General features: G+C 42.7%; 6 protein-coding genes and 1 long non-coding RNA gene across 11 annotated transcripts; 5 read left to right on the forward strand and 2 right to left on the reverse strand.

The window, feature by feature from the left end:
* Positions 1–749: 749 nt before the first annotated feature.
* LOC139830126 (uncharacterized) lies at positions 750–1,833 on the forward strand. Its single transcript, XM_071818264.1, has 3 exons — positions 750–1,284; positions 1,386–1,523; positions 1,603–1,833. Exons 1-2 carry the CDS (start codon positions 754–756, stop codon positions 1,422–1,424), a joined length of 570 nt encoding a protein of 189 aa, XP_071674365.1. The 5' UTR covers positions 750–753; the 3' UTR covers positions 1,425–1,523; positions 1,603–1,833.
* Positions 1,834–12,681: 10,848 nt separating this feature from the next.
* Positions 12,682–15,732, reverse strand: LOC127297148 (transcription factor BHLH3). 2 transcript variants are annotated; one of them, XM_051327440.2, is made up of 4 exons: positions 14,889–15,717; positions 14,554–14,733; positions 14,288–14,458; positions 12,682–12,988 (listed from the first exon to the last, which is right to left on the reverse strand). In XM_051327440.2, exons 1-4 carry the CDS (start codon positions 15,459–15,461, stop codon positions 12,902–12,904), a joined length of 1,011 nt encoding a protein of 336 aa, XP_051183400.1. In that variant the 5' UTR covers positions 15,462–15,717; the 3' UTR covers positions 12,682–12,901. The 2 variants fall into 2 exon arrangements, with proteins under 2 accessions (XP_051183400.1, XP_051183401.1); XM_051327441.2 differs by having other exon boundaries at positions 12,892–13,015; positions 14,889–15,732.
* Positions 15,733–30,147: 14,415 nt separating this feature from the next.
* On the forward strand, positions 30,148–32,169 carry LOC127297150 (transcription factor BHLH3). Of its 2 annotated transcripts, none has more exons than XM_051327442.2 (4): positions 30,148–30,971; positions 31,112–31,288; positions 31,393–31,566; positions 31,712–32,169. In XM_051327442.2, the coding sequence occupies exons 1-4, from the start codon at positions 30,336–30,338 to the stop codon at positions 31,796–31,798; spliced, it is 1,074 nt and encodes a 357-aa protein (XP_051183402.1). In that variant the 5' UTR covers positions 30,148–30,335; the 3' UTR covers positions 31,799–32,169. The 2 variants fall into 2 exon arrangements, with proteins under 2 accessions (XP_051183402.1, XP_051183403.1); XM_051327443.2 differs by having other exon boundaries at positions 30,158–30,971; positions 31,396–31,566.
* Positions 32,170–53,707: 21,538 nt separating this feature from the next.
* LOC127297151 (transcription factor BHLH3-like) lies at positions 53,708–55,783 on the forward strand. Of its 2 annotated transcripts, none has more exons than XM_051327444.2 (4): positions 53,708–54,585; positions 54,726–54,902; positions 55,007–55,180; positions 55,326–55,783. In XM_051327444.2, the coding sequence occupies exons 1-4, from the start codon at positions 53,950–53,952 to the stop codon at positions 55,410–55,412; spliced, it is 1,074 nt and encodes a 357-aa protein (XP_051183404.1). In that variant the 5' UTR covers positions 53,708–53,949; the 3' UTR covers positions 55,413–55,783. The 2 variants fall into 2 exon arrangements, with proteins under 2 accessions (XP_051183404.1, XP_051183405.1); XM_051327445.2 differs by having other exon boundaries at positions 53,712–54,585; positions 55,010–55,180.
* A 17,871-nt stretch (positions 55,784–73,654) lies between these two features.
* On the forward strand, positions 73,655–77,952 carry LOC127297152 (ankyrin repeat domain-containing protein, chloroplastic). 2 transcript variants are annotated; one of them, XR_011744091.1, is made up of 8 exons: positions 73,656–74,494; positions 75,966–76,042; positions 76,235–76,333; positions 76,449–76,547; positions 76,799–76,897; positions 76,979–77,077; positions 77,345–77,571; positions 77,644–77,952. XR_011744091.1 is itself a non-coding variant. In XM_071819502.1 (7 exons), the coding sequence occupies exons 1-7, from the start codon at positions 73,729–73,731 to the stop codon at positions 77,456–77,458; spliced, it is 1,353 nt and encodes a 450-aa protein (XP_071675603.1). In that variant the 5' UTR covers positions 73,655–73,728; the 3' UTR covers positions 77,459–77,572. The 2 variants fall into 2 exon arrangements, 1 of the variants encoding a protein (XP_071675603.1); XM_071819502.1 differs by lacking the exon at positions 77,644–77,952 and having other exon boundaries at positions 73,655–74,494; positions 77,345–77,572.
* Positions 77,953–83,306: 5,354 nt separating this feature from the next.
* Positions 83,307–86,167, forward strand: LOC127348065 (uncharacterized). The gene is made up of 2 exons (XM_051374171.1): positions 83,307–84,023; positions 84,089–86,167. The coding sequence occupies exons 1-2, from the start codon at positions 83,307–83,309 to the stop codon at positions 86,165–86,167; spliced, it is 2,796 nt and encodes a 931-aa protein (XP_051230131.1).
* A 9,473-nt stretch (positions 86,168–95,640) lies between these two features.
* LOC127297154 (uncharacterized) lies at positions 95,641–97,920 on the reverse strand. Its single transcript, XR_007848918.1, has 2 exons — positions 97,240–97,920; positions 95,641–96,580 (listed from the first exon to the last, which is right to left on the reverse strand). It is a non-coding gene; the product is annotated as an uncharacterized lncRNA (long non-coding RNA).
* Between the last annotated feature and the right edge of the window lie 46,259 nt (positions 97,921–144,179).

A 144,179-nucleotide genomic window follows, 5' to 3' on the forward strand; every position in this document is an offset into this window, starting at 1 on the left:
TGTGGATAAATCATCCTTTTCCTCGTCCACGATTTCCCGGGTGTCAGATCCGCGAGCTCCCATATATTTTCCTGGTATTTTTCTTTCTTTCTCCCATCTCCTCAAGATTTGCCTGCTGTTGCTCAGATTTCCCAAACGTGAAGGGGTTTTCCTCAAGATTTTCTCAAGGAGTTTTCCTCAAGATTTGCCTACTGTTGTTTCAGATTTTCTCACGGTTTGCCTCAAGATTTGTCTACTGTTTCTGTTTCAGATTTCCTCACGATTTGCCTCAAGATTTGCCTACTGTTGCTATTTCAGATTTGGCAGAGCATTGGTTGAGGAAACACCTCGAAAGAAAAGGTACTATGTAGTTACATTTATCTTGAGTAAACACACGTTTGGTTCCAACCGTTTTAGTTTCCTATCACAGGTTTGTTCAAATTAAATCACCGGAATTTCGTGGACTTGCTTAGACTCTGGCGAAGGCCATTCTTTTACTAGCGTAGGGCAGGTAAGAGAGCAGCCTCAGCTTGAGAAATATTAAATAGGTGCAATATACTTTGTTTAGCCCATATTCTTTTCTTGGCCATTTGCAAATTTTATAGTCTCAGCTCAAAGATTGATTAGGCTGGGGCAGGTAAAATAGCATTCTTTTAGTGCCAAGATATTGTTGGTTTTTTAGTTTTCAGAGTCTACCTTGTTTATTTCTTCCAGATTGCGTGTTCTGGTTTCTCTAATCCTTGTTTATTTCTTCCAGATTGTGTGGGAGAAAGGATGCTTGTTGCAAGAATGGGCATCTTGTTCTCGTGCCCGGCCGACTGCTATGACCCAATGGAAGAAGGCATCCTTGAACCGTCGGCGAGCTCTGGCGGCCTCAGGGCCTTGGATTCCAGCAAGCTGCTCATACAGGGGTCGCTCAGTTTCAAAAGGGCACAACTCGACGACAACTACCCCAGCTCTCTCCAGGTGGAGACCGAGATCTCAATCAAGACCGCCGACATTGCCGCCATTGCACCAGACTCTTCCCCTGCCACGGTGGTGCCGCTCGTGCAGAGAGCGCTTGCCAGGGTGATGTACACCGACGGCGGCCTCGGGCGCGGAGAGCCCAAAGCACGAGGCGGCGGCGATGAGGCTGCAGAAGGTGTACAAGAGCTTTCGGCCGCGGCGGCCGCTGTCCTGGCGGAGCAGAACTGGTGGAAGCTGCTGGATTTCGCGCTCCTCAAGCGCAGCTCTGTCTCCTTCAACATCGAGAAGCAGGAGACGGCGGTGTTCAAGTGGTTGAGGGTGCGAGCCCCTGCTGCCAAGGTATAAAGAACAGACTTTTAGATCTGAATTTGTTTTCTCATAAGCAAATCTGGACAGCTGCCTGATCCGAAATTGTCAAATTTGGGTGTGTTTTCATTTAGTTTGAGAAGGAACTGTCCAAGGATTGCTCGAAGCGGTGAGTGCGGAGTGCCTCGTCAGTTAGAACATAAATGATAGATAGTACCTATATCAAACATTGCTGGAGTCATCTCTTGGAGAAAACAGTTTACACTTGATGGGTATGCATAATATGCCTTGTATTAATTGTTCAGTACACTGGGAAAACAATACTAACTTGTACTTAAAATGTCTGTGTAGCCTGCCGGTTTCTAAAATTTAGCTTTACCAACTGAGTTCTGAAACGGGAAGGGCATCTATTGATGGTGTGAGTGGTATGATCTTGTTCTTCGCCAACTCCTATTTATCTCCTCATGTTCTGTGCTCCACCATTCCTCTAGAGCATAGGCAGATTCTTATTATAAGCTTTGGTAGCATGTGAGGCAACAGAGGTGACCTCCCAATTAATACTTCTGGTGGTATTACTTTTTAGTTTTTAAGCGAGATCAGCTATTATGTGAATATACTTTTTCTTAAGTCTCCTGGTTCGTTTAATAATGACTTTTATTTGCTGACATTTATAGAATCATGACAATATTAAATAACAGTATATTAGTAAGGTTTGCATAGAGATGGGCATCCGTATTGATTAGTATAAACTTCTGTAAGTTCATAAGGTGTTGTGAAAGTGTGGTTCTTTTATGAATTAAGGTTTTTCCCGGGCTACAAAAAGGTATATACTTTGATCGAGACAAAGAATTACTTTGGTATGTCCTGCCAAGGCATAATAATAGAGCAGGTGCTAAAACCTCACGCATTCCTCAGTTAATTTATTCCTGCAGCTAAGGAAGATGATAGTGTTCGCTATACATACATAGAGATCTCTAGGCATCCCTTTGGTTTAAAACTTAAATTTACCCAAAAAAATTCTTCGAAAGAATACATGCTTCCCTTTTTTAGGGTCTTGTGTCTACCTAATTTTGTTGCCTGATTTTCTACTTGTTGTTTCTTTGTGTAGCGTCATGAGGCAGGCTCTCAAGATGAAGAACGGGAGGAGGAGCGCTGGCTCAGGAAAGCTGCATATATTTTTCATGGATGCCTTTACATATTCTATGTTAGGTTGGTAATAGCACACCTTTCTTAAGGAAGTGAAGAATTTAAAGTAACTTTTTTTTCTCAAAGAAAAAAATCTCCATATATTAAATTGTGGCTTTATTATTTGGAAGCATGTATGTTATTCGTTATTGTTTAGTTTCAGCCTTATTGTGGAGGAAGAGGTCGCATCAATGTGGAGACTAGGCGAACTCAAGTGGTCATCGACTTGCCTCTACGCTAGCCAACACCCTATCAAATTGAGAAATTTGAGGTATGCAATCTGAATTCTTGATGAGTTTGAGTACTGCTGCTTGGAGTATGGCCAGTGTTTCTATGGTGATGTGTTTCACATAGGATGGTAGCCTAATTGGAAATGAATCATTCGTGTTCTTAATTTTCTTGTATCTGTTGTTGGTGTGTTCTGAGCTAAGAAAATATAAATGCAACTAGGCAAGTTGCTTTCATCAGTTCTTGGAATGTTCTAATTAATCATCTAAAGATAAGATAAGCCAGTTATAGTTAATTATGATTATTTGTTGCCTGCGAAATGTAGACTACGAATGATCATTCATAGGATGGATCATTGTAGCTCTATGTTCGCCACAGTTTTCATGAATAAAAATTCCATGTTTATACAGTACCCCAAGCGATCTATTAAAGCTTGACAATCGTTTATCCAGCCCTCAAACTAAAATAGACAATTAGACATGTTTTTTATCTTTCAATTTAGACCTAGCTCCTATACTTCATATGTTCTATGTTCCCTAGATTATTTTTGTGGTAGCATGTAGCTAGGTTGAACCTGTAGTGCTATATCTGTTGCTTAACTTAGTGAGAGGCCTATTTCTGTATTTCATATCTTGCTCAGGGAGGTTTTTCTTTTTGCACTTTTTTTCTTCTTTTTGGTGGTGCTTTTTCTACATTATTATTACTTTGCTGGAAGTTGTAAGATTATGCAACTACCGTGAGCATTACACATTTGTTAATCTGTTTTGATATGGTGTGCATTATCGGTGGTGCAGCTGTGTTTTGTCTGAATTTTCGACTGAATCTCGGGATCTTTGTGAGAACGAAAGCACCAATCTCAAAAACTGCCAAAGACCACTTGTTGTCGGTGGTCGTGTTCACAGAGCAATTATTATGGTTCTTGGAAGTTGAACAAGACAACGGAAATAGAAATGAGGTTCCAAGTCATTAGCCAGAGTACCTCATATGCTTGCTCTGTATGCGATCAGCTATGTGTCTATGTGCTCTGTTCTCCCATCTGTTTTGTGCCATCTTTTTTCCTTTCTGTTTCCGTATGGGTATGTTGTCCTATCTATTTTGTGCACTATAGTTTAATTAGCAAATTTCTGTCAAATCTGAGAGCTTTAACTGTTTTATAAGAACAACCTGATCCGATCTCATCCTGGACTGTGTTATGGATATTGGCTAAATTCTATAGAGTGTACATAGGAATTCCACAAATTGCCTTTTTCAATATACTCAGTGTTTCCATCCATCCATGTTGGAATATATGCTATACTTAATGTTTCTATCTATTTATACTGGAATCTATGTTGTAGATAGCTAACGAGGGATCTATCAGAATGGTTACAATATTATCTCGCTTTTTCCCCACGTTTTTTGCGTGTGCATACCTACAGAAATATGGAGCTTTTGTGCTATCTGATCACGAACTCACTTGATTTACCCACTAACCGATTTGCTATATCTTACTTACCTTTCAGCTTCAACATCATTGTTGTATTCTTACACTTTCATAGATTAAGATACCATGCAGATATAACTCTACCATTGATTGATAGAGGTCTTAAATTGTTGTACAATTTGTTAGAAGTAGGATAGCTTTGGTACTAAGCTAATTAGGCAGTTATTAAGATTAGCTTAGGTCCTAAGCTAAGTAGTCAGTTAGTTTTGTCCAAACGCTGTAATACCGAAGAGGTGCCTTTGTAACCGCCTTATTGGCGTCTGTTCGGTGGGTATATATACCCCCAACAATCATCAATGAAACATCACTTGATTCTCTCAATCATTAGTTCCTAAACACAATTAACATATATTCGGCCGAGGATGGCTGCACCATCACGGATGCCAAGTGCGTCTAAGGGGCCGGAAAAGGAAAAGGAGGGCGTACAAGGGGCAGAAGGAGCAGTCGCATGGGAGCAAAGTGAGTAGCCAAAGGAAGGTGGAGGGACCATCCAGGACATTTTCTCCAACTCACGCCATCGGATGATGTTATAGCTTGCCTGAACAACCACCCAACCCGAATGCCCTCCCTTTACCACTACGGTGACGACAACGACAAGAAGAGTAGAGCTCCGCTCTGAGCCTTCGATATTAAAATAAGCCAAAACTTATGGCTCAAATTCTGATTGAATTCTGCCTTTGCGCGATAGCGCAACGGGTCATCTAGTGTCTAGTAATTAGTGCTAGAGTTTGTATGTTGTGGTGCATCTTTTAGGTGGTGTATGCGGCGCATGAGCAAATAAATCTACATCAAATCTACTCCCACACTGGCGTCAACCTTCATCGCGGCAACCTCACGGTGGTGTCTCAAAGTTATGGCAACGTGTGCTTGCCGATCCTTTTAGATCGGCAGCTTGGGCTTTTCGATGTTCTTCAGATTTGGGGAGATCAGTTTCTCATCACGTTGCCACTGTTCATCGTTATCCACGGTAGCGCTGGGGCAGGGGCGAGGTGGATGCTCTGGAGCAAGGATCTTGATAGGGGGTGGTGGATATATCGTTATTCCCCGACTTCATCGATGGTTCAATGCAGTGGATCTTGGTCCAAGGCGGGACGAGGACGTCTCACCGGCAACGGCAACATGCCATAACGACGTGTGCCTTGTTGCTTGCAGCAGTCCTCTTGATCGACTTACAAAACTCCGTTGGCGATGGTGCTTCTTTGGATCTGGGAGCGATGGAGGTTCGGCGTTTCTTCCAATCTGCGTCTATGTGGATGTTGGAGTTTGGCGGTGGTTGCGGTTTTCGTATTTTTCTATCCCTTATGGTTCTATATCCAAAAAAATTAAGACAGCTAATTAACCTCTCCTAGCTGTCTTTTAGTTTCCACTTTTATTATATTTACGTAACTTGATATTTTGTGATAAAATATGTGGTTTCCCTTTTAAAAAAGAGTCCTAGGTAGACTATCTTCTCTTGGCAATGAGTCGTCCGAAGAACGGTAGTGACCATCAGCGTTTCTAGCGCTTCAGACCGTAGGCCACCTAAGCTAAAGCTGAAGAGGCAGACCGGCGTGTGAGTGTGACCATCGATCGAGTCGTGGAATCCATCATCCTTATCCATGGTACGTACGTCGCGTTGCTGCCCGTGGGAACTCGGCGCACCGCGCACCACTGGAGATGAACTGTCGAAAACTTTCGTGTGTCGACAGGTCATGTAACAACATCGATGGACCTCCTAGAAAAACAACATTGATGGGTTACTACTTATTGTTGTTTGGTTGGATCTTGGGTTGTGGTCTCGATTCATCCTCGACCAGGGAAAGTTCAGCTAAAGAGTGTGTACCTGTCAAATGCGAATCGTATTCTCTCTGATACTTGTACATAGCAGAAAGAGAGGTTTCCTTGCTAGCATCGATTGTAGCTCGGCGCATGCCCATCCCTTTCCACAGTGCATAACCCAGCTAGACGTAGTATCGTTCCAAGTTTGGGCTATGCCATTCGAGGTAGCTATAGTATACCATGTGTTCAAGGCTTAAAGCAATATATCAGAACCAGTACACCTGGGAATATTGACACGTCACGCAATGTCTAAGCTATAAAAAAAGTTTGAGGTACATACATGGAGTCAGGGTTGGTACTCGTTGCCTTCTCAAAATTAAAAGGCACACAAGAAGTAAACAATGCCGTTTTTATTCATCTCTAGCTAGGTACGAGTAGGACGAAATACGCTTTGGATACAAGTAGTGCTTAATCTATCCTTGTGTTTTTAAAGATTTTTCTATAGTACATGTTTTCAGAATTGATAGCTTAGTCTACGTGCTAGCGGACAATTTCTTTAACCCCTTGCTTAGGTGGTGTGGAAACCAACCTTTTTTATATGGAAGGGAAATGACCAGCTTCAATCAAATAAATAACCGAGAGTTGCATGGTGCTTAAAATATCGGCTTACAACTGACTAGGCAATGAACATACCAAGCAAACAAAAAAAAATGCAAGTACGAAAGAGGTGCGAAGCCTTTGTCCACCAAGTGATTGAACACCAGAAAAGATGGGAATGTTGAAAAAAAAAACATACTTAGGCATTACAACTCTGTTGGTCTAATTAAACACCAACTTAAAACCACCTTTGAGAAAACAAGTCCCACTTATGAGATATTTTTTTTATTAAAGGGACATGATGTGCATAATACAGCTACACAATCTTCCCCAAGTTAAACCTCATATCTACCATATCGAACACCAAGAAAAGAAGCATGCATCTCATTCTCATAAGGACAAAAGAATTCCGCTAGAACGTGGTTGATGTAGTCGTACTTGTCGCCGACCTCGGGATCGTGTTGAAGTTCTCTCGTACGACGTTAAGTGACGCAAGTGCAGCATCTTGTAGTTTCGCACACATACGGTGCTCAACGATACTCCCGGTCTCAGATCCAACTAAGATGCCGAAGAGAGAACTAGAAAGAGAGGGGAGGAGGCGCCCAAAGGGGCTCTCCTTTTCTCAGGGGAGGGAATTGTGTGCTCTCCTCCTCTCAATGCATCTACCTTATATAGGGGGAGGGGGAGGGGGTGGTGGTGCACCCCAAAACCTAATGGGTGGCCGGCTCGACCGCTAAGGGCCCAAGCGCCCCCACCTCAAAGCCCGTGTGGGGGGCGGCCCCTTAATGGGCTCCCCTCTGGGAGGGCCATTTAAAATGGTATGCACCCTTTTAATTAAATAAATATATATTTAATATTAATTAATTTAATTAATTGATAATACATATTGTTTAATTCCTAATGATCTGAGACACCTCTCGAACCATTCCGAACATCCTTCGAATTTTGCCGGAACTTTTTCTAGTTCTCTCTTCTCTATTCTCAGGTGTTTCCAATGAATCCATAACAATATTAAGTTTCGTTAAACCCTTAATTGTGTTTCTCTACGGCTCGAGAATGACACAAACATGATTGAGACATCTCTTCGATCAATGGTCACGAGGGGGTTCTGGAGAACCATAGGAACCCCCATGCATTCTACGAATATAAATTCGTTGAACCGCAAGCGTCGAGTCCTAATTCCTTTGTTACTTCGATGCTAGACTTGTCCGAGATGTGATCATAGGTATCATAATACCTAGTTCGATCCCGTTACCTACAAGGCTTATTCAACTCATTCTTGTGTGATTCCATCCTCATGACCTAGTCATGTGTTTACTTTACTTTTCAGTCATTACTTTTCAACACAACAACTTTCTTTAAAATACCCTTACTTGGAATTAAGGACAGCTTATAAGTATCCTTTGATGGATAGTAACGAGGGGCACAAAGACCTTAACCAGAGATCTCTCCGTGGTACGATACTCTTACTTCTAAAATTAGCTACAATATACATGTGCATTTGCAGTCATCAAGGTCCGCTCATGCTATGGACGGACTTCTATAGCCTATGGATCATTAAACTGACTAAGTCTACCCTTTAATAGCTGAGAGGGTTAGGGGAGCTAGTCTTTGATTCACTAGCCCATGGTGGACTAGGGAGAAAAAAGTAGTGCATAGTCCATGGTGGACCGACCCACCTACGCCTCCACGTAATGAGCTTATTTACTTGGCTCTTAATTTCTTGACTTTTTCTTATATCCCTTAATACATTAACCTTTCGACCATGACTTTCTGCTCTACCTTTCTTTAATTGTAAGAACCATGGTAGGATCTTTTATTGCCTCAACAAATACCAAAATACCTTTCATCTAAATAATATTTGTTTGGTTCTATCGTAAGACACTACTTTACTCAAGCTGCCAGTACCACACCATACTTCCATTGGCATATCAAAGATGGGCACTTGTTCAATCTGTTTTTCAGAACCTGTAACTCATCATATAATACTTTTTCGTTTCCACCCATTTATGAAAATAACCATGGCTTATTTGCATGCATTAGTTTAGCAAAACTTTGCTATAGGTGTTTATGGAATACTCCTTTTGTTCCATATTAGTTGTCGCTAATTTGATGCAACTTTGTACTAAATCAGCGACAACTAATATGAAATGGAGGAAGTATAAGAAAAAAATCAGAGTTGGTGACTCCATACATCATTGAAGTTATTCTTAGTTTTGTTGTTATATTGTTTTTAATTAGAGCGGTTTCACTTATTACCCTCTAGCTATGCATTTGTAACCCTAAATATCCTCTCTAGTAAATATCCGTCTAAATCATTTTAGGAACTTTAGACCCTTATGTGAATCATGTCGGCTGCGCAAGGTGTGCGATGATGACTGGGTCTTGAAATTATCAGGAAAAAAACAAGGAATGTAACAAATGGTGGAGTGAAGGTTGGACACATGCTCAGATATTTACTTATTTTCTAGCACCGCATGGAACTAACATACCGGTCTTATCTAATGAAGCATGCATAATGATAAAACCGGGTGAAGCCATGTTCCATATTTTATTTAAAAAAATGGAGGTTCTCATTATATTTTTCACCAAATTAAATAATATGTGCCACAAATACACAATTCTGAGGTAAAAGGTGAAATTCACTCTTTTGCTTAATCATTAGTCCTATCGCACTTAAGTTATTATTACGCTAGGTGATTGAGCGCCTAAAATTGTGCTAGAGTAGAATATATGCAACTATTAGAATAAAATTACAATATGGTTTGGGTGGTTAGGAGGGTGGTTGTACCCCTAGCTCACAAGAGTTAAAACCCCAGGTTTGACATATGCGTGTCTCATAGAGGCGGAATATTTATTCAGTGGGAGGCGACGTTCCCGTCGACAGCAAGACGTCTGCGGTGACTTCGTCAATTTCAAGTTCCAATCCGCCGGATCGGTCTTCCGGAGATGCTCATAGGGGTAGGGTGTATGTGTGTGCGTTCATATGGGTGATAGTATGCGCGTGTATGTGAGCATCTTTGTTTGTACTGTGTTTCTAAAAAAAATACAATATGTCCAATGAAATATACCTAAATGCAGAAGTTCCAGTAAACTTTATTATTATACTTGGAATGTTTGACATGAATTTTTTTTTTTTTTAAAGACACACATGAAACACAATTTCAGTCATATCTATTGTTTCACCAATTCAATCAACTCTTTGTGGTACCTACCAATATAGGTGCCGATATTCCTCACACTCATGAATGCTTGTCTACATCTGTATTATTTCAGACAAGACCATGCAATACTGATTTCATACCTTATATACCCATGAAATACTCATTTCATACCTTATATACCCATGAAATACTCATTTCATACCTTAATTATATTCTTGTGTTGCCTTAATGTTCTTTCGTGGACCGTACCATTCAACAAGCATGTTTCCCCATCCGAATAGAATGTACAGTATGACAGTTACTCTTCGGGGCTTGCTCATATAATATGACCATGCATATGATAGCCTAGGACAAAATCTTACGAGCCATTCTTGTCAGGAAACAGCTAAACTTGCAGAAGAAACAAGATGCTGTAACAGTGTCCAACCACAACACACATGGTATCTTTTCATGTCGCCCAACGCCCAAATCGAGTACTCATCCCCCCATACATCTTTATCTAAAATTAGCAAGGTGGCCCTCGCAAATGCGAAGGCATCATCTTTATTAATTTTAGAAAGTTTGGCATTGTATTTATTATGTTGTAGGAAATGTATAATTAATTCTGGAGAAATAATCTTTGATATTTTCCCCTCAATTCTTCATTGACACTTTAAGCTATTATAATAATAAATGTGCAGATATATGTTAATATTTTAGTGTTGCAGTCTTCTAGATTTAACCAGTTGATACTCCTATCTTAACTTAACAAAATAATCGTCTGGAAAATAGACTTAAAATATCCATGTGGGGTGCTACTTTCAGCTCATAATTCACGTAAGCTCTACGAAGTCACTCTGATGCACATGATCAACTATGGTGAAATGTAGTTTAAGTAGATGTGATATATTCTTGCTATTGAAGTTTGTGTTCTTTGAATTTTAACGTTGTAATGTATAATCATGTGGTTTGTTATTATTCCTATGGCATATGCCTATATTTCATAGGGGATTTTTATTTCACTTTTTATAAGCATATTTTAGCTACCTAGAAGTTGAAAATAAGCATATTTTAGCGATTTTCTTTCATAGCGTCTTCGTTATCTTTGTTCTAGGATTTGAGAAGTTTTTCCCTACCAATTTATCCTTCTATAGTTTTTAAAATTAAGTTCTCATCACACTCGAATCTATCGAAAATAATATTTTGTTGGTACAAATTAAGTTCAGGAGAAATCGAGTATGCATGACACTAAAATCTCCTATATACATTTTAGTTTTGAGAATCAAAGATGCTGATAAAACGTAATTGTGTTAGACAAAGTAAATTCTATATATACTGAACTCGGACCAGTTGACGTGTCGCTAGAATATTCTTTATAAAATTCTTTAAATGGGTGTGTTGTTCTTTTTGTAGGGCCTAGCCTCACACGGCAGGTCGAAAAAGATTTATGTGTAACATCTGGACTTAACCAATGAATCGATGAGTGACCGGCACTCCATCGACCGATTCTACCGGCGTGATATTGGTCATTGCCGATCTCTTTATACACGTAAAATATTAAATATTAAAACTGAAATCATTGATTTTTTTTGTCATGTTGATTAACATGGCGCCTCAAAAAAGCCTTTTTTATTTTTTTTAGTATATAGAAATGTCTCATCTAAATTTAGATAAATCTGAGACATCTTTTATTGAACGGAGGAAGTAATAGACTTAACCATGCACATGCATATATCTGTACACTTATGTCACTATATTATAAGTTTAAGCAATAGCAAAAATAATTTTACTAAATCATGCTTTCAACTTCTAGCTAGCTAAGCTTTTACGCGTACATTTTTTTATTTGATGGTCGATCTCAGGTAATCTATACGTGAATCCCTTCTTATTCTATTTTTTTTTTTGTTTCCTAAACAGACACTCGCATAGCTAGCGTGAGAGTTTCCCTCAAAAAAAGCTAGCGTGAGCGTACGTTCCTTTTTCTGATTTGAGTCTCCTATACAAATATGTATGCTCCGGTAAAATAACAATTAGTTTTGAGGATGATACGGTCTTCTCTTTATATTGACCGTGTTAAACGAAGCTACATCCGATTAACTAAGTAATAATCATTCATTAAATCATAACCACTTAATTTATATCTAACTGCTAATGCTTTTTGAGCTTAAAGAGCATATATTCATTCAAACAAGAACAAGTACAGAATTAGCACAAGATCGAACACAGGAACAAGCAAGAAGGAAGAAGAGAACACCAGGAAGAACCACACATCTAAACCAACAGAAGGAGCAGCAAGAGCCCCTAGCCAAAGGCGTTTTGAACCGCTGCAACCACCAGCTACAAAGCTGGATCTAAGACGATGAACGATCATCGGTCGGCACGACGCGCCGAGCTCGCGCCACTCCAGGTCCAGGCCTCCAAACAGGCGCCCGAGACCACCACCATCAAGCCACCATCCCGCTCCTGGGTCACCTTCTCCTCCCGGCATCCAGCGTCCAAGCAGCCTCCAGAACACGTACCTCAGCAGCCTCGCGTCGTCGGTGGAGGAAACGGCGGCGCGTCGACCGAAGGCCCGAGGATAGGATCCCCACCAGGCGAAGACGGCGCCGTCGCTACGCCATCCACGCGGAGGAACTCCGACAGATCCATCACCGCTACACACAGCACCGGCGAGGAGGAGCTGGATCCGCGGAGACCAAATGGCTGACCACGCCGACGCCGCTCCTACTCGGACGCCGCCGCCAGCCACCAACGTCCACGCCCTATTTACAAGCCGGACACCAGATCCGCGGTTCCCCCCCTCTCCCACCGCAACAACGGATGGAGGAGAGGAGGAGAACCGACGGCGGCGCCGGAGAAACGGGGGGGAACGGCCGACGACTCTCAAAATCGCCTCTCTCGACTGTAGCACGGGAGAGGGGATAAGAGAGACTCTCAAAAGGGCTGGTTTTATCTAACTGCTAATGCTAATATAATTTAGATGATGTGGCTTAACGTGGTGGCTCTATTAACCATCTGTATTTTGCTTTTAGTATATAATAGAATAGATAATAAGCTCCTATACAATATACATGCACCACACATACAGAGATACACGCCAAACGATTACAATCCGGTTACACAACGGCTTAACTTAGAATACTACTAAGAAATTCATACACACTACATTAGTTCACGCATACTACATGCACACAGAATGTGCAAAGACAGATTATTTTGCATGCTTCATGAACTGACGGGTCGATCTCTATCCAGCTTAGAGGCACCTACCTCCATAGCCCGCACCCCTGTACAATGCCTGCTTGATCTCGTCGGTCCTTATTGCTTGCCCCTTCCCTTTTTCCTACACACCACACCACGCATTGACAATCTAATTTCATTAGCACACAGGACATAGATTCAACCAAGAAATCAACCGAAATTTTAGCTATACATATTGATGCTTGATAGCCATGCCCAAAGTCTTGAGGAGTGCTTCAGATGTAGTAAATTACAAGGTCCTCAAACCCTACCTCCTCTCCCGCCCCCTTCCGGGCGGCTGCGGAGGATTCCTCCCCAAACCCTAGCAGCCGCCACTCAAGCCGCCGCCCCTCAGGCCGTCGTTGCTGCCAGCTCCGGTGGCGGTGGTGGCGCCCCTTTCGTCGAACGACGATGGGGAGGAGAGGGCTTCCGCGGCGGCGCATCATGGGAGGTGATGAGGTGCCGGTGGAGGACGTCGGGCGGCACGGCTGCTTGGCCGGGGCCTAATGCACTTCGCCGGTAGCCATGGAGGAGTGGGTGGAGCGGTGGCGGCCTTCACCCCCGGTGGTGGTTCGTCGGGGGTACGCATGATCCGCGCCGTCGTCTTCTTCCCTGGTGATCCGGCAGGATTGACTGGCAGCGTGGGGGCTACTGGTCTTGCTTTGTTTTGGTGGCGGTCCTCTGGTTTCTCGCAGGCGAAAATGAAGACCTACCGGCGGTCAGTTTGCCTTGATCTAGTTGGAGAGATGAGTTTCGGAAAGCTCCACTGACGAATGGAACAGTGCATCTTTTGCATGGAGTTTGTTGGATCGTGTGGTATTCGGTCGCGCGCATCCATGTTTTTTTTTGACCGTTTGGTTTCGGAGGGAGCGACACGAAGCTCTATTCTGTGTTGACATCAAGTGACTTTTTGGTCCATGGTGAAATCAGAAGAAAGAATATCATGAAGGCCGGATTTGTGAACTTGCTAAAGGAGGTTCAAGTCTCCGCGATGTTGAGGGACTTGTTGTTTCGGGCTCCACAACAATGGTGTCATACCTTTCAGGGTGAAAACCCAAGGTCTGACCTTAACTGGTTGTGTCTTGCAATGACCTTGTTGGAGGCATTATTTTGAGAGCGGGGACTATCTTCGGTGTGAAAACCTAAGACCTTGGTCGGGCGATGACGGCGCAGATGCACCGTTCCTTTCTTGAAGACGTCACTTTTGGAGAATTTCAGGTGTTGTCATGGTGGTGATTGTATTATTGTTGCTAGGTCTGCAATGTTGTAGCGGGACTTTTGTTTTTTAGTTTTCTTTTTTTTAGCTGTGTGTATCCGTTGTTGGAGAGAGTGTAATTGGTATCTTGTGATATTAATATATTCACTTTATCGAAAAAAGTAAATTACAGGGTTAAACGCTTACTTGTGAGCAGGAGGCATGCATGCCGAAGTCACTGAAGCAGCTCACGACGCACTGCTCTATCTCCAGCCCGAGCACCTCCAGTGCGCTCACCGTCGAGAGCAGCACGCCAGGGTTTGCTGCGCAGCAGATCTCGATCCTCATGCCACCGCCCGGTCGCTTCTCGACGTCAAACTGCAAGCATATATACCCGCAATGGATAAGAATCAGTAGGTAGCCATTTGTGTGATCAATTTGTGCCTGCACACGCGCCGCACGCATGGGCGCACCTTGGTGGAATTCCTTATTGGCATCGTCTCCTCGTTGCTCCCGCTGGAGAAATTCTGCGCTGTGTTCAGCAGGTTCAGTTCCCCTGGCATGTCGCCGATCTCCTCCTCGAGGGTTTTGATCCGCTCCGTGAGCTCCCTCACGTAATCTATGGTGTCCCCAAGGATCGATGTCCTGTCCATCTGAAGCTCCATTGATTAAAATCCACACATGTAACATTTTTTGAAAAGGGGAGTAACTTTAGGTTCATGCTGCATAATTCACATGCACATGCGTTATATAGGAATCAATTAGGTATTTAGGTCAGAGGAGCAAGTAGAACAATGTAATGTGTTACCTTGCTAATCTTTGGCACGATTGAGCGGAGCATGGAAAGGCGGTCGTTGAGCCGCTTCCGCCGCCGCCTCTCGGCCATCAGGTTCTTCGACGGAGCGCCACCGTTGAGCTTGCTCCTAGGGTGACCACCGGGAGCGCCTCTGATGTTGCCGTTCATCTCCCCAACGCCTCCTCCTCGAAAGATGAACGTCGTGGGGGACGACGAGGACCCACCAGCATGAAACAGCTGCATCTCGTCGTCCGGCATGGCGTCGTGGAAGGGATGAGCGAGCGCCTGGCCGGGTGCGTCGACGACCCCAGGGACGAAGCTCCTGTACGGGGCGCACACTTCGCTCAAGTAGTCGAAACTGAACTCATCTTGCGGGCGCGGAGGCGCCATGGGCTCTTGAAACAGCCCGATGTCCATGTCTCTCCTCGGCTCGGAGGCGCCCTGCAGGTCGCCGCCGTAGAAGATGAGGTCGCTCATCATCGTGCTACTGCCTGGGTACGTCGCCTGCCACGGCTCCGGAGCCTGCTCCGGCCGCCGCAGAGACATGAGCTCGTCCAAGAACGATTCCTCGTCAAACTGATCCATGCCCAAAGTTCTAGTACAATATTCAGTATATGCTTGCTCTCCCAGATCGCTTACACAAACCCCTCGCGCTTATCTAGCAAGCAACACTGTCAGTAGCTAGCCAGCAGCACGTACTACCACTCTACCGGAGGTCCACACGGCCAACTTGAGGGGTCGCCCGTGGCAAATGTAGGGTTCGCCGGACAGTGTAGAAGGGGGATCACGGAAGAAGCAACCTGGGAAAATAAATTCGGGGTGACAAACCTAAGCGACAATTATTCCTAGGCAAGCACCAGCTCAGCCAGCTTTGGTGTGCCCACACGGTGGACCTCGATCGGTCGGTCAGGCAGAAGACGGCAAATCAAGCCTGAGAACGGAATGGAATCTCGTGGTTCTTTAAGCAAATCCCGTTGGCAGCATGCAGGCCTGCCGTTCAATTGCCGCTCTCTGCATGTATGTCGTTTTCGCCCGAAATCTGCAAATCTCGCGCCCATGGAGATCAGCTAGTATTAAGAATGAATCCTCTTGTCGATCGAGGTCTGTCTCGCAATGTTCCAATCACCGTGCGGAAGGAATTCAGTGTGCTTGTAGAACTTGGTGGTTGAAAGAAAAAACGTAACTAGGGTACAGTGGCACGGGCAGCTACACTGCAACGGGGAGCTAATCGATCTCCGGCGTCGATTGCGCGGCATTCCGGCGTTTTCGAGCCGTCGGAGCAGCTGTGGGAGCCGCCGGGGGTCAGGTCGGCTGCTGGATGCCGACGTAATGATGGGCTGGCGACGCCGCGCGGTGGAGCACGGACTCCATGGATGGGTTAATCATGCGGCTCGATCGGTTGCGTGTGTTGGTGCTCGTGAGCAGATAGATGGATGGATGCGCGTACGAAACTGAATATGCTGGCTTGCAGTTGCAGGCTAGCTAGATAGATCGTGGGCCTAGTTATCCAGGGCGATTTGAAGGGGGGTTAACCTTGATCCGGATGAGCTATCAGATCTGACGTGGATGAAAGCAAATGCGCATGCAACAAAAGCTTATTTGTCCGTGGCAGATTTGCCAGAGTACATTGTTTGTTTATCGATCTTATGGATGGGGTTTTGCTTTTATTTGGCAGTGACATGACTACTTTCTGAATATGTATTTGCACTATCAGAGAAGAGCTAACTGTCAGCTTGATAGAAACGCAAGGAATCTGGTTACCGTACACGCAAATTAATTGCTATCATAGCATCACACCTGTACGTATGTGGATCACAGTACGTACTGCTGCAGCATATACTATCAAACAAAGATGCTTTCGGGAGAAATGTTAGGGTTAGAGGCGATTATGTGGACAACGTGCCGGGAAGTTCCCAGAGGAGCCCCGCCCAAAACACCAATCGACTTCCGATGGCTCCGACTCCCGACGCGAGTCATCTTGATCGGGGGCGTATACGTACTACATTTCTGCTCCGGTGAGTTCTCTCCTCCATCCCGTTTCCTTAGTTGATGGTTCGTTTATTCTGGCGTTTGGTTCGTTTGTGCAAGGTGTTGGGGATCGCGTTTCATTCGAGTCATCGTAGGAGACACCGAGGTCTTCTGAGGGATCGCCGGCTGTGAGAGGTGATCCAGAGGATGAGCGGGATGTGCTTTTTGAAGAAATGAACTAAATCGTGAGAAGCAAGGACCCGAAGGGGTGGACCAAGTGCTGTAGGCACGGGCCAGGTCGTTGGCACCATTGCTAGATATGTCTTCATTCCTCTCCCATTTTGTCCGCTGCCAGTTGGATTTGTCACGCTCGGAGAGACAACGATACAGGGGGTTGGGTGGAACTGCCCAGAAGGATTATCGATCTAGGGCTTTGGCGGCAAGGAAAGGCAAGGTGAGTGGCCAGTGTTGAGCGGCGCAGGCGTTGGTGTGGGAGAGGAGAGGTCTGGCCCTTTGTAGGCAGAGGTAGCCATGGTGGGGTATGGTGACAGGCATGGAGGGACAAACGGACGTTACGAAGGTGGAATAAGAGGTTTGAGTCAGGGGGCCAAAACCTGCCCACACATACCCGTGGCACACCCGATACTTGGTGTGCCACGGGTACTAAATATACCTATGGGGCACTAGTATGAGATTCTCCATGAGGCACTCCCCGTTCTCAGCCGTCTTCGCACGTGCACATCAACTCTGCCGCTCCGCACCCTGCTCCGGGCGCCTCCCCAAGCGCAGCCACCTCCGTGCAATGATCCGGGTGCATCCGCCTCCGTGCGATGCTCCGACCTCCTCGCGGGTAACCGCCTCCACACGTGTTGCTTAGGCTGCATCCGCCGCCATCGGGCGTACCAGTGGAGGTGGGAGGCCTTGTGTTGTCCCTCAACAACGCGCTCTACCACCGCGCCTCTAGGCCGAACGAGCCGGAGCCAAGCATCAGCTTCGGAGGGCTCCTCGAGCTTTGGTTGTCCTCCTCTTTCATTTTCTTTCCATTGGGAGTTGAGTTGGGGCACAACCGGTGTGGGCACCCCCCCCCCCCCAAAAAATAGTCGGCTGATGCACGTACAATGCATACATGAACTTTGTCCTTTATTAGAATGAATTCCCACATATTTGCAACATATATGATGATAATACCATGTTTTACATTGATTTATGGTGATTTACCAATGTGTTGGAGATATGCCCAAGAGGCAATAATAAATTGGTTATTATATATCTTTGTGTTTATGATAAATGTTTATATACCATGCTATAATTGTATTAACCGAAACATTGATACATGTGTGTTATGTAAACAACAAGAAGTCTCTAGTAAGCCTCTTGTATAACTAGCTTGTTGATTAAATAGATGATCATCGTTTCATGATCATGAACATTGGATGTTATTAATAACAAGGTTATGTCATTATGTGAATGATGTAATGGACACACCCAAATAAGCGTAGCATAAGATCACGTCATTAAGTTCATTTGGTATAAGCTTTCGATACATAGTTACCTAGTCCTTTCGACCATGAGATCATGTAAATCACTTATGCCGGAAGGGTACTTTGATTACATCAAACGCCACTGCGTAAATGGGTGGTTATAAAGGTGGGATTAGGTATCCGGAAAGTATGAGTTGAGGCATATGGATCAACAGTGGGATTTGTCCATCCCGATGACGGATAGATATACTCTGGGCCCTCTCGATGGAATGTCGTCTAATTAGTTTGCAAACATATGAATGGTTCATAAGAGACTACATACCACGGTACGAGTAAAGAGTACTTGTCATGAGACGAGGTTGAACGAGGTATAGAGATACCGATGATCAAACCTCGGACAAGTAAAATATCGCGTGACAAAGGGAATCGGTATTGTATGTAAATGGTTCATTCGATCACTAAGTCATCGTTGAATATGTGGGAGCCATTATGGATCTCCAGATCCCGCTATTGGTTATTGGACGGAGAGAAGTCTCAACCATGTATGCATAGTTCGCGAATCGTAGGGTGACACACTTAAGGTTTGATGTCGTTTGAGTAGATATGGAATATGGAATGGAGTTCGAAGTTTTGTTCGGAGTCTCGGATGGGATCCAGGACATCACGAGGAGTTCCGGAATGGTCCGGAGAATAAGATTCCGATATAGGAAGTCATATTCCAAGTTCGGAAATGATCCGGTGCATTTATGGAAGGTTCTAGAAAAGTTCGAAAGAAACGCACTATGGAAGGTGGAGTCCCGGAAGGACTCCACCACCATGGCCGGCCAAACCCTAAAGGGGGGAGTCCCAGGTGGACTCCACCAAGGGTGGCCGGCCACCCCACCTCAAACATAGGTGGGAGCCCCACCTTGAGTAGGACTCCCCCCTTGAGTAGGTTTCCCACTTTTGGGAGGTTTTGTTGTTGGGGTCTTATTCGAAGACTTGGACTACAACTCTTGGGGACTTCCACCTATATAATGAGGAGCCAAGGGGAGGGGCCCGGCCACACCAAGCCTCCAAGGCCGCAGCCCCCAAGTGGCCGGCGCCCCAAACCCTAGCCTCTCCCCAAACCCTAGCCGCCTCCTCCTCCGCATACATCTCCCGCAGCGCATAGGCGAAGCCCTGCCGGAGATCTCCACCACCACCGCCACCACGCCGTCATGCTGCCGGGATTCCGAGGAGGATCTACTACTTCCGTTGCCCGCTGGAACGGGGAGAAGGACATCGTCTTCATCAACACCGAACGTGTGACCGAGTACGGAGGTGCTGCCCGATTGTGGCACCGTCGAGATCAAGATCTTTTACGCGCTTTTGCAAGCGGCAAGTGATTGTCTACATCCACCCCGAGATCTAATCTCGTTAAGCTTTGCGAATCTTCGAGGGTTAGTCTCTTCATCTCCTCGTTGCTACCGTCTACTAGATTAGATCTTGGCTTGTGTTTCGTTCTTGCGGTAGGAAAATTTTTGTTTTCTATGCTACGAATCTCATCAGTGGTATCAGAGCCGTGTCTATGCATAGATTGGTTGCACGAGTAGAACACAATTGTTTGTGGGCGTTGATGCTTTGTTTTCTTTAGTTCGAATACTTTGCATCTTTGTGGCATAGTGGGATGAACCGGCTCGGGCTAACTTTACATGACCGCGTTCATGAGATTTGCTCCACGCTCGACATGCAACTTGTATTACATAAGTGGCTTTGCGGGTGTCTGTCTCTCCTACTATAGTAAAGATCCAACTTACTCTCTCTATTGACAACACTAGTATCACCGTTGTGGTTCATGTTCGTAGGTAGATTGGATCTTATGCGAAAACCCTAAACCACGTAAAATATGCAAACCAAATTAGAACCGTCTAACTTGTTTTTGCAGGGTTTGGTGATGTGATATGGCCATAATGTGATGATGAATATGTATGAGATGATCATTATTGTATTGTGGCAACCGGTAGGAGCCTTGGGGTTGTTTTTAAATTTCATGTTGAGTAGTATTTCAAAGTAGTTGTAATAGTTGCTACATGGAGGACAATCATGAATACGGCGCCATTGACCTTGGTGCTACGCCGACGATGATGGAGATCATGCCCGTTGATGATGGAGATCATGTTCGTGCTTTGGAGATGAAGATCAAAGGCGCAAAGACAAAAGGACCATATCATATCACATATGAATTGCATGTGATGTTAATCCTTTTATGCATCTTATATTGCTTAGATCGCGACGGTAGCATTATAAGATGATCCCTCTCACTAAATATCAAGATAATAAAGTGTTCATCCTTAGTAGCACCGTTGCTAAGACTTGTCGTTTCGAAGCATCACGTGATGATCGGGTGTGATAGATTCTACATGTGCATACAACGGGTGCAAGCCAGATTTGCACACGCAGATACTAAGGTTGCCTTGACGATCCTAGCATGTACAGACATGGTCTCGGAACACGGGATACCGAAAGGTAGAGCATGAATCATATGATTGATATGATGAACACTTGGAGTGTTCGCCATTGAAATCACATCTTGTCTCATGATGATCGGACTTGGTGTGGTGGATTTGGTTCATGTGATCACTAAAGCAATGCGAGGGATATTGTTTTGAGTGGGAGTTCATCTAGTTTTTAATTTTGTTGAATTAAAATTTGAACTCAATTTGTCATAAACTTAGTCTAAACTATTGCAAATATATGTTGTAGATCATGGCGTCCCCATCAATCAATTTTAACCAGTTCCTAGAGAAAGAAAAGCTTAAAAGCAATGGTAGCAACTTCACCGACTGGTTCTGTCATGTGAGGATCTTCCTCAATGGTGGAAATCTGCAATATGTGCTTGATGCACCGCTAGGTCCCCCACCACCTCCTGCAGTATCCGAGGAAGAAAGGAATGCTTTCGAGAATCGGACTAAAGTGTACTCTCAAGTTCAGTGTGCCATCCTGTGCAGCCTAGAGGCAGAGCTCCAAAAACGTTTTGAGCTCCATGACCCTTGTGATATGATCAATGAGCTCAAAGTTATCTTTGAAACTCATGCGGCTGTGGAGAGCTATGAGGCCTCGAAACAGTTCTTTGGCTGTATGATGGAAGAGGGCAGCTCCGTTAGTGAGCACGTGTTCGCTATGTCCGGACACGCGAAGAAGCTCAGTGACTTGGGGATTATCATCCCTAACAAGCTGGGTATTCATCGTGTTCTCCAATCACTGCCACCAAGTTACAAGAACTTCGTGATGAACTACAATATGCAGAACATGAACAAGGAGTTACCTGAACTCTTCTCCATGCTAAAATCTGCTGAGGTTGAGATACAGAAAGAGCACCAAGTGTTGATGGTCAACAAGACCACCATGTTCAAGAAGCAGGGCAAACCTAAGAAGGACCTCAAGAAGGGCGGCAAGAAAGGCATCGCGCCTCCTCTGAGAAGCCTAAGGGTGGCCCTAAACACGATCTTGTTGCTATTACTGCAATGGGAAGGGGCACCTTTGGAAGCGTAATTGCCCCAAGTACTTGGCTGATCTCGAAGAGCGGCCTTGTCAAGAAGAAGAAAGGTATATCTGATATACATGTTATAGATGTTTATCTCATGGTTCTCGTACTAGTGCACAGGTATTTGATACTGGTTCGGTTGCTCACATTTGTAACTCGAAACAGGAACTACGGAATAAACGAAGCCTATCGAGGGATGAAGTGAAGATGCGCGTTGGAAATGGATCCAAGGTCGATGTGATCGCTGTCGGCACGCTCCCTCTACATCTACCTTCGGGATTAGTTTTAAACCTCAATAATTGTTATTTAGTGCATGCGTTGAGCATGAACATTATATCTGGATTTTGTTTAATGCAAGACGGTTATTCATTCAAGTCTGAGAATAATGGTTGTTCTATTTTTATGAATAATATCTTTTATGGTCATGCACCTGAGAAGAATGGTTTATTTCTATTAAGTCTCGATAGTAGTGATACACATGTTCATAACATTGATGCTAAGCGAATTAAATTGAATGATAATTCTACTTATATGTGGCACTGTCGTCTTGGTCATATTGGAGTGAAACGCATGAAAAACTCCATTCTGATGGACTACTTGAGTCACTTGACTTTGAGTCACTTGACAGATGTGAAGCATGTCTAATGGGAAAAATGACTAAGACTCCATTCTCTGGTATTATGGAGCGAGCTACAGACTTATTGGAAATCATACATACCGATGTGTGCGGACCAATGAGTGTAGCCTCGCGCGGTGGTTATCGTTATGTTCTAACCTTCACAGATGATCTGAGTAGATATGGGTATATCTATTTCATGAAACATAAATCCGAAACTTTCCAGAAGTTTAAGGAATTCCAAAGTGAAGTAGAAAATCAACGTAACAAGAAGATCAAGTTTCTGCGTTCTGATCGCGGAGGCGAATATCTGAGTTATGAGTTTGGCATGCATTTAAAGAAATGCGGAATACTTTCACAATTGACACCGCCAGGAACACCACAGCGCAATGGTGTGTCCGAACATCGTAATCGAACTCTCTTAGATATGGTTCGTTCTATGATGTCTCTTACTGATTTGCCGTTATCGTTTTGGGGTTATGCATTAGAGACAGCTGCATTCACTTTAAATAGGGCACCATCTAAATCCGTTGCAACGACACCGTATGAATTATGGTTTAATAAGAAACCTAAGCTACCATTCCTTAAAGTTTGGGGTTGCAAAGCCTATGTAAAAAGTTACAACCGGACAAGGTAGAACCCAAAGCGGAGAAATGCGTCTTCATAGGATACCCGAAGGAAACTATTGGGTATACTTTCTATCACAGATCCGAAGGCAAAATCTTTGTTGCCAAGAACGGAACCTTTCTTGAGAAAGAATTTCTCACTAAAGAAGTGACTGGAAGAAAAGTAGAACTCGACGAGGTTACTGAACCTTCTCTCGTTGATCAGAGTAGCGCAGTACCGGAAGATGTTCCTGTGCCGCCCGCACCGGTAACAGAGAAAGCTAATGATAATGATCATGAAACTTCAAACGAAGTAGCTACTGAACCTCGCAGATCGACAAGGGAACGTACCACTCCAGACTGGTATGATCCTTGTCTAAATGTCATGATTGTGGACAACAATGATGAGGACCCTGCGACGTATGAAGAAGCGATGATGAGCCCAGATTCCAACAAATGGCAAGAAGCCATGAAATCCGAAATGGAATCCATGTATGATAACAAAGTATGGACTTTGGTAGACTTACCTGACAGCCGAAAGGCTGTTGAAAATAAATGGATCTTCAAGAGAAAAACAGATGTTGATGGTAATGTTACTGTCTATAAAGCTCGACTTGTCGCAAAGGGTTTCCGATAAATTCAAGGTGTTGACTACGATGAGACTTTCTCACCTGTAGCGAAGCTAAAGTCTGTGAGGATTTTGTTAGCAATAGCTGCATTTTTCGATTATGAGATTTGGCAGATGGATGTCAAAACGGCGTTCCTTAATGGTGACATTGAGGAAGAGTTGTATATGTACAACCCAAAGGTTTTGTCGATCCTAAAAATGCTGACAAGGTATGCAAACTTCAGCGTTCCATTTATGGACTGAAGCAAGCATCCAGGAGTTGGAACCGACGCTTTGATAAGGTGATCAAAGACTTCGGATTTATACAGTGTGATGGAGAGGCCTGTATTTACAAGAAAGTGAGTGGGAGCTCTGTAGCATTCCTGATATTATATGTAGATGACATATTATTGATTGGGAATGATATAGAACTATTAAGCAGTGTAAAAGGTTATTTGAATAAATGTTTTTCAATGAAGGACCTTGGTGAAGCAGCGTACATTTTAGGTATCAAGATTTATAGAGATAGATCAAGACGCCTAATAGGGCTTTCACAGAGTACATACCTGGACAAGATTCTAAAGAAGTTTAGAATGGATGAAAGTAAGAAAGGATTCTTACCGATGTTGCCAGGTAAGATCTTGAGTAAGACTCAAGGTCCAGCTACGGCAGAAGAAAGAGAGAGGATGAATCAGATCCCCTATGCCTCGGCAGTAGGCTCTATCATGTATGCCATGTTGTGTACTAGACCGGATATAGCACATGCTGTTAGTTTGACTAGCAGATATCAAAGTGATCCAGGAATGGAACACTAGACAGCGGTCAAGAATATCCTGAAGTACTTGAAAAAAAATAAGGATATGTTTCTTTGTTATGGCGGTGACCAAGAGATCGTTGTAACCAGTTACACCGATGCAAGTTGGAACACTGATCCTGATGACTCTAAGTCTCAGTCTGGTTATGTGCTTATATTGAATGGTGTTGCGGTAAGCTGGTGCAGCTCCAAGCAGTGCACGGTGGCGAAGTCTTCAACAGAATCGGAATACATAGCGGCTTCAGAGGCTTCATCGGAAGCGGTATGGATGAAGAGGTTCATTGTTGAGCTTGGTGTGGTTCCTAGTGCATTGGACCCACTAGTCATTTATTGTGACAACATGGGTGCCATCGCCATGCACAAGAACCAAGGTCACACAAGAAGCTGAAGCATATCAAGCTGCGTTTTCATTCGATTCGCGAGTACATCGAAGATGGAGAAGTAAAGATTTGCAAAGTACACACTGATCTGAATGTAGCAGATCCGTTGACTAAAGCTCTCCCTAGGGCAAAGCATGACCAACACCAGAATGCCATGGGTGTTAGGTACCTTACAATGTGATCTAGATTATTGACTCTAGTGCAAGTGGGAGACTGTTGGAGATATGCCCAAGAGGAAATAATAAATTGGTTATTATATATCTTTGTGTTTATGATAAATGTTTATATACCATGCTATAGTTGTATTAACCGAAACATTGATACATGTGTGTTATGTAAACAACAAGAAGTCCCTAGTAAGCCTCTTGTATAACTAGCTTGTTGATTAATAGATGATCATCGTTTCATGATCATGAACATTGGATGTTATTAATAACAAGGTTATGTCATTATGTGAATGATGTAATGGACACACCCAAATAAGCGTAGCATAAGATCACGTCATTAAGTTCATTCGCTATAAGCTTTCGATACATAGTTACCTAGTCCTTTCGACCATGAGATCATGTAAATCACTTATGCCGGAAGGGTACTTTGATTACATCAAACGCCACTACGTAAATGGGTGGTTATAAAGGTGGGATTAGGTATCCGGAAAGTATGAGTTGAGGCATATGGATCAACAGTGGGATTTGTCCATCCCGATGACGGATAGATATACTCTGGGCCCTCTCGGTGGAATGTCGTCTAATTAGTTTGCAAACATATGAATGGTTCATAAGAGACTACATACCACGGTACGAGTAAAGAGTACTTGTCATGAGACGAGGTTGAACGAGGTATAGAGATACCGATGATCAAACCTCGGACAAGTAAAATATCGTGTGTCAAAGGGAATCGATATTGTATGTAAATGGTTCATTCGATCACTAAGTCATCGTTGAATATGTGGGAGCCATTATGGATCTCCAGATCCCGCTATTGGTTATTGGACGGAGAGAAGTCTCAACCATGTCTGCATAGTTCGCGAACCGTAGGGTGACACACTTAAGGTTTGATGTCGTTTGAGTAGATATGGAATATGGAATGGAGTTCGAAGTTTTGTTCGGAGTCTCGGATGGGATCCAGGACATCACGAGGAGTTCCGGAATGGTCCGGAGAATAAGATTCATATATAGGAAGTCATATTCCAAGTTCGGAAATGATCCGGTGCATTTATGGAAGGTTCTAGAAGGTTCTAGAAAAGTCCGGAAGAAACGCACAATGGAAGGTGGAGTCCCGGAAGGACTCCACCACCATGGCCGGCCAAACCCTAAGGGGGGAGTCCCAGGTGGACTCCACCAAGGGTGGTCGGCCACCCCACCTCAAGGAAAGGTGGGAGCCCCACCTTGAGTAGGACTCCCCCCTTGAGTAGGTTTCCCACTTTTGGGAGGTTTTGTTGTTGGGGTCTTATTCGAAGACTTGGACTACAACTCTTGGGGACTTCCACCTATATAATGAGGAGCCAAGGGGAGGGGGCCGGCCACACCAAGCCTTCAAGGCCGCAGCCCCCAAGTGGCCGGCGCCCCAAACCCTAGCCTCTCCCCAAACCCTAGCCGCCTCCTCCTCCACATACATCTCCCGCAGCGCATAGGCGAAGCCCTGCCGGAGATCTCCACCGCCACCACGCCGTCGTGCTTCCGGGATTCCGAGGAGGATCTACTACTTCCGCTGCCCGCTGGAATTAGGAGAAGGACGTCGTCTTCATCAACACCGAACGTGTGACCGAGTACGGAGGTGCTGCCCGATTGTGGCACCATCGAGATCAAGATCTTCTATGCACTTTTGCAAGCGGCAAGTGATCGTCTACATCCACCCCGAGATCTAATCTCGTTAAGCTTTGCGAATCTTCGAGGGTTAGTCTCTTCATCTCCTCGTTGCTACCGTCTACTAGATTAGATCTTGGCTTGTGTTTCGTTCTTGTGGTAGGAAATTTTTTGTTTTCTATGCTACGAATCCCATCACAATGATCCCCTTTATTTGGTTTATAATTCTACAGAACAGGAATTCTATTATTTGTGTATTTTTCACTTTTAGAGATCTATACAGAGTTAAATTGGGTTAGAATTTTTGGAGGGTTATTTTTTCATCGGGAGAAGCAACATGGGCCCTGGAAGCACACTTGGAGGGGCCTGAGGCCCAAAAGAGGGTAGGTGGCGCGCCCATGCAAGGAGGGCGCGCCACCCATGCTCTTTTGGCCATCGATCATCCAATTTGCTTGATTATTTTGCGAACCGACGTATTTTGAACTAAAAACCACTATATTATGAAGGGTTCTTTGGAGGAGAGCGCCACAGAAACACCAAAACAGAGGTTGTAGATACGAAGATTGGACGGGAAAACTCCGCTGGAGCCGCTGCCGGAGGAATCTCCGCCTTCTCCAAAGTCTTCATCGTCATCACCATGATCAAAGGGGAGTAGCCCACCTCTGGACAACGGGTTTGTGGCAGTAGATTGATCTATTTCTCTCATGTTCTTTATAGTTCTTAGTACCATATGAGCTGCTCAACATGATTATGTTCATATTTGTAATACTTATGTGGTGAATCTTCATTCTACGATATGATGCTATGAGATTTTGCTATACTTTGTGTAAGATATATTAATAGATGCATATTATGTACCCGATTCTTACGTATTGGTTCTGATTCAACTTGTATGCAAGAATGTGTGTGGGGTGATGTGTGTGTTAGATGGAATAGCATGGTTTTAATGATTGAATAGTGACAACAAATTCATGATCTATTATGGCTTTGCCTTTTCTTTTGCTATCTCACTAGGTATAAATTTAATGCATGTGCTATGTTCGTCACGTGACAAAAGTGATGATCTTGTTCGATCAAGGTAGGATATTTGATATTCAAACATCATGTCAAAGTACTTATGGCTATACTCTGTTGAATCTTAATACAAGATTTCTTGAAGTTTTTCTGTCTTGTGGAGTATAAGAGAGATGTGTTGCATCATCTCTATGTTAGAACGTGATACCCATATGACTGTTTATCTTATACATGTTAAAGTTATTTTCCTCATATCGCATTGATGAATTGCTATTGCCCACTACAACTTAAAAGAGAGAATAGTCAAGTGAATCCATGAACACCGGTCCAATTTAATCACAAGAAACACATTTCCATTACTTTTATCTTACTTTTTATTTGTAACACTATTTTAATCTAAAATACAAAAATATTTATCTTTCTTATTTGCACAAAACCCCAAAACAAACAAACCTTTGCCGCTTTTACTTAGTTTATTATACTTGTTTAGTTTACTTTACTTTACTTTAATTGCTACTTTATTTACTTTAGTTACACGAAACCTTGTGTTTGACAACCACACGGTGAAGGTGGGGACACAAGGCTTTATTTTATTTCGCATGATTGCTAGAAGAAGAGAGAGAGACAGATAACTCCTTACTCTATTTCCCGAGAGTTCGATATGAGTGTGGATTTGTTGCCACCAGGTGGCAATGCCCCCCCGCTGGCTACCGTCCGATGTTATGCTTGAGATTCGTTCTACAGTGACTAACCCTGTCTAGATCGCATTTATGATCGCATGCAAACCTAATTTGCTCCTAATTTCACGTTGATATGCAGCATGCAGGGTGCAGAGGTGCAGCAACAAGCAAGCTGGCCCCTCTTTCCCACATGGGAGCATCTGCCGTTGCATGCATGAGCACACTAAAACACTAGTCAGCATGGACCTATATTTGACCGAAACATCCGGGTAAAATTTATAGAATTGATCACTAGTAAGCATGAAACAAGCTGTTTCTTTTTCAGAGCCGCTAGTGTACAGTTTTTTTGGCGTGAGATGTGGGAGTGATGATGCGTGTCACTCTCAAACAATACACGACGCAGAGCAGAAGCAGCCGCTGCCCTTTGCTAGCTCGTCCCAGATTGAAGACATCCGTCCGGCCGGAGTCGACGGACAGCGCCGCAGAGCGGAGCTACAGGTCTATTGGCGTAGGTCCGATTGAACGATGCAACATGTTCTATACTTCTTAACGTGAACTACAAATTTGTAAAGCTGGCTCGATTTAATACAGCAAGACATGCACAGAGCTAGACAAAGTCCCGAGACGCTCAGGTAGAAGCTAAGCAGATAAGTTGCTGGATTTTGCTGCTAGCTTCCCAACGTACGAATATTTTGTTTGTTGGATATTACCATGCACTATCCATCAATACATGTTGGCAGTTAATCATTACTACACACGATTCATGCATGCATGTATCAGGTATCTTACTGTTCCTGTGTAGCTGACCACATGCTATGGTTCATGCACTCGCCCAAACATAGTGATAGACTTTGACTACGCAGTCCACCGCTGGACATACCTGCCACTCTCTGATCATTTCCTGCTTGGGGTGGATGTTAACACTGCCATAGCTACAGTCTGGGCAGCAGGTTTGCAGATTGTCTAGGTAATTAGTAGCATGACATGTGATAGTGAGTGAGAATCTCTAAGCTGGATCGGACGGCAACCAGTGGGGGGGCATTGCCACCGGGTGGCAACAACATATTTTGCGTTCGATATAACCCTCGAGTCATTCTTGTGAGAAAAATATTCTGCTGACACAACACTCTGCATTGTAGTCCCAACGTCATCACCGGCATGTGTGGATGATGATCCCAATACGTAGCCGGCATGTGTCTTGCCGGTTACTATTTAGGGGTCACCAGTGAAGATGCTCTAAATACATATGTAAAATATGAAACACCAAACCCACTAGCTAGGTACATCATATGCGCTTTGTGTGTTGCTCAAACTTAAATTCAATGTTTGCACTATGACCAGCAAAGCCCATTGCCGCATGTACTCGATCCCATCGACGATTCGTAGCTCACGTTGTGCCGCCACGTTGAGCCACGCGCCAAACGGCAGAGGAATCTCGCCCTGCTGTTCTTTCCGGCGCCGGAGTACATGCGTGGCTCGCTCCCTGTAGGGGTGGCCGTGCCAACTCTCCCCTACATACGCCGAATTTCATTCGCTCGACGATTGGCTGCCGAGACCTCGATCGTCGCCGGCGACAACAGCCCCGTGGCCGCGAGGTTACAGATTTCAGGGCGAGAAACGACATCCATGTACGATAATTGCGTGCATGGCGCCAGCGGGACTCTAAAAAATATGAAGTGATTCCATTCCATTTCTGAGGCTGCTTTGCCATTTTCTGCGTGGCCACTGACCAGCCACAGCCAGTAGTGGGCATACATGGCCAAACCAAAACAGGTTGTTGCCAAGGAACAATTGTCGTTTGGGTTTGGCACACCGCAATTATTTCCCAGGTAGCTAGCTAGGTCGATTCCGTGACCGGTCCTGCACTGCAAGTTGGGCGCCAGTTTGCCGGTCTGCACTGCAGCAAGCTGAAGCCGGGAGAACAAAAGGAAATCAAGCGAGTATCTTTCTAGGTGTTACTACTAGATCCCAGTGCTTTGGGGCCATGGATCATCTTGACGACGAGTCGTTCTTGGACGCGCTCATGTCGCTCCGGGGAGAGGCGGTGCCGCCGCCGACGACGACCATGAGGGCGCCGTGGCAAGCGTACCCGTCGCCGGCTGGCGGCATGATGGCGAGCGACCTCCTCTTCTATGGAAGCGAGAGCGCCGCCGAAGCGAGGAGGAACCACGACGTGTCGGCGCCGTTCCAGGACCTGCTTGCTCCCGTGCCGCCGGCCGCGCCTCCGCACCCGCACGCGCGGGACGAGTTCAACTTCGACTGCTTGAGTGAAGTGTGCAACCCATACAAGAGCTGCGTCGGAGGCGTTTCGTTGCAGGTCGATGCGCCTGGCCAGGCGTTTGCTCATCCCCTCCACGACGCCATGGAGGAGGACGGCACCAGCGGCGATAAGCTGCATCCCGGTGATGGCTCGTCGTCCTCACAGACGGTGTTCATGTTCGGAGGTGTAGGCCATGGGGAGATGACCGGCATGATCAGAGGCGTCTCAGACACCCACCCTAGGAGCAAGCATCTCCACGGCGGAGGTCCGTCGAAGAACCTCATGGCCGAGAGGCGGCGGCGGAAGCGGCTCAACGACCGCCTCTCCATGCTCCGCTCCATCGTCCCCAAGATTAGCAAGGTTCGTGTGAACTAATGATACATTGCTGATTCCTTGTTGTCCTCTGAGTCCCTTCCTGACCTAATAATTTAATTAACCTGGCTTCTTGATTTCTGACGACGTCTGAGTGTCTGACTGATGATCGATCAATCGAGCTGCAGATGGATAGGACTTCGATTCTCGGGGACACCATAGACTACGTGAAGGAGCTCACGGAGCGTATCAAAACACTGGAGGAGGAGATCGGCGCCACGCCCGAGGAGCTGAACCTTCTGAACGCAGGGAAGAATTTCTTCGGTGATAGCAACGACGACGTGCCGATGAGGAATTCCACCAAGGTAGTATAAGTTAAATATATGTACGCGTGCTGCAGGTACAGATTTATTACACGATCGATCGAGACATCGAGACTAAGTGCTCTTTGTAAATCAACCGTTATTAGCAGTTTGTCGTCGAGAAGAAGGGCGACGGCGGCACGAGCATCGACATCTGCTGCGCGACAAGCCCTGGCGTGCTGCTCTCGACGGTGAGCGCACTGGAGGTGCTAGGGCTGGAGATCGAGCAATGCGTCGTCAGCTGCTTCAGTGACTTCGGCATGCAAGCGTCCTGCTCACAGGTAAGCAACCGATTAATCGCGGGCTCAATTTCTGAAACAGTTCTTCCCTCGAGCTAATTAAATTTGCCGTGTCGTTCGAACTTATCTATCTTTGATTCTGTTGTGCGTAATCTAATTCGATCGTTCACGCATGCCCTAACGACAGGAGGAAGGAAAGAGGCAAGTGGTAAGCACCGACGCGATCAAGCAGGCAGTGTACAGGAGTGCGGGCTATGGCGGAACGTGTCTCTAGCTAGCTAGAGATCGACCCCGTCAATTCATCAAGCATGAAGAGCAATATGTTCATAATCGTCGATGACTGTGAGTTGAGTGCTTGGTTTGCATATATTTGCTTGAACTTTTATTGAGACATGTAGTTAATTGCATGATTTAATGTAGAGTGTTCATCTTAATGAAGAGACGTGAGTAAGTTCACCTGTTGTTATCATGTAGAGTGTTCATCTGTTGAAGATACATGAGTATGTGTTACAGTAAGTTCACCTGTTGTACCGGATTGTAATCGTTGATTCGTAGGGTGTGTCTCTGTGTGTGATGCATGTATTGAGTGGAGTATTGGATTTGGCCGACATTGAAAGATACCGATTGTTGCTGTTTTTGGTTGCACAGTGTTACGGATTCTTGTCTCTTCTGAATGTTTAGCTGTTTCCTGACACGAATGGTTCGTCATGTTTTGTCTCGGCCATCTTATGGGCATATATGAACAAAAACATAGTTGAACGATTGTGTACGTGGGGGCAGTCCGCACAAAAGAACAAGCTCTGAAGAGTAACTGTCATACTGTAAAGTACTCAATATGTGGATGCCGGAACAGGCAAGGTGATCCCTCCATTGATCCGTTCCATCAGGCTAGCTTAATGGTTCACGGAAGCATACAATTGTAAGTACTATATATATGCATTTTGCATCATGACATATTGACATTCATATATATCGAAGTGAATCGTTATTTTATGGTCACAAGTGATATGATAGAACTGAAGATGAACATGCACGAGTATTCAACGGGAGGTTTAACCTTTAATTTTAAAAGAAGAAACCGCCACGTGAAATTTGACAGAAAAGGATGAGTGCAAAACTTAATTTCACGGCAAATACTATACATAAATAATATATGTAGATCATTATTCCTTGTAACTTTCTAGGGACGTATATTTACATCTGCTATTGTTGAACTACACAGATTGTCTTTTTTTGTGCTTTTCTACTAGCAGGTTTCAAAAAGAACAATGTCCTGACTTTAAATATTGAGCAAAAAATATATAATGGATTGAAAAAACACTAAAATGATTGTGAGAAACTACCAAAACTGAAAATTATTTCAAAGTCGTATGGAGACATTATTTTCTTTTTTCTTTCGAATAGGAGAACGTAGTCCCAGCCTCTGCATCAAAATGATGCACACGGCTTTCTTTATTGCAGGGTTATAGTATCACAACAAATTACAAGTCATGGATTGCATAAAGTTGCAACATGGACCAGCCAACGAAAAACAAGTATAGAATCTAATCATCTTGGATTCTAAGCGATTGGCGTCAGCCACCCTGGTTGAAGATAGTCTGAACGACCGCCATCAGACGATTGCAACTAGAATCTATATGTTCCTGCTGCTCTACAGGAAGGAGGAAAGACCACATGTGTATCCAATACAAAGCCCTATAAATATCCTGCACAAAATGGGGAGCCATTGTCTTGTTAAACGCCTGGATGCTTGTCTCATTTATAAGGAAGGTGATTTTATCGTATGATGATTGGAGCCAAGCTAGGATTATCGAAGAACTCATATTCACTACATCATCGATCCCATTGCTATCCTGGTAACAATACATCTTGGCATGAAATTCTTTATTTGCTAATATTGCGGTTCTTGCAAAGATCTTTTAAAAACAAAACTCTTTATTGCTTATGTGAGTAAGTTGAGATGATGCATATAATAGGGTGTATATAAAATCATGTTCGTGATTCACCAATCCCAAATATGTCTATTAGCAATTTATTGCATATCAATTCCTCACTTTGCTCTCATGTGCAATATTGTTGAAATTGCAATTTGAATGTTTCGTATGATATTCGTTGCCTTTCTCAATATATTTCAAGCTTTAGTTCCCTTATAGTTAATTATGATGATTTTGAGATTTTGTTGGTTGAGGTTCATTAATATACCATTAGTGGAAAAAGGACCCATTGGGTATATATGCTTTTAAGAAAAAAAATCCTTTTGGTATATTTTATGCTTCCTCTTGGATATCATGTCTTCTTTTATTTCAAATAATATTTTGTGTGTTCATGTTTTTTGTCCACTTAGAAAATTATATACATAAAAGTGTTAATCTCTAGCCTTGGTATCCTTGTTCCTTGCTGACCATCTTTGTTATCCATTTAGTTTTTGGTGGTGGTGGTAAGAACTTGATTTATGAGTGTTTGGTCTACTTTGATTGCATCTTCATGCACTCAAATCTCATGAATGTTTTTGGGCTCACGTTTGACTATTGATTATTATCAATACTCTATTTCTTGTTTGTCTTCTAAATGTTTTAGAGGGATTTAGGATTTCATGTTTGTGCATATTGTATTCAAATGCAATAATCCTAATTTATGCGCGAATCTTGGGGAGCTTCCTTATTTCATTTAGATCAATATCTTTTTCTATCATGACATCTTGTTTTTGTCCAATTGGTTCTTTGGATCTTTTGATTACTTGCTTCATTCGTTGAAGTTTCTTCACCTTGTTATATTTTGCAATCTTTGATCTTCAATATATTGTGTTTTCCTCCATGTATTTGTTATTGGATATATGCATTTGATTTCACTCATATTATGAGAAATGCATACCTTGGGAGGAACTCGTACTATATTGGCCTTCTAAATTTGGCACCCATTTTGTCACTTGTTGACAATGGGGGAGAAGTTTAGATGGTTTAAGGGAAATGGTTTTATACTTAAGTTTGGTTTGAGCTTAAGTGTTTTACCTCTCATGCATTTCATATTTATTATGCTTCGCATGGTTGAATATATAGTGGAAACTCTCCCGAATGTTAAGCTTGACAATGTATGCAATGAAATTCAAGTTCATCACACGTGCATATATTTTGGGGGAGTTTGCTCTATATATGTTGGTTCTACTCACATCTCTTGCATTAGTTGTAGTTTGTGTGAGTAGAATCGGTTTTGATATGGGATAGTAACTTTGTGTTACTTGAGCATATCAAATACAACCCCTTGTATACAACTTATTCTCGGATAAGTCGCATACTTGTTTCTAATATTGATTATATAAACCCTCTTGTTGAGATTGTCATGAATTACAAAAATGAGGAAGACTGTAAGGGTACATTGCCCCTAAGTGTTTTTTTTTTGTATTTAATGACAATCCTCTATAGACTAATGTTTTCATTGTGTTTATATGAAGGAATATTCCATAGGTATTTCTTGAAGTATATATGTTGGATTTAAGTGTGCTGCCATGAATATAATGTTATACCTTTGGTATTGGCATCAGGATCATCGATTTGAAGAGAATAATTTGATATGATCAGGTTGAAGAAATGAAGATGCAGTTCTTGTGTGGAACTCAACTTAGCCATGCTCTAGCTTATGTGTTAAGCAATGAATGATCAATATATTATGATAGATCATGAAGAGATACAAGGTTGACCAAGACTAAGAGTGAGGATTGAATTCAAGTTGGTCAACACATGAAGCATAAAGATTGTACCACTTTGGATCATGGATCTTGTGGATGGTAAGCCTTGTCAATTATGCTTGATGAGCTAACCCAATATATATATGCATTTGTGTTGTCTATGTGGGTTAGGTATTTTGCCATGGGCATGCATCAAGAGTATGATCTCATATAGCCCATGAGAGGATGGCATCAAGCTTCAATGTCATCAAGGTTGAGAAGGGCAAGTTCAAGATGAGCATATCGAAGATATCATGCTTGAAGCTTGCGATCCTTTGGTGATAATGGACATGTGAAGATGGGCCTCAATGAAGCTATCCCATCATGGTGTATGGGGGAGCAATTGTGAGTCTTCACGAAACAACAATGATCAAGTGAGGCATTCTGACTTAAGGGAACTTGAGCGTTGTTGTCAAGATCAAGCGGGATGCACTTGGCAAAGGTATGTCCTTGTTAGGTGATAACGCGTGAAACACACGTCCGTTGGGAACCCCAAGAGGAAGGTGTGATGCGTACAGCAGCAAGTTTTCCCTCAGTAAGAAACCAAGGTTATCGAACCAGTAGGAGATGAAGGCCACGTGAAGGTTGTTGGTGAAGGAGTGTAGTGCGGCGCAACACCAGAGATTCCGGCTCCAACGTGGAACCTGCACAACACAATCAAAATACTTTGCCCCAACTTAATAGTGAGGGTGTCAATCTCACCGGCTTGCTGTAAACAAAGGATTAAACGTATGGTGTGGAGAATGATGTTTGTTTGCAAAGAACAACAGAGAACATTGATTGCAGTAGATTGTATTTCAGATGTAAAAGAATGGATCGGGGTCCACAGTTCACTAGTGGTGTCTCTCCACTAAGATAAATAGCATGTTGGATGAACAAATTACAGTTGGGCAATTGACAAATAGAGAGGGCATAACAATACACATACATATCATGCTGACTACTATGAGATTTACTTAGGGCATTACGACAAAGAACATAGACCGCTATCCAGCATGCATCTATGCCTAAAAAGTCCACCTTCGGATTAGCATCCGCACCCCTTCCAGTATTAAGTTGCAAACAACAGACAATTGCATTAAGTACTGTGCGTAATGTAATCAATACAAATATCCTTAGACAAAACATTGATGTTTTATCCCTAGTGGCAACAGCACGTCCACAACCTTAGAACTTTCTGTCACTGTCCCAGATTCAATGGAGGCATGAACCCACTATCGAGCATAAATACTCCCTCTTGGAGTCATAAGTATCAACTTGGCCAGAGCCTCTACTAGCAACGGAGAGCATGCAAGAACATAAATAACACATATATGATAGATCGATAATAAACTTGACATAGTATTCCATATTCATCGGATCCCAACAAATGCAACATGTAGCATTACAAATAGATGATCTTGATCATGATAGGCAGCTCACAAGATCTAAACATGATAGCACAAGAGGAGAAGACAACCATCTAGCTACTGCTATGGACACATAGTCCAAGGATGAACTACTCACGCATCAGTCCGGAGGCGGGCATGGTGATGTAGAGCCCTCCGATGATGATTCCCCTCTCCGGCAGGGTGCCGGAGGCGATCTTCAGAACCCCCCGAGATGGGATTGACGGAGGCGGCGTCTCATTAACTTTTCTCGTATCGTGGCTCTCGGTACTAGGGTTTTCGCGACGGAAGGAATAAATAGGCGAAGGGGCAGAGTCGGGGGGCGCCCGAGGGGCCCACCCCATATGGCGGCGCGACCAGGGGTGGGGCCACGTGTAACACCCCAAATTTCAATGAAAAAGAAAGTTAGAGAATTCCAGAAAAACAAATTTTCAAACCAACAAAAACTTTTCTTTTGCATATAGTACCATGCATAGGACTTGTGCATTTGAGTGATATGCCATGATGATTGTTATTACTTGTATTTGTTATGCTCTAAAACCCTAGAGTGATCATGTGAAGATCACCAACCAAATAAATCAAAGTGGAAGAAATTCCCATAATTGAAAAACCCTAAAAACCCTCACATATGCCCTATGGCATTTTTATAAATTTTGACCCTAGACCTATTTGGTCTTCACCATTAGTTGAATAATGTTACTAAACACTTATCACAACTTTTGGAACCAAGGTTTCACTTTTCAAATAATTTTCCAACACTTTTCCCACTCACATGTGATGATGACCAAATCTGCCAATTTCAGTCTGATCACCACTTTGAGCCCCTGCAATTCAATTTTCCCAAACCATTCTTTGCTAACTCCTTGCACCATTTCAAAGTCAACATCAAGGTGAACAACTTTGATGAAGACCACCCTGCCAAATTCATCTTTGATCACTAGCTATGCTCACCCAAAGTGGCAACTTTATAATGAGTTCAACAATCTTCACTTAGCCATTTTGGGCCATTTTTGAAATCCAATTTTTCCACCACCACGTTCACCACCCTCCACTGCTTCTCCTCCACCCAACCACTCGCTCGATTCTTGCCGGAGTTGCTCCAATTTGAAGCCCGGAGCCCGCCAGTACCGCACCTCGCCGCCGTCGATTGGAGCCGATCCAGAGACGCCGCCGGTGCCGGAGCTTCGCCGTCGTCCACATCGACATCACGCACACTGCCAGCCACCGCGGGAGCCCTGGTTAGCTCTCCCACCCCCTACCCGAGCCGCCGGCGAACCTCTCTCTCGCCGGCGAGACGATGCACCTCAGCCGTTAGATCCCTCTCTAATCCTACGCTCCACGTCGCCCCGTACCGCTTCGGCGTTTAAACGCCGCTGACATGCGGGACCCCCTGTCAGGCAGCCCACGCGGGCACAGACGCGTGGTGGGCTGGCCTTGGGCCTGTTTAAACCATTTCAGCCCGTTAGCTTTTCCCGCCGGCCTGTTTAATTCAAATTCGTTTTAAACATTTTCCAAACATTTTCAATACTGCCCAAACTTTGAAATTAAATAGTTTCCAATTGGCTAAACCAAATTTAGTGAATTTGATATTGTTGGAAAGCCACTGAAATTCTCTATCCAATGCCACTGGCCTCAGGGTCAAATTCTTTGTAGAATTAATGTGACAAAAATAACAAGCCAGGGACTTTTCCCTATTCAAATAATTCTTAAAAATCAACCAAAATAGATATTAAGTTAATTCCAACTCTAATAGCTCACTTTTGACTTACACTAATTGTTTATGCAATAAAATGGTGTGGTCACTTTGCATGATCATGCCATGGTTTAATGAATGGATATGTTGACTAGTTTAACTAGTTGATATTATCCAAAACTATTAGATTTAAATTGTGTGAAGTCTTACACTTCATTTAAACTTGTCTCACATGAATTCATGGGATGTTTGGACCCCTGGTTCCAAACTCTCTTATATGAATTACTTGAGTTTTAAATCAAAGGTAGAGTTATTTAAATGGTATGAGGTGATCCACCTCATTTAAATCATTCTCCCAAATGGTGATGATGATGAACATTTGATCTAGGTCAAGATGAGTTCATCCATGATTGTTGGAGAAATTAAATCTTAAGAAGATTTCAATGAGAGGAAATTATTTCTCAAGAACCCTATGGAAACTATCTTTTACATATAGAATACAAATCCTATTTAAATCCCACAACCCATGCACCCTAGTTTATTTATGTGTGTGCATAGAGTAGTTTGTGTGTTTATTTGTGATGTGTGGAATAGCCATTGAATTAGTGAGTAATTATACTCGTATTCAAATTTAGACGGTAGCACCGGAGATTACGCCGAAGAAGAAGGTTGCTACCGGGAGGAGGAAGAGGAACAGTTTGAGAACTACCAAGGCAAGCTAAATTACTATGCAAGCTTTTATTCTTGCCAAGTGCAAAGCCCCTTGGGGCAAGGCACCATGTCTTACCTTTTCTTATGTGAACCCATCCCAAGTTTTTACTTGTTTTCCAAATGATTTTCCTTTTATAGTTAACTTTGGTCAAAATACAAGTGGTTTTTAGAGTAGGGAGTTAGCCTTTCCAAGCAAAGCAAGGTAGCACCTCTCATGAATTAGAGCTAGTGCTAATGAACTAACCTTAACTACTCTAGATGGGAACTTTGTGATTTTGAAAGGATTTTTAAACCTTGGAATGAAGATGCATTCCATTGAATGAGTTTTGAAGGTGAATATGACCAAGAGAAGATGGTGATTTTTGATAAAACATGATGTGGGTTTGAATGCGATACCTTTCCAATTCTCAAGTACCCCCACAATACCTGATTATGGGTAGGGCTTAACTGGAAGTTTATGCGTCTTAGTATGGGTTCCCTCTAAACAAGCGTCATCGGGGTTATGCCGAAAGCTGCCTCTACCACAAAAGAAACAATATGATATGATGCGAAATGAGGTGAATGTCCGGCCCAAGCCACTGTGCGATTCCAGTGCCGATTGTTGTCTTCACTGTGTGGCCATGCTCATGGGGAGAGGTGCTCATACTATGATTCCTAAGTGAAAGGTTATGGTTGATGATCCGCGTCTTGTGTTACGATTATTCGGGAAATCCCGACGGATGAAATCAAATGTTGTGGCACAAGTGTGCAACCTCTGCAGAGTGTAAACCTATTCGAATAGCCGCGTCCACGGTTACGGACGGTTGGAAAGGCCATACAGTTTCCGATGTCATATCTTTGAAAATGATGTTGAAAGGTGATGGTGAATTGACTTGTGGTGAATTGAATTGAAATCACCACTTGAATGGTGGGAATGACACTAATGTTCCCCCTTGGGTTAGTTAGCACTTGAATAAGTTTTTCTCAAAACTTTGTGAACCAAAACTAGCTTTATGCAAATAAACTAGAGCTTAGCAAACCCTACTAGAATGTCTAGCACTTTTTCTTGAATTAGTTTGCGAGTACTCAACGTACTCACGGCTTTGTCCCTGGCTATTCAAATGGCCAGAGTATGAAGATGAACAAGGAGATGACCAGCAGGATGCCTACGACAACTAAGCGCCTTCCGACGTCAAGCGTTGGCCTGTGGACTAGAGAGTCCTTGTATCTTACGCTTCCGCTATGTTGAACTATGAACTTGTGTTTGTTCGTTGATCAATAGATCAGCTATTCGTGTAATATGGATCATGTGATTCCAATTTGTAAGACTTATGGGTTGTAATGAATGATGACTGTGATACTTAACTATTATGCCTCGCAACAACAATAGTCCTGGGATTGCGATGTATGACATAATAGGCATTCGGACTTAAAAAATCCGGGTGTTGACAAGTTGGTATCAGAGCCATTGTTTGACCTTAGAAGACCTTAGTTAGAATGGGCGTTCTGAAAAATTTAACTTTGAAATCAAATGAAAGGACTTATTTGTGAAAATTTACTACACTCTTGCCTTCGAGACTTTGCCAAAATTTGATCATGTCTATCTTATTTAAATCAACTTAAAACCTTGCCACACTTTGCACTCTCTAACTTACTCATCCAATTCTCTTTCAGATGGAGCCGAATGAACCCCTAAACACCAAGTTCTATCAGCTTGGAAACGGAGGAAGCTTGATCTTCGAGCATGACCTCGACTCCCTGTCGGATCACCTTGGCCGCCCACACCCCGAGTTTCACGGGATTCAGGTGGACGACCAGCCGGGAGGAAGCTGCGGTGGATTATCACTGCCGACTTGAGGGGCAAGCTGGAGCCTCCCACCTCGGAGAGGATCCTTTTCTCTTTCGGGGAAAGCAAGCGGCTCGACGGGCTTGCACGTGCTCTTCGAGAAGCACTTGCTCGTGCGTGCGGACAGAATACCGAAGCCCTTCGTGAGGAACGCTTTGCGCATCTCGCACGGCGTAACTCGACGGAAGACCCATGGATGTGCCACTCCACCCCGGTTGAGGCACCATGTGGATCACTTGGACTTCATGCTCTACCGGACTCGGAGGGACCTCGACGCCTCTCGCGCTTACGCGAACCAGACCCATGCTCACATCATCGAGCAGGGTGAGGCGATCAAGCTACTCAACAACGACCGCAGGAACCTTCGCCAGCAGCGTGCCAAGAAGGACGCTACGATTCGCCGCCTTCGCGACCGGATCGCGTCACTTGAGGCCTTGTCACGGCCCGGGAGGATCAGATTCGTCACATGGAGGAGGACGATGAAGGCATCGATATTCGGGGAGGAGACGCCTTTACGAGCGATGACGATGACTTTGAGGAGGACGAGAACACCGAGGAGGAGGACTACGAGTTCTGGAGGCCGGACAGGGATGACTACGTCCCGATTGATATCGACGATGAGGAGTAGTTGCACTAGTTTCACTTATAGTAGGTGTGAGTTGTATCCCGTCCTTTGTATCGTAGCATGAGAATGGTTCTTAAAACCATTGGAGTATGTGTGTAGTTTGTACTATGTGTTGCATGAATGAATGAATGTTATGTTTGTCATGAAAAGATTACAAGTTTTCAAATGTTTTTCAAACTTAAATGAACCATAGAATGTTCCCTCTTATCTCATGATCTTCTATACCTTCAGATGGCCCCTCCGAATCGTACCAACGACGCGATGATGCAGCTTACGCAAACCACTGCTTGCAGACCGGGAAACCGAGAGAGCCGAGCGCCAAGCCAACATCATCGCCTTGTAGAACATCGCCCAAGGCCATGGAAATCATGACCACCCCGGATCCAAGCTCAAGAACTTCCAGAACACCAACCCTCCGGTGTTTAGCAAGACCGAGGAGCCCCTCGACGCCGACGATTGGCTCCAGACTATGGAGAACAATCTGGAAGTAGCTGGAGTGGAAGCCAACGAGAAGGTGTTGTTCGCCACTCACTACCTCGCTGGACCAGCTCGCGCTTGGTGGACAAGTACCCGTGCCATGAACGGAGGTCAATTCATGACTTGGGAGGATTTCAAACTCAAGTTCAGCAAGTACCATGTACCCCCGGGTCTTATCAAGAAGATGAGGGATGAGTTCCGTGAACTGAAACAAGGTCGCATGACGGTGGTTGAGTACCGCGACAAGTTTCTCACCTTGTCAAGGTATGCCCAGATGAGACGGACACCGTTGAAAAGAGGAAGGAGAGATTCCTGAACGGGCTGCATGATGAGATGCAGACTGTCCTCGTCAACATCCCCTTCGCCGACCTCGAAGCCCTTGTTGACTCCGCCATCCAGATGGAGGGCAAGTTGAACCAAGCCAATGAGAACCGCAAGCGCCGCATGGCAAATCAGAGTGGGTCAAGCCACCCCCAAAAGTTTCGCCCTAGCTCAAGCGGAGGTTTCAATCCGAGACATAACAAACCCCCGATGCAGAACTCTCGCCCCGGTTATCAGAACCGAAGTGGAGGAAACTCCAAGCCAGGAGGCTACAACCCCAACTACAACAACAACAACTACAACCGCGCTCCACCTCGAGCCCCGAACACCAACAACACCAACACCAACACCAACCCCAGAACCGGGAGCAATGCCATTCCCGTTGCGAACAAGCTGGACATGAGGACTATCACTTGATATGAGTGAGGTGTAGTCGGGCACTTCTCCAACGAGTGTCCCAAGCGTCTTGCCAAGCTCGCCGGCAACACCGCTGCTCTGCCAGCGACAACGCCGTGTCTCCACCGGCAAGAAGTTCGCCCCCAACAACCCCAACAACCGCAACGGCCGCCTCTACCACATGAACGCCGAAGAAGCCCGGGAAGCCCCAGATGTGGTACTGGGTATGTTTTGTCAACCACACCCCTGCTAGAGTGTTGTTTGATTCCGGAGCATCGCATTCCTTTGTCACCGAAGATTTTGCATCAACAAGTAAAATTCAACCCCTCAGTTTGAAGCATGTTATGATAGTTCAAATCCCCGGATCAACCACCAAAGCCAGAAAATTTTGTAAAAATGTGCCAATCAAAATCCATGATGTTGATTTCTTTGCAAATCTCATCATACTAGGAACCAAAGGTTTGGAAGTTGTCCTAGGAATGGACTGGATGTCCAAACACAATGGATTGATAGACTGCGCCAAGAAAGCCATAACCATGACTAGCAGCACCGGAATCGTAGTTGAGCACGTCTCTGAAAAACTACCCAGAAAATTTACACAACCAAAGTGTATCCAAGCCTACTCTGGATCAAATCAGGGTCGTTTGTCGCTACACGATGTGTTTCCGGATGATCTACCCGGTATGCCCCGGACCGGGATATCGAGTTTATCATCGAGTTAATCCCCGGAACTGGACCCATCGCCCAGAGAGCCTACGGCATGAACGCAGCCGAGCTTGTGGAGCTGAAGAAGCAAATAGATGACATGTTAGCCAAAGGTTTGATCGGACCAAGTGCATCCCCACGGAGATCCCCCGTCTTGTTTGTCGACAAGAAGGATGGTGCAAATCGTTTATGCACCGACTATCGTAAGCTTAACGATGTCACCATCAAAAACAAATACCCCTTACCCAAGATCGAAGACTTGTTCGACCAACTCACCGGATCCCGAGTTTTCTCGAAAATTGATCTTAGAACTGGATACCACCAACTGAAGATCCGAGCCACCGATATTCCAAAAACTGCCTTTACCACCAGATATGGGTTGTATGAGTACAACGTCATGTCATTTGGACTGACAAATGCTCCCGCTTATTTCATGAATCTCATGAATAAGATCTTCATGAACTTCTTGGACAAATTTGTCGTTGTTTTCATCGACGACATTTTGGTCTACTCCAAGTCCGAAGAAGAACATGAACAGCATCTGGAGGTTGTTCTAGAAACCCTGAGACAGCACTAGTTGTACGCCAAGTTTAGCAAGTGTGAGTTTTGGCTGGAAGAAGTTGGATTCCTCGGACACATCTTGTCTGCAGGAGGAATTGCCGTAGATCCCGCCAAGATCAAAACTGTTATGGAATGGAAAGCTCCGACCACACAAACTGAGGTCCGTGCTTTTCTTGGATTAGCCGGATATTACCGCAGATTTGTAGAAGGTTTTTCGAGCATCGCTCGACCAATGACCCAACTGCTGAAAAAGGACAGAAAGTTTGAGTGGACCGACAAGTGTGAAGAGAGCTTTCAACAGCTCAAGAGTAGACTGACAACAGCCCCAATCCTGATCATGCCAGATATCGCAAAGCCCTTTGACGTATATTGCGACGCCTCCAAGACTGGACTTGGATGCGTGCTTATGCAAGAAGGAAAGGTTGTATCCTACCTTTCTAGACAACTCAAGCAACATGAGCAGAACTACCCAACCCACGACCTCGAGCTTGCAGCCGTGGTCTTAGCCTTGAAAGTTTGGCGTCATTACCTCATGGGTAATCGATGCGAGATTTACTCCGACCACAAAAGCCTCAAATACATTTTCACCCAGAAGGAGTTAAACATGAGACAACGCCGATGGATCGAATTGATCAAGGATTACGACATGGAGATTCACTACCACCCCGGCAAGGCCAATGTGGTAGCGGATGCTTTGAGTCGGCTTGCCGTGCAGTTGAACTCCATGCTCGCAACCGAACAGCCTAGTTTGCACCAAGAGTTTGAACAGTTCAGACTTGAACTTGTAAGTGAAGGATTCCTAGCCAGCATCGAATCGCAACCCACCTTGATTGGTCAGATCAAGGAAGCCCGAAGGACAACGCTAGCATTGATGGAATCAAGAAGCAGATAGCCGCGGAAAAGCCCCGGATTCACCATTGACGAAGCCGAGTGCTTTGGTACAAAGAACGCCTCTGCGTACCATCGGACTACGACACGAAACAAGTCATCTGCAAGAAGCGCATGACACCCTTTACTACATCCACCACGGAGGTACCAAGATGTAACATGACCTGAAAGAACAATTTTGGTGGCACGGAATGAAGAGAGAAATCGGTAGCTATATCGCTAAGTGTGACATCTGCCGGCGAGTTAAGGCAGAACACCGAGAGACCCGCCGGACTGTTGCAACCCCTTGATTCCGAGAATGGAAATGGGACTCCGTAGGAATGGACTTTATCACCGGACTGCCCAAATCCAGCAAAGGCAATGATTCCATATGGGTAGTGGTCGATAGATTGACCAAAGTCGCCCATTTCATCGCCGTCAAAACTACCTATCAAGGCCGCACGTTAGCTGAACTCTACATCTCGAGATTTGTCGCGTTGCTTGGAACCCCCAAATCGATAGTGTCGATAGAGGATCACGGTTCACCTCAAGGTTACGCGAGAAAGTGCATGAAGGACTAGGCACTCGCCTAAAATTCAGCACCGCCTATCACCCTCGACCGACGGACAGATCGAGAGAGTAAACCGAGATCTTGGAAGACATGCTTAGAGCATGCGTCTTGGAATACGGATCCAAGTGGGAAGACCGCCTACCTTACGCAGAATTCTCATACAACAATAGTTATCAAGCCAGCCTACGAGATGGCCCCCTTTGAAGCCTTGTACGGAAGGAAGTGCCGTACCCCACTGAACTGGTCGAAGTCGGAGAGAGTCAAGTTTTCGGCCCCGGACGTTCTTCGTGAAGCCGAAGAGAAGGTTCACAAGATCCGTGAGTACCTCAAGACTGCGCAATCCAGACGGAAGAGCTACGCCGACAAGAGACGTCGGGAGATGACCTTTGAGATCGGAGATTTTGTCTATCTCAAAGTATCCCCCTTGAAAGGGATGCAAAGGTTTCAGCTGAAAGGAAAGCTTGCACCTCGCTACGTGGGACCTTTCCAAGTCCTCGGCCGCCGAGGTGAAGTATCTTATCAACTGGAGTTGCCTCGAAGAAATGTCGGCTGTGCACGACGTTTTTCACATCTCACTTCTCCGGAAATGTCTTGAAGTCCCTGAGAAGACCGAAGTGTTCAAGAACATCGATCACCGATCGGTGGATATCAACAAGGATCGACTTACCGCGAAGTGCCGATTCGCATCCTCGAAGAAGCATACGTAACCACCCGCACCCGAAGCATCAAGTTTCTAAAGATCCAATGGAGCAATCATACCAAGGATGAAGCCACACAGGGAACGCGAAGACTTCATGAAGAAGGAGTACCCAGATCTCTTTAGTACCTAACTTTCTTTTTGATCTCGGGACGAGATCTTTTGTAAGGGGGAAGGGTTTGTAACACCCCAAATTTCAATGAAAAAGAAAGTTAGAGAATTCCAGAAAAACAAATTTTCAAACCAACAAAAACTTTTCTTTTGCATATAGTACCATGCATAGGACTTGTGCATTTGAGTGATATGCCATGATGATTGTTATTACTTGTATTTGTTATGCTCTAAAACCCTAGAGTGATCATGTGAAGATCACCAACCAAATAAATCAAAGTGGAAGAAATTCCCATAATTGAAAAACCCTAAAAACCCTCACATATGCCCTATGGCATTTTTATAAATTTTGACCCTAGACCTATTTGGTCTTCACCATTAGTTGAATAATGTTACTAAACACTTATCACAACTTTTGGAACCAAGGTTTCACTTTTCAAATAATTTTCCAACACTTTTCCCACTCACATGTGATGATGACCAAATCTGCCAATTTCAGTCTGATCACCACTTTGAGCCCCTGCAATTCAATTTTCCCAAACCATTCTTTGCTAACTCCTTGCACCATTTCAAAGTCAACATCAAGGTGAACAACTTTGATGAAGACCACCCTGCCAAATTCATCTTTGATCACTAGCTATGCTCACCCAAAGTGGCAACTTTATAATGAGTTCAACAATCTTCACTTAGCCATTTTGGGCCATTTTTGAAATCCAATTTTTCCACCACCACGTTCACCACCCTCCACTGCTTCTCCTCCACCCAACCACTCGCTCGATTCTTGCCGGAGTTGCTCCAATTTGAAGCCCGGAGCCCGCCAGTACCGCACCTCGCCGCCGTCGATTGGAGCCGATCCAGGAGACGCCGCCGGTGCCAGGAGCTTCGCCGTCGTCCACATCGACATCACGCACACTGCCAGCCACCGCGGGAGCCCTGGTTAGCTCTCCCACCCCCTACCCGAGCCGCCGGCGAACCTCTCTCTCGCCGGCGAGACGATGCACCTCAGCCGTTAGATCCCTCTCTAATCCTACGCTCCACGTCGCCCCGTACCGCTTCGGCGTTTAAACGCCGCTGACATGCGGGACCCCCTGTCAGGCAGCCCACGCGGGCACAGACGCGTGGTGGGCTGGCCTTGGGCCTGTTTAAACCATTTCAGCCCGTTAGCTTTTCCCGCCGGCCTGTTTAATTCAAATTCGTTTTAAACATTTTCCAAACATTTTCAATACTGCCCAAACTTTGAAATTAAATAGTTTCCAATTGGCTAAACCAAATTTAGTGAATTTGATATTGTTGGAAAGCCACTGAAATTCTCTATCCAATGCCACTGGCCTCAGGGTCAAATTCTTTGTAGAATTAATGTGACAAAAATAACAAGCCAGGGACTTTTCCCTATTCAAATAATTCTTAAAAATCAACCAAAATAGATATTAAGTTAATTCCAACTCTAATAGCTCACTTTTGACTTACACTAATTGTTTATGCAATAAAATGGTGTGGTCACTTTGCATGATCATGCCATGGTTTAATGAATGGATATGTTGACTAGTTTAACTAGTTGATATTATCCAAAACTATTAGATTTAAATTGTGTGAAGTCTTACACTTCATTTAAACTTGTCTCACATGAATTCATGGGATGTTTGGACCCCTGGTTCCAAACTCTCTTATATGAATTACTTGAGTTTTAAATCAAAGGTAGAGTTATTTAAATGGTATGAGGTGATCCACCTCATTTAAATCATTCTCCCAAATGGTGATGATGATGAACATTTGATCTAGGTCAAGATGAGTTCATCCATGATTGTTGGAGAAATTAAATCTTAAGAAGATTTCAATGAGAGGAAATTATTTCTCAAGAACCCTATGGAAACTATCTTTTACATATAGAATACAAATCCTATTTAAATCCCACAACCCATGCACCCTAGTTTATTTATGTGTGTGCATAGAGTAGTTTGTGTGTTTATTTGTGATGTGTGGAATAGCCATTGAATTAGTGAGTAATTATACTCGTATTCAAATTTAGACGGTAGCACCGGAGATTACGCCGAAGAAGAAGGTTGCTACCAGGAGGAGGAAGAGGAACAGTTTGAGAACTACCAAGGCAAGCTAAATTACTATGCAAGCTTTTATTCTTGCCAAGTGCAAAGCCCCTTGGGGCAAGGCACCATGTCTTACCTTTTCTTATGTGAACCCATCCCAAGTTTTTACTTGTTTTCCAAATGATTTTCCTTTTATAGTTAACTTTGGTCAAAATACAAGTGGTTTTTAGAGTAGGGAGTTAGCCTTTCCAAGCAAAGCAAGGTAGCACCTCTCATGAATTAGAGCTAGTGCTAATGAACTAACCTTAACTACTCTAGATGGGAACTTTGTGATTTTGAAAGGATTTTTAAACCTTGGAATGAAGATGCATTCCATTGAATGAGTTTTGAAGGTGAATATGACCAAGAGAAGATGGTGATTTTTGATAAAACATGATGTGGGTTTGAATGCGATACCTTTCCAATTCTCAAGTACCCCCACAATACCTGATTATGGGTAGGGCTTAACTGGAAGTTTATGCGTCTTAGTATGGGTTCCCTCTAAACAAGCGTCATCGGGGTTATGCCGAAAGCTGCCTCTACCACAAAAGAAACAATATGATATGATGCGAAATGAGGTGAATGTCCGGCCCAAGCCCTGTGCAGTTCCAGTGGTATTGTCTTCACTGGGAGGCCAAGCTCATGGGGAGAGGTGCTCATACTAGGATTCGTAAGTGAAAGGTTATGGTTGATGATCCGCGTACTGTGTTACGATTATTCGGGGAAATCCCGACGGATGAAATCAAATGTTGTGGCACAAGTGTGCAACCTCTGCAGAGTGTAAACCTATTCGAATAGCCGCGTCCACGGTTACGGACGGTTGGAAAGGCCATACAGTTTCCGATGTCATATCTTTGAAAATGATGTTGAAAGGTGATGGTGAATTGACTTGTGGTGAATTGAATTGAAATCACCACTTGAATGGTGGGAATGACACTAATGTTCCCCCTTGGGTTAGTTAGCACTTGAATAAGTTTTTCTCAAAACTTTGTGAACCAAAACTAGCTTTATGCAAATAAACTAGAGCTTAGCAAACCCTACTAGAATGTCTAGCACTTTTTCTTGAATTAGTTTGCGAGTACTCAACGTACTCACGGCTTTGTCCCTGGCTATTCAAATGGCCAGAGTATGAAGATGAACAAGGAGATGACCAGCAGGATGCCTACGACAACTAAGCGCCTTCCGACGTCAAGCGTTGGCCTGTGGACTAGAGAGTCCTTGTATCTTACGCTTCCGCTATGTTGAACTATGAACTTGTGTTTGTTCGTTGATCAATAGATCAGCTATTCGTGTAATATGGATCATGTGATTCCAATTTGTAAGACTTATGGGTTGTAATGAATGATGACTGTGATACTTAACTATTATGCCTCGCAACAACAATAGTCCTGGGATTGCGATGTATGACATAATAGGCATTCGGACTTAAAAAATCCGGGTGTTGACACCACGCCACCCTATGGTGTGGCCGCCTCGCGTCCCCTCTTCGTCTCCTCTTCGGTGTTCTGGAAGGCTCCGTGGAAAATAAGACCGTGGGCTTTTGTTTCGTCCAATTCCGAGAATATTTCCTGTGTAGGATTTCTGAAACCAAAAACAGCAGAAAACAGGAACTGGCGCTTCGGCATCTTGTTAATAGGTTAGTACCGGAAAATGCATCAAAATGATGTAAAGTGTATATAAAACATGTGAGTATTGTCATAAAACTAGCATGGAACATAAGAAATTATAGATACGTTTGAGACGTATCACTAGGTTTTCCTTTTACCGGTCTCAAGGTGGTTGTTGGGAGACCGGGTTATAGGATAGATTGCCGCATTATCAAGAGGGGATTTCGGTTGAGAAACTTGATCGCATTGTCTTAGGGAGCTAAAAATACTTTGCATACTTCGCATCCCTATATTGTTGTTGCTTCTTGGTGTTTCTCTTTGTGAGATTCTTGAGCATGTTGCTAGCTTTTCAACAAGCCCAAGTTCACCGGAAATGGAATCCGTATGCATCTTCTTTTGTGCTTTCGAGTTTGGAGGTCTTACTGGTCCTTCTTTTAGGGAGGTTTCATACCACTCCTTATTTGATATTTTACATCTAGCTATTTTTTGGGTCTTATAGACTCTATTATATAGAGCTTGTTATTAGCTTCTCAAAACCCCAAGTTTGCAAAAATCGGAGTCTGGATGCAAGAGTTATCATCGTTTTCGTATTCTGTTTAGATTTCCATCGTAGAAACCGGAAGTGCCGGTTTCCCCGCCGAAACCATTCCGGCGTGCCAAATTGTTTTCGGTATATGCCGACTGGCGTACTAGTACATAATTCCGACGAAACCGAAATGATTCCAGCAAGCTGAAATGATTCCGACGTGGGAACTGGCATGCCATTTCGGCATGGAAACCGGTGTGCCAGTTTCCTTGCCGGTTTCACTTTTTGGTTCCGGCATAGAAACCGGCGGCTGCCTGAATTTTTCGTCATTGTCTGCTCGTTTTTTGCCCCAAACGATCATATTTTGAGGGGCTATAAAAGGGGCTTCTTCCCCAAAGGTTTTCTAGGGTTCGTGAGCTTATTTTCTCCCACCATTGTTGACCTTCTTGAGCTTGCTTTCTATCTCATCCCTCCTATGATTCTTGCATCTTTTTAAGGGCTTTGAAAGAGGAGATATAGATCTACAACCTCCACCAATCCATTCCTCCTCTAAGTGGGGGGGGAACTCTTGGGATCTAGATCTTGGAGTCATTGGTTGACCTCCACCATTTTTCTTCCTCTCTAGTTCCTCCATAGCATTTGTTGCTTTGGTGGGATTTGAGAGAGAAGGATTTGAGCGCTTTTCTTGATGTTCTTGCTTTGCATCATTGCATTGTGTTGAGCTCTCCAATAGGATTAGTTCGAGTGAGAGACTGTGACCTTATTACTCTTGGAGGGGTGACCTCCTAGTTGTTGAGCCACGAGGTGATAAGCAAAATTTAAACCTAACGTGAAACTTGCAAGATCTAGCCGAGGTAGAAGACCACGATGATTACCACTAGACGCGTAGGTGCGGAAACTCAATGAAGTGCGTCGGGGCAGTGTAGATCATCCGATCATCCCATGATCCAATCTGATCGAATCTTGCGATCGTTGAAGCGCTGAACGTACAACGTCTCTGTCGGTATCCACAGGTACAAGGAGGAGCGCCGACGGTGGACTGCTAGGACCAGTACGGTGGCTGGACTGAATGGGGGTTAGGGTTCCAACTCATGGACTGGTCTAACCATCTGCCCTCTGGGCAGCCTACGCCCCACTTATATAGAGGGTGATAATGGGCTCTCCCTCCACAACACTTGTGGAGTGACAGTGGGCTTAATCAACGATTTCGTCCTAGCCACTAATTCACTTACTCTAATCACCACGAGTCCAACTCACCGATTCAGCCCGTGCCCGATTCGGGTCCAACCCAAACCACTTGCTCCCACTCCTAAGTGTGTGACCCCGCAGGCTCATGACGACTTGGACACGATTGGAGTCTCACTCTCTATCGATCAGTCGGTAGCGGCTCCTAGCAGAACATGCTAACTCCCAAGTCCCATAGTGTCGTGATGACATGCCTTTCCCATGCGACTTACGTCTGAGTCCGTTTTGCCTCACGATATACCTTGTCGAGATATAGGCGAATTATCGCCATCCCTTTAATAACTCAACTCTCTTCTCAATCTGTGATATGTGATTCACTCGACTAATACTTTGTCGATCTCCTTGGTTAACACTTAACTGAGTCGTGCACGGCCATGCTTTCCAAATCATATCACTTGAGAGGTCCTAGAGAATATCTCCAGTTGGTGGAGTAAAATCCCATCTTGGTTATCCATGTCACGCAACTTGCTTCATAGTCAGCCTGAACCCTGCCTTTATAATTGTCCTGTTACGGAACAACGTTTGGCAGAACCTAAGCCGGTTCATCCACAACTCGGATCATGCGATAAACTCAGGTCTAAGGATTACATTAATTGAGACATACGGGTCTATCCGAATCATGCTAAACTCTTTAGCTGAATCCATGTAGGTTGGAATAGCATCAACATGCCCATGACAAGTGGAACCGAGTCATCAACCGATATACACATTAGCCTAAGTAGTGTGTCCAGCACAACTTAGATGACTAAGGATAATATAGTATGAACAACATGAATACACAATTCCACAATGGAATCACATATTCAATGATGCATATCAGATGTTCATACAAGGACAACTTAATAACTTTATGAATACATTGGGAATTACATCACACATAATTGCCTCTAGGGCATATTCCCAATGTGTTGCATCATCTCTATGTTAGAACGTGATACCCATATGACTGTTTATCTTATACATGTTAAAGTTATTTTCCTCATATCGCATTGATGAATTGCTATTGCCCACTACAACTTAAAAGAGAGAATAGTCAAGTGAATCCATGAACACCGGTCCAATTTAATCACAAGAAACACATTTCCATTACTTTTATCTTACTTTTTATTTGTAACACTATTTTAATCTAAAATACAAAAATATTTATCTTTCTTATTTGCACAAAACCCCAAAACAAACAAACCTTTGCCGCTTTTACTTAGTTTATTATACTTGTTTAGTTTACTTTACTTTACTTTAATTGCTACTTTATTTACTTTAGTTACACGAAACCTTGTGTTTGACAACCACACGGTGAAGGTGGGGACACAAGGCTTTATTTTATTTCGCATGATTGCTAGAAGAAGAGAGAGAGACAGATAACTCCTTATTCTATTTCCCGAGAGTTCGATATAACCCTCGAGTCATTCTTGTGAGAAAAATATTCTGCTGACACAACACTCTGCATTGTAGTCCCAACGTCATCACCGGCATGTGTGGATGATGATCCCAATACGTAGCCGGCATGTGTCTTGCCGGTTACTATTTAGGGGTCACCAGTGAAGATGCTCTAAATACATATGTAAAATATGAAACACCAAACCCACTAGCTAGGTACATCATATGCGCTTTGTGTGTTGCTCAAACTTAAATTCAATGTTTGCACTATGACCAGCAAAGCCCATTGCCGCATGTACTCGATCCCATCGACGATTCGTAGCTCACGTTGTGCCGCCACGTTGAGCCACGCGCCAAACGGCAGAGGAATCTCGCCCTGCTGTTCTTTCCGGCGCCGGAGTACATGCGTGGCTCGCTCCCTGTAGGGGTGGCCGTGCCAACTCTCCCCTACATACGCCGAATTTCATTCGCTCGACGATTGGCTGCCGAGACCTCGATCGTCGCCGGCGACAACAGCCCCGTGGCCGCGAGGTTACAGATTTCAGGGCGAGAAACGACATCCATGTACGATAATTGCGTGCATGGCGCCAGCGGGACTCTAAAAAATATGAAGTGATTCCATTCCATTTCTGAGGCTGCTTTGCCATTTTCTGCGTGGCCACTGACCAGCCACAGCCAGTAGTGGGCATACATGGCCAAACCAAAACAGGTTGTTGCCAAGGAACAATTGTCGTTTGGGTTTGGCACACCGCAATTATTTCCCAGGTAGCTAGCTAGGTCGATTCCGTGACCCGTCCTGCACTGCAAGTTGGGCGCCAGTTTGCCGGTCTGCACTGCAGCAAGCTGAAGCCGGGAGAACAAAAGGAAATCAAGCGAGTATCTTTCTAGGTGTTACTACTATATCCCAGTGCTTTGGGGCCATGGATCATCTTGACGACGAGTCGTTCTTGGACGCGCTCATGTCGCTCCGGGGAGAGGCGGTGCCGCCGCCGACGACGACCATGAGGGCGCCGTGGCAAGCGTACCCGTCGCCGGCTGGCGGCATGATGGCGAGCGACCTCCTCTTCTATGGAAGCGAGAGCGCCGCCGAAGCGAGGAGGAACCACGACGTGTCGGCGCCGTTCCAGGACCTGCTTGCTCCCGTGCCGCCGGCCGCGCCTCCGCACCCGCACGCGCGGGACGAGTTCAACTTCGACTGCTTGAGTGAAGTGTGCAACCCATACAAGAGCTGCGTCGGAGGCGTTTCGTTGCAGGTCGATGCGCCTGGCCAGGCGTTTGCTCATCCCCTCCACGACGCCATGGAGGAGGACGGCACCAGCGGCGATAAGCTGCATCCCGGTGATGGCTCGTCGTCCTCACAGACGGTGTTCATGTTCGGAGGTGTAGGCCATGGGGAGATGACCGGCATGATCAGAGGCGTCTCAGACACCCACCCTAGGAGCAAGCATCTCCACGGCGGAGGTCCGTCGAAGAACCTCATGGCCGAGAGGCGGCGGCGGAAGCGGCTCAACGACCGCCTCTCCATGCTCCGCTCCATCGTCCCCAAGATTAGCAAGGTTCGTGTGAACTAATGATACATTGCTGATTCCTTGTTGTCCTCTGAGTCCCTTCCTGACCTAATAATTTAATTAACCTGGCTTCTTGATTTCTGACGACGTCTGAGTGTCTGACTGATGATCGATCAATCGAGCTGCAGATGGATAGGACTTCGATTCTCGGGGACACCATAGACTACGTGAAGGAGCTCACGGAGCGTATCAAAACACTGGAGGAGGAGATCGGCGCCACGCCCGAGGAGCTGAACCTTCTGAACGCAGGGAAGAATTTCTTCGGTGATAGCAACGACGACGTGCCGATGAGGAATTCCACCAAGGTAGTATAAGTTAAATATATGTACGCGTGCTGCAGGTACAGATTTATTACACGATCGATCGAGACATCGAGACTAAGTGCTCTTTGTAAATCAACCGTTATTAGCAGTTTGTCGTCGAGAAGAAGGGCGACGGCGGCACGAGCATCGACATCTGCTGCGCGACAAGCCCTGGCGTGCTGCTCTCGACGGTGAGCGCACTGGAGGTGCTAGGGCTGGAGATCGAGCAATGCGTCGTCAGCTGCTTCAGTGACTTCGGCATGCAAGCGTCCTGCTCACAGGTAAGCAACCGATTAATCGCGGGCTCAATTTCTGAAACAGTTCTTCCCTCGAGCTAATTAAATTTGCCGTGTCGTTCGAACTTATCTATCTTTGATTCTGTTGTGCGTAATCTAATTCGATCGTTCACGCATGCCCTAACGACAGGAGGAAGGAAAGAGGCAAGTGGTAAGCACCGACGCGATCAAGCAGGCAGTGTACAGGAGTGCGGGCTATGGCGGAACGTGTCTCTAGCTAGCTAGAGATCGACCCCGTCAATTCATCAAGCATGAAGAGCAATATGTTCATAATCGTCGATGACTGTGAGTTGAGTGCTTGGTTTGCATATATTTGCTTGAACTTTTATTGAGACATGTAGTTAATTGCATGATTTAATGTAGAGTGCTCATCTTAATGAAGAGACGTGAGTAAGTTCACCTGTTGTTATCATGTAGAGTGTTCATCTGTTGAAGATACATGAGTATGTGTTACAGTAAGTTCACCTGTTGTACCGGATTGTAATCGTTGATTCGTAGGGTGTGTCTCTGTGTGTGATGCATGTATTGAGTGGAGTATTGGATTTGGCCGACATTGAAAGATACCGATTGTTGCTGTTTTTGGTTGCACAGTGTTACGGATTCTTGTCTCTTCTGAATGTTTAGCTGTTTCCTGACACGAATGGTTCGTCATGTTTTGTCTCGGCCATCTTATGGGCCGGCATATATGAACAAAAACATAGTTGAACGATTGTGTACGTGGGGGCAGTCCGCACAAAAGAACAAGCTCTGAAGAGTAACTGTCATACTGTAAAGTACTCAATATGTGGATGCCGGAACAGGCAAGGTGATCCCTCCATTGATCCGTTCCATCAGGCTAGCTTAATGGTTCACGGAAGCATACAATTGTAAGTACTATATATATGCATTTTGCATCATGACATATTGACATTCATATATATCGAAGTGAATCGTTATTTTATGGTCACAAGTGATATGATAGAACTGAAGATGAACATGCACGAGTATTCAACGGGAGGTTTAACCTTTAATTTTAAAAGAAGAAACCGCCACGTGAAATTTGACAGAAAAGGATGAGTGCAAAACTTAATTTCACGGCAAATACTATACATAAATAATATATGTAGATCATTATTCCTTGTAACTTTCTAGGGACGTATATTTACATCTGCTATTGTTGAACTACACAGATTGTCTTTTTTTGTGCTTTTCTACTAGCAGGTTTCAAAAAGAACAATGTCCTGACTTTAAATATTGAGCAAAAAATATATAATGGATTGAAAAAACACTAAAATGATTGTGAGAAACTACCAAAACTGAAAATTATTTCAAAGTCGTATGGAGACATTATTTTCTTTTTTCTTTCGAATAGGAGAACGTAGTCCCAGCCTCTGCATCAAAATGATGCACACGGCTTTCTTTATTGCAGGGTTATAGTATCACAACAAATTACAAGTCATGGATTGCATAAAGTTGCAACATGGACCAGCCAACGAAAAACAAGTATAGAATCTAATCATCTTGGATTCTAAGCGATTGGCGTCAGCCACCCTGGTTGAAGATAGTCTGAACGACCGCCATCAGACGATTGCAACTAGAATCTATATGTTCCTGCTGCTCTACAGGAAGGAGGAAAGACCACATGTGTATCCAATACAAAGCCCTATAAATATCCTGCACAAAATGGGGAGCCATTGTCTTGTTAAACGCCTGGATGCTTGTCTCATTTATAAGGAAGGTGATTTTATCGTATGATGATTGGAGCCAAGCTAGGATTATCGAAGAACTCATATTCACTACATCATCGATCCCATTGCTATCCTGGTAACAATACATCTTGGCATGAAATTCTTTATTTGCTAATATTGCGGTTCTTGCAAAGATCTTTTAAAAACAAAACTCTTTATTGCTTATGTGAGTAAGTTGAGATGATGCATATAATAGGGTGTATATAAAATCATGTTCGTGATTCACCAATCCCAAACATGTCTATTAGCAATTTATTGCATATCAATTCCTCACTTTGCTCTCATGTGCAATATTGTTGAAATTGCAATTTGAATGTTTCGTATGATATTCGTTGCCTTTCTCAATATATTTCAAGCTTTAGTTCCCTTATAGTTAATTATGATGATTTTGAGATTTTGTTGGTTGAGGTTCATTAATATACCATTAGTGGAAAAAGGACCCATTGGGTATATATGCTTTTAAGAAAAAAATCCTTTTGGTATATTTTATGCTTCCTCTTGGATATCATGTCTTCTTTTATTTCAAATAATATTTTGTGTGTTCATGTTTTTTGTCCACTTAGAAAATTATATACATAAAAGTGTTAATCTCTAGCCTTGGTATCCTTGTTCCTTGCTGACCATCTTTGTTATCCATTTAGTTTTTGGTGGTGGTGGTAAGAACTTGATTTATGAGTGTTTGGTCTACTTTGATTGCATCTTCATGCACTCAAATCTCATGAATGTTTTTGGGCTCACGTTTGACTATTGATTATTATCAATACTCTATTTCTTGTTTGTCTTCTAAATGTTTTAGAGGGATTTAGGATTTCATGTTTGTGCATATTGTATTCAAATGCAATAATCCTAATTTATGCGCGAATCTTGGGGAGCTTCCTTATTTCATTTAGATCACTATCTTTTTCTATCATGACATCTTGTTTTTGTCCAATTGGTTCTTTGGATCTTTTGATTACTTGCTTCATTCGTTGAAGTTTCTTCACCTTGTTATATTTTGCAATCTTTGTGAAGGAGATATGCCCTAGAGGCAATAATAAAGTGGTTATTATTAATATCTTTATGTTTATGATAAACGTTTATATATCATGCTATAATTGTATTAACCGAAACATTAGTACATGTGTGATATGTAGACAAACAAGAAGTCCCTAGTATGCCTCTTAAACTAGCTTGTTGATTAATGGATGATTAGTTTCATAATCATGAACATTGGATGTTATTAATAACAAGGTTATGTCATTGAGTGAATGATGTAATGGACACACCCAATTAAGCGTAGCATAAGATCTCGTCATTAAGTTATTTGCTATAAGCTTTCGATACATAGTTACCTAGTCCTTATGACCATGAGATCATATAAATCACTTATACCGGAAAGGTACTTTGATTACACCAAACACCACTGCGTAAATGGGTGGCTATAAAGGTGGGATTAAGTATCCGGAAAGTATGAGTTGAGGCATATGGATCAACAGTGGGATTTGTCCATCCCGATGACGGATAGATATACTCTGGGCCCTCTCGGTGGAATGTCGTCTAATGTCTTGCAAGCATATGAATGAGTTCATAAGAGACCACATACCACGGTACGAGTAAAGAGTACTTGTCAGGAGACGAGGTTGAACAAGGTATAGAGTGATACCGAAGATCAAACCTCGGACAAGTAAAATATCGCGAGACAAAGGGAATTGGTAATATATGTGTATGGTTCATTCGATCACTAAAGTCATCGTTGAATATGTGGGAGCCATTATGGATCTCCGTATCCCGCTATTGGTTATTGGTCGGAGTGAGTACTCAACCATGTCCGCATAGTTCTCGAACCGTAGGGTGACACACTTAAAGTTGGATGTTGAAATGGTAGCACTTGAATTATGGAATGGAGTTCGAATATTTGTTCGGAGTCCCGGATGAGATCCCGGACATCACGAGGAGTTCCGGAATGGTCCGGAGAATAAGATTCATATATAGGATGTCATTTTATGTGAAATAAAATGTCGCGGAAGGTTCTATGGAAGGTTCTAGAAGGTTCTAGAAAAGTCCGGAAGAAACCACCAAGGAAGGTGGAGTCCACAAGGGACTCCACCTCCATGGCCGGCCAGCCCTAGTGGGGGTGGAGTCCCAAGTGGACTCCACCATAGGGGCCGGCCACCCCCCACATGGGAGGTGGGAATCCCACCTTTGGGTGGGAGTCCTAGTTGGGCTAGGTTTGCCCCCTCCTATGGAAGGTTTTGGTTTCGGGTCTTATTCGAAGACTTGGACACCAACACTTGGGATCCACCTATATAATGAGGGGCCAAGGGAGGGGGCCGGCCACCCCAAGACCACAAGCTGGCCGCCCCATTGAAGTGGCCGGCCACCCTCCCAAACCCTAGCCGCCCCCCTCTCCTCCATATAGCCCGCGTAGCTTAGCGAAGCTCCGCCGGACTTCTTCACCGCCACCGACACCACGCCGTCGTGCTGTCGGATTCAAGAGGAGCTACTACTTCCGCTGCCCGCTGGAACGGGGAGGTGGACGTCGTCTTCATCAACAACCGAACGTGTGACCGAGCACGGAGGTGCTGCCCGTTCGTGGCGCCAGGAACCGATCGTGATCAAGATCTTCTACGCGCTTTTGCAAGCGGCAAGTGATCGTCTACCGCAGCAACAAGAGCCTCATCTTGTAGGCTTTGGAATCTCTTCAAGGGTGAGACTCGATACCCCCTCGTTGCTACCGTCTTCTAGATTGCATCTTGGCTTGGATTGCGTGTTCGCGGTAGGAAAATTTTTGTTTTCTATGCAACGTTATCCTACAAAGTGGTATCGAGCCGTGTCTATGCATAGATGGTTGCACGAGTAGAACACAATGGTTTGTGGGCGTTGATGCTCTTGTTATCTTTAGTTTGAGTACTTTGCATCTTTGTGGCATAGTGGGATGAAGCGGCTCGGACTAACTTTACATGACCGCGTTCATGAGACTTGTTCCTCGTTCGACATGCAACTTGTATTGCATAAGAGGCTTTGCGGGTGTCTGTCTCTCCTACTATAGTGAAGATTCAATTTACTCTTCTATTGAAAACATTAGTATCAACGTTGTGGTTCATGTTCGTAGGTAGATTAGATCTCTCTCGAAAACCCTAAACCACGTAAAATATGCAAACCAAATTAGAGACGTCTAACTTGTTTTTGCAGGGTTTGGTGATGTGATATGGCCATAATGTGATGATGAATATGTATGAGATGATCATTATTGTATTGTGGCAACCGGCAGGAGCCTTATGGTTGTCTTTAATTTTCATGTTGAGTAGTATTTCAAAGTAGTTGTAATAGTTGCTACATGAGGTGAACAACCATGAAGACGGCACCATGAACCTTGACGCTACGCCGACGATGATGGAGATCATGCCCGTTGATGATGGAGATCATGTCCGTGCTTTAGAGATGAAGATCGAAGGCGCAAAGACAAAAGGGCCATATCATATCACATATGAACTGCATGTGATGTTAATCCTTTTATGCATCTTATTTTGCTTAGATCGCGACGGTAGCATTATAAGATGATCCCTCACATTAATATCAAGATAATAAAGTGTTCTTCCCTCGTATGCACCGTTGCATTGTTCGACGTTTTGAAGCATCTCGTGATGATCGGGTGTGATAAACTCGACATACAACGGGTGTAAGCCATGTTGCACACGCGGAATACTTGGGTTTGCTTGACGAGCCTAGCATGTACAGACATGGCCTCGGGACAACGGAAACCGAAAGGTTGAACACGAGTCATATGGATGATATGATCAACATGTTGATGTTCACCATTGAAGCTACATCATCTCACGTGATGATCGGTTTTGGTGTAGTGGATTTGGATCGTGTGCCACTTAACAACTATGAGGGATGTTGTATTAAGTGGGAGTTCATTAGTAATTAGATTAAAACATGAACTAATTATCATAAACATAGTCTGAGTAGTATTTTGAATTAATTTTGTAGTATTGGCATCCGTTTACTACTATGCGCTAGTCTTGTTATTGAGATAGAAATATCTTGTTAAAATCGACAAGAAACTTTACGGATTGGTACCGTATTGTTAAAGAATCAAGAATTGATTAAGTCCTATTGCAAACTTTTAGTAAACCTCACATTGTTGATTCAAAGAGCTATGGTTTCAATTAGTACCTAAAGTTATCTTGTCTCCATGAAACTTGAAAGTTCAAATATGTTTGAAAAATAAGGAGCTGAAAATTTAGTTTTCAGAAATAATCAAGGTATGAGATATATGTGATATCTAAGACCTTATTGCAAGATGATAGAATATAATTTGGTGAGACTACATAAACTCATAAGTTTTATGGGAATGTATGAAGGTTGAAGACGCAAGACGTCACAATCCTCCATTATTGGGGCACTAATGATATTCGCATATCCATGAAGTTATCATCCTTAGTATGCACCGTTGCTAAGACTCGTCGTTTGAAGCATCACGTGATGATCGGGTGTTATAGATTCTACGTGTGCTTACAATGGGTGTAAGCCTGATTTGCACATGCGAATACTAAGGTTAAACTTTATGAGCCTAGCATGTACAGACATGGTCTCAAAAAGTTGTCATGAATTGATGGATAAAATTATGAGTGAAATTGTTCATCATAGTTACTAATATGTGAAATCTAGAACACTTGTCATATGATGATCAACTTCAAAGTAAGAACCTCAAGGTTATTGGTATTTGACCAACAAACCTAGAAGTTATTGATGTTGAAATGTTTTTCTGAATAATGAGGAAAGCTAAAAGAGAAACTGCAAAAGATATTTTGGCAACAGAAAAGAAAAGACTAGAAAGTCTAGCTCAGGTGTATATAAATGATATACATGTTATGGTTGTATTCCTAGTTAAGTCACACAATGAAATTCTTGGGTATTAATACCATATTGGTTGGTATGAAGTGTCATACAAAACAACGCAATTCAAGAATACAATGGCCTAAGTGACTGACAAGGAATATGATAAGAATGTTCGCACGGAACAAAAATAAAGTGTTATTATGTTCGTCGTTGGCATTCTATCTAGCCCTTAGGATTTATAATAAAGAGCTTAATAAATTGTTATTTTGCTCTGGTCAAATGAAAACAATGAGTTGTTCAAATTATGACATTACTCCATGTATGATGGATAAGTTATTATAAATCTTAAATGGTGAAACACACATACATAACACTCGACGCTAAAAATGCCATAAGGCAAATGATTTGAATTCCACTTATTTGTGGAACCGCAATTTAGGTCATGTTAGAAAGGATCGCATGAAGGAACTCCATGAAAATGGATTTTTGGAGTCATTCGATTTGTTGAATCGTTTGGCACTTGCAAAATCTTTTCTAAAAGGTAATGACTGAAATACCGTTCATAGGCCGAAGAGTTGAACGGGCAACTAACTTAGTGAAAACATACATAATGATATATGTGGTTCACTGGGCATAGTTGTGTGCGAAAGATTCTTCTACTTCATGAAAACTTTCAAACAATGAATTGAGTATATATGTGGATGTATTCAATAAGGAAAAGTTTGAAACATTTGAATAGGATTCAAATAAATTTCAGCATGAAGTGGAAATCATCGTAATAGAAATCAAATATCTATGATTGGATCATGGTGGAAATATTTGAATTACGAGTTTTAGCGAACATCTAAGAGAGTTATGAAATTGTTCTACAACTTACGTTTCTTGGAGTATCATAGTGATGATGAAGTATCCAAGAGATATATCCAAACTTTGTTGGATCAATGATGAGATAAAATATTGATGCCATTATATTTTTGTGGATTATGCTTTAGTGACTACCGCTTTTACACTGAATAGAGCATCATCATGATCCGTTGAAATGACACCATACAAGTTATGGCATGGGTATAAACCCTAAGAGTCAACCAAAATCGGATGAATGTCTTTGTTGGTTATCCCAGAGATTTCATTGGGAATTCTTCCCACGAGACAAAGACAAAAGTGTTTGTCAATGTTTCTTATTTCCGAGAAATTGTTTCGAGTGAAGTATTTGAGTGGGAGGACAATATAATTTGATAAGGTTTATGAACCTGAGCATAATGATCAGAGTAGCGCAGCATCGGAATTTGTTTCGGAAGCGGCCACGACGATCATGGCTCCCATGACTACAAAGTGTTTTAGCCATGGAGATCGAAGTACATATTGAACCTTGTAGGTATGGTTTACTTTGTGATCAAATAAATGATTTGTGAACAAAGGATTGATTTTGAACAATGATAAACCAACTACAAACAAAGAAGTTATGATGGGCCCGACTCAGATTAAAATGGCTATACGCCATGAAATCCAAGATAGATGAATACTTTATGAAAGTAAATGGATCTATGAAATTGATAGACTTGGATGAAATATCCTTGAAGAAAGCTTGACTTGTCGAAAAATTGTTTACGACAAAATTCAAAGAGTTGAATACGATAAGATTAGATCTTCCGTAGCAATGCTTATAGTCTATGTGGATTATTCTAGTAATCACTACATATTTCTTTTATGAGATATGCTAGTAGGATGGCAAAATACACTACTTAACAGAAGTATGTATACAAGATACAACCAAGAGTTTTGCTGGTCTGTGGAATACTAGATAGCTATACAAGCTTCAATTGGATGAAGTAAGTATCACGGAGTTGGAATCTTCACCAGATGAAATAGTCAAAGAGTTTTTGATTTCATCAGAGACGATGAAGAGGCTTGCATTTGCAAGAAATTAAGTGGGAGCGCTAAGACACATTTATAATACTTTATGTAGGTAACATATAGTTGGTTATAAATGATGTAATTATATACTTGATTAAAAGGTTTCATTGAGAATTAACTTCAATGAAAGGATATGGACTGAAACAAATTTAGTGTCAAGATCTATGAAGATAGATTGAAACACATAAATAAGTTTAAGTCAAAGTACATATGATGGATATTGAAGTAGTTCAATATAGAAATATTAAGAAAATGTTCTTGTCATGTGAAGGTTTAACAAGACTTGAGTGTATCTGACACTCAATGAGTAAAAACACATGAGTGATTATAGATCACGAATAATATGTACACAATCAGATATCATGTGCTATAAAGTGTTATGAGCATATACCAGAATGATTCATATGATGATCATTGGACGACAGTAAGAATATCCTTGAGTACTTTAGAAGAACTAAGGATATATATATATTTTTGTATGAAGAAATGACAAACAAATCGCTGTAAGGTGTTACACCGATATTGGTTTTGTCACATATAAAATATAATTTCAATCTCAAATTAGACTAAGTGTTGTTTAAAAGGTAGCACAATGAGCTAGAAGTTGTCTATGCTAGATTTAGAAGAGTTCTAAATATTGTGACGGATTCTACAAAAGAAGGCAGAGTATGTCATTGTTTTGACAATGACAAAGGATGTTAAGTCAAGAGGTTCTTTGAGAACATGGTGTAGTTCCGACGGAATCAGAACTTTGAAGCTATATTGTGTATGACAATATTAGTGACATATTTCAGATCGCGGAATTAAGGTTCCACCAGAAGACCAAACATATTTAATGCCGACTCATTTGGAAATGAGTGATGCGTTGAGACGAAAATGAATTACAAAATACATACGTTTCTGAGCGTGTCAGATCCGTTGACTAAAAACCTCTCCCGTGAGCAATACATGATAAAACACCGGAAGGCCAAGGTGTTATATCTTTACAAATGTAAACTAGATTATTGACTCTAGTGCAAGTGGGAGACTGAAGGAGATATGCCCTAGAGGCAATAATAAAGTGGTTATTATTAATATCTTTATGTTTATGATAAACGTTTATATATCATGCTATAATTGTATTAACCGAAACATTAGTACATGTGTGATATGTAGACAAACAAGAAGTCCCTAGTATGCCTCTTAAACTAGCTTGTTGATTAATGGATGATTAGTTTCATAATCATGAACATTGGATGTTATTAATAACAAGGTTATGTCATTGAGTGAATGATGTAATGGACACACCCAATTAAGCGTAGCATAAGATCTCGTCATTAAGTTATTTGCTATAAGCTTTCGATACATAGTTACCTAGTCCTTATGACCATGAGATCATATAAATCACTTATACCGGAAAGGTACTTTGATTACACCAAACACCACTGCGTAAATGGGTGGCTATAAAGGTGGGATTAAGTATCCGGAAAGTATGAGTTGAGGCATATGGATCAACAGTGGGATTTGTCCATCCCGATGACGGATAGATATACTGGGCCCTCTCGGTGGAATGTCGTCTAATGTCTTGCAAGCATATGAATGAGTTCATAAGAGACCACATACCACGGTACGAGTAAAGAGTACTTGTCAGGAGACGAGGTTGAACAAGGTATAGAGTGATACCGAAGATCAAACCTCGGACAAGTAAAATATCGCGAGACAAAGGGAATTGGTAATATATGTGTATGGTTCATTCGATCACTAAAGTCATCGTTGAATATGTGGGAGCCATTATGGATCTCCAGATCCCGCTATTGGTTATTGGTCGGAGTGAGTACTCAACCATGTCCGCATAGTTCTCGAACCGTAGGGTGACACACTTAAAGTTGGATGTTGAAATGGTAGCACTTGAATTATGGAATGGAGTTCGAATATTTGTTCGAGTCCCGGATGAGATCCCGGACATCACGAGGAGTTCCGGAATGGTAGGAGAATAAGATTCATATATAGGATGTCATTTTATGTGAAATAAAATGTCGCGGAAGGTTCTATGGAAGGTTCTAGAAGGTTCTAGAAAAGTCCGGAAGAAACCACCAAGGAAGGTGGAGTCCACAAGGGACTCCACCTCCATGGCCGGCCAGCCCTAGTGGGGGTGGAGTCCCAAGTGGACTCCACCATAGGGGGCCGGCCACCCCCCACATGGGAGGTGGGAATCCCACCTTTGGGTGGGAGTCCTAGTTGAGCTAGGTTTGCCCCCTCCTATGGAAGGTTTTGGTTTCGGGTCTTATTCGAAGACTTGGACACCAACACTTGGGATCCACCTATATAATGAGGGGCCAAGGGAGGGGGCCGGCCACCCCAAGACCACAAGCTGGCCGCCCCCCTTGAGTGGCCGGCCACCCCCTCCCAAACCCTAGCCGCCCCCCTCTCCTCCATATAGCCCGCGTAGCTTAGCGAAGCTCCGCCGGACTTCTTCACCGCCACCGACACCACGCCGTCGTGCTGTCGGATTCAAGAGGAGCTACTACTTCCGCTGCCCGCTGGAACGGGGAGGTGGACGTCGTCTTCATCAACAACCGAACGTGTGACCGAGTACGGAGGTGCTGCCCGTTCGTGGCGCCGGAACCGATCGTGATCAAGATCTTCTACGCGCTTTTGCAAGCGGCAAGTGATCGTCTACCGCAGAAACAAGAGCCTCATCTTGTAGGCTTTGGAATCTCTTCAAGGGTGAGACTCGATACCCCCTCGTTGCTACCGTCTTCTAGATTGCATCTTGGCTTGGATTGCGTGTTCGCGGTAGGAAAATTTTTGTTTTCTATGCAACGTTTTCCTACACTTTGATCTTCAATATATTGTGTTTTCCTCCATGTATTTGTTATTGGATATGTGCATTTGATTTCACTCATATTATGAGAAATGCATACCTTGGGAGGAACTCGTACTATATTGGCCTTCTAAATTTGGCACCCATTTTGTCACTTGTTGACAATGGGGGAGAAGTTTAGATGGTTTAAGGGAAATGGTTTTATACTTAAGTTTGGTTTGAGCTTAAGTGTTTTACCTCTCATGCATTTCATATTTATTATGCTTCGCATGGTTGAATATATAGTGGAAACTCTCCCGAATGTTAAGCTTGACAATGTATGCAATGAAATTCAAGTTCATCACACGTGCATATATTTTGGGGGAGTTTGCTCTATATATGTTGGTTCTACTCACATCTCTTGCATTAGTTGTAGTTTGTGTGAGTAGAATCGGTTTTGATATGGGATAGTAACTTTGTGTTACTTGAGCATATCAAATACAACCCCTTGTATACAACTTATTCTCGGATAAGTCGCATACTTGTTTCTAATATTGATTATATAAACCCTCTTGTTGAGATTGTCATGAATTACAAAAATGAGGAAGACTGTAAGGGTACATTGCCCCTAAGTGTTTTTTTTTTGTATTTAATGACAATCCTCTATAGACTAATGTTTTCATTGTGTTTATATGAAGGAATATTCCATAGGTATTTCTTGAAGTCTATATGTTGGATTTAAGTGTGCTGCCATGAATATAATGTTATACCTTTGGTATTGGCATCAGGATCATCGATTTGAAGAGAATAATTTGATATGATCAGGTTGAAGAAATGAAGATGCAGTTCTTGTGTGGAACTCAACTTAGCCATGCTCTAGCTTATGTGTTAAGCAATGAATGATCAATATATTATGATAGATCATGAAGAGATACAAGGTTGACCAAGACTAAGAGTGAGGATTGAATTCAAGTTGGTCAACACATGAAGCATAAAGATTGTACCACTTTGGATCATGGATCTTGTGGATGGTAAGCCTTGTCAATTATGCTTGATGAGCTAACCCAATATATATATGCATTTGTGTTGTCTATGTGGGTTAGGTATTTTGCCATGGGCATGCATCAAGAATATGATCTCATATAGCCCATGAGAGGATGGCATCAAGCTTCAATGTCATCAAGGTTGAGAAGGGCAAGTTCAAGATGAGCATATCGAAGATATCATGCTTGAAGCTTGCGATCCTTTGGTGATAATGGACATGTGAAGATGGGCCTCAATGAAGCTATCCCATCATGGTGTATGGGGGAGCAATTGTGAGTCTTCACGAAACAACAATGATCAAGTGAGGCATTCTGACTTAAGGGAGCTTGAGCGTTGTTGTCAAGATCAAGCGGGATGCACTTGGCAAAGGTATGTCCTTGTTAGGTGATAACGCGTGAAACACACGTCCGTTGGGAACCCCAAGAGGAAGGTGTGATGCGTACAACAGCAAGTTTTCCCTCAGTAAGAAACCAAGGTTATCGAACCAGTAGGAGATGAAGGCCACGTGAAGGTTGTTGGTGAAGGAGTGTAGTGCGGCGCAACACCAGAGATTCCGGCTCCAACGTGGAACCTGCACAACACAATCAAAATACTTTGCCCCAACTTAATAGTGAGGGTGTCAATCTCACCGGCTTGCTGTAAACAAAGGATTAAACGTATGGTGTGGAGAATGATGTTTGTTTGCAAAGAACAACAGAGAACATTGATTGCAGTAGATTGTATTTCAGATGTAAAAGAATGGACCGGGGTCCACAGTTCACTAGTGGTGTCTCTCCACTAAGATAAATAGCATGTTGGGTGAACAAATTACAGTTGGGCAATTGACAAATAGAGAGGGCATAACAATACACATACATATCATGCTGACTACTATGAGATTTACTTAGGGGATTACGACAAAGAACATAGAACGCTATCCAGCATGCATCTATGCCTAAAAGTCCACCTTCGGATTAGCATCCGCACCCCTTCCAGTATTAAGTTGCAAACAATAGACAATTGCATTAAGTACTGTGCGTAATGTAATCAATACAAATATCCTTAGACAAAACATTGATGTTTTATCCCTAGTGGCAACAGCACGTCCACAACCTTAGAACTTTCTGTCACTATCCCAGATTCAATGGAGGCATGAACCCACTATCGAGCATAAATACTCCCTCTTGGAGTCATAAGTATCAACTTGGCCAGAGCCTCTACTAGCAACGGAGAGCATGCAAGAACATAAATAACACATATATGATAGATCGATAATAAACTTGACATAGTATTCCATATTCATCGGATCCCAACAAATGCAACATGTAGCATTACAAATAGATGATCTTGATCATGATAGGCAGCTCACAAGATCTAAACATGATAGCACAAGAGGAGAAGACAACCATCTAGCTACTGCTATGGACACATAGTCCAAGGATGAACTACTCACGCATCAGTCCGGAGGCGGGCATGGTGATGTAGAGCCCTCCGGTGATGATTCCCCTCTCCGGCAGGGTGCCGGAGGCGATCTTCAGAACCCCCCGAGATGGGATTGACGGAGGCGGCGTCTCATTAACTTTTCTCGTATCGTGGCTCTCGGTACTAGGGTTTTCGCGACGGAAGGAATAAATAGGCGAAGGGGCAGAGTCGGGGGGCGCCCGAGGGGCCCACCCCATATGGCGGCGCGACCAGGGGTGGGGCCACGCCACCCTATGGTGTGGCCGCCTCGCGTCCCCTCTTCGTCTCCTCTTCGGTGTTCTGGAAGGCTCCGTGGAAAATAAGACCGTGGGCTTTTGTTTCGTCCAATTCCGAGAATATTTCCTGTGTAGGATTTCTGAAACCAAAAACAGTAAAACAGAAGCGGCGCTTCGGCATCTTGTTAATAGGTTAGTACCGGAAAATGCATCAAAATGATGTAAAGTGTATATAAAACATGTGAGTATTGTCATAAAACTAGCATGGAACATAAGAAATTATAGATACGTTTGAGACGTATCACTAGGTTTTCCTTTTACCGGTCTCAAGGTGGTTGTTGGGAGACCGGGTTATAGGATAGATTGCCGCATTATCAAGAGGGGATTTCGGTTGAGAAACTTGATCGCATTGTCTTAGGGAGCTAAAAATACTTTGCATACTTCGCATCCCTATATTGTTGTTGCTTCTTGGTGTTTCTCTTTGTGAGATTCTTGAGCATGTTGCTAGCTTTTCAACAAGCCCAAGTTCATCGGAAATGGAATCCGTATGCATCTTCTTTTGTGCTTTCGAGTTTGGAGGTCTTACTGGTCCTTCTTTTAGGGAGGTTTCATACCACTCCTTATTTGATATTTTACATCTAGCTATTTTTTGGGTCTTATAGACTCTATTATATAGAGCTTGTTATTAGCTTCTCAAAACCCCAAGTTTGCAAAAATCGGAGTCTGGATGCAAGAGTTATCATCGTTTTCGTATTCTGTTTAGATTTCCATCGTAGAAACCGGAAGTGCCGGTTTCCCCGCCGAAACCATTCCGGCGTGCCAAATTGTTTTCGGTATATGCCGACTGGCGTACTAGTACATAATTCCGACGAAACCGAAATGATTCCAGCAAGCTGAAATGATTCCGACGTGGGAACTGGCATGCCATTTCGGCATGGAAACCGGTGTGCCAGTTTCCTTGCCGGTTTCACTTTTTGGTTCCGGCATAGAAACCGGCGGCTGCCTGAATTTTTCGTCATTGTCTGCTCGTTTTTTGCCCCAAACGATCATATTTTGAGGGGCTATAAAAGGGGCTTCTTCCCCAAAGGTTTTCTAGGGTTCGTGAGCTTATTTTCTCCCACCATTGTTGACCTTCTTGAGCTTGCTTTCTATCTCATCCCTCCTATGATTCTTGCATCTTTTTAAGGGCTTTGAAAGAGGAGATATAGATCTACAACCTCCACCAATCCATTCCTCCTCTAAGTGGGGGGGGGGGACTCTTGGGATCTAGATCTTGGAGTCATTGGTTGACCTCCACCATTTTTCTTCCTCTCTAGTTCCTCCATAGCATTTGTTGCTTTGGTGGGATTTGAGAGAGAAGGATTTGAGCACTTTTCTTGATGTTCTTGCTTTGCATCATTGCATTGTGTTGAGCTCTCCAATAGGATTAGTTCGAGTGAGAGACTGTGACCTTATTACTCTTGGAGGGGTGACCTCCTAGTTGTTGAGCCACGAGGTGATAAGCAAAATTTAAACCTAACGTGAAACTTGCAAGATCTAGCCGAGGTAGAAGACCACGATGATTACCACTAGACGCGTAGGTGCGGAAACTCAATGAAGTGCGTCGGGGCAGTGTAGATCATCCGATCATCCCATGATCCAATCTGATCGAATCTTGCGATCGTTGAAGCGCTGAACGTACAACGTCTCTGTCGGTATCCACAGGTACGAGGAGGAGCGCCGACGGTGGACTGCTAGGACCGCACGGTGGGCTGACCGAATGGGGGTTAGGGTTCCAACTCATGGACTGGTCTAACCATCGCCCTCCGGGCAGCCTACGCCCACTTATATAGAGGGTGATAATGGGCTCTCCCTCCACAACACTTGTGGAGTGACAAAGGCTTAATCAACGATTTCGTCCTAGCCACTAATTCACTTACTCTAATCACCACGAGTCCAACTCACCGATTCAGCCCGTGCCCGATTCGGGTCCAACCCAAACCACTTGCTCCCACTCCTAAATGTGTGACCCCGCAGGCTCATGACGACTTGGACACGATTGGAGTCTCACTCTCTATCGACCAGTCGGTAGCGGCTCCTAGCAGAACATGCTAACTCCCAAGTCCCATAGTGTCGTGATGACATGCCTTTCCCATGCGACTTACGTCTGAGTCCGTTTTGCCTCACGATATACCTTGTCGAGATATAGGCGAATTATCGCCATCCCTTTAATAACTCAACTCTCTTCTCAATCTGTGATATGTGATTCACTCGACTAATACTTTGTCGATCTCCTTGGTTAACACTTAACTGAGTCGTGCACGGCCATGCTTTCCAAATCATATCACTTGAGAGGTCCTAGAGAATATCTCCAGTTGGTGGAGTAAAATCCCATCTTGGTTATCCATGTCACGCAACTTGCTTCATAGTCAGCCTGAATCCTGCCTTTATAATTGTCCTGTTACGGAACAACGTTTGGCAGAACCTAAGCCGGTTCATCCACAACTCGGATCATGCGATAAACTCAGGTCTAAGGATTACACTAATTGAGACATACGGGTCTATCCGAATCATGCTAAACTCTTTAGCTGAATCCATGTAGGTTGGAATAGCATCAACATGCCCATGACAAGTGGAACCGAGTCATCAACCGATATACACATTAGCCTAAGTAGTGTGTCCAGCACAACTTAGATGACTAAGGATAATATAGTATGAACAACATGAATACACAATTCCACAATGGAATCACATATTCAATGATGCATATCAGATGTTCATACAAGGACAACTTAATAACTTTATGAATACATTGGGAATTACATCACACATAATTGCCTCTAGGGCATATTCCCAACACTAGTTAGCTTGACGGTTGGTGCTCTGGTGATCTCTTCGTGGAAGATTGTAAAGAGGCCCGAGCTTCTCCTTCGCGAAGCTTGTAAAGTGGTTGTGGAGCTTGCCATCTCCGGAGTGGAGAAAAAGCTAGCCATAAGAGAAATGTTTTTGTCATTCGTGGTATTAGCTTGGAGAAGAAGGTGAGCCTTTGTGGCGTTCGAGAGATCTTCGTGGTAGCCACATCTCTCCAACGTGACGTACCTCACCTTGTGTGGAGCGACACATGAATATATCTTCGTCTCCGTGTGCATCGGTTATCTCTATGTCCGAGTTTACTTTCCTTGTGATAGCCATCGTGCTTCAAGTACTTATATCTTGCTATCTTTTGTGCCTATCTTGTTTATCTAAGTTGTTGTTGTTGTTGCACTTAGTTGAGCCTACCATATTTAGGTTTTGTATTTGTAAAATAAACGTTAATTTAATTCCGCATTCTTAGAAGCAAAATCTATAATAGTTTTTAAAACGCCTATTCACCCCCTCTATGTGACATCTCATCCTTTCAGTGGTATAGGAGGGGGTGTTATACACCGACCTGACCCGTGCAAGGCACCGCACACCCCCGCAACGTTGGGCGGTTCGGTGGGCTGTGGCCCATCGCAGCAGGTAAGATTATTTTCCTTTTTCTTTCCTTTATGTTCTTTTTTCTTTTCTATTTATATTTTGGTTTAAAAAAACTATTTTTTTTGGAAAAAAACAAACTATTTTTTGAGACAGAATATTTCGCAAAATTTGAAAATTTTCAAAAGTGAACAACTTTAGAATTTGAATAGTTTTAAAATTTGAACATTTTAAAAATTTGAACATTTTGAACCGATCAGTTTCAAAATTTGAAAAAAAATTAATTTAAATAATTTCAAAATTTGAACAATTTTTAAATTTAAATAATTTCAAAATTTGAACATTTTTTAAAACGTTAAATTTGTACACTTTCCAAATCTGATCGTATTTTTAAAATCTGAACAATTTTAAAAAAAATGAACGTCTTTTAGCTGAACATTTTAAAAAACCAGACAGTGAAAAAACGAGAGAGAAACGGAACAAACTGACAGGAAATCGCCTAAGCTGCGCGAGAAAGAAAAAGGCCGCAATTATGGGCCGTCCCATAACAACAATAGGGGGTGTGCGGCAGGAGGCCGGTATAGGGATTGCAGTATAGGGAGGACGCGCGGCTAGCGCAGTGGCTAGGCTTGGCAGTGGCCAGCCTGCCCGCCCGAGATCGATTCCCTTTGGGGACGATTTTCTGGTGTCTCACCGGGGCTCTAGGTCCCAAATAAAATCCCCTCCACACATATGTGCCACAACTACTAGCTCCTAGGGACACCCAAATTATGTGTGCTGTGTGTATAGTTCTAGAGTCTAACTTGTGCACTAGTGGTGTGCGTGTGTGTGGTGTGAGTGTGGTGTTGAGTTAGTGCATAAGTTCAGATGCTACAGCTGTAACACAGATCAAGGGGTCTCAAAAAAAAAAAAAAAAAAAAAAAAGGGATTGCAGTATAGGAGCTCCCTAAGGCTTTGCCCTATACCGTGGATGCATTTTACTCATACTGAAACAGTGTGGAGTATATGGGCCAGGCCCAAGACAACCGCGGTATGTGCGGCGCGCCAGATAGCGCCCGCTTCGGGCGGTGAATAGGATTAAGCGGCCTATCCTCTCGGCTTCCGGCGCGCGCGGGGAGCAGAACGCGCGCGATGCCGCCGCCGTCTCTCCCGCTGCTCCTCCTCCCCTTCTCTTCCCCAAACCCGGCTCTCACCACCGCCGCCTCCCGCCTCCACGCGCCCACCAAACCCCTCGCCCTGCCGCCGCGCCGCCGGCCACTCGTCTCCTCCTGCTCCTCCTCCTTCGCCGTCGCCGCCGCCGTCAACGACGACTACGACGACGATGTCGTCCTCGGCGACTGCCTCGTGTTCGAGGACGAGGCCTTCGAGGACCCCGCCCTCGACCTCCGCACCCGCCGCCCGCCGCGACGACGGGGGGCCACCTCTCGCGCCGGCAGCCTGGTCCCCGAGAGGTGGAGCGACGCCGTGGAGGAGATCAACCTGACCAAGAAGGAGAAGCGCCGCATCGCGCACGGGCTGCGATTCAACAGCCGCCTCGACCGCCGGGCGCCCTCCGCCGTGGCAGCCCCCGACGAGTACCGCGCCTACCGCGAGGGCCGGCTGGACGCGGAGCTCGGGCGCGTCGCGCGCGACTACGTGGAGCCGCTCGAGGACAAGTCCCGCGCGCGCCGCGACACCGACCCTGGGCGGGTATATCGTGACTACATCGAGCCGCTCGGGGAGAGGTCCCGCGGGACGGATATGGTGGAGGCTCCGCCGCCTCCCGATCCTGGGACGCGCGTCGCGCCGAGGAATCCGAGGATGGCCATGGCTAGGGCCGGTCTGGAGGACATTGCGGAGCTGTTCAGCAGTAGCGACTATGTGCCGGGCGAGACGGAGGATGGCAAGAGCGCCAAAAGTGAGTTCCTCAACTTTTGTTTTGCTATGCACATTAGTGTAGCAATTATCCAACATTGTCCCTGCTTAGAACCAAAGCCAGATGGAGTACAAAACGAGCAGGCTATTAGACAACTGCAAATTCATTATGCTACACCAAAGGCTCGTACCAAATACAGTTAGAGAAGTTGCTGTGAAATGTCTTATCCCTGGTTAATTGACTCCACCGCTAATCCTTTGTGGGGTTAAAGTCCACGCTCCCAATGCCACATTATGAATTTGTTGGCACTGAATATTTAGAAACAAAGCCAAATAGAGTAAAAACAAGCACGCTGTTAGAAAATTGCAAGTTCATTTCCTACACCAAAGGCTGGCACTAAATAGTAGAATTAAAGAAGTCACTGAAGCTAATAGAGAATTTGCAGATGTCTTATTCCTGGTTCATTGTCTGCTTTGCTGATCCATAATGGGGTATCCATACAACCAATGCCACGTAAGTTGTTGGTACTGAATGCATCGACTTTGACCAAATGCTCAGAATAATAGTCAGAGCATATTCATCTTATTGCAATGCCCAAATGCATGATATAGATCTTCATTACAGAACTACATATATTATTGCCAAGGTTCTGTGATTCTTAGTGTTATACTATATAATCATGATCACTAGTTTGTTCAAACTCTCTCCATTGATGTAAGGCATTATCATCATCACTGTTTATAAACAAAACCAAATGGAGTAAAAACATGTATCTATTAGACAACTGCGAATTTACTCTGCTACACAAAGGCTAGTACTGAATATAGTTAGAGAAGTTTCTGAAGTCATTGGTGAAATGTGCAATGTCTTATCCCTGGTTGATTGTCTCCACTCCCGATGCCACATCATGGATTTGTTGTAATTAAATGTTTAGAAACAATGCCAAATGGATATTAAAAAAAACAAGCATGCTATTAGACAGTTACAAATTCATTCTGTTACACCAAAGGCTAATACTAAATACAATTAGAGAAGTTGCTGAAGTTAATGGAGAATGTGCAATGTCTTATTCCCGGTTCAGTGTCTGCGTTGCTGATCCATTATGGTATATCCGTACTCCCAATGCCACATAAGTTGTTGGTATTGAATGTACCGACTTTAACCAAATGTGAGTTGTGTTACGTTTATACAAAATTGGTGCCATGGTATTTGTTTTCCGGAGCATCAAAGCACATTCTTACGACTGTCATTCTGTGACCATTAGCAGAATATTATACAAATAGCTATCAAAGTGCAAATTTGACAATCAAAATATGCCATACATTTTTAAATAGTGCATTATGATAGATCATGTCAACAGGTCTGAGGCATCAACCTGACCTCCAGTGTGGTCTATTATACAAAATATTAGTTTGATGTATTTGGGCTTAAATGTATTGGCAGAACTTCTCTATGTTGCATATTACTTCTAACACTGCAGTTGTCCCTATGAATAATCTGTTCTGTACTTCAGGTCGCCGGAAGCTGTTCACGGATGAGGAAAAGGCTCTTCTGAACAAGAGATTACCTGATCTGGAAGCTGCAGCTTCTGTAAGTGGTTCCTATTCAGAGTATTTTAGCCGATCTCAATTCATCTGTAATTTGTCACATAACCCATCATCCACAATTCCACATTCACGTATGTTATACCCAATGGCCTAATTTTTTATGATGTTTGTTACTTTCACGTTAGCTGCAATATCAGCTCATTGACAGTCGATACGACATGTATCCTTCTTGTAGAGTAAGTGGCTGCCACTTCACACCCTTGCTGCATCAGGAGACTTCTATCTATTGGACAATCTTCTGAAACATAAGGTGGATGTAAATGCCCTTGATAAGGTAATTTCTAATGTAAATTGTGAGTTATATCATCTTAAGCCGACATGCATGCAGAATGCATGGTATCTTTGTGATATATTTTTGTACCATTAATGGCCATTTCTGTTTTCCTCAGGATGGCTTGCCAGCAATTCATAAAGCAATTATTTCGAAGAAGCATGCTATCATCAACTATCTCTTGAGGAATTCAGCGAATCCATTCATCTATGATAAAGTGAGTATATCCTTTGTTTAGCTAGGTTTGAAACAACTTTAGACAGCATATTCCTGGAAAGTTTTATTTATAAAATGATGGACTAGTCTTGAATAAAATGTTAATGTTGTTTGTTTTCATCTTTAAGTAATGAATTGGATGTTTTATTTGTGCTAAGGTATATCGCCTCCCGCATGGTGATTTGCGCTTCTAGATTTCTTATCTGCAGTATTTCAATTCCTTGAATGCATCGTGCAATTTTGATGAAACAGGATGGTGCAACCCTTATGCATTATGCTGTCCAGACAGCATGCAATCAGACGATAAAGACTCTATTGCTATACAATGTTGACATCAATCGCCCAGATGATGTATGTTGAGCTCAAGAATTTTTTGTTTTTTGTTTTTGTTTTTTCTTATGGGTTAATTGCTTTAACTTGTTCAATTCTCAGTATGGCTGGACACCATTGCATCTAGCCGTGCAAACACAGAGAACCGATATTGTGAGGCTACTCTTATTAAAAGGTGCTGATAGAACTTTGAAAACACAAGTAAGTATTTTTATAATTTCTTGCATTTCACAAATGATTAAGTCGGAACATATTATGCCTTGTTTGAGTACTTTTATGCTCGTTTGGCATAACTTACTTATCTCTCTAACGATATATATTCCAAGCTCAGTCTTTCTTATGATCCATCTGTAGTTTCATAATTTAGATTGTAGATCAGGACTCAAATATGGGCACCGGCAATATTCTTCCAGTTGATCTTAAAGACTTCTACTAAATATGAATAATTCTATTTGATGGTTCCCGCAGGATGGATTGACTCCTTTTGACTTATGTCTCCGATTGGGTCGTCATTTGAGGACATATGAGCTTATCAAATTACTCAAAAACTTCCGACTGCCAAAACAACATGACTCCTATTAACTCACAGATGGTGTGTGACCCTGCCAATGTCACAGAAGTTCATTTTTAGAGCTGCACTAGCTGCTATGTAGCTTCCTGCAGTGTATGATGGAATTGCTTCCAGTTGCAGATAGGTACAATTCACTCACATTGTTTTGAAGCATTTCTGCTATTTTGTTGACCTGACTAGAATCAACTGCTGACAGAATGTGGTTGCTGCTGGAAGGAAAGAACCTACCTGGGTTATGGTCTAGCCAAGAAAACTGTCACGCCTGAAAGCTGCAAGGCTAATCTTTCATGTCATAATGGTCAATGGTATAATGTCATAATGGTCAATGGTGTAAATAAACTAGAGGTGAGCCATTGAGCTGTAACAAACTCTGCATAGCCCAATCACTGTTGCCATTTGCATATGTATGAGTTCAGAATGGCATTATCTTGTTTTTCTGGGCTGTTAAAATATTGTTAGGTCATAAGTATAGCATCACATATAATACAAATAGTCCATTCATCAAGAGATGTGTTGTTTTTATGCATCTCTCCCTTGTGCCACTCTATTACTGTATCTATTAATACCATTTAGGAAGAATGAAACTTCAGGTTTTCTAGAATATCTGTTTGAGATAATTAGCTCTGCAACTAAAAAAACTACATAGAATACATTTGAAGCTAATTTACTGTTCAGATTGTATCTATTCCTGATCCTTTCCCTAAAGTACCTTCAGAGAGGCACATAATGTGTTCATGACTACTTCACTATCCTTGTATCTACATGAGAAATTTGAGATATGACATGCAAACTCATGACAGTTTTCCTAATATTAATGTTTAATGTGCTTGTCTTTCAAGCCTGGTCCCTGGACTGTTCTTAGGTAGTTAGGTCCATGTAAAGACTGGCATAAATTCATTCCATTGTACAGGTAAGCGGAGTATGCACAAGGTTACTGTATATTTAATTGGCGTCCTTGCATTTCCTTATCAATATTTGCTTCTCTGGCAGTTTGCATTGCCTGCACTTAAAATCAAATATTTCAGAGCGCATTGCCTTTATAGCAGCAGGACGTTTAAACCATCAAAACATGGCAAATAGTGAGATTGAGAAAGTTGCCAGAGATTAGGACGGGAGAGAAACCCGAAAGGCGAGTGAAGCTCCCTGAACCAGTCCACATAGACGACACTTCCTTTCCCCGCCAAAAGAAGATGACACTGCCTTGTATGTTCTTGCCTCATCGGTAGAGTTAGCATCTGAAGGACTTGAGCAGTTAAATTTCTCCTAGCATAAGCACAGATAGAGCTCACCTCACCGGCAAATCAACCGGGTCCACACTTGAAAACTGGAAGGCTAATCTTTCATGTGAAAACGGTCTTTAATGAAATTAGAGGTGAGCCACTGAGCTGTCACAAACTCTAGAGGGTCCAACCAGTTGCCAAATAATTTAGATAAAATTTGTGTTTCTATGAGTCTAGAATGGTGTTATCGTCTTTGTTCTAGGCTGTGTGAAATATTGTTAGGTCATAAGTATAGTATCACATAATACAAATAATCCATTCATCAAAAAACCGTGTTGTTTTGCACTCTTCTCTTCTTTATGTTACTCTATTACTCTATCTATTTGGCGTTTAGGAAGAACAAATCTGAAGTTTTCCTCACAGCTTTAGATGGTAGCTGGCTGAAGGTGTAGTTACTAGTCCTTTATTCTTTGTATCTAATTGAGATAATGAGCTCTGGGCCACTGAAATAAGGCATAGTAGTAGAATAAATCACATGTGTAGCAATCACTTGTCTCAGATAGTACCCATTCTTGATAGTTCAGAATCAGACTCCATGCTTCCAGTGGAGCTTTACTTCATCGTCCATGGGTATTAGAGTAGTATTATTACATCCGTTCCAAAATATAAGCCTTTTTGTAGTACTACATTGCTTCTCATTATTTGATCAGTACCCAGGAAATTCGCCTTGAAATACCTTCAGAGAGGCATGCATAGTACATCCTGATTGTCACTAGTATATTACTAGCATTGTGTCGTCATGAAAAATTATAGAATGACATGTGCAAAGTCACGATCGTTCTTCTAATACCATTAACTTTCAATGTGTTCTACTTGCTTGTCTGGTCCCTGGACCGTTCTTTGGTCCATGGTAAAGACTGACATAAATTCAATTCCATCTGTATAGATCTTTTAAGCTTAGCATGTAGCATGTACAAAATCGTCGTATAATAACTAGGCGTCCTTGCAGGTCCCTATCAATACTTGCTTCTCTTTGCATTTCGTGCACTTTAATTCAAACATTTCAGAGTGCATTGCCTTTATAGCACCAGCACGTTTAAACCATCAAAACATAGTAAAAGCATCAGGCACATGGTGATTCAAAAACTTACCAGAGATTTGGATGGATGAGAAGCCTGAAAGGTGAGCAGAGCTCCTGAACTAGTCCATGTAGATGACATCGCCTTTTATATTCTTTCCTCAAGTTGGCAAACCTGGGGTCTCTCCAACGTAGGTATTACTAGCATTGAAAGGACTCATTTATAAATAAATAAAGGTACCGAAAGGACTGGAGCATTTTAATTTCTCCGAGCATAAGCAGAGAGAGAGAGCTCACCTCACTGGCAAATTAGCGGGTCCACCCATGGAAACTGGAAGGCTAATCTTTCATATGGAAAACGTCAATGATGTACAGGAAAATTAGGAAGTATATTCTTCATGTAATTGAGATCACTAGCTCTGTATTTACGACTAAAATGCTGCGATGTTTATTTTGACAAGGAGGTAGTATCTTGCTTCCCATCAGTTGATCAGTAGCTAACCGGAAATTGGCCTTTGAAATACCTTGAGGGAGGCATGCATAATGCATCCTATGTATCTCTACACTTCCCTAGTGTCGTCTCCTTATCAGAAATTTCAGATATGGCCTAATGAATATTCTGTATCTCTACACCTAACGTTTAGTGTGTGCCTTTCGCGCCTGGACCCTGGACCGTTCTTTGGTGCACGTTAAAGACTGGCATCAATTGAATTCCATTTGTGCAGATCGCATTTACAACATAGATCGCCATATATTCCAGTAATAACCGTCGTCCTTGCTCCATCAATACATTATTTGCTGGCTTCTATTTGAATTGCCTGCATTTTATAATTCAAAACATTTCAGGGTGCATCTCGTCGGCGCTTCTAAACCATCAAAACATACTACTCAGTAGTGATTCAGAAAGTTACTGGACATGAGAATGGAAGAGAAACCCAGAAGGCGAAGCTGTTCTCAGTTGTCAAACCTGAGGGAGCTCTCCAACAGCAGCACAAGCACAGATAGAGAGCTCACCTCACCTCACCGGCAACTCAACTCGCAGCAATGTGACCAGACCATCCAGACTGGCAAAGCTGTATGCGGGCGTCAGTGCGGCATTACTCCTTCCTTCTCAACCATCAAGAATTGAATTGGAGCATGGCGACGAGTTGACAGTTACTAGCGAAGATGAGTGGAAGCTATGCGGCATGGAGCTGGGCTCTGGCTCACTGGACTACACTGGCGAAGTTGAATGAGGGAATCTTTGTCTGACGACGTCGAGGCCAGGTCCGTGCATCTCACCTACAGCTGCGTCTGCGTGTAAATGTAAATGGCAGCAGGGCCCTGACCAAAGTGACCATGCCCCATATTCTCTCTACCGCCTGCTGTCGTCTCGTCGTCTCCCTTTGATGCTTTTCCCTGCCACCTCATTTACTTCTCCCCCGTTTCCATTAACTTCCATAGTTACTCCCTTGCAGTTCCCCAACTACCCGTGGTCGTGGGAACCTTGCCCTTTCGATTCCTGCTGCTCTCCACCGGCCCGTGATCGGAATTCACTCTCTTAATCTTATCTTTACTCTGTCGCAAGTCCCAATTCATACAAGCTCTTGATGGTGATGGAGTTGCTATCCTCCACAAAATTTTGCTATTCACACTCCTTTGATTCGTAGATATGAAAACCATAGAAATGGGAAAACCATAGGACTAGTACTCCCTTCATTCACAATTAGATCGCATTCTAGGTTTAGTCGAAGTCAAACTTTATAAAGTTTGACTAAATATTTAAGAAAAAATTATTAATATCTCCGATATAAAAACTATATAGTATTAGAATTGTAATAAACAATATTTTCATATTATATGTATTTGGCATTATAGTTGTTGATATTTTTTCCTATATTTTTTGGTCAAACTTGATAAAATTTGACTTTGACTAAAGATAGAACACCAAGTAAATAAAAAAGGAGGGAGTATGTCATGCCTAGTTGAATCATATAGGAAGATGAGTTCTTTTTTATTGTGCCAAAGAAATTTTCCATGAGGTATGACCTCATGTTTTTTCGCATAGGATTTGCACTCCACAATTCTTATAGGATTATTTTCTATAGGATATGTTCCTATGAATCAAACGCTAGTGTACGAAAAATATCTCATATAATCTAAATCCTATATAATTCCTATTAATCAAAGGAGCTCTTAGAGTTCAAAGCAATCCGGAGCGAGAAAATGGCAAGAACGGAATTGGTTGGTGTTGTTTGCCCATCTCTAGCAGCCCGAAGCAAACGGACCAAACATGTCCATTTGGGTCGCACGGGCAGGAGATAGGTAAAACCCTAACTCAGTCGCCCGACAAAAAATGACCAGCTGCGCAGACGCATTCACCACCCAAATTTGGGCTCGAAATATGTCGTTGCAGACATGGCGCGTGTATCATTTTTGTGTCCTCGGGGCTGCTTGGCGGTCGGTCAGAGGACTGCTTTGCTTCCAAACTTCTCTCGTTTCCCTTATGCGCCGCTTCGACTCAGCGGTAGTGTGGTGGCTGGCCTTCTACGCCGTCATCAACAGCGTGTATGTCGTCCTTTTTATAACCAAGCGACCGCACTAGAAGTGCTCACACGTCCATTGACATTGTCGTTTCCGGCCTTGCTTGCTCCACAGACCACTAGTAGAGTAGTAGTTGAAACCTTCTTTCCCGTTGTCGCCATCGCCATCATCAACCTCGACTCGAGCGATGAAGGGTAGAAAGTGTCGCCGACATGGGCGCCCCGCTATGAAGCCTTTGATGACGAGGCTTCGGATCCTACTAGTTATTTACATTTGTATTTGTATTTTTCTCCATTCTCTTTGGTCATGTGCATCACTAATGTCTTGACTAGTTCTTGACGTTTTGTTGCTGCAGGGGCTGGGGTAATTGGTATTTTTATATTAATATATTCCTATTATTCAAGCAAAAAAATCTACTATCTGCTTCTTGTTCAATCAATTGTTTTAATGTACAAAAACTATCTTTTGCTGAGAAATGTGTTTGGCCATTGGCTACCCCGACCCAAATGGACATATTAGGCCGATCAGCTATTTTTTGTATCCGTGGTCTAACCCAAACAAATCAAAACAAATGTATTTGGTGTCTGAAATGGGTAGAGCCGCTAGAGATTGTCAGCGACCCTGCTACCACTGATGACCAAGGCGAGGGCGGGAACGACACTGAAGCATTCGAATCATCGCCAAGAAACATGGGCCGGCCCACGAGAAGCAGACGGCCTTCGTCGCGCTACACGGGAGACAACTGGACCAAGTGATGCCCGGCCCATCGTAGCTATCCTATATATATTCGTATGTGGCTTGGGAGATAAGGCATGTTGTAATTGGTTGAACCCGGCTGATGCCGTGGATGACTTGCTCGGGGGTGGAAGGGTGGTTTATCGAGCAAACTTGAGTTGTTGTGCAGATCTAGCTTCCTGGTAGTGAGATCCGATCTAGTAGCACCTTACAAGCGGTATCAGAGACACTCGATCCCCAATTCTGGAGATTCCCAATCACCACCACGCAACTCGCTTCGTATCGCGCAGACGATCCGAAGTAATGGAGTCCCTCTCCCCAGAATCCAAGACCCTGTACGAGCTCATCAAGATCGACATGGCGGAGGATGCGGAGCAGCGCTTCGCCCACTACAAGAAGGAGATCTTGGGGAATTTCCAACCCTTCGTCATCGACACGCAGAAGCACCTCAAGGGCGTATATCAAGGTATGGCGGCTCTATCCTCTGATCTGGAGAGCGTCAGGACTCAAATCGGGCAGGAGCTCGACGTGGTCCGTGGTTCCCTCAGCCACGAGATCGGGCAACTCACTGCGCTGGTCGCGGGTTTACAGCGCCCCGTTCCAGCAGCTACGGCGGGAGATCCGTCGGCTTCACACACCAAGGAGCTGGAGGGGAACCCCGCGGGCCCGGATGGCTGCCGTTGGACACACGCAGGCCGGGGGACGGCGTGTGACTCACACATGCCTCCTCCGGGAGGAGGTATGAATCTCGCCCTTAACCACCACGACAATCCAAATTATGCTGGAACATTTCATGGCTCTAATACCTTCCACGGCCCCCGTGTCGATTTGCCGCAATTTGATGGTACCAACCCCAAATTGTGGCAACGTCGTTGCGAGGATTACTTCCAGCGCTGGAGCACGCCTACGCATCAATGGATCTCGACAGCATCTGACCAGTTCGTGGGGACAGCGGCGACGTGGTTGGAATCCTTCTTGCACCAGCATAGGCAACCAACCTGGTCTGAATTTGTTGCAGCGGTGATGACGCGTTTTGCAGAAATCAACACCCTGTGCTGGTCAGACGATTGATTCACATTTCTCAGACTTCATCAGTTGAGGATTATGTCACTCGATTTGCTGAGTTGATGGATCAGATCACAGCTTATGAAATCAACCCTGATCAGACACACTACACCACCAAATTTATTGATGGTTTGCAACCTGGTGTTCGCATTCTAGTGGCAATACAGCAGCCTCGTGATCTCGACACTGCTTACTCATTGGCCTTGTTGTATGAGGAATTGGGGGAAGAATGTGGGCCTGTTATTTCTGAGCAACCAAAACTGTCGCCAACCAGACGATTCTATCAGCCAACAGTTTCTTTGCCGGCCAAACCTCCTCCACAGCCTCCTGCCAGATGGGTTTCACCAAAGGTGGAGGAGAAACGTCAAGCTGAGACACAAAAGGGTTCTGCGGAAGAAAAGTGGCAGAGTTTGAGGGCATACAGAAGAGCTAAGAACTTATGCTTCACCTGTGGTGATAAGTACCACCGGGAGCACAGATGCAAGAATACTGTTCCATTACACATAGTGCAAGAAATGGTCGAGTATATGCAACCATTTGTGCCTGATGAAGGTGAAGAGGAAGAACAACAAGGGGAGCAACCAATACAGCATCGCGACCCTCATTTGATGTTGCTATCAGCTGCTGCTATCAACACATCCATCACAGTTCCTAAGACTATGATACTGAAGGTTCAGATTCAGGGAGTGGACATGTTATTCTTGGTCGATTCTGGGAGTTCCTCATGCTTCATCGACAGACACAAAGCACAGCTGCTCAAAGGTGGTGCAACACTACTCGATGCAGTTAATGTTAAGGTAGCTGGGGGAGCAATTCTCTCCTGTGCTGAATATTTTCCCCAATTGGCGTGGACAGTGGAAGGCACTGAATTTCGTGACAATTTCAAGGTGCTGGACTTGGACAGCTATGACGGCATCATAGGTCTGGATTGGCTGGGCAAATACAGTCCTATGATTACACATTGGGACAAAGGGTGGATCGCAGTACCTAAAGATGGCCAACTGGTGATACTCCAGGGCGAAGGATCCCAGTTCTGTATCAATGCTCTTGTGGAGATAAATTTGATTACTGACGCTGCAGAACGAGCTCCAATTCCAATTCCTCCGCAAGTGCAAGCTATCTTGGACAAGTTTGCTTCAGTTTTTGCCACACCCACTGGATTACCGCCAAGACGCCGATATGATCATCATATTCCGCTAATACCTGGGGCACGCCCTGTTTCCATGCGTCCTTATCGTGTGGCGCCAGAGTTAAAAACAGAAATTGAGAAACAAGTGCAGGAATTGCTCGAACAAGGTGTGATTCAGTTGAGCAACAGTCCGTTTGGTTCACCTGTTATACTGGTCAAAAAAGGGGACAAGACCTGGCGCTTGGTCGTTGATTACAGACACTTGAATGCTTTGACAGTAAAAGGAAAATACCCTCTTCCCATTATTGATGAGCTACTGGACGAGTTGGCTGGTTCCAAATGGTTCTCCAAACTGGATTTAAAAGCTGGTTATCATCAGATTCGTTTAGCTCCAGGAGAAGAGGCAAAGACAGCTTTCCAAACCCATAATGGTCACTATGAATTCCGTGTAATGGCCTTCGGACTGACAGGAGCTCCTGCTACCTTTCAGCACGCTATGAACGCTACCCTGGCCCCCATCTTAAGAAAATTTGCCTTGGTTTTCTTCGACGACATATTGATTTACAGTCAAACCTATGACGATCATTTGCAGCACTTATCCACTGTCCTCAACATTCTGCAGAAGGATCAATGGCAAGTCAAGTTATCCAAGTGTGCCTTTGCTCAAGAGAAAATTAATTATCTCGGTCATGTGATCTCAGCAGAGGGTGTTGCAACTGATGCCACGAAGATTCAGTCAGTGGAGAATTGGCCAACGCCGACAAATCTTAAGGAACTGAGGGGGTTTCTTGGCCTTACAGGTTACTATAGGAAATTCATTAAGCACTATGCCATCATCAGCCAGCCATTAACTGCATTACTCAAGAAGGGTACAATATTTGTTTGGACACTTGACACTGATACAGCTTTCCAAACTCTGAAAAAAGGCATTGATAACGGCTCCAGTCTTAGCTCTACTGATGGCGTGTAACTCACACGTTCGTTGGGAACCCCAAGAGGAAGGTATGATGTCGTATAGCAGCAGGTTTTCCCTCAGTAAGAAACCAAGGTTTATCGAACCAGTAGGAGCCAAGAAGCACGTTGAAGGTTGATGGCGGCGGGATGTAGTGCGGCGCAACACCAGGGATTCCGGCGCCAACGTGGAACCTGCACAACACAACCAAAGTACTTTGCCCCAACGAAACAGTGAGGTTGTCAATCTCACCGGCTTGCTGTAACAAAGGATTAACCGTATTGTGTGGAAGATGATTGTTTGCGAGAAAAGTAGAACAAGTATTGCGATGAGATTGTATTTCAGTAAAGAGAATTGGACCGGGGTCCACAGTTCACTAGAGGTGTCTCTCCCATAAGACGAACAGCATGTTGGGTGAACAAATTACAGTTGGGCAATTGACAAATAAAGAGAGCATGACCATGCACATACATATCATGATGAGTATAGTGAGATTTAATTGGGCATTACGACAAAGTACATAGACCGCCATCCAACTGCATCTATGCCTAAAAAGTCCACCTTCAGGTTATCATCCGAACCCCCTCCAGTATTAAGTTGCAAAGCAACAGACAATTGCATTAAGTATGGTGCGTAATGTAATCAACAACTACATCCTTAGACATAGCATCAATGTTTTATCCCTAGTGGCAATAGCACAACACAACCTTAGAACTTTCTCGTCATCGTCCCGGTGTCAATGCGAGCATGAACCCACTATCGAGCATAAGTACTCCCTCTTGGAGTTACAAGCATCTACTTGGCCAGAGCATCTACTAGTAATGGAAAGCATGCAAGATCATAAATAACACGTAGATATAACTTTGATAATCAACATAACAAGTATTCTCTATTCATCGGATCCCAACAAACGCAACATATAGAATTACAGATAGATGATCTTGATCATGTTAGGCAGCTCACAAGATCCAACAATGATAGCACAATGGGGAGAAGACAACCATCTAGCTACTGCTATGGACCCATAGTCCAGGGGTAGACTACTCACTCATCACTCCGGAGGCGACCATGGCGGTGTAGAGTCCTCCGGGAGATGAATCCCCTCTCCGGCAGGGTGCCAGAGGCGATCTCCAGAATCCCCCGAGATGGGATTGGCGGCGGCGGCGTCTCAGTATGTTTTCTCGTATCGTGGCTTTTTGTTCTGGGGGTTTCGTCACGGAGGCTATTTGTAGGCGGAAGGGCAGGTCAAGAGGCGGCACGGGGGGCCCACACCATAGGGCCGCGCGGCCAGAGGTGGGGCCGCGCCGCCCTAGGGTTTGGCCACCCCGTGGCCCCTCTTCGTCCCTCCTTTGGACTTCTGGAAGCTTCGTGGAAAAATAGGCCCCTGGGCTTTGATTTCGTCCAATTCCGAGAATATTTCGTTACTAGGATTTCTGAAACCAAAAGCAATAAAAACAAAGAATCGCGATTCGGCATCTTCTTCATAGGTTAGTTCCAGAAAATGCACGAATATGACATAAAGTGTGCATAAAACATGTAGATAACATCAATAATGTGGCATGGAACATAAGAAATTATCGATACGTCGGAGACGTATCAGCATCCCCAAGCTTAGTTCTGCTCGTCCCGAGCAGGTAAAACGATAACACAGATAATTTCTGGAGTGACATGCCATCATAATCTTGATCATACTATTTGTAAAGCATATGTAGTGAATGCAGCGATCAAAACAATGTATATGACATGAGTAAACAAGTGAATCATAAAACAAAGACTTTTCATGAATAGCACTTCAAGACAAGCATCAATAAGTCTTGCATAAGAGTTAACTCATAAAGCAACAATTCATAGTAAAAGCATTGAAGCAACACAAAAGAAGATTAAGTTTCAGCGGTTGCTTTCAACTTGTAACATGTATATCTCATGGATATTGTCAACATAGAGTAATATAATAAGTGCAATAAGCAAGTATGTAGGAATCAATGCATAGTTCACACAAGTGTTTGCTTCTTGAGGTGGAGAGAAATAGGTGAACTGACTCAACATTGAAAGTAAAAGAATGGTCCTCCATAGAGGAAAAGCATCGATTGCTATATTTGTGCTAGAGCTTTGATTTTGAAAACATGAAACAATTTTGTCAACGGTAGTAATAAAGCATATGCATCATGTAAATTATATCTTATAAGTTGCAAGCCTCATGCATAGTGTACTAATAGTGCCCGCACCTTGTCCTAATTAGCTTGGACTACCTGATCATCACAATGCACTGTTTTTACCAAGTGTCACAAAGGGGTACCTCTATGCCGCTTTGTACAAAGGTCTAAGGAGAAAGCTCGCATTGGATTTCTCGCTATTGATTATTCTTCAACTTAGACATCCATACCGGGACAACATAGACAACAGATAATGGACTCCTCTTTTATGCATAAGCATGTAACAACAATTAATAATTTTCTCATTTGAGATTGAGGATATATGTCCAAAACTGAAACTTCCACCATGAATCATGGCTTTAGTTAGCGGCCCAATGTTCTTCTCTAACATATGCATGCTTAACCATAAGGTGGTAGATCGCTCTTACTTCAAACAAGACGGACATGCATAGCAACTCACATGAAATTCAACAATGAATAGTTGATGGCGTCCCCAGTGAACATGGTTATCGCACAACAAGCAACTTAATAAGAGATAAAGTGCATAATTACATATTCAATACCACAATAGTTTTTAAGCTATTTGTCCCATGAGCTATATATTGCAAAGGTGAAGAATGGAATTTTAAAGGTAGCACTCAAGCAATTTACTTTGGAATGGCGGAAAATACCAGGTAGTAGGTAGGTATGGTGGACACAAATGGCATAGTGGTTGGCTCAAGTATTTTGGATGCATGAGAAGTATTCCCTCTCGATACAAGGTTTAGGCTAGCAAGGTTTATTTGAAACAAACACAAGGATGAACCGGTGCAGCAAAACTCACATAAAAGACATATTGTAAACATTATAAGAATCTACATCGTCTTCCTTGTTGTTCAAACTCAATACTAGAAATTATCTAGACCTTAGAGAAACCAAATATGCAAACCAAATTTTAGCATGCTCTATGTATTTCTTCATTAATGGGTGCAAAGCATATGATGCAAGAGCTTAATCATGAGCACAACAATTGCCAAGTATCACATTACCCAAGACATTTATAGCAATTACTACATGTATCATTTTTCAATTCCAACCATATAACAATTTAACGAAGGAGAAACTTCGCCATGAATACTATGAGTAGAAACCAAGGACATACTTGTCCATATGCTACAGCGGGGCGTGTCTCTCTCCCATAAAGTGAATGCTAGGATCCATTTTATTCAAACAAAACAAAAAACAAAAACAAACCGACGCTCCAAGAAAAAGCACATAAGATGTGATGGAATAAAAATATAGTTTCAGGGGAGGAACCTGATAATGTTGTCGATGAAGAAGGGGATGCCTTGGGCATCCCCAAGCTTAGACGCTTGAGTCTTCTTAATATATGCAGGGGTGAACCACCGGGGCATCCCCAAGCTTAGAGCTTTCACTCTCCTTGATCATGTTGCATCATACTCCTCTCTTGATCCTTGAAAACTTCCTCCACACCAAACTCGAAACAACTCATTAGAGGGTTAGTGCACAATATAAATTGACATATTCAGAGGTGACACAATCATTCTTAACACTTCTGGACATTGCATAATGCTACTGGACATTAGTGAATCAAAGAAATTCATCCAACATAGCAAAAGAGGCAATGCGAAATAAAAGGCAGAATCTGTCAAAACAGAACAGTTCGTATTGACGAATTTTAAAATGGCACCAGACTTGCTCAAATGAAAATGCTCAAATTGAATGAAAGTTGCGTACATATCTGTGGATCACTCACGTAAATTGGCATAATTTTCTGAGTTACCTACAGAGGGATTTTGCCCAGATTCGTGACAGCAAAGAAATCTGGAACTGCGCAGTAATCCAAATCTAGTACTTACTTTTCTATCAACGGCTTAACTTGGCACAACAAAACACAAAACTAAGATAAGGAGAGGTTGCTACAGTAGTAAACAACTTCCAAGACACAAAATAAAAACAAAGTACTGTAGGTAAAAATATGGGTTGTCTCCCATAAGCGCTTTTCTTTAACGCCTTTCAGCTAGGCGCAGAAAGTGTGTATCAAGTATTATCAAGGGGTGGTACATTGTTATCATGAGCTCCCCCATCCATGGTGGTACTAAGGGCTTTGTCAATTTTAGGCCTATAATAATATTTCTTTGGTTTAGGCACTTTAGAGACATACATAAACTTTTGCTCCTTACCCACATAAGTTTTTTCTCTAAACTTTATAGATGAAAAGGTTGAACCCAATGTTCCCATAGCCTCTTCTAGTTCACTAATCCTTTGGGTTTGATTATCATGAATAGCACAAGATTCTAAGATGGCGATTCTCTCATTAATTCCACCTAGAGATTTATCAAGTTTATCAGTGCTATCAAGTAATGCTTTCAAAGTAGTATCAATAATTGGAAGGTTTTGCTCTATGGTTTCCAATTTTTTCATAACATCCTCAAGAGAGGTTTCAATTTTAGTTTCATCAACAGGTGGTGTTCCAAATAAACTCTCAATAATGCAACTAGCTTCTAAAGCGGGAGCGCCTAGGAAGTTACCTCCCGCGAGACAATCAAGAACATATCTATTCCAGCTAGAGATACCAACATAAAAATTCCTGAGTAGGATAGTGGTGGAATGTTTCTTAGTGCACCTACTATGAGCATCACTAATTCTATACCAAGTATCTTTTAAACATTCTCCCCCTTGTTGCTTAAACGAACGAACTTCAACTTCAGGATTACTCATTTTAGCAGTAATAAATAAAGCAAACTAGATAAAGTAAATGCAAGTAAACTAATTTTTTTTTGTGTTTTTGATATAGCAAACAAGATAGCAAATAAAGTAAAACTAGCAACTAATTTTTTTTTGTATTTTGATTTAGTGCAGCAAACAAAATAGTAAATAAAACTAAACAAGACAAAAACAAAGTAAAGAGATTGAGAAGTGGAGACTCCCCTTGCAGCGTGTCTTGATCTCCCCGGCAACGGCGCCAGAAAAACTGCTTGATGGCGTGTAACTCACACGTTCGTTGGGAACCCCAAGAGGAAGGTATGATGTCGTATAGCAGCAGGTTTTCCCTCAGTAAGAAACCAAGGTTTATCGAACCAGTAGGAGCCAAGAAGCACGTTGAAGGTTGATGGCGGCGGGATGTAGTGCGGCGCAACACCAGGGATTCCGGCGCCAACGTGGAACCTGCACAACACAACCAAAGTACTTTGCCCCAACGAAACAGTGAGGTTGTCAATCTCACCGGCTTGCTGTAACAAAGGATTAACCGTATTGTGTGGAAGATGATTGTTTGCAGAAAACAGTAGAACAAGTATTGCAGTAGATTGTATTTCAGTAAAGAGAATTGGACCGGGGTCCACAGTTCACTAGAGGTGTCTCTCCCATAAGACGAACAGCATGTTGGGTGAACAAATTACAGTTGGGCAATTGACAAATAAAGAGAGCATGACCATGCACATACATATCATGATGAGTATAGTGAGATTTAATTGGGCATTACGACAAAGTACATAGACCGCCATCCAACTGCATCTATGCCTAAAAAGTCCACCTTCAGGTTATCATCCGAACCCCCTCCAGTATTAAGTTGCAAAGCAACAGACAATTGCATTAAGTATGGTGCGTAATGTAATCAACAACTACATCCTTAGACATAGCATCAATGTTTTATCCCTAGTGGCAACAGCACAACACAACCTTAGAACTTTCTCTAACTGTCACAGTTGTCAATGCAGGCATGAACCCACTATCGAGCATAAGTACTCCCTCTTGGAGTTACAAGCATCTACTTGGCCAGAGCATCTACTAGTAACGGAAAGCATGCAAGATCATAAACAACACGTAGATATAACTTTGATAATCAACATAACAAGTATTCTCTATTCATCGGATCCCAACAAACGCAACATATAGAATTACAGATAGATGATCTTGATCATGTTAGGCAGCTCACAAGATCCAACAATGATAGCACAATGGGGAGAAGACAACCATCTAGCTACTGCTATGGACCCATAGTCCAGGGGTAGACTACTCACTCATCACTCCGGAGGCGACCATGGCGGTGTAGAGTCCTCCGGGAGATGAATCCCCTCTCCGGCAGGGTGCCGGAGGCGATCTCCAGAATCCCCCGAGATGGGATTGGCGGCGGCGGCGTCTCAGTATGTTTTCTCGTATCGTGGCTTTTTGTTCTGGGGGTTTCGTCACGGAGGCTATTTGTAGGCGGAAGGGCAGGTCAAGAGGCGGCACGGGGGGGCCACACCATAGGGCCGCGCGGCCAGAGGTGGGGCCGCGCCGCCCTAGGGTTTGGCAACCCCGTGGCCCCTCTTCGTCTCTCCTTCGGACTTCTGGAAGCTTCGTGGAAAAATAGGCCCCTGGGCTTTGATTTCGTCCAATTCCGAGAATATTTCGTTACTAGGATTTCTGAAACCAAAAACAGCAGAACAAAGAATCGGCACTTCGGCATCTTGTTAATAGGTTAGTTCCAGAAAATGCACGAATATGACATAAAGTGTGCATAAAACATGTAGATAACATCAATAATGTGGCATGGAACATAAGAAATTATCGATACGTCGGAGACGTATCATCTACCCCGGTTCAACGAGCAGTTTGTCATTGACACGGATGCTTGTGATGTTGGTATTGGTGCAGTCTTGTCACAAGGTGGCCATCCTCTCGCTTATGTCAGCCGTGCTTTGGGTCCCAAAAACAGAGGCTTGTCAGTGTACGAAAAAGAATACTTAGCCATTTTGTTAGCTGTGCAACAGTGGCGTTCTTACCTGCAGATTGGGGAGTTTATCATCAGGACGGATCACAAAAGCCTAGTACACCTCACGGATCAACGCTTACACACGGAATGGCAGCAGAAAACCTTGACCAAGTTGATGGGTCTACAGTATAAAGTGCTGTATAAGAAAGGAATCCACAATGGGGCAGCTGATGCACTCTCCAGGAAGCCCGCAAGCAGCTCTCCGTTGATGTCTGTCACAACAGTTCAGCCGGCATGGCTTGCATCTGTCAGAGCAAGCTACGAGGACGACGAAGTAGCACAACATCTCTTACAGAAACTCGCAGTAGCACCAGCTGAGGGTGGCCATTATACCTTAGATCATGGTATACTGCGTTACAAAGGGCGTATTTGGGTTGGTGGAGATGAACAACTGCAACAGCGTATCATTTCAGCATTCCATGATAGTCCCCAAGGTGGCCATTCAGGATTTCCAGTTACCTATCGCCGGCTGGTCTCCTTGTTCAAATGGACGTCCATGAAAAGTATGACAAGGGAATATGTGAAAACTTGTCATGTTTGCCAGCAAGCCAAACCTGAGAGAATTCATCCACCTGGGTTACTGCAACCATTGCCAATACCGTCTGCTCCGTGGGAAACGGCGACCATGGATTTCATCGACGGTTTACCATCATCTAAAGGATACAACTGTATTCTCGTAGTGGTTGACAAACTCACCAAATATGCACATTTCATTCCTCTGAAACACCCTTATAATGCAAGCAAAGTTGTTGACCTCTCCGTGGATAATATCTACAGGCTTCACAGTATGCCACTAAACCTGGTCTCTGACCGTGATCCTGTCTTTACTTCGCTGTTCTGGAAGTCTCTGTTCAAGGCCACTGGGACCAACCTTAAGATGAGCACAGCAAACCATCCCCAGACGGATGGGCAAACCGAAAGGGTTAACCAGTCAGTTGAATGCTATTTGCGTTGCTTCATCAGTGCTCACCCTCAGCATTGGGTCAAGTGGATCGCTCTCTGTGAATTTTGGTATAATACTAACTGGCACGCTTCGTTGGGCAAAACACCGTTTGAGCTTCTCTATGGCAGGCAGCCCAGGTATTTTGGTATCTCTGCTTCAGACAACATTGCATCTGCAGACACTCAAACATGGCTGGATGAACGAGCGTTGATTATGTCTTCTGTTCGTCAACATTTGCTGCGCATGCAACAACGAATGAAGCACCAGGCAGATAAGAACAGGACCGAGAGGGAGTTCGCAGTTGGTGACGAAGTGTTCCTTAAGCTGCAGCCATATATTCAGTCATCTGTAGTTCGTCGAGTCAGTCAGAAGCTAGCTTTCAAATTCTTTGGTCCGTTCAGGATTACGGAGAGGATTGGGCAAGTTGCTTACAAGCTGGCATTGCCCGAGTCAAGCAGAGTCCATCCAGTGTTCCATGTGTCTCAGCTGAAACCGTGCATAGGTAATCCTCGCCCAGCTTTGCAACATTTACCTTCTTCACTGGATTTCTTTCAGGTTCCAGTACGAGTTCTTCAGCAGCGTGCTCGCTAAGTGGGTCACCGTACGATCGCTCAAGTTCTAGTTCAGTGGAGTGGCTCGTCTCCAGCACAAGCAACCTGGGAAGACCAAGAAGCATTGCAGCAACATTTTCCTCATGCTCCTGCTTGGGGACAAGCAGGTCTTCAACAGCGGGGGAATGTCAGCGACCCTGCTACCACTGATGACCAAGGCGAGGGCGGGAACGACACTGAAGCATTCGAATCATCGCCAAGAAACATGGGCCGGCCCACGAGAAGCAGACGGCCTTCGTCGCGCTACACGGGAGACAACTGGACCAAGTGATGCCCGGCCCATCGTAGCTATCCTATATATATTCTGTGTCTGTGCCGGAGATAAGGCATGTTGTAATTGGTTGAACCCGGCTGATGCCGTGGATGACTTGCTCGGGGGTGGAAGGGTGGTTTATCGAGCAAACTTGAGTTGTTGTGCAGATCTAGCTTCCTGGTAGCGAGATCCGATCTAGTAGCACCTTACAGAGATGCCCTTATTTAGAACGTTTTTCTGCTCTCTGAAGTATATAGCAGTTGAGAGAAAATGTGGGTGTCCACTATCCAGTCCAGGGGGAACTTGTTATCTTCTAGGGTTTCATTTCCATCTAACTCTAGATTTTTCTTGTCGAAACTTCCGGCCTGGGCAAGCAGCATGGAGCAGAAGGGGCGGCCAGTCACGGCCCCAATGGCGGACTCGGCAGGCATGCATCTGGTTTCTGCCCTGTCTCTAGCTACCACCATCCGGCTCTCTGAGCACAAGAACGTTGGAGCAAGCTGCTGTGCACACACCATGATGAGCTACAGTGCGCAGCAGTAGTGCTCCCCTCTCTCTCGCCCGCTCTTGTTCTTTAATTTCGTGTTTCCATCGAATTGAATGGAATACAACAAGGTAGGGAAAAAAGAGTGTAGACGGCACGGAGGGAGAGGAGCTGGAGCATTTATTTGCAAATTTGTTGGTTCTGTACTAATGAGTACAAGTTGGAAGCTGCAAGGCAGTGCTCCCTAATTAATACAATTAATACACAAGGAGATCGATCGATACAGCGGAGTTCAACTATGCATGTCTCATGAACTCCATTCCAAGTTCTGTGTAGTACATAAAGTCTTCTGAAAATACAAGGAAAAATTACATGCGCTTCTCATTTTGTATGTACTACAGTACATGCCGAGATTTCATCAGTTTGCACGAACGCTGGGGAAATAAACACTCATGGAATCTAATGGACATTGTAAATTTTACAAATGACTTCATTTTGGATAGGAGCACTATTAATTATCTCTACTATGGAGGATGATGCGTGTACAGAGACGTTAGAGAGCACACTTGCAAGCACAACACTACACGTTCATTTTCCTGCAAAATTGTCATCACAACACGGAAAAGTCCCAATTGAACCTGGGTGCACGTGAACCCAGGTGGAAAATGCATTTTCCAAATGTTAAAAAATTCTGAAATAAAATAGGGGTACGTATGCATGTTCCATGTGTGCGTAGAAAGTTTTCGCGGAGAAACCAATTTTTTATTTCGTAATCTAAAAAAGATAAAATACGTCACATATATACTGCTATATAGCCCTGCAAAATTTCATTTTTTTTGCCGAGGCAAAATAAAAGGTTTTTTCGTCACGAAACTCATGTCCAAGGCACATGTTTGAGATCACCTTTGCATTCATTTTGTGTTTCGATTTTTAAAACATGTTTTCACATCACAAACGTACTTTTGAAAAAGTGTGTTCATATGCACCCAGGTTCTGAAAAGCCAGTCTCTCACAACACAGACTACAATCATGTGGAGGTCTTCTAACTGAACTGTTCTGACGGGGCATCTTCAGGTTACAAAACAGTAACTACTTGTATTTGCCTCTTGCAGGTAGTACGTAGAACTGTTCTTTGATTCCTGTTGCCAGAGACTACAGAAGGGGTGAAGTTCTGATACTGATTTCTTTGTGTCCAACCTTTTCTTTCTTGAGAGTTACCATGTACCACCACCTAGTTCAGATGAGCAATTGTGGTTATGGCATGCGTGAATTGCACAAGAACATAATGGTACCATTCTATTAACACAAGCAGTATTATTGGTAATATGGGAGTCATTCATAGCTGATGCAAGACTGTCATTTTCTTTGAGACAGTCAGTTAAGTGGCTGGCGATAGAAATACACATTGCCCTTCTATGAAGTGAGGAGAGGCATATTACGGGTGCATGCAGTTAGTGCAATTTAGCAGTGCTGTTCACCGTGAGTGCTTCGTATCAATATATCAACCTAAATATACATATGTGCGACTCCGATGCTTAACAACTCATGCGTATTTTCTATGGGACATATATATGCAAAGATCTCTGGCGAATCGCCAATCTTGGACATCCTGAGACCACGTTCTGTGTCACCCATGCATGCGTACATGCTAGATTACACACACAAACAGCAGGCAAACATGAAGATTGACAAGATCAACACCTATTCTCAAAAAAAAAAAAAACAAGATCAACACCTAGCGAGCTTTTTTTTTTAAAAGGATCACACCTAGCATGCGTGGATGTTACACGGTGGATGCATGCACCAACTAACCAGTTGGCATGATGGAAGTTACCTCATGAAATTAACATGCACAGGCAGATACACACGTACTAGCTTCATGGTTCATACCTGGAATGCAGATGAAGGCGCTCACGCATCGGCCGGCCGTCGCCATTGGTAAATGAAAGAGCACTAAGATATTGGCACGGCTCAATCAGATGGATCGCGGTGGCGAGCTCGCAGGCATCGCTCTGGCCGGCGTGGTCTGAGTGAGTCGAGCCAACATCATAGTGACCATTTCAATCTCTCTCCTCGGAGCAGCTTCGAGTTCCTCTCGGAAGAGACGGAAGGAGAAGAGAGGAGAGGCTGGAGATTGTGAAGTGGAAGGAGGGGGGAGGGGCGGAACTTATGGAGGAGGTCCGGCCCGGAGGTGCGGTGTGGGTGGAGCGGCATTGAAGAGCCCCGGCTACCAAATGAGTAAAGACAGGCTGCAGCATTAATGGAAACACGGCCCTCTCTCTGTCGCTGCCTCTCTCTCTCTAACATAAGTATGCAGAGCGAGAGGAGAGGTGAAGGGGAAGGGTACATCGATTCATGCATATATGTAGGTGCAACGACATAAATTGAGATTCCCTTTAGCTTTCCGCTGCGCGCCTGCATGTGTATTTGTGTGCAACGGGGGCCAGCAATATGAATTACTCCTCCCTCCTCCCCCATGCCATGGCTGTGTGTGTCGCCTGGATCGAGCCCTAGAAACAGAGAGAGGGTAGGTAGCTGTAGGAGGAGCTATAGGGGGAGAGAGCTACTAGCTCCATGGCCGGCCATGGCGGAATGGCCCCGTAGTACTCCTCCGATCCACCACCGGAGGAGAGGAAAGGAAACCAACCATAACTGCGGGGTGATGGGGGAAGACGAAGGAGCGGGAGGCATGCTGCCATGTTGTAGGGAGGGAATTAATAAATGTGCCACGGACGGCGATGCGATCGCGACGTCCGTGCTCTCCGGCCGCCATGGGTCAAGCTTATTAATTCCTATGCGAGCGAGCGTTTCCATCGGGTTTTCAGCTGCTGAGCTAGCCAGGACGACGACGCGCGGGGATGAGGACGAGCTCGATCGACTCGACCGTGTGTGCATTAATTTGATTGATCCCGGGAGTGACACATATGGCTGGTTACTCCGGTAGTACAGCTTACAGCATTTACCACCGCGCGTGGTGCACGTCGTGAGCTTTTGCATAATTGCATGTGCCGTCGCAGAGCGACTTATTGCACCAGATTCTGTTTTGAACGACGATGGCGAGATGGAGTAGTTGCTAGGAGGACGATCGATTCAAATTAACCTTTTTGTACAAAGCAGGATCCAACACTCAGCGATTAGATTGGGGATGTATATCGATCAGCGTCTTGCAAACTGAGATGAATATTTAATTGCACAGTAAATGATGGCATATTTTTGTACCTTGGACAGTATCCATACCCTACCCGTCAAGTCGTGAGCAGGGCACGAGTACAACCATGTGTCCACAAGTTTACCCAAACCATACCCATCTTGGCGTGTATATGCACCCTCGAAATATGGATCCACTGGCTCTCCCCATCCCCCGATGGTGCAAAGACATGGAGTCGGCGACTGTTGGCATCGCACCCATACCGCGGGAGGATACGAGAAATGACTTGTAAGGGTGACAATGTCTCCTACCAACATGCTAGTTTTTTCGGGGGAGAGGGTCCAAAAACCTCTTCTAAGTTCAAAAAAAAAGTTCATGTTGGTTTTCGGTTCGACTTAGTTGGTTTGCCCAAACGCTCAAGCAACGGACCGATGACGCATGTGGGTTAGAAACACTGATTCAGTGGGCAGGGGATTGCGAGAACAACCGATACGGGACATCGGCATCGATCATCGTCTTTCTACTCTAAATCCATTCATTTCTCGGTTTCTTCATCGCCGGCGGGTTGGCACAAGTAGGAGCGTTGTGGGCCAGGACAACACGACTATGATGTGATGGATATGCAAGGCTATGAACTATTGATCTACCCAATTTTACTCCGTATGGGTATGGGTATGGATAGTGTACCCATGAATTATATAAGTAAGGGTATTATATCGTTCTACCCTTCATTGGAGCGATCGATGCGGTTGATGTAAATCGCTAGATATTCAAGGAGCCGATTTATACTACAAAGCCAAGAAACATACTACTCACTCCGTTTTTATTTACTTAACCTCATGTCCCTAGTCAAAGTCAAAATGCATTATAATAAATGCATATAATATGAAAATATACTTTATGCCGATTCTAACATTATAGGTTTTACAGTATAGATATTAAAAAAATATTTGATTAAATTTTATAAATTTTGGCTTTTACTAAACTCAAGACGCAAATCAGTTGTGGAGGGAGGGACTACTAGTAAGAAGCTGGACAAATAAACCAAGCAAGCAACAACATAGTAAGAAGCCGCAAAAATCAACCAACCAAGCAACAAGACATACATTAAGTGTGTGTTTGGTAGCATGCATCCCCTTTAAGCAGGCTCGTTGGATGCAGAAAAAACGGTTCATTGGATGGTTGGGCGACATCTGCGTTGTAGCCCACACACCGCTTAAAGTAGCCCAGGCTAGGCCTGTTGGGAGCAGCTGAACTGATAGTTTTTTCCACTGTAAGGGTATATCGCAACTACGTGTGGTTTTGGTAGTTAATATCAATCTCTATGCACTATTTTTTATTTTAAATGAAGGAATACTCCATATGTATTACTTGAAGTTCATGTGTTATATTCAAGTATGGATGTCCTGAAGATAAATATTTACCTTGAGTCTTGGCATCAATATCATCAATTTAAAGAGAAGAGTATCATATGATCAAGAAAAAGATATGAAGGTGGAGTTCTTGTGGAACTCAATTTGCCAAAGCAATGTATGATCAAGATATTATCATAGACTATGAAGAGATACAAGGTTAGCCAATACTAAGTGACATAGGCATCCCAGACGGGCCTGCCGAATAAGGTACCCGGGGATAACTGGGGGCCCACAACCCGAAGTTTATGAAGCTCGAAAGCCCGGTAAACATCGATATGGAAAATAGATATATTAGGAAATCTTGTTGTAATACGAAAAGGACTCGTGGAAACCTTCCAAACATTGTAAACTTGTACGATACGAAATCCTCGGCTCCACCTTCTATATAAAGGGGAGCCGAGGGAGAAAGAGAGGATCGAATCATTGTCAACACCAACCCTAGTTTTTAACAGTCGAGCACCTTTTCGGCTGAAACCTTCGAGATCTACTTGCTCTCTACTTTCCGTGAAACCCTAGTCTACAACTTGTAGGCATTGATAAGTTGATACCTTGTCAATTGACACCGTCTGTGGGAATTGGAGGCGACAAGGAGCTGATCTCGGTGGCACGTTCAACATCATCGACATCATCAGTAGCAAGCAACGCGATGGACGGAGGTAAACAAGTCAAACCTGATATCGTCAATTTTGTTCCTCACCCTCCTGCCCGTTTGCATGCATATGCCGATCTGGAGGAGTCGATGGAGATGACATTCGGGAGCTTCCATACCGCGTCGGGAGAGAAGGATCGCATCGTTTGGCGGCACCGATTTTTTCTACCGATTCTGATCTTTCGGGATCAACAACATCAATCGAGTCAGGCGACGAGGGGGATTCATCGGCAAGCTACGTCAAACCCGCCGCCAGCGGAGAACTCGCTGATCTGCTCGGTGACATGTCTTTCGGGTCGTTCACGGATTCCGATCTGGACAACGACTTGGAGAGCATCGATAGCTTCGACTTCATCGACAAATCTACTTCTATTCGGGAGGTCTTCGCCGATCATTACGATGGTGTCACCGACTCCGAAGATGAAAAAACAATGACAAAATATTATCAAGTCTGCGCAATTGGTGACTAAAGTCGCTAGGAGGATAAAAATCAGAGACTTTCGATGATTTGGGAAATCCATACATCGTCCCGCTGATCTCACGCGAGGATTGGGAAATAAATACATCGGGTCCACACCACGCGAGAAATTACAACTTCCGCAGGTAGCTGGGACAGAGCAGCAAGAGCCATGAATGGCACGGAGCCGATGACCACCACAACAAGCATATCAATATAGACTCGCTCGTGCCAGACGGGAGAGATAGAAAAGGAGAAAGTTGTACTGGAGCAGAGAAAAGTTGCAGCCTCAGCGTCGAGTAGGCGCAAAAAGCCAACCTGAGCCAACACTCAGGAAAGAAGTGAAGATTGAATTCAAGTCGATCAACACATGAATCATAAATAATGTACCACATGAGAGCATGTGATCTTTGGTATGGTAAGCCTTGTAAATTATGCTTCATGAGCTAACCCATTGTATATGTGCATTTGTGTTGTGTATGTGGGTTAGTGATGACGTTGGGACTCCAAGTGAAGAGTGTTGTGTGAGCAGAGTATTTTCCCCACAAGGGTGACAAAGAGTATTCTCTTCTTCCTTCTTCTAGCAATCATCCAAGTAAAGTAAAATCCTTGTGTCCCCAACTCCACCGTGTGGTTTTCAAGCACAAGATTTCGTGTAAGTAAATAAAACACAAGTAAAACTAGACTAGATAGAATAATTAAGTAAAAAATTGTAAAGAAGTTGATTGTTTTTGGTGTTTTGGATGCAAATAAGAAAAGTAAATATTTTTGCATTTTCGGATTAAAATAGTGCAGTAAATAGAAAAAAGATAAAAGCAATATAAAGGTGTTTCTTATGATAAAAAGTGGACTGGGGTTTATGGATTCACTTGACTATTCTCTCTTTTAAATTGTAGTGGATAAATAGTAATTCATCAATGATATATAAGGGTGCAAAAAATAGTATACGTAAGATCAGAATTAATATGGGCATCTCGTCCTAACATAGAGACGATGCAACACGTCTCTCTTATACTCCACAAGAAAGGAAAACTCCATGCAATATTGTATTAAGAATTAACAGAGCATGGCCATAACTACTTTGATATGATGTTTGAATATCAAATATGCTACCTTGAACAAACAAGATCATCACTATTGTCACGTGACGAACATAGCGCGTGCATTCACTTTATTCCTAGTGAGGTAGCAAAGGAAAAAAGCAAAGACATAATAGGTCATGAAAATATTGTCACTATCCAATCACTAAAATCATGCTACTCCATCTAATACACACATCACCTCACACACGCTCTTGCATAGATATTTGATCAGAACATGTACTTAAGAACGTGGTAAATAATATGCATATATCAATACATCTTACACATAATACGATCAGATCTCATAGCACAATATCATAGAATAATGATCCAGCACATAGGTATTATAAATATGGCCATAATCATGTGAGGCGGCTCGTATGGCACTAAGAACTATGAAGAACATGAGAGAAATAGATCAAGCTACTGCAACAAACCCGTAGTCCAGAGGTGGACTACTATCCCTTGATCATGGTGATGATGATGAAGACGTTGGAGAATGTGGAGATCCCTCCAGCGGAGTTTGCCCCTCCAATCTTCTCTGCTGCAGCCTCCGTTTTCATGTTTGTGTGGCGCTCTCCTCCCGAGAACTCTTCGGGGCCATGTTTATAGTGATTTTTAGTTAAAAATACGTCGGCAGGCAAAAGAATCAGGGCGATTGGACGATCGATGGCCGAAAGACCATGGGTGGCGCGCCCTAAGTGTTTCGGGCCTCAGGCCTATCCAGGCCTCCTCCAAAGCTCCAAGGTGCTTCTGCCGCGATGAAAAAGTGACGCTCCAAAAATCTCAGGTCAATTTAACTCCTTATAGGTCTCTGAAAGTGAAAAATACACAAAACAAGATTTTCCTGTTCTGCGGAATTATAAACCAAATAAAGGGGATCATTGGTAAATCCCCATAAATCAATGTAAAACATGGTATTATCATCATAGATGTTGCAAATATGTGGAAATTCAATATGATAAAGGACAAAGTTAATGTATGCATTTTACATGCATCAACATATCCCCAAACTTAACCTATCCTCGACCCGACTCCCGAGCATGAAGGTGATAAAACTAACATGAACTTTGGAGTTTATAATATATAGCTTCTAAATAATCGTGGAAAGTATCACAAGGTTTAGTCAATAAGGAATAACAGTAAGTAATATGAACTCATTAAGTGATGACACTTACATTCTACAAAGCATGCATAATAGTAAATAGCATTGTAAGAAACATAAATGATAATTATTATGAACTTAGGAGAATCCTATAGAATTGTTGGAAGACTCTTTGTCCTCTCTTTTCAGGAATATTTCTTTTGACTCTTGAACACAAAGAAAGTAAGCAGTGAATGTATGTGCTAAATCTCCAACAAAATAAAAAGTAGAGAGCATAAAACATGATTTTGAGGTCAACAATAATAATAAGGATGTGGTACCAAGTATCTCATGTATGAAGATATCTACGTGTCATGAGTTTGACCTCTTATGAGTAAGTGTTGCCTCATTTTCTTGAATTCTAAGGACTACACCTCTTGTTACTCGGCTTCGGGTTACCAAGACCTTTCAACATACATGTTTCAACCAAAAATCGCAATGGGGTATCTTCATGTCGTCTGTACAAAGGACCAAAGGAGATCTGTATCTCAACTATAGGCCATCCGGTCATATCGGGACAACATGAACAACAGACGTTGAGCATCCTCTCTAACTCTCTCTCACTTTTTCTGCATACTCTTTTTTCTTTCTTTTCATTTTACACTCTCTTTTTTCACAACTCTTTTTCTCTTACTTTTTTTCACTCTTCCTATTGAGGATGCTCGTTGCTAAAACTTCCACCATGATTAAGCTTGGTTTTGGTTAGCAGCACATTGCTCTTCTCTAACAATGCATGCCTACTTGCTTAAAATAGCATCCATTCATTCCACAGGAGATAGCCAACAACAAAACAAAATAAATGATGATCAACGCAGGGTGCAATACCCCAAAAGTGCAATGCTGAAAGACTTCTCCAGTAAACATGGTTACGGTCTAGCTCACTACTCATAATAAGTCAAACCAACAACATGCATAGTGGTATTTTTCTACCAAACCTTACTTTCTTATGAGCTTTAAATTACATAAAAAGGAAATTTTGAAAATGTTGGAGGAAAAACACACACGTTATACTTGTAATAGCAAGTGCTATATAGGTAGGTATGATAGACATTGGATTTGAGTTGAGCTTGGAAACAAGTCTATGCATGTGTAAGAATTCAAATCTTGGCTAGCAAGAGGTCTAAAAGCATGCAATAGTATCTATAGACTATTCATTCATCATCAATCAATGATACTTAAAATTAAACATATATGTATACTATCAATAAGTAGCACTGAATAAGGCACATAAAAAATCATCACTCAATAGAGCATGTGAAACTAGAAACACCATACACAAAATAAATTTCAGCTTTTAGGCATTCCTCCTTTTCTTTTATAAGCATGCAACTTATTTAACTTTGAACATTTAGAGATAAAGAGTTTGGTACAGTAGCTCATGCATATGCATTATAAACACTTGATATGATGGTCCTCTCATAAAAAAACAAAACTAGACACAAATAAAACAAGGACGCTTCAAGTTTTTGTGAAAATTCTATATATGTTGCTAAAAAAATAGAGTTTAGAGGTGCTCAAACAAGAAGTTTTTGAATGAGTCCAGTGGGGTGTCATGGGAATCCCCAATCTTATTATATTCATCATACTTGAATCATCTTAGTGCGATATTCCTCCATTTCCTGCAAAAAACTTCAACACAATTTTTTTTGCCAATTCTTTTTTATGGGGTGATGTTAGAGGTACAAAGAAAATCATGCTTGCTACTATTTTACTCAAGAATAAAATTATATATTCATGAAACAGAGAGAAGATAATGTTCTAATAATTCTAGTATATCAAAAGTTCCAAGTAAAAATCATTTTCATACTCAAAAGAACGGGTCTAACAAAGTAAGGCAGAATCTGTCCAAAAATTTTTCTGCAACAAAACATAATTTTTGGCACAACTTAGACACCTCAGAAAATTTATCCAATTTGAGTTAATATATAGGATGAAAATATATAACTACTATGATTTTATCAAATTTAGGAGTTACCAAAAAAATACAAAAAACGTGCACTAAAAAGTACAGCGCAGAAATCAGCAACTCCATATTATGTTTGCAACTTTAAACATCCAAATGGGTAAAAACTTGATACTTTATTTAAAACCAGAAAGTAAAATAAAATAAAACTAACATTCTACATAAAGTATGCAAAATAAAATTGAATATAAAAACATCTCGGGTTGCCTCCCGTAGAGCACTTTCTTTATAGCCATATAGATAGGCTTACTTAGTTGATTCAAGTGTCATGGAAATTATGTGGTAGCATGAATGCTACCTCCTTCTTCCTTAGAAAGTGATCCATACACTTATTGTGTGGGCATTGAAACTTTACATTCCCTTCTTTAGAATCAATGTTAGCTCATGTTGTTCTCAGAAAAAAAGGTCTTCCAAAGATTCCCTTCTATATATGTCTCCCTATGTCCATAATAATGAAATCAACATGCATATATGTCACATGAAATTGAACCATTACATAATTTACTTTTCCTAAAGCATTTTTGGTTGAATCATCAACAAGTAATAAATCAATAGAGTATTTTTTCCATATTTTTGAGATTAAGTAATTCTTATAGCTCTTTTGATATGACAGAAACACTAGATACTAAATCTAGAATGACATGATGTGTTTCTTTGTCAATAGATATTAAAATATTGGGGATACACACATCCCCAAGCTTAGGTGGTATCATAGCCTCATTATTGTACCTCTGAATCTTTTCTTTAATGACATAGTTAGCAATATAGGAACCAAAACCAGCTTGATTAACATTAATAGTGGGATCTTTAGCAAATTTCTCAAATATAGCAATCAATTTATTCAAGCTACATTTATCAAGACCCAAGAGTGGTTCCCTAGCTTCACTAAGCATTTTAACTTCTTCAGTATCTTTATCATTAGCAAGCATAAGATTTTCTTTTTCATCCATAGCATTCAAAGGTTTCCAATATTTACCTATAAATTCCTGTACATATTTAATTGTTTCTTCATGGCTCTTTTGTTGTAAGATATTTTTGGAAGACACAACTTCTTGTGTTAAGAGCTCAACTTTATCAACCAATGCATCTTTCCATTCAAATTTTGCTATGAATTCCTTATTCAACTCTTTCTTTGAAGCAATAAAAGATCTAATGGTGTTTTCTAATTCAATAGAGCTACTACCAGTAGCATATTTGTTTGGCACATAAGGTGGGCGACCATAATTATTGTTGTTCCCATACCTATTGTTGCCAAAGTTTCTTATCAAATTAACATCTACATTTTCATTGTTGTTGCCAACTAATTCTTGTAAAGGGATATTGTCATTATTTTGTTTAGCTATGTAGGCAAGTATCACATCAATTTTATTAGAAAAATAATTTTCTTCTACAATTGAATGTACTTTGTTTATGGGATTAGGTGCTCTTTCAGTATGCCATTGACTATGATTATGTAACATGATTTCTAATATGGCTTGAGCTTCTGGCACAATTTTACCCATAAAAGCACCTCCCGCAGCAGAATCTATCATGCTTCTAGACATTATGTTTAACCCATTATAGAAAGAGTGCAAGATAGTCCATTCATTAACTCCATGTGGTGGGCAAGTTCTAAGCATGTTTTTAATTCTTTCCCACGTTGTTGCTACATGTTCATTATCATTTTGTCTAAATGACAAGATACTATTTCGATTTTGTAAAATCTCAACATCTGGCAGTAAGTATTGACAATAGCCATTCTTTAGCTTTTCCTCTAAGGGAAAATGGAAATAGTTTTAGCTTAACAATATTGTTTTCCACATTTTTAAATTTTTGTATATCACAAAATTCACATAAATCATGTAAATGCATAGAGGCATCTTCACTAGCACTACCGCCAAATCTTCCCTAGTTATAAATTTAATAACCCAGGACTTACTTCAAAGCTTTCAGCTGTTATCTCAGGTGTAGTGATAGGCTTAGCAATAAAATGATCATTAGAAGTGTTTGTGTAATCACACAATTTAGTATTTCTTTCACCCATAACTTTCAGAAGATAATTAGTACTAATTTTTATGTGTTTTTCAATTTTTATGAGAAAGAACTAACAAGCAAAAACTAAAAACAAGCAAACAAAGACTAAAAACAAGACAAATAAAATACGATGCAAAATCTAAAAGAGATAAGAGAGCTCACAACGGTGTTACCTCCCAAACCTTTGGTGAGACGCAGTTGTAAGAAGATTCTTGTAGGGAATTGACGAGCGTAGATTGCACACCGTTGGGAAACCCCAGGTGAAAGGTATGATGAGCGCAGTAGCAAGTTTTCCCTCGGTAAGAAACCAAGGTTTAATCGACCAATAGGAGAAAGGCGTGACTTCTGAAGGTGTTGCTAGCTGACTTGTGGTAGGGCGCACTACCGGCGTCAGCAACAATGTGGAACCTGCACACAACATAACCAAAATAGTTTGCCCCAACTTACAGTGAGAGCATCTCCACCGGCGCCCCCGATAGCGGCCCCGATAGAGATTTGGGGGCCAGGAGCGAAAATGGGCTCGCACCGGGGCGCCCCAAACGGCGCCGGCGATTTTTCGAGCCCAATAGAAGCGCCGGCAACCTCGTGCCGTCCCCTTGGCGATTTTTCGAGCCCAATAGAAGCGCCGGCAACCTCGTGCCGTCCCCTTGACTCTGCCTCTTCGCCTATAAAGTCCCTCGCGACCTAAAACCTCGATACCAATTGACGAAACTCCAGAAAGACTCCAGGGGCGCCACCGCCATCGCGAAACTCCAATTCGGGGGACAGAATCTCTGTTCCGGCACGCCACCGGGACGGGGAAGTGCCTCCGGAAGCCATCTCCATCGACGCCACCGCCTCCATCATGCTCCGTGAGTAGTTCCCCCATGGACTACGGGTTCTAGTTGTAGCTAGTTGGTACTCTCTCTCCCATGTACTTCAATACAATGATCTCATGAGCTGCCTTACATGATTGAGATTCATCTGATGTGATCGGTGTTGTGTTTGTTGGGATCCGATGGATTGTTACATTATGATTAGTCTATCTATAAAGTTTGTGAAGTTATTGTTGCTGCAATCTTGTTGTGTTTAATGCTTGTCACTAGTGCACGAGTGGCATGATCTTAGATTTAAGCTCTATATGTATTGCTTAGATTGTATCTACAAGTTGTTTGCACATATTGCTGTCCGGAACCCAAGGCCCCAAAGTGACAGAAATTGGGAAAACCGGAGGGGAAGGCTGTGATATGAGGATCACATGTTTTCACCAAGTTTTAATGCTTTGCTCCGGTGCTCTATTAAAAGGAGTACCTTAATTGCTAGTAGATTCCCTTGAGGCCCGGCTGCCACCGGCTGGTAGGACAAAAGATGTTATGCAAGTTTCTCATTGCGAGCACGTATAACTATATATGGAAAACATGCCTACATGATTAATAATCTTGATGTTCTGTCTTAATGCTATTTCAATCCTATCAATTTCCCAACTGTAATTTGTTCACCCAACACTTGTTATTGGAGAGTTACCACTAGTGAAGATAGCTGGGAACCCCGGTCCATCTCTCATCATCATATACTCGTTCTATATGTCATTAGAAGTAGTATCAACTATTTTCTGGTGCCATTGCGTCTGTGTTACTGTTACTATTACTCTCATATTACTGCTACTTTCACATCACCCCTGTTACTAGTGCTTTTCCAGGTGCAGCTGAATTGACAACTCAGTTGTTAAGGCTTATAAGTATTCTTTACCTCCCCTTGTGTCGAATCAATAAATTTGGGTTTTACTTCCCTTGAAGACTGTTGCGATCCCCTATACTTGTGGGTTATCAAGACTACTTTCTGGCGCCGTTGCCGGGGAGGAATCAAGACACTCCATCAAGCCCCGTCAACTGCCATCAAAACTATTTTCTGGCACCGTTGCCGGGGAGGCATAGCTCTACTCATAAGTTCACCTGGGGAGTACACTCTACATCTCTCTCTGTTTTTATTTTATTTTATTTTGTTTTGCTTAGTTTACTTTTTCCTAGTTTATTTGTGCTTAGTTTATTTCTGTCTAGTATTATTTTGCTTAGTTTACTTTTGTCTAGTTTCTTTTTGTCTTGTTTTATTTTTCTTATATACCCAAAAATCCATAAACATTTGAAAAACCGAAAAATTAAAAACTGTTGTTATGGGAGAACCCACAACCTATTTGGAGCTTACTGAAATATATAATAATTATAGAGAATTAAGAGCGGGTAAAGTCATGAGTGTTGTGATAGAAAAATTGAATACAATTGCTAAAATCTTGCTTAAACGCCATGATATAAACTATTGCTCTCAACAGGATACTAAACATCTGAAATTCCAATGTGGCTTTAGTGAAGAAGTTTTAATTATGAACTATAATTGGAATAACTATATTCATCTTGGGTTTGAAGAGGTAGAACAATTTTTTTATTTATGGGAGCCTCTGAGATAGAATCCTTCATGGCTAAAAATTATGAAACTTGTGTTGTTTGTAAGGACCTTAAAGATTATGTCTCTTCTATCCTTAATTTTTGCATAGAAAGTTACAGCGATAATCCTTATATCATTGATTATAAAGAGAGACTCATTAATGCACAAGAATGCACTCACAATTTGCAGGAACCTGTGGAAGAAGAAATTGATGAACCTGAAAGCACATTGGATGAAAAAGAGGAGGAGATTGATGAACCTGAAAGCTCATTGGATGAAAAAGAGGAGGAGAGTGATGAACAGAAGGAGGAAGAATGGATTAGCTACCCATGCCAACCTTCTAATGAGAGTAACTCTTTATCTCTTACACTATTTGATTGTCCTCCATGCTTACCAAAGGAGGTTGAATGTTATGTTCCTGTGGATTCTCTTGAAATATTCCCTATGAGTAAAACTTGTGATAATAATTTTCCTACTGTTATCTATGATAATCCATGCTATTTTGATAAATCTTATGATAATGCTTTGTTTGTGCCTGATGTCGAAATACATGGTACTAAAGAGTTTTGTTTAGCAAATGTTTATGATAAAGCTCTAGATGATGGTCCTATGTTACTTGATAATATTAATTGTACTACTAATGAAAACGGGATTGGAGAGGTCTTGACTTTATCTAGGAGTCCCATATCTCTTGAGATTGATCAATCATCTTGTTATATTATTGATAAAAGTGGGTTTGAAAATTTTAATCCCATTATTTTTGAGCTTGATAAAAATTATGTGTTTATAGATCATGAAAAACATGCTTTATGTGATAGTTATATTGTTGAGTTTGTTCATGAAGCTACTGAAAATTATTATGAGAGAGGAAAATATGGTTGTAGAAATTTTCATGGTACTAAAACACCTCTCTACATGCTGAAAATTTTGAGGTTACTTGTGTTTTATCTTCTTATGCTTGTTACTTTGTTCTTCATGAATTTATTTGTGTACAAGATTCCTATGCATAGGAAGTGGGTTAGACTTAAATGTGTTTTGAATTTGCTTCTTGATGCTCTTTCTGCTTCAACTCTTATTCCTCATGTGAGCATCATTAAAATTGCTGAGCACATCTTAATGGCTATAAAGAAAGCACTTCTTGGGAGATAACCCATGTCTTTATTTTGCTACTGTTTTGTTGTGTCTTGGGAGTTGTTACTACTGTAGCAACCTCTCCTTATCTTTATTTTATTGCAATGTTGTGCCAAGTAAAGTCTCTAATAGAAGGTTGATACTAGATTTGGATTTCTGCGCAGAAACAGATTTCTATCTGTCACGAATTTGAGTAGGTCTCTCTGTAGGAAACCCAAAAAATTCTACCAATTTTCATGCGTGTTCCTCAGATATGTACGCAACTTTCATTAGTTTTGAGTTTTCTGATTTAAGCAACGGAAGTACCTCTTAAAAATTCGTCTTTACTGGCTGTTCTGTTTTGACAGATTCTGTCTCTGTTTTTTGCATTGTTGTAATATCCCAGGTTTAGAGGCTATAAAATGAGAGAACACCAAAGTGTGCATTGCATTCATGCATAGAAAATCCGGGGAATTTTCGCGCTTTCAAATAAAACTTACCACAGTAACTGAAGTTTCACTTGACTTGCTGGAATTAAAGTAGATCATCAAGTCAAGCGCTATAAACTTCACTGTGATCTTTGTTAAAACCTTACTTTGGGTAGAGATGATTTGATCTATGGATTAGATCAAGTGGAATTAGATTTACAACAACACATTCTATAAGAATCAAACCCTAACTTATTAATACTTAAAAGTTAGCAACTACTTTTATGTGTAATTTAATTCATTTATAAATAAGGTAGACCACAGGGTCTAAAGTGCATAAAATACACACATTCTTATTTAAATCATAACTTATTAAACATATGGAATATCATAAAACTAAATCCGTTTACATTACGAATTATAGTTCAAACTATTTGAATAAAAATAACTATGAGTATTTTGAAACTCATTTGATCATGCCTTGGTGAAATCAAACCCAACTATCCAAAATTGAGGAATAACTTTCAACTTTGACCTTTTGACCAATATTATAATATAAATCCAATCAAATATGATATAGTGACTCATCAACATTAATAAACCATCCACAAGATATTTAGTAACAAATGCCACTTGGCTATCCAAGAATAAATCATGTGGGAGGATAATGATCAATGCCACATGGGATGAAAATATCTACATGACTTTCTTTCCAAGCTTTGCCACCTCATGCCCAAAGGATTGCTATGGATGAGGGCATGACAACCAAGCACCTTACTCATCTAACCAACACAAGAGTCACCACCTAGGTGTCATGATACTAGAGCTTGCCCAAGCCTATAAATAGAGCCACACCCTTCATCCCTTTGCTCATCTTGTAGCATGATACATGTGAACAAACACATAGAGCCACTCCATATGAATTAGCTAGGATCAAGATGAAGAAGCTAGGAGGTGGAGGCATACCACAAGATGCAGGTTATTCAGATTTCCTGAAGAACAAGCTACAGAAGATACCAAGGTAGAATTCCTAGGAAAACCATATATTTAGAGGATCATATCATCATCTCTTAAGTAGGATCTTAGGATATTTCAAGACATTGAGAAGTGAGAGAAGTGATAATATTAACCATAGCCATGCATGTCCCTACAAGAATACTAGAGTAGTACTAATCCTAGTGGTTCAAGACAACATTTGATCTTGGAGGTGAGAACCCTATTCCAATAGCAATACCTTAGGAAACCAATTCCATAATCATAATAACTTGGTATTAATTATAAACCCTAAGAATCTAGGATGAGTGTGATGAGAGGAATATTAAAGATGGATTAGTGAGGAATGAGTGGATTTTGTCTAATGCATGACTATATCTTGTAGATATAGATGATAAGTTAAACCCATATGTTTAATATATATCATCCACCACATGAAATAATAAGTATATCACTAGTAGTTAACCCTAGACCAAACCTCATGCCTTGTATGGAGGAGTAACCCTAGCCAATTTAGCATAACCTAGCTTATGCTCATATTCTAATTCTAGTTGTGTATCATATTGGTGATCACTACTTAAACCCTAAACTACATGTGAATTCCAACCCATGGATTACTTAGGATTACAAGTAGAGCCCTGCCATACCTCATGCCTATTTCCTATTTCAATTGGTGAAGCATCACCAAAACCCTAAACTTTTCACCTAGGAATTACTTCACATAAAATATTAAACCCTACCTTTCCATCCTAGTAGACCAAATGAAGTAGTGTTCTATAAAATTAAACCATCATTAGCAAATGCATTGCTAATTGTAAACCTAAGATCCATTTTAATTAGTTCAAGCTAAAGTTTACTAAAACCAGATTAGTGATTATAGAACTCTCTTAACCATCTTCTTAAAACCTTAGGAATAATTCTTCACATCCAATTATGATACAATCCATACTCATTACCATTTATTCTAAACTTTAGTTATAATTAAAGTATATGAGAACAATCAATATTGTTAACAAAACCTAATGACATGTACCAAGCACTAGTTATAAATTTAAAATCATTCAAAATAGGTTTGGTTTCTAAATAAAAATATTGAGACAAACACTTAAGCCATATCTATTTTAAAATGCACCTCACTAAAACACAAATCTAATCAAAGATTAAATGTTTGTTTAACAATAAAACAATGCAGTAACCACTATTATCAAGTGATATGGAAATTCAAATAGTTTATACCCTGTAAAACAAAACAGAAACCAGATTTGAATTCAAATCAAATTGAAAACAGAAATAGAAAAAGATGAAAAAGAGAAAAGAAAGAAACTTACCTGGGTGGACCGTGCAGCCCATGCCAAGGCACAGGAGCAGTCCAGCCCGAACCAAATACCGCTTCGTTTGCTTTAAAAATCGTGCAAGGATATTTCGTCGTCGTCTTCATCTTCTCCGGCGTCGACAGCGCGGCATCGCCAGTAGACACCGCCCTCGTCGACGATAGGGATGCCCGAACGCGGTAGAAGGTTCCAGAACTTCACCCTAATCATTTCGCGTCCGAGTCTATCCGCGGGAGAGAAAAGATCTTCGCCAGAACACCTTCCAGAGACCGCCACCTCCTGACCGTCGCCGTCGTCGTGTCGAGGCCTCAGAGCTCCCCTCGGCCTATAAATAGGGGGGAAAGCACCGCCGAGCAATTCTTGATCTCATCCACCCCTCCAGATTTTCTCTATCCCTCTCAATCTCTCGCTATCTTCCACAGTACCTCGCCGGAGTCGAGCATGAATTCGAAGTTGTAGGCCACCCCAGGGTCCAGAAGGTAGCTGAGCAGCACCGCCATGTTCCAGAGAGTCTCCTGGCAGAAGGAATCGAAGGGGGAAGCTTCCTATCAGCGAAATCGACTCGATCCCTTCCGCTCGGGTTCGTCAGAATCCATGGACTTGCCGTCGTCTCCAACCATCAACGCCTCCGTCGAGCACACCATCATCCTCAGGGTGAGTCAGCGCATCTTTAGAGCCCACTTGAGCATCCTAGATCCTTCTGTAGCTCGGATTCGAGATCTCGCCGGAGCACACCGCCGCAGAAGCATGTCGCCAGCGATGCTCCGCTGCTCCTTTTGGAAAAGCGTCATCACCATTAGCTTTACCTTGTTGTTCTCGTTCGAATAAGCCTAGTCGCGTGTTCCCGGGGGTCGTAAATCGGCAGCGCCATCCTCTATCGCCCGCCGGCGTCAAGCCGCCGCAAGTGAGTGACGTGGCCGTGGGACCCGGTGAATTTTGACTTGGTCGTTGCCCGTGGCAGCCGACCTGGTCACGACCCCACCTGTCTGCGTGTACGGGTAGAAAACGAACCGGTACATTTAGTTTTTGCTTTATTTCAAATTCCAGAAAATCACTGAAACTTTGCAAAATCATAGAAATTTCATTTCAACTCAGAAAAATATGAATAATATATCAAAATGCTCACAAAAATAAACTCTATTCAAATAAAATATAAAACAAAAATGTGTGACAAAATAGAAATCCACTTATTTTTAACCTTATTAATTATGCCATTTCAATTATTTAAAAATACAATTTAAATTCAATAATTAGTGAAGTTTAAAAATTAAATATAAGATATTCAGTAACTAAATAAAATATTAATATTAGTTTTCTTTATCATATTTTCATTAACTTAAAATATTAGTGATAATTCATAAACCCTAATTTGCAAATCACTATTTCTCATTTTCTTAAATAATAATCAAACAAGAAAATGCTATGAACTAATATCATTTTGGTAATTCAAAACTTGTTTACTTGAACATCTTTAATTAACAAGTTACATATTTTAAAACCTAATAACAATTGTTAAACCCTAGTTTTGAATTAAACCTAAATAGGAGTTACCCTAATTATTAATTCTTATGAAAATTAATAAAATACTAAAACCATTATTAATTTGTTTCAAAATAATTAGTGACCACATCTCTATTGTCAATTATCATTTTAAGAGTTGTACCATAATTTAGAAACCCTAGTTCTAATATAAGTAAGACCTTGAACCCAATATTTTATGTGTTCATCATAAATTGTTTCAATTCTAAAACCCTAGGGGTTTAGCCCATGTGATCATAGCCACTTCAACTTTACTTGTAGAACCTTAATAAGTAACCCAGGAATGCATAATCATGATCCATCAACATAAAACCAATTCACATGTGATCATCATTTCATGTCTTTACTTTTAATAAAACATATATGATCCACTAGTGCCACCTAGGTATAAACCCTAACTTGTTAATTGAATTAGTACCATTGATCACCACTCCTATATACCATACCATTAAGATCAACCTCAACCATTAAACCCTAGTAGAACCATAATGATAAACCCTAGTATCAACTTTGTGTAGCAAATCACATCACATGCTCCTAGCCAACTAAACCCTACTTAGGAAATGATAAGTCATTTAGTTTAGAAGCCCTAATAGCTAATTTATAGAACCATCTTGATAACCATCCTTTGATATGATACCATAATCAACCATCATAATAAACCTGCTAATACTTGCTATATAGAAAACCATTCAACTTAAGAACCCAACTAGTTCCTAATAGTGAACTAAATGAATCCAATAGTAAATCCTAGAAAGCCACAGCTCCTATGTATAATAGTTCATATCCTTATTTAACCTGTTCTTCAAAAGTTATTCTTTTGAAGTACAAATGTCAATCAAACCTTAGAAACCTTAATCCTTCTTTGAAATACTCGTTATTTCTTAATCAACATGTTCTTCAAAAGTTATTCTTTTGAAGTATAATATAATTAATCATCAACCATGTCATGTAGAACTTAAAATTGACAACTGTTCTTTACATATTATTCCACCACTATTATTAGTGTGTATGATTGTTATGATGTCTTATATCACTTGGATACGATGCTAATATAACCAAACCCTAACAAGAACCTTGTTTGAGAACTATTCTAAAAGTGCAACCAACCCTAAAGAAATCTTTACAATTCATCAAACTTAAATCATCGAGGTTAGATTACGCTCGGGACGATTGCATCTCATACTATGCATTATAGCATCTTTGCCAGTTCTTTAAACATTGTCCTTACCGGACGATGATGGTATTTCAGAATTTGGAGTTATCACATATCAAAGCTTTTGCCTGCATACTCTTGCAGACAAGAAAGGCAAGTTCATCGCTTGCTCATGTCATTTGATTATTTGTATCAAACTATATGCAAAGTACTATACTTATCACTCATGCATTGAAAAGCAAAGTCTTATTTTACAATTATGAATATGACTATGTGGTGGGCAATGGAACCATGGTATGTGTTGATATGGTGGAGGTTCCATTGCATGGGTATTACTCATCTAGGACTAAGTACCAATGCCGTCTAGTGATTCTAGCGCCGTACATATCGCGTTGACCATAAGATCTATAATGGCTCTGGGGAAGTCAGCTGTATCTTTTCCCTTCTGCACGCCAACGGACTGGTAGAGCTGCGGGGTGTTGGAGGCACTGCCGTTGGTTGGGATAGCCTTTTAAATCCCCATCCGTGTGTGATGTTAGCTCTACGGTCTATGATGGATTGTCCGGAGTACACCGTGAGTAAAGCCGTATTATCAGGAGAAGTCTACTGGGGGTGTACGGTCGGACAAAAGGGTGGGTTTGCAGGGTCGCGGAGAAGGCAGTGATTGGCTTGGACCTTACACCTGGCCCCACACCAAGGAAGTGTGGACGGGAAAGTACACCCGGTTGGTATCAAGGATAAGTTCTCTTATGGGAAAAGTAACGCACCTCTGCAGAGTGTATTGAATTGTGACTGTCACTTCCTGTTCCGGGAAGGGAACTGCGAACGCGGCAGGAAAGGAACTCCACGAAGTTCTGGTCAACCTGTGAAGACTGACGGGCATAGTTTTCAGAATAAAATAAACCTTTTGAAGAAATGTTTATGAAAACTTGCATTGGCCTATGACTTTCTGGTCTATGGCTGTAGCTAGTGCATGATACACCTATTTCCTAATATGAACTTGCTGAGTACGCTCGTACTCATTCTATCCCATTTGAACCCCCTTCTTAGATCAAGGCATCGAAGGAGAAACTACCGTGGAAATCGAAGACAAAGGAGTCAACTGCAACAAGATGAAGAATCCAATCAAAGAAGTCAATGGAGTCAACTTCTGCATCAGCTATAATGGAAACCTAGACTAGTAATAGAAGGGAACCTTTCCCTAATCCTAGCACCTAAGTAGCTAGATTTCTATAGCAAGCCAAGTAGCTCTTAAGCTTGAGTTAGCAACAAGTTAGACTACGAGTCGTTCTTCTGGAGCTTTATTTGAAGTTTTACCTCACTGTAAAGTAGGAGGCTGTGTGGATCTTATGTAAACAGCTCGTGTGTACTTCTATAGACATACCTTGGACTCGCATATGTTTCTGTTGTACCACTCTGAGAGATGTAATATGGGTGGAACGGTGTTTCACTTGTGTTATGTCAACGACTTGTGTACTACACCATGCAGTGGTACGCTGGGTCATCACAGCTGGTATCAGAGCAAATGCTTTGACCCTAGGATTAAAACCCTTTAAAGGAGACCTATAGGTTTGGTAGTGTCTATAGGAAGTATCTTAGCTAAGACAACTATGCTAAGACAAATATGCTAAGTCAACTATGTTAAACCAACTATTCTTTTGACTTGAGATGGGTATTCACTTGAGAATAATCCTGACACACTTGAGTCAATCTTTCTTATTTATATTTCTTAAATAAGGTTAATTAGTTATCTTGCTTCATTCCAAATAATTAGAACACCATTGAAGCTTAAGATAATGGGTGGTAGTAGACCACATTTGGTATACAATATATGGTAGTCCAAAGAGAGGATACAACCATAAGGAAGATATCCTATTGGAAGAAGTATACCAATACAAGTATGATCAAGCAAGAGTCATTTAAAAAAAAGTCAAATGACTGATATAAAGTAAGGGAGATAAGTTATATAAGGTAGTATGTATCTATGATGAGTCAATCATAGGAGGTAAGGAAGAGTGATAGGAGTTATACAAGTTTACTTTTCATGGAAAAGTTGGTAATCATATATGATTAACTTGAGAATCATGATGTGAGGGAGTAGAACATCATAAGTAAGTTAACAGAAGTATGATGAGGAGTAGGATTTAGGGAATATTTCGAAAGCTTAGGCCTTAAAATCCTAATAACTGTACCAAGTATGTTAGAACCATAGTCCTTAATTTAAAGAAGGCTTATTTAGAGCATATCACATATAGAAATCCTAGAGTTATAGGTGGTATATTCTAAACAATCATGTGTTTAGAGTAGACATGTTAGAACTAATTGTATTATAGGAAGTAGTCCTCAATAGCACATATATATGGTATACTATTTTTAGTACTTCCCAAAGAAAACTAGGTTAACTTCAACTATCCCAGGCCATTTTGTTTCAAGTTTGTCTCATTGCAAATGTGCAATTAAGATAAATATTGAGACAAATAGTAGAAATTCATGTATTGTGCTAAGTATCACAACCTAAACCTATCTTGTGTGGTGTTATATACTACACATCTGATCCTGATGTTTAGGGATGTCTTACCCAACTAATATATTCAGGCATATAAGGATGTGTATTATAAGCACAACGCTGGATCTTCTTGGATTTTCTTGAATCTTCATTAATTGACTAGATCCATACATGAAGTTTGACTTTGATATGCAAATGCATGTTGCAGTATCAAGCTCTTACTTGATGTTATAGGTCTAGAGGGTACAGGTATTCGTGTGAGGAAGTGACGAACTCTGAAGATTTTGAATACGATAAAGGTTCACTGGAAGAAGGAAGTACAGTTGTGGGAAGCAACCACAATACTCTAAAGGAAGGACCAATCAAAACTCACTTCTATCCTTAGTCAAGGAGTACTTCAATATGGAAGTATCATGACAGTGAGAAAAATAGTGAATATGGAGCAATAGAAGTGGAACCATATTCATTATGGAAGAAGGAAATGCAAGTAAAGTCACTTACAATACTATTTTCATAGTGTCAACAAGTGGTTATCTTGCAAAACAAACCCTAGAAGAAAAAAAATAGACAAGTGAAGACGCAGTTGGTATAATAAGACCGCAACTGATATAGGATAACCATGAAGAGAAAGTATGTGAGGTGAGGTATATTTTAACTAAAATTATGTAAGTAGCCACAACTGGTAGGTAGATATTGACTAAAACCATAACATAGCCACAGCTGGTATCCAATAAGCCACATCTGGTACTAGGTAGTCTGCAGTTGGTACCAGATAGCCCACAGCCTGAACATTTCTTTACCCTAAAAGAAAGGGGGATTCCGCAGCTAGTATTTCACAGCTGGTATCTTGTAGTTGGTAAATATTTAGTCGGAAGATTCATAATGGATACCCACAACTGTGTGGATACACCACAAAGAATTCTTCGTGAGACTTTAGAAAGGTACAAAATATGAACCAGACTTAGACCAACTACCTAACCTTGGAGTTTAATGATTAGAAGAAAGGAAGTTTGAAGATCATTAGTAAACTCCAAGGGGGAGAGGAAGGCTGAAGGAGAAGTATTAAGTTATAGTTTGTAGTGTGATAGACGGAGAAAAAGGTATGAACTGAGAGGAAGTCCGATCCTATTTTCATAAGATTGGTGGAAGTATCCATATAATAGTACTCTCAGGAGGTTGTCATACCAGAAGCCGAGGTTCATATCTCGAGGAAGTAAGGGTTAGATCTTAACTTGAGTGGGTAATTGTAATTACTCGAAACCAAGAGAACTTAAGTAAGTCTAAAATAATGAAGTGGGTTGAAGAAGATGTCGGAGGACAATCAAAGCTTAAGATGGATTAAGACCGAAGGAGTTTGACCATACCAAAACATAAGCCTATTAGAAAGATTCCTTTTATGGAACCTAAAGAAACCAAAAGGAGGATAACTAGCATAAACTAGAAGCCATGATTGGATGGACTAAATGAGTCTAATCCATTCGTAGGACTAAACAACCAGGACCATGCCTATTGTAAATACCTTACCAAGTATCATTACTTTCGTTATGGTAGTAAGGGAAAACAATACCCTACCTTAAATGAATCTTTTAGAATTAAGGTTTGGACACCGCAGCTGGTACACCATAGTGGCATATTACATCGCAGCTGGATTACCGCAGCTGGTAGAACCAAGCTTTGGATACCCAAATAGGAAGATGTCACCACAACCATTAGTAAAGTCCATTAGCATAAGAAGCTGTCCTAACCCAAGAATCTTTGGAGAGAAAGCCTATAAGCTTAGAGTGTTGGAAGAAATCATAGAATAGAAGAAAGTATCAGTGCCAGACATCAGAAGACTCCAGGAAGGATGTGGACAAGGGATATATCTAATTATATCTAAGGAGATCACCATGGAGTTTGAAAGGATTGTGATCTGTTCAAGTCCGTTCCACGTTCCGAAACATGAGAGCGTTCGAACTTCGGGACGAAGTTCAGTTTAAGGGGGAGAGGCTGTAATATCCCAGGTTTAGAGGCTATAAAATGAGAGAACACCAAAGTGTGCATTGCATTCATGCATAGAAAATCCGGGGAATTTTCGCGCTTTCAAATAAAACTTACCACAGTAACTGAAGTTTCACTTGACTTGCTGGAATTGAAGTAGATCATCAAGTCAAGCGCTATAAACTTCACTGTGATCTTTGTTAAAGCCTTACTTTGGGTAAAGATGATTTGATCTATGGATTAGATCAAGTGGAATTAGATTTACAACAACACATTCTATAAGAATCAAACCCTAACTTATTAATACTTAAAAGTTAGCAACTACTTTTATGTGTAATTTAATTCATTTATAAATAAGGTAGACCACAGGGTCTAAAGTGCATAAAATACACACATTCTTATTTAAATCATAACTTATTAAACATATGGAATATCATAAAACTAAATCCGTTTACATTACGAATTATAGTTCAAACTATTTGAATAAAAATAACTATGAGTATTTTGAAACTCATTTGATCATGCCTTGGTGAAATCAAACCCAACTATCCAAAATTGAGGAATAACTTTCAACTTTGACCTTTTGACCAATATTATAATATAAATCCAATCAAATATGATATAGTGACTCATCAACATTAATAAACCATCCACAAGATATTTAGTAACAAATGCCACTTGGCTATCCAAGAATAAATCATGTGGGAGGATAATGATCAATGCCACATGGGATGAAAATATCTACATGACTTGCTTTCCAAGCTTTGCCACCTCATGCCCAAAGGATTGCTATGGATGAGGGCATGACAACCAAGCACCTTACTCATCTAACCAACACAAGAGTCACCACCTAGGTGTCATGATACTAGAGCTTGCCCAAGCCTATAAATAGAGCCACACCCTTCATCCCTTTGCTCATCTTGTAGCATGATACATGTGAACAAACACATAGAGCCACTCCATATGAATTAGCTAGGATCAAGATGAAGAAGCTAGGAGGTGGAGGCATACCACAAGATGCAGGTTATTCAGATTTCCTGAAGAACAAGCTACAGAAGATACCAAGGTAGAATTCCTAGGAAAACCATATATTTAGAGGATCATATCATCATCTCTTAAGTAGGATCTTAGGATATTTCAAGACATTGAGAAGTGAGAGAAGTGATAATATTAACCATAGCCATGCATGTCCCTACAAGAATACTAGAGTAGTACTAATCCTAGTGGTTCAAGACAACATTTGATCTTGGAGGTGAGAACCCTATTCCAATAGCAATACCTTAGGAAACCAATTCCATAATCATCACAACTTGGTATTAATTATAAACCCTAAGAATCTAGGATGAGTGTGATGAGAGGAATATTAAAGATGGATTAGTGAGGAATGAGTGGATTTTGTCTAATGCATGACTATATCTTGTAGATATAGATGATAAGTTAAACCCATATGTTTAATATATATCATCCACCACATGAAATAATAAGTATATCACTAGTAGTTAACCCTAGACCAAACCTCATGCCTTGCATGGAGGAGTAACCCTAGCCAATTTAGCATAACCTAGCTTATGCTCATATTCTAATTCTAGTTGTGTATCATATTGGTGATCACTACTTAAACCCTAAACTACATGTGAATTCCAACCCATGGATTACTTAGGATTACAAGTAGAGCCCTGCCATACCTCATGCCTATTTCCTATTTCAATTGGTGAAGCATCACCAAAACCCTAAACTTTTCACCTAGGAATTACTTCACATAAAATATTAAACCCTACCTTTCCATCCTAGTAGACCAAATGAAGTAGTGTTCTATAAAATTAAACCATCATTAGCAAATGCATTGCTAATTGTAAACCTAAGATCCATTTTAATTAGTTCAAGCTAAAGTTTACTAAAACCAGATTAGTGATTATAGAACTCTCTTAACCATCTTCTTAAAACCTTAGGAATAATTCTTCACATCCAATTATGATACAATCCATACTCATTACCATTTATTCTAAACTTTAGTTATAATTAAAGTATATGAGAACAATCAATATTGTTAACAAAACCTAATGACATGTACCAAGCACTAGTTATAAATTTAAAATCATTCAAAATAGGTTTGGTTTCTAAATAAAAATATTGAGACAAACACTTAAGCCATATCTATTTTAAAATGCACCTCACTAAAACACAAATCTAATCAAAGATTAAATGTTTGTTTAACAATAAAACAATGCAGTAACCACTATTATCAAGTGATATGGAAATTCAAATAGTTTATACCCTGTAAAACAAAACAGAAACCAGATTTGAATTCAAATCAAATTGAAAACAGAAATAGAAAAAGATGAAAAAGAGAAAAGAAAGAAACTTACAGGTGGACCGTGCAGCCCATGCCAAGGCACAGGAGCAGTCCAGCCCGAACCAAATACCGCTTCGTTTGCTTTAAAAATCGTGCAAGGATATTTCGTCGTCGTCTTCATCTTCTCCGGCGTCGACAGCGCGGCATCGCCAGTAGACACCGCCCTCGTCGACGATAGGGATGCCCGAACGCGGTAGAAGGTTCCAGAACTTCACCCTAATCATTTCGCGTCCGAGTCTATCCGCGGGAGAGAAAAGATCTTCGCCAGAACACCTTCCAGAGACCGCCACCTCCTGACCGTCGCCGTCGTCGTGTCGAGGCCTCAGAGCTCCCCTCGGCCTATAAATAGGGGGGAAAGCACCGCCGAGCAATTCTTGATCTCATCCACCCCTCCAGATTTTCTCTATCCCTCTCAATCTCTCGCTATCTTCCACAGTACCTCGCCGGAGTCGAGCATGAATTCGAAGTTGTAGGCCACCCCAGGGTCCAGAAGGTAGCTGAGCAGCACCGCCATGTTCCAGAGAGTCTCCTGGCAGAAGGAATCGAAGGGGGAAGCTTCCTATCAGCGAAATCGACTCGATCCCTTCCGCTCGGGTTCGTCAGAATCCATGGACTTGCCGTCGTCTCCAACCATCAACGCCTCCGTCGAGCACACCATCATCCTCAGGGTGAGTCAGCGCATCTTTAGAGCCCACTTGAGCATCCTAGATCCTTCTGTAGCTCGGATTCGAGATCTCGCCGGAGCACACCGCCGCAGAAGCATGTCGCCGGCGATGCTCCGCTGCTCCTTTTGGAAAAGCGTCATCACCATTAGCTTTACCTTGTTGTTCTCGTTCGAATAAGCCTAGTCGCGTGTTCCCGGGGGTCGTAAATCGGCAGCGCCATCCTCTACTGCCCGCCGGCGTCAAGCCGCCGGCAGTGAGTGACGTGGCCGTGGGACCCGGGTGAATTTTGACTTGGTCGTTGCCCCGTGGCAGCTGACCTGGTCACGACCCCACCTGTCTGCGTGTACGGGTAGAAAACGAACCGGTACATTTAGTTTTTGCTTTATTTCAAATTCCAGAAAATCACTGAAACTTTGCAAAATCATAGAAATTTCATTTCAACTCAGAAAAATATGAATAATATATCAAAATGCTCACAAAAATAAACTCTATTCAAATAAAATATAAAACAAAAATGTGTGACAAAATAGAAATCCACTTATTTTTAACCTTATTAATTATGCCATTTCAATTATTTAAAAATACAATTTAAATTCAATAATTAGTGAAGTTTAAAAATTAAATATAAGATATTCAGTAACTAAATAAAATATTAATATTAGTTTTCTTTATCATATTTTCATTAACTTAAAATATTAGTGATAATTCATAAACCCTAATTTGCAAATCACTATTTCTCATTTTCTTAAATAATAATCAAACAAGAAAATGCTATGAACTAATATCATTTTGGTAATTCAAAACTTGTTTACTTGAACATCTTTAATTAACAAGTTACATATTTTAAAACCTAATAACAATTGTTAAACCCTAGTTTTGAATTAAACCTAAATAGGAGTTACCCTAATTATTAATTCTTATGAAAATTAATAAAATACTAAAACCATTATTAATTTGTTTCAAAATAATTAGTGACCACATCTCTATTGTCAATTATCATTTTAAGAGTTGTACCATAATTTAGAAACCCTAGTTCTAATATAAGTAAGACCTTGAACCCAATATTTTATGTGTTCATCATAAATTGTTTCAATTCTAAAACCCTAGGGGTTTAGCCCATGTGATCATAGCCACTTCAACTTTACTTGTAGAACCTTAATAAGTAACCCAGGAATGCATAATCATGATCCATCAACATAAAACCAATTCACATGTGATCATCATTTCATGTCTTTACTTTTAATAAAACATATATGATCCACTAGTGCCACCTAGGTATAAACCCTAACTTGTTAATTGAATTAGTACCATTGATCACCACTCCTATATACCATACCATTAAGATCAACCTCAACCATTAAACCCTAGTAGAACCATAATGATAAACCCTAGTATCAACTTTGTGTAGCAAATCACATCACATGCTCCTAGCCAACTAAACCCTACTTAGGAAATGATAAGTCATTTAGTTTAGAAGCCCTAATAGCTAATTTATAGAACCATCTTGATAACCATCCTTTGATATGATACCATAATCAACCATCATAATAAACCTGCTAATACTTGCTATATAGAAAACCATTCAACTTAAGAACCCAACTAGTTCCTAATAGTGAACTAAATGAATCCAATAGTAAATCCTAGAAAGCCACAGCTCCTATGTATAATAGTTCATATCCTTATTTAACCTGTTCTTCAAAAGTTATTCTTTTGAAGTACAAATGTCAATCAAACCTTAGAAACCTTAATCCTTCTTTGAAATACTCGTTATTTCTTAATCAACATGTTCTTCAAAAGTTATTCTTTTGAAGTATAATATAATTAATCATCAACCATGTCATGTAGAACTTAAAATTGACAACTGTTCTTTACATATTATTCCACCACTATTATTAGTGTGTATGATTGTTATGATGTCTTATATCACTTGGATACGATGCTAATATAACCAAACCCTAACAAGAACCTTGTTTGAGAACTATTCTAAAAGTGCAACCAACCCTAAAGAAATCTTTACAATTCATCAAACTTAAATCATCGAGGTTAGATTACGCTCGGGACGATTGCATCTCATACTATGCATTATAGCATCTTTGCCAGTTCTTTAAACATTGTCCTTACCGGACGATGATGGTATTTCAGAATTTGGAGTTATCACATATCAAAGCTTTTGCCTGCATACTCTTGCAGACAAGAAAGGCAAGTTCATCGCTTGCTCATGTCATTTGATTATTTGTATCAAACTATATGCAAAGTACTATACTTATCACTCATGCATTGAAAAGCAAAGTCTTATTTTACAATTATGAATATGACTATGTGGTGGGCAATGGAACCATGGTATGTGTTGATATGGTGGAGGTTCCATTGCATGGGTATTACTCATCTAGAACTAAGTACCAATGCCGTCTAGTGATTCTAGCGCCGTACATATCGCGTTGACCATAAGATCTATAATGGCTCTGGGGAAGTCAGCTGTATCTTTTCCCTTCTGCACGCCAACGGACTGGTAGAGCTGCGGGGTGTTGGAGGCACTGCCGTAGGTTGGGATAGCCTTTTAAATCCCCATCCGTGTGTGATGTTAGCTCTACGGTCTATGATGGATTGTCCGGAGTACACCGTGAGTAAAGCCGTATTATCAGGAGAAGTCTACTGGGGGTGTACGGTCGGACAAAAGGGTGGGTTTGCAGGGTCGCGGAGAAGGCAGTGATTGGCTTGGACCTTACACCTGGCCCCACACCAAGGAAGGGTTGGTATCAAGGATAAGTTCTCTTATGGGAAAAGTAACGCACCTCTGCCGAGTGTATTGAATTGTGACTGTCACTCCCTGTTCCGGGAAGGGAACTGCGAACGCGGCAGGAAAGGAACTCCACGAAGTTCTGGTCAACCTGTGAAGACTGACGGGCATAGTTTTCAGAATAAAATAAACCTTTTGAAGAAATGTTTATGAAAACTTGCATTGGCCTATGACTTTCTGGTCTATGGCTGTAGCTAGTGCATGATACACCTATTTCCTAATATGAACTTGCTGAGTACGCTCGTACTCATTCTATCCCATTTGAACCCCCTTCTTAGATCAAGGCACCGAAGGAGAAACTACCGTGGAAATCGAAGACAAAGGAGTCAACTGCAACAAGATGAAGAATCCAATCAAAGAAGTCAATGGAGTCAACTTCTGCATCAGCTATAATGGAAACCTAGACTAGTAATAGAAGGGAACCTTTCCCTAATCCTAGCACCTAAGTAGCTAGATTTCTATAGCAAGCCAAGTGGCTCTTAAGCTTGAGTTAGCAACAAGTTAGACTACAAGTCGTTCTTCTGGAGCTTTATTTGAAGTTTTACCTCACTGTAAAGTAGGAGGCTGTGTGGATCTTATGTAAACAGCTCGTGTGTACTTCTATAGACATACCTTGGACTCGCATATGTTTCTGTTGTACCACTCTGAGAGATGTAATATGGGTGGAACGGTGTTTCACTTGTGTTATGTCAACGACTTGTGTACTACACCATGCAGTGGTACGCTGGGTCATCACAATTGTCTCTTGTGGACTTTAAGCAAGGCTTTCTAGACGTGGAGAGCTGTAGCTGATGTTTTATTGAGTTCTTGCAATGTGTCACTACAGGACTAAAGTGGATTAAAGTTTTTTGAGTACTAACCCCTCTAATGAAGTTTATGAGAAGTTTGGTGTGAAGGAAGTTTTCAAGGGTCAAGAGAGGAGGATGATATATGATCAAGAAGAGTGAAAAGTAAAGCTTGGGGATGCCCCCGTGGTTCATCCCTGCATATTTCAAGAAGACTCAAGCATCTAAGCTTGGGGATGCCCAAGGCATCCCCTTCTTCATCAACAATTTATCAGGTTTCTTCTAGTGAAACTATATTTTTATTCGATCACATCTTATGTGCTTTACTTGAAGCATCTGTGTGTTTATTTTCGTTTTGTTTATGTTTGAATAAGATCGGATCCTAGCAATCCTTGTGTGGGGGAGAGACACGCTCCGCTTTTTCATATGAACACTGGTGTTCTTCGTTTTACTTTTAAGGTTCATGACAAAAGTTGGAAGCTATTGCACTTATTGTTATTTGGTTGGAAACAGAAAATACTTCATATTGTCTTGAATAATTTGATACTTGGCAATTGTTTTGAGCTCTTAAGTAGGTCATGATTAAGCTCTTGCACCATGTAGTTTGAACCTATTAGTGGAGAACTACCGTAGAGCTTGTTGAAATTGTTTTGCATGATTGGTCTCTCTAAGGTCTAGATATTTTCTGGTAAAAGTGTTTGAGCAACAAGGAAGACAGTGTAGAGTCTTATAATGCTTGCAATATGTTCTTATGTAAGTTTTGTTGTACCGGTTCATACTTGTATTTGCTTCAAACAACCTTGCTAGCCAAAGCCTTGTACTGAGAGGAAATGCTTCTCGTGCATCCAAAACCTTGAGCCAAAACCTATGCCATGTGTGTCCACCATAACTACCTACTATGTGGTATTTTTCCGCCATTTCAAGTAAATACTTCATGTGCTACCTTTAAACAATTCAAAAGTTATTATCTCTCATTTGTGTCAATGTTTTATAGCTCATGAGGAAGTATGTGGTGTTTTATCTTTCAATCTTGTTGGGCAGATTTTCACCAATGGACTAGTGGCTTCATCCGCTTATCCAATAATTTTGCAAAAAGAGCTGGCAGCGGGGTTCCCAGCCCCCAATTAATTAACTTCATTAATAATTCTCTTCACATGTTTTGCTCTGATTCATCAGTAAGCAACTTAATTTTGCAAATAGACACTCCTCCATGGTATGAGAATGTTGGAAGGCACCCGAGGAATCGGTTAGCCATGGCTTGTGAAAGCAAAGGTTGGGAGGAGTGTCACCCATAAATAAATAAAAACTAAAGTACATGTGTAAACAAAAGAGAAGAGGGATGATCTACCTTGCTGGTAGAGATAACGTCCTTCATGGGAGCCGTTCTTTGAAAGTCTGTTTGGCAAGGGGGTTAGAGTGCCCACTACCATTCGTTGACAACAACAAACACCTCTCAAAACTTTACTTTTATGCTCTCTATATGATTTCAAAACTTGAAAAGCTCTAGCACATGATTTAATCCCTGCTTCCCTCTGCGAAGGGCCTTTCTTCTACTTTATGTTGAGTCAGTTTACCTACTTCCTTCCATCTTAGAAGCAAACACTTGTGTCAACTGTGCATTGATTCTTACATATCTGCTTATTTGCATTCATCATATTACTTTGTGTTGACAATTATCCATGAGATATACATGTTGAAAGTTGAAAGCAACTGCTGAAACTTGTATCTTCCTTTGTGTTGTTTCAATGCCTTTACTTTGAATTTATTGCTTTATGAGTTAACTCTTATGCAAGACTTTTGATGCTTGTCTTGAAAGTACTATTCATGAAAAGTTTTGCTATATGTTATCTATTTGTTAGCAACTATAGATCATTGCCTTGAGTCACTTCATTTATTTCATATGCTTTCAATAGTATGATCAAGGTTATGTAAGTAGCATGTCACTACAGAAATTATTCTTTTTATCGTTTATCTACTCGAGGGCGAGTAGGAACTAAGCTTGGGGATGCTGATACGTCTCCAACGTATCTATAATTTCTGATGTTTCATGCTTGTTTTATGACAATTCCTACATGTTTTGCTCACACTTTATAATGATTTCATGCATTTTCCGGAACTAACCTATTAACAAGATGCCGAAGTGCCAGTTCATGTTTTCTGTTGTTTTTGGTTCCAGAAAGGCTGTTCGGGCAATATTCTCGGAATTCGACGAAACAAAGACCAAATATCTTAGTTTCCCCGGGAGGTTCCAGAACACCGAAGGAGAGTCGGAGGCGGGCAGCAGGGGGGCCACACCATATGGCGGCGCGGGTGGCCCCCTGGCCGCGCCAGCCTATGGGGAGGGGGCCCCGTGGCCCCTCCGACTCCGCCTCTTCGCCTATAAAGTCCCTCGCGACCTAAAACCTCGATACCAATTGACGAAACTCCAGAAAGACTCCAGGGGCGCCGCAGCCATCGTGAAACTCCAATTCGGGGGACAGAATCTCTGTTCCGGCACGCCACCGGGATGGGGAAGTGCCTCCGGAAGCCATCTCCATCGACGCCACCGCCTCCATCATGCTCCGTGAGTAGTTCCCCCATGGACTACGGGTTCTAGCTGTAGCTAGTTGGTACTCTCTCTCCCATGTACTTCAATACAATGATCTCATGAGCTGCCTTACATGATTAAGATTCATCTGATGTAATCGGTGTTGTGTTTGTTGGGATCCGATGGATTGTTACATTATGATTAGTCTATCTATAAAGTCTGTGAAGTTATTGTTGCTGCAATCTTGTTGTGTTTAATGCTTGTCACTAGTGCACGAGTGGCATGATCTTAGATTTAAGCTCTATATGTATTGCTTAGATTGTATCTACAAGTTGTTTGCACATATTGCTGTCCGGAACCCGAGGCCCCAAAGTGACAGAAATTGGGCCAACCGGAGGGGAAGGCTGTGATATGAGGATCACATGTTTTCACCAAGTGTTAATGCTTTGCTCCGGTGCTCTATTAAAAGAAGTACCTTAATTGCCAGTAGATTCCCTTGAGGCCCGGCTGCCACCGGCTGGTAGGACAAAAGATGTCATGCAAGTTTCTCATTGCGAGCACGTATAACTATATATGGAAAACATGCCTACATGATTAATAATCTTGATGTTCTGTCTTAATGCTATTTCAATCCTATCAATTGCCCAACTGTAATTTGTTCACCCAACACTTGTTATTGGAGAGTTACCACTAGTGAAGATAGCTGGGAACCCCGGTCCATCTCTCATCATCATATACTCATTCTATATGTCATTGGAAGTAGTATCAACTATTTTCTGGTGCCATTGCCTACGTATTCCGTTACCGCTATTGTGTTATTCGTTACTATTGCTCTCATATTACTCCTACTTTCACATCACCCCTGTTACTAGTGCTTTTCCAGGTGCAGCTGAATTGACAACTCAGTTGTTAAGGCTTATAAGTATTCTTTACCTCCCCTTGTGTCGAATCAATAAATTTGGGTTTTACTTCCCTCGAAGACTGTTGCGATCCCCTATACTTGTGGGTTATCAAGACTATTTTCTGGCGCCGTTGCCGGGGAGGAATCAAGACACTCCATCAAGCCCCGTCAACCGCCATCACCTATCAGTCACACATCCCCAAAATATACATCTTCTCCCCCAAAACCCTTCCCCTCCGCAGCTCATTTCTCCCGCCCGCCGCTCCATCTCCCATCCAGCCTCCAAACCGAAAAACCCTCGCCGACGCGCCATGCCACCGAAGAGAAAGGCTCTGGCGAATGCAGCGAAGGCGCCGCCGAAGATGCGCACCGTCGCGCCGAAGGAGAAGTCAGCGACCATGTCGTAGGAGGCGTGGGACAAGGAGATGGAACGCTGCTCCTTCATTGGGGCTGATCGCAGAGGGTGCCGCATCGCCGCCATCGACGCAGTGAAAGCGGCGGCCACTGCGGAAGCGTGCCTCAGCTTGGGCGGCGGCCTCAACACCATCTCGAGCTCACCGTCATCGCCGGGTTACTACGTGGGGTACAACGCGGATGGGCCGTCGATCTAGCAGATGCGGCTCTCGCAAATGGATGGCCGCGCCCGCTACTCCCCCGAGTACGAGGACAGTGACATGACCGTTGACAGCAACGCGCCGTTCTTTCCGGATTCAGCGGCGAGGGGCAGCAGCGCCTTTCGCTTCCACGACCTAAACTCGTCGCCTGACCTGCGCCGCACCGAAGGCCACATGACAGACGGCACCGGCCTTCCCCGCCACCTCCCGACATCGGCAGGCACACCACCAGGTGTTCGGCAGCGCGTCCGTCATGTCCATGGGTGAGGATGAGGTGTGTTTCCTTACTTTTTGTGTGTTATGTGCATCGTAGACACCAGCGGCGACTGAAAGTAGGTAACCTGGTGCGTAGATTGCCACCGAGGAGGAGATCCTCAACGACATCATACGCGGCCATGCCTACGACCCCCCCCCCCCCCCCCCCGCCGACGAGTATGAAGAAGAGGCCGAGGAGGACAAAGGTGAGGAGGAGGTCTAGGAGGAGCTGATCGACGCCGACACCGGCGTGACCACGACGATGACGCGCTGGCGTTCCGTCGGCACTTGTGGTCCGAGGTGGAGGTCTTTGGAGGATGAATGTCTTATCGAGGCGTGGAAGCAAGTGAGCTTTTGCGCCATCACCGGCGCAAACCAAACCGGAGGCAAGTACTACAAGCGCATCCTCGATTGCTTCAACGAGAAGAAGAACTATGGTGTCTACGCCAACATGGAGATGAACCGGAATGAGGGCACCCTCTCTCACCGTTGGAACTTGATCAAGGCGGTGTGTAGCAAGTTCCATGGCTACTATGAGAAGATCAAGGGCCGGAAGGAGAGCGACAAGACGATGGTGCACTGGGTATGATCTACGCCCATCTTACATAATGCATTATAGTTTCATATCTTGTTTTGCATCATGTATATGATCCATGTTGTTCCATATCTTGTTTTGCATCATGTATATGATCCAACTTGTTACATATCTTGTTTTGCATCATGTATATGACCCAACTTGTTCCATATCTTGTTTTGCATCATGTATTGTTAGACACCCTCGAGATGTACAAGAACCAACACGAGGACAAAGACTTCCCCTTCATGCATTGCTACAACAAGCTGCAAGGTTGCAAGAAATGGGACGACCTCCTCCACACTCTAATGAAGGACGGGGAAGATGGGCCGGTTGATCCAGATGGCGCCTCCACCGGGCGCCCCATTGGCAACAAGAAGGCCAAGGCCGAGAGGAATGCGGCGCCGGTATTGGCAGCCATCGACGCCTCCATTGAGAAGATGATCACCTCATCCTCGGTGAAGAACAAGGAAGCGGCGGATTGGGCCGCTGTCGTGTGGAAGGCAATCCTCGACAAGCAAGCCATGAAGATCGAGTTGGAGAGGGAGAGGGTGGAGGCAGCGAAGATGGAAGCTCACGTTGCTGCCATGAAGGCCACCAACAAAGCGACACAGCTGTCGTTGGCCAAGATGTCTCAATAATCCAAGATCTCGATGTCCGACATGGAGAAGATGGACCCATTGGCGCAGGCATGGCACGAGATGTACCGCGAGCGCATCGGCCAAGAGGTGATGGCGGCGCGAGCTACGTCAGCGTCTCCCCCGACACCCTTCACGTCCATGTCTCCCCCGGCACCATCCACGTTCATGTCTCCCCCGACACCGTCGATGTTCATGCCTCCCCCGGCGACCGTGGATCTTGTTGCAGCGATGGAGCTGCCGCCGGGGCTCGCTGCTAATGAGGAAGTCATCGAGGTTGAGCCTCCCATGACCTCATTCATATGATCAGCTGGCTTGGAAAGCCGTTTTTTTTGCGTCGGAGATGGCGATTTGGTGGCCGTGTGTTGGCCCAAACTTCATATTCGAAAACCTATTCGAATTTGGTGGCCGAGTGTTGGCTCAAACTTTAAATTCGTAAACTTATTCGAATTTCTATGATTTTGTTTGAGTTTTCAAATTAAAATTATCTATTGGGGCTGTCGTATGGGGCGCACTGGTGTGGGAGCAGCTCCCCCAAATGGAGGATGATACGTCGGCGTCCCCCATACGACAGTGCCGGCGCCCCTGCCGGTGACTATTTGGGGGTGCCGGTGGAGATGCTCTGTGGTTGTCAATCTCACCGGTTTTGCTGAAAACAAAGGATTAACCGTATAATGTGGAAAGAGATGTTTGTTTGCCTCAGTAAGAAACATCTCTTTCCTCACTATACATTTAATCCTTTGTGTTCAGCAAAACCGGTGAAATTGACAACCTCAATATAAGTTGGGGCAAAATTTTTTGGTTGTGTTGTGTGCAGGTTACACGTTGTTGCTGACGCCGGTAATGCATCCTGCCATAAGTCAGCTAGCAACACCTTCAGAAGTCATGTATTTCTCCTACTGGTCGATTAAACGTTGGTTTCTTACTGAGAGAAAACTTACTATTGTGATCATCATACCTTCCTCATGGGGTTCCCCAACGGTGTGCAATCTGCGTTCGACATCTCCAAAACTCCACTGTGTAGTTGTCAAGCACCTGGTTTCGTGTAAGTAAATAAAACACAAGTAAAAGTAAAACTAGACTAGATAAAATAACTAAGTAAAAAATTATAAAAAGGTTAATTATTTATGGTCTTTCGGATGCAAATAAGAAAATTAAATATTTTTATATTTTCGGATTAAAATAGTGCATCAAATAGAAAATAAGATAAAATTAACATAAATGTGTTTTTTATGATAAAAAATGGACCGGGGTTTCATGGGTTCACTTGACTATTCACTCTTTTGAGTTCTCATGGACAAATAGTAATTCATCAAAGATATATGATGGTGCAAATACTAGTATGCGTAAGATCAGAATTAATATGGGCATCACGTCCTAACATAGAGACGATGCAACACGTCTCTCTTATACTCCACAAGAAAGGAAAAATCCCATGCAATCTTGTATTAAGAATTAACAGAGCATAGCCATAAGTACTTTGACATGATATTTGAATATCAAATATGCTACCTTGAACAAACAGGATCATCACTACTATCACGTGACGAACATAGCACATGCATTCACTTTATCCCTAGTGAGGTAGCAAAGGAAACGGCAAAGTCATAATAGGTCATGAAAATATTGTTACTATCCGATCACTAAAACCATGCTACTCCATCTAATACACATCACTGCACACACGCTCTTGTTTAGATGTTTGATCAGAACAAGTACTTAAGAACGGGGTACATAGTATGTATCTATCAATATGTCTTACACATAATATGATCAGATCTCATAGCACAATATCATAGAATAAGGATCCACCACATAGGTATTACAAATATAGCCATAATCATGTGAGGTAGCTCATATGGCACTAAGAACTATGAAGAACATGAGAGAAATAGATCAAGATACTGCCACAAACCCGTAGTCCAGAGGTGGACCACTCTCCCTTGATCATGGTGATGATGATGAAGACATTGGAGAAGGCGGAGATCCCTCGGGCGGTGATCCCGGCAGAGTTTCCCCCTCCAATCTTATCTGTTGGAGCCTCCGTTTTTGTGTTTCCGCATTTGTGCGGCGCTCTCCTCCCGAGAACTCTTCAGGGCCATATATATAGTGATTTTTAGGTCAAAATACATCGGCGGGCGAAAGAATCAGGGCGATTGGATGATCGACGACTGAAAGTCCATAGGTGGCGCACCCTAATTGTTTGGGCGCGCCACCTGAGGTCTTTCGGGCCACATGCCCATCTAGGCCTCTTCCAAAGCTCCAGGGTGCTTCTCCCGATGAAAAAGTAAGGCTCAAAAAATCCCAGGTCAATTTGACTCCTTAGGTCTCTGAAAGTGAAAAATACACAAAATAGAATTTTCCTGTTCTGCAGATTTATAAACCAAATAAAGGGGATCATTGGAAAATCCCCATAAATCAATGTAAAACATGGTATTATCATCATATATGTTGCAAATATATGGGAATTCAATATGATAAAGGACAAAGTTCATGTATGCATTTTACATGCATCAATTAGGTACCTTTCCATGGGCATGCATCAAAAGTAAAGATTTCATATAGGTCATTAGAGAATGACATCAAGTGGTGATCACTATCAAGTTTGAGCAGGGCAAGTTCAAGGTGAGCATATCGAGAAGATCATGATTGAATCTTGTTGTCCATTTGGTGATAATTGATATGTGAAGATGTCCCCTTAACGAAAATATCCCATAGTAGTGTATGGGGAGAAAAATATGAGTATTCACAAAGCAACAAAATGTTCAAGTGAAGAATTCCGCTCGAATGAAGCTTCAAGCGTTGTCATCAAGGTCAAGTGGGTTCCGCAAGGAAAAGGTATGGCCTCGCTAGGTTTTCCTTTTGTCGGTCTCAAGGTGATTGTTGGGAGACTGGGTTATAGGATAGATAGTCGTAGTGTCAAGAGAGGTTTTCGATTGAGTAACTTGATCGCATCGTGTTAGGGAGCGCAATCATTTGCAAACTTTGCATCCTTATTCTTGTTGCTACTCCGTGTTTTTCTCTGTGAGGTTCTTGAGCTTGTTGCTAGCTTGTCAACAAGCCCAAGTTCATAAAAATGGAATCATATGCTTCTTCTATTGCGTTTTCGAGTTTAGACATTTCTACCAGTTCTTCGTGTAGATAAGTTTCACCTCTAATTTCGTGTAAAAATATCCTTTGATGATGCCTATTGTTTCATCTTAATCGGAGTTCAGGAACATTGTGATAGTTTAGTTCTTTTGAAAAACTGCATTTTCAAGGTTTCTGAAAACCTGCTATGTCGGGCTCACCACCGGAATCAGCCGTCAGCCATCGAACTTCTGGTATAAGCCAAATAGCTATACTAAGAGCTATTCTCGCGACCACCGAAACGGTTCCGACTCACCGAATTAAAACCGGCGAGGAAATCGGCGTGCCGATCTGCTTCAGCCTATCCTCATGAGCTGGTACCAATTTCGGCGAGCATTCGGGTTCGCCAGTTTGTATGACGGACCATCCAACGTGGGAGTCGGCACAAGTGAACTTACCGCCGGTTTGGGCCATAGGAATTTCTCCCAAATGGCTAGTTTTCTCCCTTGGACTATAAATAGCCTTTCTTCCTCCTTAACGAGGTTAGGCCAACCATTCATATCTCCCTCTCTCTCATACTCCATTGACGAACCTCTAAAAGGTTTCTTCCTCTCTCCTCCCTCCTATAATTCCTGCACCTTCTTGAGGGATTTGGAAGAGGAGATCTAGATATACAGTCTCCATCAATCAATTCTGCTCTAGGTGAGGGGAACTCTTGAGATATGGATCTTGGAGTCATTAATTGTTTTCCTCATTTGTTCTTCCACTCCAGTCCCTCCCTAGCACTTGTTGCTTTGGTGGGATTCGAGTGTGAAAGATTTGAACACATTTGGTGTTCTTACTGTGCATCTTTGCATAGTGTTGAGGTTTCCTTACAATTTGTTTAAGTGAGAGACCGTAACATTGTTATTCTTGGAGGGTGACCTCCTAGTCAGCTTCACGGTTGGTGCCTAGGTGACCTCTTCGTGGATGGTTTTGAAGAGGCCCGGGCTTCTCCTTCATGGAGCTTATGCAATTTTTGTGGAGCTTGCCATCTTCGGAGTCGAGGAAAATCTAACCATAAGGAATGGACCTTTGTCCTTGATGGAATTGGCTTGAAGAATAAGGTGAGCCTAGCTTTGTGGCATTCGTGAGATCTTCGTGGTAGTCCACATCTCTCCAACATAACGTACCTCACTTCGTGTGAGGGAACACGGAATACATCTCCGTCTCTGCGTGCCTCGGTTATCTCTATTCCCGAGCTCACTTCCTTGTGATAGGCACCATACTTGAAGTACTTATATCTTTCTTACCACTAGTGCTATATACCTTGTCTAGCTTAACTTGTTGTTGGTGCACTTAGTTGACCATAAATTATTTTGGTTTTGTGCTTGTAAAATAAACGTTAGTTTAATTGTGCATTCTTACAAGGAAAATCCGTATTAAAAAAACACCTATCACCCCCATCTAGGCAACATCTCATCCTTTCACCCACGCGTGCGAAAGCTCAGCGTGAGATGGCGGGAAACAGTGAAATCATGGTTGGGTGTCGCGACAAAGCTCGGTGTCATCTCCTCCATTTGGTCACCTCCCGGAATTTGCGCCACCAAAAATCCTCATTTTACCTTTCAACACGGTGGCAGCAGGGATGTAGATCTACCCCACCAACTTATTCCTTCTACTCCGACACCGGTCCATCACCCCCGTGTTAAGGAGGAGCTCATCCTCTTCGTCTCTTGCATCGAATCCACAATTTAGTGTCCAACGACTTCAAAGGATCTTCTCCAACCCCGGCTCCTCTCCCTCATCTACTATGGTGGAGGTAAACCACACTCTCCTCTACTATCTACCCCACCCAGAGTGGATACTCTGTATGGTCAGTTTAGCTAGTATTCACGGTAGAACGAGTTGATTAGGTCAACCAACTAGATCTTGTCCATCATGCAACACCATCGTATTTCTGATTCAGGCATGGATCCTACTACTTTACAAGAGAACAGCTTGGCATGTTGCCTATCCTCCGGTTACATGTGATCCTAGGTTGGTATGATATCATGAGAGGATTGCAAATCTGAAACACATCTACAACTCCAACGATGTAAAGTCTATCCAAATGGTCGATTTTGACAAAACCGCCCCCTTGGCAAACTATTGCACAAAAAAATCTAGTCGAAACTATTCCACAAAACTAACCCTTTTGAGTAGCGCCTTTCTCCGGGGTGCTACCCTCTACGTATAGTGCCGTGCACCATGGCGCTACATGCTTGCCAACATGACACACATGTGCCCACGCTCGATAGGGTAGCGTCGTAGACAAGGGAGGTAGCCTATGTAGAGTAGCGTCATGGACAAGGGAGCTACCCTCTCGGTTTGCCCTAAGGCTGAGCCAGCCAACCCAGCCCGCATGTATCCTTCGTTGTTTCGTGAAGAAAACTTACAAGTTGCAGAGGGTAGTGCCGAGGATGAGGGTGATACCCTCTAAATTCATTAGATCCGCGCGAGACACCGCCTTCTTGCTCATAATTTTTTGTTGCCTGCTCTCATTCTAGACTACTAGTACCATGTCGCGCGCGCTCAGGACGGAGCCAGACTAACATCGATCAGGATGCACCTAAGTGCATTTGACATGGTACATGGTGATGCACAAGCTCATTCTTAAGCATCGTTAAAAATATATTTTCTACCCGGATGCATGTTCATCATGGTAAGCATATGTAGCTCCGCCCTTGCACATGAACATGAAGGTTGTGTTGCGTCACACCTGGTGCATCTTTTAGCTAGAGTACTTGCAAGTTGCAAATCTAAGATCATGAGAGAAATGTAAAATCTGAATTGCATCTACAACTCTAACTCTAACGATGTAAACTCTATCCAAATGTGTTGGATGCATGAGAAAAGATGTTAAAAAAAACTTAGTAAAACGTTTAGGGAGAGATCCACAACCTATGTGGAAGTGCAAGTTGCTACTTCGGCCGTCTGCGAGTAAGTGTACTTCTAAAAATAGAAGACAAAAAATTAGAGGATGGAGTTGAGGGGGGGGGGGGGGGGGGGGGGATTAGGAGGAGCATACTGCATTCATTAACTTCATTGGTAGTGCAGATGTATACTTTTTTGAGACAAATTTTAAACCTAAAAGTACACTTCTTTGAGGACTGAAGGAGTATGTCTCTTCAAGTTGTGGGTCATAACCAGAAGTTTACTAACACATTTAGAAGATTCATAGAGATGTTTCTCCTATTTCAAACAAGTAGTATGGTAAGAGCAAGTATAATATGCCTAGTCAGCTAGCTATAGTACTTGCCACATCATCAAAATCTGCGTGGAAGAGAGAGAAAGGAGGTGAGAGAGTGGAGTGGGTTGCAGGCCTACAACTAAGGCCTACAACTAAAGCGCCCGGCTGCACGTATGCATCGAGGACAAAAGCTACCATTCACAACCTAAGCCTAAGACTAGTCATAGTGGGGAGTAACATTAGGTAGTAACATGCACATGTTACTACCTTCATAGTGGGTAGTATCATAGATATAGTAACATATAATGATATATTTATTACTTTGTAGAGCCATTCTTCATTGATGTGTGATGTGATGGTAACATAGCTAGTTACCACTTCCCTCTCTTTTCTCAATTAATGATATGACATGTCATCAAATTGCTTAGCTGGTATTGCATGTTGTTGATGTTAGTACCTATGTTATTCTCCACTATGACTAGTCTAATTGGATGCAAGTATTAAACAAAAAGTTTACTTAACAGCTAGTGTAATAGCTAGTCTATTAGACTAATCATAGTGGAGAGTAACATTAGGCAGTAACATGCACATGTTACTAACCTATGTTACTACCTTCATAGTAGATAGTATCATATATGTAGTAACATAGAATGCTATATTTATTATTTTGTAGAACTATTTTTATTGAAATGTGTGATGTGATGGTAACATAGCTAATTACCACTAGCATCTCTTTTCTCAATTAATGACATGCCATGTTATCAAATTGCTTAGTTGTCATTGCATGTTGTTGATGTTACTAGCTATGTTACTCCCCATTATGAGTATTCTTATATGAGTAGGCTCTATGATTGACTCTAAAGTGATATGCCATTGCCATAGAGCCCGCTGTTGGATCTTTTATTAGCTTTGCTCTAAAGGTCACCGGTAAAAAAAGGTGACCAATGAAGAAGATAAGAAGGGACAAAGGCTCTCTCCCTCCCGGGTCGCCACGCACGGGCGACTCCGGAGGCGCCCCCACAACAAACCGTAGAGCCGCCGCCGGATCTCCTCCTCCTACCGCTGCCTCCGCCAGGGCCGGCGGTGGAGGCCACGCCTGGCCGTCGAAGACGACGGGTGAGGGCGGGCCCGCCCCGGCGGGCCCCCGATGTGCGGAGGCGGGACGTCATGGGCGGCACGGTGGGCGAGTGCGGTCGGCGGCGCGGGGCTTCACGGGCCTCTACGACGCACGACTGTGGATCGGGAGGGGTGGCGGCGTGGTGGCGGAGTCCGGCGAGGCCTGCAGCGGAGAGCAGGGGCGGAGTGGAGCGGAGGCGTCATCGAGAGGCTGCCGGGCACGGCCAGGGTTGGAGGAGGTGGCGCCGAGAAGCTCGGCCAGGGAGAGCCCTTGGCGAGCAGAGGTCCGCCGCCTCGATCTCGGCGCAGTCTGCATCGCCCGGCGGCGGAGAGCGAAGGCTGGAGTGCGGGCCCGATCTGGGCTTCCCTGGCCTGATCTGGGCCTGCTAGGCTGGGGCGAGCTGGACGTGGGTGGGCGCCTGGAGTTGGCGAGGTCCGCCCGTGGCAGCGTTTGCTCCGGCTGGAGGGGAGTGTGGTGGCTGCGGTGCCTGGCTGGGCTAGAGGGGGAGTTGGAGGTTGTCCGGATCCTCAGCTTTACGGGGTGTATGGTCTGCAGCTTTTTGCGACTCCATCGATGAGGCGTTGTGGCGGCAACGGTCCGAGCCTCACGAGCGTTCTTCCCATGCTCTGGGTCTTCGGAGATGGTCGACGACTCGGATGAAAGTCATGCTCGACTCTGGTCGGGCCGGTGGCGACGACACACGTGGGTGTCGTTCCCCTCCTTGGAGGCGTCACCGTGGAGTGTCGACATCTCCCTACCCTGTTGGAGTTTGGTTGTCTTCGGGTGAAAGCCTCGATCCGTTGCGGATCGGCACGATGGCAGCGTCGGCGACATCGTGACTCTGTTGGGAGCTTCGTGCTTGAACACACAGTGTAGAGGTCCCTTGCGGCTTTAATCCGGTGGCGCAGCGGTCCACGGAAGTTCTTCAGGGCGCTATGCACGCCACTGCTGGCATGTTCTTGAGGACAGCTTCTTGGGTCTGACCAAGTCCCGCCATTGATCTCCTTCGGATGGTGCGTCGACAAGGAAGGCCTTTTTGGAGTTGTTCCTCTACGGAGGTGCCTGGCGTCGATCGAGATGTGGCTTGGTTCTTTGCTTAAGACAGGTGCTTTGTGTTGTGGTTGTTTGGTCTGTAGCGAGTGATGTCGTTCTTGTACTCAAACCTCTGCATTCTATAAACATATGGTACATCTTTCGCGTACTCTCGAAAAAAAAGTGACCAATGACAACTGGCATAGCTATGTGCAAGTCAGAGGGGGCCACCGCCCCCAGACTTTGCATTATTTCTGAAGAAAAATATTTTAGGGACCTAAATGAGAAGAAAATGAAGTCATTTGCCCCCCCAAACTTTGCATACTCTGTGTTTTGCCCCCCCCCCCCCACCCCAAAAAAAAAAAAATTCTGGGCTAGCTCCGCCACTGCCCAATAACGAGTTCAATTTTGGTCAAAAATCTGTGAGCAGTCTACCGAGTACCGATCACCCCAAACAGTGCGCACAACGAAGAAGCGGCCTATAAGAATACACGTACGTAGAGCCTGGATGGCGCGCGTAGACAGGCCTTGCCCATCCAGCCGTGCGTACAGTGGTTGTACAGGAACGCCCCATGCATGACCGTCCCCAGCGCATGTACATACGTACGTACGTACTACTGCGCATTGACGACGACGTACGCTGAGACGGTTGTGCATGCGTCCGCTACGTTGTATAGCAGCCTAGATCAGGGACACCGGTCGTGGTGGCGCTTCACGGGCGGACGAGAGCGATCGAGTACGGCATTGAATCGGGCGTAAACGGCGAGACAAAAGAGACGAAGGCGGGGCGTGGATCGGAGGGCGGTGGCAGGACGGCCCGGAGCGGCCTCGCCGTGATCGCCATCGGCCGGCCGATGGTCCCTCCCTCCTCCCGCTAGCTGCACGGAGGAGGAGGTGGTGGGGGTCCGTGCTGGACTGCTGGTGCTGCTGCATGCGAGTTGCGGTTGCGGTTGCGGATGCAGGCTGGGGAGGTTAATGCGGGGAATCTTGTCCTGCCACCACCGCCCGGCCCCGCCGCCGTTAATGCTTGTCGTCGTCGCCTCGCCTCGCCGGACGGATGGCCATGCCGATCGTGTATTCGTGTTCGCTGCGGCTGGCTCCATAGTAAGAACAAGCGTATCCTGGCCCATAAAGAGCATACTGCAGCGTAAAGGCCGGCGACCGGAAGAACTAACCGTGAAGCAACGAGGCCCATGAATGGCTGAAAATCTAACAAGACGCGCGTACCTTTTGGAGCGATTCCTATACACCGCACTGGTCGGTGCCGACCCGACACCGCACACTCCTATTGGGCCAGACCCATTACTGCGTTGGCTTTGCTTCATCTGGTTTCCCCTTTTCTGTGCGTTTTTTCTGTTTGGATTTTCTACCCGGTTTTCCTTTTTTAACGGTTTTTCTTCTTTCATTCTTTCAAAATATATTTCTATTTTCGGAGAATTTTAAAATTTCGAAAATTGTTCATATTCAATAAAAAAATTCGAAAATTGTTAAGATTCGAAAATTGTTCAAAATTTAAAAATTGTTTAGACGAAAATTGTTCAAAAAATTAAGATTAAAAAATTCTGAAATTCGGAAAAAACTTAGATTCGAAATTTGTTCAAATTTAAAAAATTGTTCAGATTCGAAAAATAGTCAAATTTTGAAAATTGTTCAGATTCAAAAATTGTTCAAATTTTGAAAATTATTCATACTCGAAAATTGTTCAAAAAATTAAGATTAAAAATGTCTGAAATTCGAAAAAAATTAAATAAGGAATTTATTCAAATTTCAAAAATTGTTCAAATCTGAAAATTCTTCAGTACACTAGCCAAACAACAAAACATAACTTCACTTAAACGAGCGAAGCGTTACGAGCGGGGGAAAACAAATCCGCGATAATGGGCCAAGCCCACGTACGACTAGGGTGTGCGGGACGCGTTCGACGCCGACCAGGTCGGCATATAGCATCACCCCCTTTTGGGGGGTCTTATTTGACGCTTCAAGCTCTATTGCGCGCATTTTCCTATACACCGACCACGTCGGCCGTTACCGAGCACCGCACACCTCCTCCGTGTGGTATGGGCAGGCCTGGTCAGCATAGTTCGCGTTTTTTCCTGTTTTCTAATTTTTGGTTTTTCTTTCCTTTTCCTTTTCCTTTTTCATTCCTTTTTTCGATTATTTTTATTTGTTTCAGATTCAAAAAATAAGATTTTAAAAATGTTTAAATAAAAAAATTGTTGAGATTTTAAAAATATTTAGATTTTGAAAAAAAATAAATTTTTACAAGTGTTCAAATACGAATAAGGTCATACAAAAAAATTCCCATTTTTTAAAAAAATGTTCAATTTTTAAAAACGTTCAAATAAAAAAACCTTTCAAATTTGACAACCGTTCAAATTTGAAAACATTCAAATTTATGAGCTGTGTAAATTTGAAAATTGTTCAAATCCAAAAAAATGTTTATTTTAAAAATGGTAAAAAAATAAAAAAAAATAAAAAAACTATTTTAAAAAAATATTCAAAATTTTATGTTCGTATTAAAAAATGTTCAAATTTCGAAAAGAATTTAAATCGAAACTCTATGGGCCGGGCGGCTCACCATTGAAGCAATCGCTCCTCGACGCGGATGACGTTTGGTTTTTTTCTCTTCGCTCGTTCAGATTGGAAAGCATACTTCCATATTTCAAAAAGAAAACAAAATTGAAAACTATTCAGATTAGAAGAAATGTATAGATTTCAAAAAATATTCGGATTAGAAAGTGTTCACATTTTTGAAAAAAATCAAATTTTGAAAATATTCAAATTTATAAATATTCACATACATAAAAGTTCAGATCTTAAACTATAATTTGAAAACGTTCAATTTTTTAAAAGTTCATAATTGAAAATGTTCTGTTTCAAAATATTCAAATTTCTAAAAAATAGTCAACTTTGAAAATGCTCAAATTCGAAAGGTTTATAATTTGAAAATGACAATATTC

The sequence above is a fragment of the Lolium perenne genome, chromosome 4 (assembly GCF_019359855.2).
Source record: "Lolium perenne isolate Kyuss_39 chromosome 4, Kyuss_2.0, whole genome shotgun sequence".
Classification (NCBI taxonomy): domain Eukaryota; kingdom Viridiplantae; phylum Streptophyta; class Magnoliopsida; order Poales; family Poaceae; genus Lolium; species Lolium perenne.

Bases quoted from the DNA above. Each gene is read 5' to 3' on its own strand.
- LOC139830126 (XM_071818264.1), top strand. From the start codon at position 754: ATGCTTGTTGCAAGAATGGGCATCTTGTTCTCGTGCCCGGCCGACTGC. The intron at 1,285-1,385 runs GTATAAAGAACA...GTTTTCATTTAG, and splicing joins TGCGAGCCCCTGCTGCCAAG to TTTGAGAAGGAACTGTCCAA.
- LOC127297148 (XM_051327440.2), bottom strand. From the start codon at position 15,461: ATGGATCAGTTTGACGAGGAATCGTTCTTGGACGAGCTCATGTCTCTG. The intron at 14,459-14,553 runs GTGCGCCCATGC...ATATGCTTGCAG, and splicing joins CAATAAGGAATTCCACCAAG to TTTGACGTCGAGAAGCGACC. The intron at 12,989-14,287 runs GTAAGCGTTTAA...TGTGGTGTGTAG, and splicing joins TGCATGCCTCCTGCTCACAA to GAAAAAGGGAAGGGGCAAGC.
- LOC127297150 (XM_051327442.2), top strand. From the start codon at position 30,336: ATGGATCATCTTGACGACGAGTCGTTCTTGGACGCGCTCATGTCGCTC. The intron at 30,972-31,111 runs GTTCGTGTGAAC...ATCGAGCTGCAG, and splicing joins TCGTCCCCAAGATTAGCAAG to ATGGATAGGACTTCGATTCT. The intron at 31,289-31,392 runs GTAGTATAAGTT...AACCGTTATTAG, and splicing joins CGATGAGGAATTCCACCAAG to CAGTTTGTCGTCGAGAAGAA.
- LOC127297151 (XM_051327444.2), top strand. From the start codon at position 53,950: ATGGATCATCTTGACGACGAGTCGTTCTTGGACGCGCTCATGTCGCTC. The intron at 54,903-55,006 runs GTAGTATAAGTT...AACCGTTATTAG, and splicing joins CGATGAGGAATTCCACCAAG to CAGTTTGTCGTCGAGAAGAA. The intron at 55,181-55,325 runs GTAAGCAACCGA...CCCTAACGACAG, and splicing joins TGCAAGCGTCCTGCTCACAG to GAGGAAGGAAAGAGGCAAGT.
- LOC127297152 (XM_071819502.1), top strand. From the start codon at position 73,729: ATGCCGCCGCCGTCTCTCCCGCTGCTCCTCCTCCCCTTCTCTTCCCCA. The intron at 74,495-75,965 runs GTGAGTTCCTCA...TCTGTACTTCAG, and splicing joins GGATGGCAAGAGCGCCAAAA to GTCGCCGGAAGCTGTTCACG. The intron at 76,334-76,448 runs GTAATTTCTAAT...TGTTTTCCTCAG, and splicing joins ATGTAAATGCCCTTGATAAG to GATGGCTTGCCAGCAATTCA.
- LOC127348065 (XM_051374171.1), top strand. From the start codon at position 83,307: ATGGAGTCCCTCTCCCCAGAATCCAAGACCCTGTACGAGCTCATCAAG. The intron at 84,024-84,088 runs GTGATGACGCGT...CACATTTCTCAG, and splicing joins GGTCTGAATTTGTTGCAGCG to ACTTCATCAGTTGAGGATTA.